This window comes from Corythoichthys intestinalis, chromosome 19 (assembly GCF_030265065.1).
Source record: "Corythoichthys intestinalis isolate RoL2023-P3 chromosome 19, ASM3026506v1, whole genome shotgun sequence".
Lineage (NCBI taxonomy): Eukaryota > Metazoa > Chordata > Actinopteri > Syngnathiformes > Syngnathidae > Corythoichthys > Corythoichthys intestinalis.
This window is the reverse complement of record NC_080413.1, coordinates 22,970,773-23,114,951: the sequence shown is the minus strand read 5'-3', so window position 1 is coordinate 23,114,951 and position 144,179 is coordinate 22,970,773. Positions and strand designations below refer to the sequence as shown.

The 144,179-nt window shown below is 39.3% G+C and overlaps 3 protein-coding genes across 3 annotated transcripts in view; 2 read left to right on the top strand and 1 right to left on the bottom strand.

The window, feature by feature from the left end:
• The window catches only part of enpp1 (ectonucleotide pyrophosphatase/phosphodiesterase 1), a 64,732-nt gene extending 23,270 nt beyond the window's left edge, over positions 1-41,462 (bottom strand). The window contains exons 1-13 of the mRNA XM_057823274.1: positions 41,258-41,462; positions 24,730-24,796; positions 15,923-15,992; positions 12,725-12,822; positions 12,578-12,657; positions 12,380-12,499; positions 11,836-11,945; positions 11,668-11,733; positions 11,510-11,582; positions 7,712-7,820; positions 1,172-1,303; positions 1,039-1,070; positions 784-911 (exon numbers count right to left, since the gene is read on the bottom strand). Coding sequence (XP_057679257.1) covers positions 784-911; positions 1,039-1,070; positions 1,172-1,303; positions 7,712-7,820; positions 11,510-11,582; positions 11,668-11,733; positions 11,836-11,945; positions 12,380-12,499; positions 12,578-12,657; positions 12,725-12,822; positions 15,923-15,992; positions 24,730-24,796; positions 41,258-41,377 — 1,205 coding nt within the window. The 5' untranslated portion in view covers positions 41,378-41,462. The remainder of the gene's footprint in view (positions 1-783; positions 912-1,038; positions 1,071-1,171; positions 1,304-7,711; positions 7,821-11,509; positions 11,583-11,667; positions 11,734-11,835; positions 11,946-12,379; positions 12,500-12,577; positions 12,658-12,724; positions 12,823-15,922; positions 15,993-24,729; positions 24,797-41,257) is intronic.
• Positions 41,463-64,141: 22,679 nt separating this feature from the next.
• On the top strand, positions 64,142-119,806 carry kcnk3a (potassium channel, subfamily K, member 3a). The gene is made up of 2 exons (XM_057823677.1): positions 64,142-64,509; positions 115,697-119,806. The coding sequence occupies exons 1-2, from the start codon at positions 64,227-64,229 to the stop codon at positions 116,614-116,616; spliced, it is 1,203 nt and encodes a 400-aa protein (XP_057679660.1). The 5' UTR covers positions 64,142-64,226; the 3' UTR covers positions 116,617-119,806.
• Positions 119,807-135,517: 15,711 nt separating this feature from the next.
• The window catches only part of slc35f6 (solute carrier family 35 member F6), a 12,852-nt gene continuing 4,190 nt past the window's right edge, over positions 135,518-144,179 (top strand). The window contains exons 1-6 of the mRNA XM_057823671.1: positions 135,518-135,667; positions 139,513-139,585; positions 139,717-139,888; positions 140,399-140,614; positions 142,050-142,160; positions 142,630-144,179. The exon at positions 142,630-144,179 is cut by the window's right edge and continues 4,190 nt beyond it. Coding sequence (XP_057679654.1) covers positions 135,591-135,667; positions 139,513-139,585; positions 139,717-139,888; positions 140,399-140,614; positions 142,050-142,160; positions 142,630-143,117 — 1,137 coding nt within the window. The 5' untranslated portion in view covers positions 135,518-135,590 and the 3' untranslated portion in view covers positions 143,118-144,179. The remainder of the gene's footprint in view (positions 135,668-139,512; positions 139,586-139,716; positions 139,889-140,398; positions 140,615-142,049; positions 142,161-142,629) is intronic.

Below are 144,179 nucleotides of genomic sequence, written 5' to 3'. Positions count from 1 at the left end.
CATCCCCCAAAAATCCAGCTGTGGCCATTCACAGCTGTGTCTTGACATTCAGTGATACATGCTACATGGAGGTTTTGGATCGAAACAAGGTAAGTACGCAATAATATCTCGTTAAAGTCATGGTAAAGTCTGTAATTCTGCTCTCGCGTGTCTCACCTCAATTTAGGATATTTCTGCTTAAAAAAGTGTTTCTTTTTTAAAAATGCCCTCCTGTTCAAAATTTTTCTTCCCCCAGAAAATTTAGATCTTAAGCTTTCCAATGATGTATCACACGTGCATATCAGACAATTTTGAAAGTTAGCCAAATTGAGGGTCTCAGAGTGGAACTTCAAGTCACCTGTGTGTTTTCCGCCATATATATTGCCCTACGTCTTTTAATGAGGCATTTCATCAGACGGTTTATTTCACGTGTTCTCTCCTGCTTATCTGCAGGGTGAGCTACAGTCTATCTCAGTATTCACGGAAAACTTAAGACTCTTGAATGAACCTAATGTGAACATTTTTGTCCTCCAGACTAAACACAGGAGGGCACGAGTGGAAATTCAAACCCAGATGTACTAACCACTAGTCCACCGTGCTGTTATTTTAAGCTACTGCCTCTATTTTTAGTAAAGTTTTTCACCTAAATTATTTGTTGGTTTCTTTCACTGTTACGCTAATTTCTGTAATACATTGTTGTTGAATTTATATGGTGGATTTGTGACTACTGGGACAGTTTTGTTTTTAGCTCTTTGTGTAAAATAACTGAATGACTGAAAAAAATGAATGTAAATGACAACTTACAATGCTGCCTGCCAACCTTCTTTCATGTAGAGGTGTCCTCTCTCTATCCTCACATTGTTGGCAAAATGAAAGCGTTTAGGGAGATTCTCTTTAAGGAACGCCTTCATTGGCTGCTCTGGAGTCCTGCACTTCAGAACACACAGAGCAGACAAGATCAACACATGGCGGCTTGTTTGACACAGGAGCGGCGCGAGCAGATAATCTTTCATGCACTTGTATCAATACAACAAGTCACGTTGGGAATTCTCTGCATACCGACAGGTTCTTCACCAATCCCTCATAGTCGACTGGGGGAGAGAAACAAAGGGGTGTTTACGGTGAGGAAAAGGTCAGGGGCCTCGCTCTCAGGGCAGTTGGGAGGACAGGAAGTTGGGTGTTGGGAACTCACAGGAAAAGAAGTCGTCTGGCAGGCGGCTGGGTCTGATACGAGCTGCCGGGCCTTGGATGACATTGAAGTCATCAGTGTTGCTCTGGTACGTAGACACAAACTCTGCCCTTTCGCATGTTGCTTCTTCCATACCTGTAAAAATATGTAACAAATGAGATTGTTCTTGCTTGGTAATTTTTTTCATGTAACGGAGTTTGGTCCATGTGGGCAGTAGATACAGAGTATATTTGGCACAATTGTGCCAATTTCTTAACTTATTGGGCGCCTTTTTTTTCTTTAATTAACAAGAAAATGCAATTCCTGAAGATCGGGCATTTCCTGTTCACTTCCTGTTTGTTTACTTAATTATTTTTGGCAAACAATAAAGACCACCAGTAGATTTTTGTTATTGTTGGTTCATAAATTATAAAGATTAATTTACAATCTTTATAAAATAAAGATTTTTTGGGGGGTCTGAGTTCGAGGTTAATATGAGTGAATCGAGATTCTTTTGTGGGTTAACTGTGACAATGTACCGTAATTTCTGGACAATAAGCTACTACTTTTTTCCCCTCAGTTTGAATCCTTCGGCTTACAGTCCAGTGCAGCTCATTTGTTGATCTATTTGGGTTATTTGGTCACATTTAATTTGACAGCGGCGCCATAAGACTGCTATAAGGCCGTCATATTTATGAGACACTATCATTTGCATTAATGAATGCTTATGACAGATGTCATTAAGTATCATCCGGCAAATTACAGTATGTCATTAACTCTATTTATGTCCAGCTCGGTTTCTTTTACATCCATTCAAAAGTGAGATAATTTGGCTGATGACAAAAAATGACATCTGTCATAAGTATTCATTAATGCTCATGGCAGTGTCATGTCATAATTATGATGGTCTTATGTAGCGGTGTGCCAAAAAATCGATTATTAGATGCATCGAGATTTGACACGTGACGATTCGATTACGATTAATAAATGTTCAAAAACGATCATTTTCCCTGATAACTTTATGACAGCCACTAGTAGCTGAACGAAATTCAAGACCCGTCTGCCGCCAGGACACCTTTAACGAACGCACACACAACGTTATAATGGACGCTGCTGACTGAGCGAGAGATTTACTCCTGTTCGAAAATAAATAGGTGTATGAGAAAGGCAGGGACCCGCAGGTCGCGCTTTGGGTCCTCTTCTGTGAGCATCTTATTTTTTGGAGCAAGAGGGGAAGAGATATAGTTCGTTGCTCCTTGTCTTTCAGTTGTACAGCAGTAGTTTCAAGTGGTGTTAAATGGAAAAAGTCCCTTGTGTTTTGCTAAGTCCCGTGTCCGTCGATCCGTGGTGAGTACACAAACCCTCTTGTACTATTTAGCTTTTATTGTTGTTGTTTTTGAGATGTTACTAGTTAGCCCCCAGCTCTATGCTAATTAGCAGTCGGTTTGGTGGTGTACAAAAGCTACTCCAGATGCAGAACATTTATAACCAGGATTAAGTACAGCGGTAACACTACAAACATTCGAAATAGTACAGAAATTTGTGAAAACAAAGTATATTGGTTTAAAGAAGTCTTATTTCTAATCACACTTTCTTTGTTTCCAAAAAATGTAGAATTCATTCCACATTTTGTAAATTTACTGTATTGTTGAGAGAAATAAGTACTGCCTTTGAAACAGCTGTTTTTGCACCTTCTTGTGAAAAAGAGCATCTCAAGGTCAGCTATGTGTTGTATAGGCATGTTGAGAAATAAGTACTGCCTTTAAAATGGCTTAAGGGTAACTTATTGGTGTATGGGCATGTTTCCATCGTTCCTGTTGAATCATTAGGATATTTTTAATAAATAATGGACATACTGTAAATTTGTTCGGCTACTTAATTAATTAGTAAAGTATGATGCATTGATAATCGTGATCATCGTCAATACTGCGATCATCGTTCAATAAGCGAATCGTGGCACCCTGAATCGTAATCGAATTGAATCGTGGGGTGGCTAAGATGGCACCCCCCTAGTCTTGTGACAGTTTTATGGCACCACACTCAAATAAAGTGTTACCAAATACCATAGCTAGCAATTAATGATACAACTGGAACAGTAACTGAAGAAAAAATTAGCACAGAACATGAATTTAGATTATTATTTACATCTGTGGCGCTGCAAAGTATGCCAGGAGGCATATTGGATGACAACAGTGTTGTCAGCAGGTGGCAGCAGAGGTTGACTGTCTCCCAAAAGGGAGCAGCGATGGCTAAATGAAGCTTCTTGAAGCAATGAAGCTTTTCAGCCAATTGGTTCAAAGCTTCATGGTGGTTTATTTGGTCTTAGACAGTCTTATGATGCCACTGTCAAATAAAGTTTTACCGGTTAATATCTTTTGATGTAAATATCCCATAATACAGTGAGGGCAGCTGTGGCTTATCTATGAACAAATGCTATTTTCGTGTCAAATTTGGTGCATGGCAGCTTATAGTCTGGTGTGCCTTATAGTTCGAAAATTACCGTATGTATAATAAATGAGCAATGTCGATGTTTTAGAAATTAATAGGGCTTTTTCTGTGCAACAATGTTTTTGACTGGAACTGTAATTTTTTGGGCCAAATAAAAAATAAAATCCTGTGTGGCGTTTTGAAACTTTTTGTAGTTATAACGAGAGCTGGGCAATATTAACGATATACGTTGATATGAAAAAACATAATACACCTATTGCAATACGACGTTCGGTTTCCAATACAGGTAGTCCCCGGGTTACGAACAAGTTCCTTTGCTACGCTAGCTAGCGATGTAACCCGAATTTCAGCGTAAATCGGAATTAACCCTTTTAAATTAGCCTGGAACTCCAGACTCACCGCTGTTCCAGCTATAGAGTCTGGCGACAGTTCAGCGGATCAAATTCCCAAGGCGGAGCAAGCCACAGCAAACAGACAGCGGAGTAGACTAATCAGCGACGGGCGGACGAGACATTGGTAAAGCGACAAGAAACTCTAGCGAGTCGGAATAAACATATAAGTAGAGCGGAGAGGTTTATTCAACATGGCTAGCGCAAGACAGACTGTTGGTTTTAGCGACTTAATGTGTTTTTATTCATTTAAAACTTAATTTACCGCAGATAAGAACATATTCTCGGCTCTCCCGTTTGCCATCTGTGTTGTTGTAGAGACGGCTTCCGAGGCGCAAGAGTGACGTTGCTTGTTAAGAACACGTCACGCAAATAAACAAATCTGAGTGTACGGACGATTTCGTTCGGGCTTGAGAGGCCAATAAGGAGCTCGGTCCCAGAAGGCTGAATTATGCTTCCCCGTCAAACCTGCGCCGTCGAGGAAGACCTGATTTACGACCCTGCGCCGTAGCCTGACGTGTGCCTATTGAATTTTCAAACCCTAGCTTCAAGTCGACGCATATGACGTGGCGGAAATGGACTGTGATTGGTCCGCTCAGGATGTTGTTTCCGGTTCAGCGCGAAATCACCGCCATTGTAGAATAGAATCAAACATCATTTTTCTACACGCAAAAATGGACCAAGCCGACGGGAGTATCATCGAAGAGCAAGTCTCGTCAAGACATCATAAAGATTGCCAAATGGCAATGTTAGCGAATGAATAAAAAAATGGAAGAACCACCGAGACGTGTGTGTTCGGAATCAAGTGGCCACACGAAGCAGTGACCCAGTCGGCCAAAAACTGCCAGCTTTTTATCACTTTATGTCAAATTTTTAGTTGGTGTGCACTTCATCATTTATAGCGTACATGTGTTTGCTGTGAGTCTGTGACTTATTTACGTGTCACACTTCAAGTATCTGAAGAATAAAGCACAGGTTTGGTGCCAAAAGAGTTGTTTTGATGTTTAATTTTCAACAACAGACAGTTCACACACGATACATCATCACTGATTGAGAGTGCCTCGGTGCTTTTATGATAACATTAACATCAAGGCTTCCAACGCAGTTTGGGAAGTTCCATAGACGCCAGAAATCTGCTATGGCTTCCCACTGGCTGGTTGTAGCACACGGCAAACAAATTGGGCTGCAGGGCTTTGCAGACCTCGGACAAAACGCTGGACGCAGTGCTCGACGCCAGTTTGAAGCTAGCAGCCACAGCTAGCTGGTTTCCACACAAGCCTAGAACTCGCTATGCGGCATCAAAAGTTGGACAGACCGCCTCGAAACCGTCTTCTGTGTCGCCTGCGCCTCAACATTTGTGGGATCAACATTTATTCAATGTTGATGAGCTGAAAAGCCACATTCAAGCGTTCCATCTTGCATTGTTTATTTTTTTCTCTGTTAAACTAGACAAGAGGAAGTCAACAAGCATGCCCCAAAATCGTACAAACGTAACGCCACACCCCTCTAGTGGCTTGGCGGTGAATTACAGAGCAACGCGTCACCTGGCCGGAGAACCATTGAATGTCAAATGACGGCGTAGTCATTGCGCCGTCACCGCAACGCGGGAGCATAACTCAGGCTAGACTCCATAGATGGAACAGCGGTGAGTCTGGAGTTCCAGGCTACTTTTAAGTATCCCTAAATCTCAAAATAACTATCCCAAAAGTCCAAAAGTATTGTATTATTTCTAATGATGGAGATGCCCTCTAGTGGCAGCATTGCGTCTGGCTGGACTGTCGCCTTGTATGAATGAGGAGCAGAATCAGACGTGTGGCATGGATAAAGAATAGCTTTGCTCTGCTTTGGCCCATATCAGGCCGTAAATTGTTTAAGCTAATACTATGGGTTTGTGTATGCATTTGTAATTAAGTATAGCGCTACAGTTTGTGGAGGTATGTGTGACCGATTTGCTATGAGAATAGTAAATGCGTTAGCATTCGTAGCGTTTAAGCTAGCGGACTTTTGTTATACAAATTAGGCTAATTTAATGACTAAATTTATATATTGATCAGACTAGATGGAATTTTGAACGCCAATTATTAGTGTCCAGTGTTTTATTGTTTATGTTGTTTTGTTTTATTGTTAAAATTTGTGTATATCTGAAGTGTACCTATGTGTAACAGCTTTACAAATTGTCAAAAGTGAAGGAAGTAAAAAGCTTCAAAACGCACAATCGCCTTGTTTGCTGTTTGTAAAGCTGAACAGTTTCATGTTTAGTGAGGACAGAACACATCATATTAATAAAGTAAAAAACAAGATACTGTGAGGTACAGTAAGGTACTGTTCATGCGACTTAAAAACAAAACAAAACAAAACAAGCAAAACAAAACAAAATAAAATAAAATAAAATGACCGGGGACAAAATGGCAGACGAGACTATGGCATTGTAGTCCAAACTGTTTAACTTAAAATACCTGCAGCATGAAGCAATTACCAGAGAATCCCAAAGTTTGAAAAAAATAAGGTCCTAATGAAACTTTTTTTTCAAATTTGTAAAAAGAAAAGTCAAAATGAATATGTGTGATAAGCGCTCTAATATCTATAACCCTTGCTAAACCCTGGTTTGTTTTTTTTCTCATGGAACCTACAGATGCATGTGTTGACTTGCATCCATCATTTTTTTTTTTTTTTCAAAAAGAAATGTCAAAATTCTGAATTAGTCTCAAAATCATGAAATTTTAGGTGTATCAAATGTGATACATTTGGCAATAAAGGGTTAAGTGGAATACATCATAACCTGGGGACTACAGTATCTGTATTCATTATATTGCGTATAAATATTTTTGAGTAATACCACGTAATTATTTTCTTAAATTTCTGTCGCAGACGCTTTCTTACCATGTGACGTCACAGGTCAAGATCAAGCGCATGTATGAGTCTCAATTGAAGCGAGCTGCGACCATAGAAAAAGGATCCTAGATGACTCATTGAATTGGGTGTGCCAGATGCAACTATAATCATCATAATCTCACATTTTTGGCTAAATTTAGTGTAGCTATGTATATGGCTACACCCAGTTAGCTGTAGTTCCTGAAAATTGTTTGCAGTAGCATGTAATAAATATAATCAGTTAAACAAATATTGTTTTCTGTTTTACATTCATTTATAAACATAAAAAAGGTTACAAGCAGTGCCCATTATATTGCAAAACTTATTGCAATATGCCTTTGTCCATTCCATTGTACGGTTCATGAATGAAATTGGCGGGGGCTATCTTTTTGCCAGAGATGCTCTACTTTTATTTATTTTACTTATCTCTAGTAATTATACATCTTACTAAATATACAGCTGGTAGCACTAGATACTTAGTTCACACACCCATTTTCTGAGCTCCCTTTGGCATATATCTGCAGTTCTGCTGTGACGAATGCAGTGACTCAACCAAGTCAAACATTTGGAAGGCAAATGGAAGCCTCAAAGCCATCTGGGCCTGCTGGATGTTGTCCGACTGTAAAACCGCAGGGACTTCAGAGGCACTCCGTTGGTACCACGCTAGTTTTGCGACATCCAACTTTCTATCACTTTTGGCGTGAAATTTGTGTTATTTTCTCGTCATTCATTCATTTGTTCTGCTCAACTAGCATTGGGGTTGCCCTGGCAGCTACGTCAGGCCTCTGCATGCGTGAATCCAAGCGAACACGTTGCATGTCTTCCCACTGCTGCGAGCAAAGGGTTTGCAACTCACCGTGATCCGACACTATGAGTAGGTTGACGCAGTGCAGCAAGTTCCTGTCATTCAGACCATCCATGATCTTTCCAATAATACGGTCCACCTTTATAAGGGCCTCGACGATCTAAAAACAAGTGAACAGATGAAAGAAGGAATTAGGATGTATTCATAAAAAATTAGGATCTTTTAAAGATCCTAACTATAGTAAATTTGACTTGGTTAATGCCTAAGGCTTTACATGTATTTTTTATTTAAATGAATATTGTTTATTAATAGTTGATGCTAATAATTTTCAATATCTTTTTAATGATTTTTGGAACTGAGACTGTTGAAAAAATAAGATATAAAAAATACGTAAATGGCACAACATGATTAATGGATATACAGCATATACACATATATTTGACTTTTATGTTATTACTGTATTAGCTCTATACCAATGAACATCATAGTAGAGTTTCTTATTGTACATTTCCAAATACATACCACAATTGAAACATGAATATCTGAGCTGTAACAAATCCGAGGCAAAAAACATTAAAGGGTGAATTTCGAATGGCAAAAGAGAAAATAATATACTGTAATTTTCGGACTATAAGGTGCACCTGACTATAAGTCGCCACCCACCAAATTTGACACAAAATTGGCATTTGTTCATAGATAAGATGGAATATATGACGCAGTTGTCCTCACTGTATTATGGGATGTTTACACCAAAAGATATTAACCGGCAACACAATATTTGACAGCAGCGTCATAAGACTGTCATAACACCAAATGAACCACCATGAAGCTTTCATCCAATTGGCTGAAAAGCTTCATTGCTTCAAGAAGCTTCATTTGGCAATCACTGCTCCCTTGAGGGAGGCAGTCAACCTCTGCTGCCACCTGCTGTCAACACTGTTGTAGTCCAACATGCCTCCTAGCATAAAATTGCATTGTTCTGTGCTAACTATTTCTTTATTTACCACTACAATTGTTTCATTAATTGCCAGTTATGGTATTTGGTAACAATTTATTTGACATTGGTGCCATTATACTGTCATAAGACTATCATAATTATGATATGACACTGTCATGAGCATTAATAAATGCTTATGACATAACATTTTTGTCATCCGGCAAATTATCTCATTTTTCAATAGCTGTAAAAGATCCGAGCTGGACATAAATAGAGTTAGTGACATAAATTGTGGCACGTAATGACATCCATCATATGCATTCATTAATGCCCATGAGAGTGTCATGTCATAATTATGATGGTCTTATGGCAGTCTTAGGATGACGCTGTCAAATAAATTGTTACCTATTAATCCAAATAAATAACAAATAAACCACAGGATTATTATAGTCCAAAAATTACGGAATATTTTTGTTATTTTTTTTTAAACCACCTTTATGAATTGACAGCAGTAAATGACAAATAAAATATTAATAATTTCATCCTTTGCCTTTATTTATACATTTATTTATGGAAGACACTGCCATTAATACAAGATGGATTGTGTGATTTAAGAGGTGTCAATAATTTGTAGTGCCTTAATGAGGCTATTCAATGCCAGCACAACTACACAGCCTCAGAAAAAGATAAACTTTGACCTTCCAAATCTAGTGTTGGAGTAACATTCCATTACAAATGAGATGCTTTCCCAAGGTAACAAGTTAACAGGGAGGTCACTAGAGTGTGCCCCAAATGACTCTTCCTGTTAGTGAATGGGTGCTGTTTCAACAAAAGGTCATTCTTCAGCAAGTAAACCATTAACATCAGAGTTAACCTTAAGTTTAACATTAGACCTTGCTTTTACACACCCCTATAAATTTGAGACAGTTTTAGCAAATGGGGTCATGCAACTTACACAACAACATTTCTGCAACAGCCTTTGTAAAGCACATCAATAAAGGTTGAATGCCTGAGGCGAGTAGGTTGCATTTTAAACACATTTATGTTATAAATTATGCTATAAAAACAGTTAGGATTAAGGGAGGAACCCCGAAGCTCTTTCCGACTATGTTTTATGCTTGCGTTGAGAAAGTACAGTATCTGAACCTTTTGGAATTTCTCACATTTCTGCATAAAATCACCATCAAATGTGATCTGACTGTTGTCAAAATCACACAGATGTAAAAACAGTCCCTGCGATAACTAAAACCACCCAAACATTTATAGGTTTTCAAATTTTACTGAGGATAGCATGCAAACAATGACAGAAGGGGGAAAATATGGGAGTTAACTATCTGCCTAAGGAGACTTAAAGAGCAATTGAAACCTATTTTTACCAAACAATTTGTGTGTGCCTAATCAATGATGAGTGGCTTAAAGCTGCCCTGCCCACTCTAAAACACATTGTCTGATGTGCATCATGGCTCGGTCAAAAGAGCTGTCTGAAGACCTGCGATCAAGGATTGTGGATTTGTATAAAGTTGGGAAAGAACACAAAAACATCTCTAAAAGTCTGGATGTTCATCTATCGACAGTCAGAGAAGTTGTCAACAAATGGAGAGAGTTTGGCACTGTTGCTTCTCTCCCAAGGAGTGGCCGTCCACCAAAGACCACCAAAGGTTCAGCGCAGAATACTCAGAGAGGTAAAAAAGAACCCTAGAGTGTCTGCTAAAGACTTACAGAAATCACTGACACAGTCCAATATCTCTGTGCACACATCAACTTTATGTAAAACTATGGCCAAGAATGGTGCTCATGGGAAGACTCCACGCAGGAAGCCACTGCTGTCTAAAAAAACATTGTTGTTCGTTTAATGTTCGCAAAAAGGCACTTGGAAACTTTGGCAAAATATTTTGTGGACTGATGAAACCAAAGTTGAATTGTTTGAGAGTAACACACAACACTATGTGTGGAGGAAAAATGGAACAGCTCATCAACATCAACACCTCATCCCCACCGTGAAGCATGGTGGAGGGAGCATCATGATTTGGGACTGTTTTGCTGCCTCAGGGCCTGGAAAACTTGCAATCATTAATGGAAGGAGGAATTCAAAAGTTTATCAGGATGTTTTGCAGGAAAACCTGAGGCTGTCTGTCAGCCAGTTGAAGCTAAAAAGAGGATGGATGCTGCAACGAGACAATGATCCAAAACACAGAAGTAAATCAAATTCAGAATGGTTTCAGAAGAACAAAATACACGTTCTGGAGTGCTCAAGTCAAAGTTCAGACTTGAACCCCATTGAGATGCTATGGCATGACCTAAAGACAGCGATTGATCCCAGGAATCTGACTGAACTACAGCAGTTTTGTAGAAAAGAATGGGCCAAAATTAGTCCTGATCGATATGCCAGACTGATCTGCAGCTACAGGAAGCGTCTGGTTGAAGTTATTGCCAGTCTTATGATGCCGCTGCCAAATAAAGTCTTACCGGTTAATATCTTTTGGTGTAAACATCCCATAATAAAGTGAGGTCAGCTGCATCATATATTCCATCTTATCTATGAACAAATGCCAATTTTGTGTCAAATTTGGTGGGCGGCGACTTATAGTCAGGTGCACCTTATAGTCCGAAAATTACGGTATTTTATTTTCTCTTTTGCCATTCAAAATTCACCCTTTAATGTTTTTTGCCTCGGATTTGTTACAGCTCAGATATTCATGTTTCAATTGTGGTATGTATTTGGAAATGTACAATAAGTCACTCTTTACTATGATGTTCATTGGTACAGTATGGGTGGTTTTAGTGAAAGCAGACACTGTTTTTTCATCTGTGTGATTTTGACAAAGATCAGATCACATTTGATGGTGATTTTATGGAGAAATGTGAGAAATTCCAAAAGGTTCAGATACTTTTTCATACCACTGTAGACTTACCTCGTTGCTTTCAGGGCCATAACGATGTCCTGATGCGTCGGGCTCCTCCAAGTACAAAGTGTAAAAGTCAGGTCTAGAACATAACACATTCAGCAGTCAGCCTTCTTGAGAACATTGCAGCCCGGTGGATTAGTAAGAAATTATAAGGAACATGATACCGTTCTCCTTCTCTTAAATCCAGCCAGTCAAACAGCGTCGAGACTCTGATTTCGTAAGGGATGCTTCTGCACGGAGACATCAGCATATAGAAATTTGGTACAGTCTGACCTGACATGAGAGAACGTCACGTGGTTCGCGTGTAGTAGTGTGAACAATGCCGCTCTTACCTATCATACATTTTGTAGAAATCTGGGAAGCTACCATTGATGGCGACATCTGAGCCGGGCCAGAAGAATGTTCCTGTTCTTAATTTGTGACGCATGGCAGTGATCCAGACCTGAAGATAAGAGAGGGGATGAGAAAATGAAAGAGGACATTGAAGACAAAGAAGGAAGGAAATGCAGAGTATGAATAGTAATGCATGCTGACATTTTAAGTCCATTGGAATAGAACATCTAATCAGTCTTTGAAATGTCCTACATCTGTATTTGTATTAGTCATTTTTCCACAGATGTTCTTTGCTTTATTGTTGACAATGCCACTGTGAAGCAACGCATTCCTGCTGAATAAGTCACTCCTACCTTGGAAAGTGCTTTGCTTCATTTTCAAACAAGGCGAAAATTAGGGAAATGAACTGCTTCATTATTCAATGACAACTAAAGTGCACAGAAAAGGTTTCTTCATAATTGACATCACAATAAAATGTGAAATCCAGTTATGTACACACCCTAAAAAAAGTACAAACCATTACGCCTGCACACAATTACTTACCGGCTCTCCCTGATACCATTTCGGGTTGTATTTTTCTTCGGTTTTCAAGGAGAAGAATGCATTCTGGGTTACGTCATACATCTTGTTGTCAACTATCCCATGGGACTCTGGGTAAAGACCCTGAAGCGATGAAATTGACCCAGTAATTATTCAACAAATAAAGGGAAAAGTCAAGGAAATTGTGCAGCTACTACTCACAGTGACAATAGAGTAGTGGTTGGGGAATGTCTTTGTTGGATACACTGATCTCATATTTGGAGTGGTTGTACCCAAAGCTCCTACAACACAGTGTTTAACGTGACCAAGATTTTTCCTGCCACAGAAATTCAAGTTTTGGCCACTTACGTAACTTGCTGATGACGGGTAGGTGGCTGCCATGATCTTTTAGATACTTTGCACGGAAGCCGTCCAAGGACACCAGGATGAGAGGTGACCTGGAGAAACTGAGCAGAAACCAGACAGATTAGTGAGATGCTTAGAAGGATGGACAAAACATGAGCAGGAGTCACGTTGACTGAGGCAGAGTATTGGAAGAGGAGGAGAACAAAGTTGCTCTTGAGGCGTCATAAGGACATGCAAAAGCCATACTGAGAACAAAAGGAGACTAACAGAATGACAAATGGGTCTACTGATGAGAACTTCATGGAAAAAAGATGCTGCGGGGTTGTTTTTGTATCCCCAAGACAGTCACACATTCTTCTTGTCATGATATTTTAAAATCTTAGCTCAATGCTATGTTGATTTTGTGTATAAAACATATTAAATTCATTTGTGCCTGTGTCAACAGGTTGGGACTTTTTTTCATGCAAATGAAATCATTTATGATAACAGTTCTCCCACTGAACATTTGAAAGAAAATTTGATAACTTTATAAGACTGTCATAATTATGACATGACACTGTCATGATTCATGAACTTTAATGAATGCTTATTACTGATGTCATTTAGGCTACGTTCATACTGCAGGTCTTAAAGCAGAATTCCGATTTTTTTGTCATATCTGTTTTTTTGGTGTGCCCGTTCAGACTGCCTTGGTCAATTGAGCCCGTTCGAGTATTACGCATTCGCACTGATTGGCAGTCCGAAAAAATAACTAACACTGTGCGTGCATGATGCACACACATAAGTGTGCGTCAGTTTGCTCCGACTCCGCCATGTAAGCACTACTGAAATATTGGTCATTTGGCGCACAGAAAGAAACCGAGCATTATCAAGCTTATCCTTTTCTTCATTGTAGGTTTTATGACTGTGGTTAAGCCTGCCTCCTGCGTAGTAAAAGCTGAGTTCAGGCTAAGCACTAACCCTAATGAAAAGCTACATCGTTGCCGTCTTACGTGCTGCTCTCGCTCTTTGCTGACTTAATTGCTGTATGAATTCTGATTTGGGAGACTTGACAGTTCAGACTGCAGCCACAGTCTGGAAAAATGTGGCCCAGATCAGATTTAAACCACAAATGAATGTGACCCAGACCGGTTGGTGGGCCGTTGGAGGTCTGGCGATGTGCCGTGCCGGTTGGGGGGCTACGGCTGTGGCTAGTGGGGCGGGTGGACGTATGGGGATGGGGGTAGGGGTTGGTTGTGCGTCCCCTCTTCCCATCCCTGAAGGCCGGTTGATGGGCCCGGGGGACCACCCTGGATCCCTGGGGGGTGACGATGGCCCCTTTGCTGGGCTGGAGGAGGAGGGATGGGCTACGCTGCCCTCCCGGGTTGGATGGGGGCGTCTTCGCTCGTCTGCGTGGCTATCGCATGCGTGAGTCCCATTAAACATGGGTTTCACGCATGGCTGGATGTGATTGGGCGCGCTCGAGTGGGTGACCTCGGTGCCGGGATTAGAGATGGGGCGGCGTAGGGTGGGTTGCCAACAGGCTCACACTCGGAAGGGATTCACACGATTACAGGGTTCTAGATCACAGGGCTGATTTGTGTACACTCCACCCCTCCCAATCACTTTTCTTCTAGACCCCCCCCCCCCCACTTTTCCCTGGTTAACAGCCCCCCCACATGGTGTCAACCGGAAATACATCCAACTGACGATAACACCAACATATTCATAGTTAGTGTAGGCCTTCAATGTATTTCTTGTTGTTTGTGTTTCTTCTTTCTCTCTCCTTCTTTTCCTTTGTTCACCCATAAATCAATGAGATATGTTGAATGATCACAGTGGGAGTAGGTCATACTCTAATGTGAAACATTAAAACTGTTCAGACCAACCGGACACTCAGACTTCCATTCTCTGTGTCAAACAGCTGAACAGACATGTTTAAAAAAAAAAAAAAAAAAAAAAAAGCAAGTGACCCAGATCGGATTTGAAATGGTCCACTTCTATGCGACTTGTCACATTCAGACCGTCAAGTTAATGCTCCACTCTAGTCGGAAAAACATGGAAAAATCGGATTCGTGCATTAAGACCTGCAGTATGAACCTAGCCTAAGTGTCCTAACACTAACACAGTTCCTAAACTCTTATCAAACCCAAGATACTTTAAATATATCTCAATATTGTATCAAAAGTGACATAATTTACAAAATGACACTCAATGTCATCTGCCATAAGCCCTCATTCACATTCATGACAGGTGTCATTTCATCATTATGAAAGTCTTATGACACTGAGTCCAAATGAAGTGTAAACGAAAATGTAAATGGCTTGAGATAGTTTCTTGTAATCATAAAAGTACTTTTTTCAGCCGCACTTCTTTGGTAACCTCAGTATAAGATGGAAGGATGTTTCCACATCAAGTGTCTACTTCTAAAGATAACATTACAAGCAGTACATAATTTTTTTCTAGTTGTTTATCTGATTTGATTATAGGCCACACCACATTGGAAGTAACACGAAGAATGTTTGTCTTTTTTTTTAATATAGTTTTTAAAAACCTGATGGCTTTGTAATATGATAATATTTCTTCTTACTGACTGCAGAATGCATTTAATTATTCTGTAAAATGACATTTACTAGGACTAAGATTAGCTATTTTTTTATATTATTGCTTATAATTGTAGAAATACACTGACTAAAAGTTTAACACGAGGAACCTAAAAAAGGGAGGGGTGTAAAATAGCAAGATGGTGCCTTAACAACCCAGAATATTTTCTATTTAGAACTAGCGCAGTTCCCTTTTCCATGATGTAAAGAGCCTGTCTAGGATAACACACACCTACACGCGCATACATGGCTGAGTCATTAGAACACGTTTCCACAGAGTTTTTTCCCCCCACACTAACATAAAAACAACTTCTGTCACAGAAAGTCAGTTTTTTAAAGGGGCAAAATGATGGAACATCCAAGCAGTGAGAGACAATTCCTTTTTGTTGTCAGGCGCCACAAGCTGAGAACAGATTGCTGGGAACAATGGTCTCCACTTACCACACATGTGGGTGTCACTTGTGAATGGTGTTATTTACTGAACCACCACAGGATAAACACATAAAGAATTAAGCGAATGGTTTGGTATGGTGGGGGAAAAAAGACAACTCAGATAACGAGGTAATTTTGCTCATATCATGGAAAAACTATGTCAAATGACAAAAAGTAAAAGTGTTACCTTGGTGGACACTGTGGCTCTACCCTTGTCATAGCTGCATCTTGGCGAAGCCACTGTTCACCTGAGGAATCTGAGGAAAAGATGAGCTGTCATTGGGAAGCGAAGTCACAAAAGTTCAGTATCTGAGCAAATTGGAACCTTAATTGATCCTAGCTAGGGTTGGGCATCATTTGAACGGTTCCGATTCCGATTCCACTTTTCGATTCTGGTTTCAAACGATTCTCGATTCCGATTCTTTTAATAGGCAGGGTCAAACAAATTGCATAGTTTATATTAATTTCTTAACTTCTCGATTACTTTTTAAATTATATAAACTTTCAATTAACTTTGCTATGAATTTCTCACAGGGCCATTTTTAAATTGTATGTAAATATCAGTCTTTGAACTTGAATATGATGAAGTTTCTTTCCACAGGAGTGCACTTTCACAAAGATGTTTATTTTTCAAAAGCTCATGGAGAAAGCATTTACACACATTCTTTTGCCTATGTTTTAAAGTGTCTTATGCTGCAGGCATTTATTGTTAAGCATCGTTTGTTTTAGGTGGTATTTTTACAAGTTATCATGCATGCAAGACATCATGCATATGTCAGGTGGGGAGTGTTCTGTCCCTTGATCTCAAGTTGACTTCTTTTTAAGTTTGATTTCTTACTAAGTTGACATGTTGTTCATCCGTCCACAAGCTGTCACTATTGTAACTATGGACTCTACAGTTTTTCTTTGGTTTTGCTGTGTGCGCTAGGCTTCCCCTAGTGGTGACTTCCTGGAAGCATCATGCAAAAAGAACATTACTTTGGTTGAAAAAGAATCCTTGAGGTGTACAGACGCTACACACCTCCTCTGCACTACACATCGTTGGGAACCCTTGACAAAACAAAATCTGTAAGTTTGCACATTTTAACAGAGGGTCTGATATCAATCCGGTGTGTTTATTCTGTTACTTTGTTGTCAATTATTTAAAGCGAAGCAACACGTTTTTGTGCTAAACTAAATTAGCCACTTCATTTGATTTGCTGATAACGGAGCTAGACCTCATGTGGCTTATTCTCCGTGGTGTTCTGCTGCTATTTTTTCCGGTCGGCAGTCAGGGCATCGAAACTTGGAATCAAAATTTAAAAATCTGAACGGTTCCGGGAGAACCGGAGTGTTAATCCCGGATCTCATCGATACTCGATGCCCAATCCTAATCCTGGTTTTTTGCAACATTCCGAAAAGATAAAATAAATATAATTCTATTCAACAACAACAAAAAATAATAATAATAATAAAGTCCGTCATCCAATGTGATCAATTGAGCTATCCTGGCTGTGAATTTCTTGGCTTTTCCGCAAAATTTGTTTCAGTAGTGTATACTGTATATAAATACTGTGTATACTCTTAAAAATAAAAAATTAAAGAAATACATTTGAACCAAATACACTTTTTCACCCGATTCTGGTCCTATGAAAATGACGTGATCAGGCCCAATTTTCTGATCACGAGATCCAATTGGGGACATCCCTCATAGGGATAAGGATATACTAGTAGAAATTCAAAGGAAGGATGAGTAAAAGTGGAGGTTATAGCAACATAAAAGGCTCATTCAATACTCAGAAAAACAGTTAAAGTTTAAAAGAAATACATAGTGCCCACATAGCATAAAAGTGGATGCAGAATGGTGCAATCACATTAACATGTTGACATCATAATAAGACTCTTTTTGTTCATTCTTTTTTGTACTCCTATTGTTCAAGTAGTTCATCATGGGTTCAGCAATTCATTCTTGAGGTTGGGTGAGCTTTAATTGAGAGGTTTTCTTTTTGTTTGTTTGTGCAACATCCTTTTAGGATGTCAAATAACGCAATACTAACTGAAAACTATTAGGTAGTTGAGTACAAAACTTCTGTTATTTAATGCTATACTATTTTTTTGCCTACTTTAACTTGTCAAGTGTCCGTGAGTGTCTTGAAAGGTGCTTTAAAAGTATAATGTATTATTGCAAAATAGGTCCCTGTATAAATTGTGACTCTTTTATTTAACACAAAGTACATACGTTTGTTTTTGTAGTTGCTATATTATGGCATATTTATCTTATCTGTGTGCTGTCATTTAACCGTTTAACTCCTAATGAATGGAGTATCTTTAAACAACCTTTATCAGTATAACTGCCAAAAAGGAGATGTTTAACTATTATGCAACCACTCCACGACAGACTTTATGAACCTTGTAGGACGGCTGTATCTTTTCAATCTTACAAATCCTTGGCTAGTATTGCTACTTCATTTGCTTATATTTTTCTTAAATAAAAATGCACTCACTGGCCACAATATCAGGTATACTCACACAATCAGACTTTTTTTTTGGGTTTTTTTTTGCATAGAATGGTTTTGAAAATATTGCCTGTACAAGGATACTGATCCTTATTTTTGTTTGTCAGTGTCAGAAGGTGGTTCATATAACAGTTGTTCATATAACATATAATATATCTGTATTCTTGTGGCTATTTTAATGGTAGCGCATACTTTACATGTAAAAGTCTCTAAAATATAAACATCATTGGGCAAAATATTAACAACTACCATTGCATTATGTAAACATTGTTCAGTAAATATCCTAAGTGTATTCATGAAGCAAATCTAAGCAAAAGTGCATACAGGAGCAAAGTCTTAGACACACAGCCTCCCCCAGGTTTTGTGTTTTTGGCCAAAGAATTTTTACATAATTCTAAGAGGAAATAAAAACAGGAACCTTTAACTGGCAGTTATCCAGACACTGAAGAACTGTATATCATGGATCACTCCTATTCATATTTACTAGGGGTGTAACGGTACACAAAAATCTTAGTTCGGTACGTACCTCGGTTTTGAGGTCACGGTTCGGTTCATTTTCGGTACAGTAAGAAAACAAAATGCAAAATATAAGTGTGCTAGTTGTTTATTACACACTTTTGTGCTTTCAACAATAGGAACATTAGCCTATACAAAGCTAGAATTCTGCTCAAAAATAGAAAATACAATATTCTGAAATGTAGATATTTTGAAAAACAAAATAAAAATAACTTTGGCTAAGACTTTTTCTTTAAAATAAATATCTGATGTGCAAAATTGAACAGTTGCAACACTGAAGTGAAGAGTTGTTCCATCTATATTCTTTTTTAATTTGAATTCCCCACCCAGAGGGCCAACCATCTTCCATGTTAACATTTAACCGTTACCCACGCTGCTCACTGCACTTCTGAGTGGTGCGACGGCCCTGGCAGTTTAATTGTTATCTTTTTTGAGACTGTCAGTCATCTGATCGCCGCATCCGCCAGCTGGCTGCCTCCCCTCCCAACGTGGCGTACTCTGATTGACGCCGGACGGGCTGACGACGTCACTGCTGCTGACGGGCCACCCGAACTAGCCGCTGTCTGACATGTATCAATTATGCAGCGCTTTGTTTACATTTGCGGCAATAACGACACTTGCTTTACGGCAGCTAATCCGATACACGGTAATACGGCTCTGGGTAATACTATTAGGCCGTTGTTTAAACTTGCATACCCGCGTGTGTGTTGTATTGTGCCTGAGTCTTGTTAACCAAATAAAGGCAGCGTTAACAAAAGTCATCTGACCGCTCGTCATTTTACAGTCAACACTCAGAGTTCGCAACTTCGCATTTGACAGCATACGTGCCGCGTACCTCCTCGCCAGCTGTTTGCTCGCTATTCATTCACCTGTGCATTTGATCGCTATTTTGTTACACTCCCGCTTTTTCGGTGAGGTATTTTGTGTTCATTCATTATTGGATCGTTTTTGTTCACCACTGTAAATAAGAGCACCGCAGCAGTAGAGGTAAACTGCCGTTTTCGTTCAACCCGCTTTGTTTAGCGTAAAAGCCAGGTTAGTGGCTGTATTGTTTTTTCTTTTTTACAATCAGGGTTTACTTAGCGGGTGGGGTTCAAGTGTTGTTTCATTTTGTTTGTTGTTTTGGCCTGGGCTTACGCTGAAGCCCGCTTCTTCCGCATTTTGTACATTTTGTTCATTGTGAGTTCAACTTGTGTGAATAAATTTGTGTCCACTTGTGTGCGTGTCTCGTTTTATGTTACGCCCTTAGCAGCCGTCCGTGGGACGTAACAGTGGGATTATGGGAAGCATGAGTGGGCGTTCCGCGCTTGCGTTAAATGCGTCAAATATTTTAACGTGATTAATTCAAAAAAATTAATTACCGCATGTTAACGCGCTAAATTTGACAGCACTTTACATTTCGTCAGAAACTCGTTCGGTACGACCCCGAACCGAAACGGTTCAATACAAATACATGTACCGTTACACCCTTAATATTTACATAAGTTTTTGCTGAATAATAACATATTGACATATGCAATGGATCTGGCAGAAATTTAACTCTTTCACTCCCAGCCATTTTCACCAGAGCAAGGCCCTTCGCTCCCGGCCGTTTTTTCTGGATTTTGACTGATTTTGCAAGGCCCACAGAAAATTCTGTTCTATTGCGATATAAACTTTGAACCCACCAAAAGAAAGATTAGACTCTCTTCTTTCAGCAGAAAAAAAAAGTAAGTTCGTATCTTGTTCCATTCTTTAGAAATCAGCATTAGAAAATAGCTTAGTTTGAGCAATTTTCCCATTTCTGATGAAAAAACGGAGAAAATGAGCTTTTTGTAAACGCATACATTTCAAACATAACTTTGACTTTAGCAAAGCTATTTTTTGCATTAGTTACATCCCAAACATCTGAATAATGTTTTCCTTTTACAAAATAACATTAACAACCAGCCAAATAGAGCTTTTGATAGCAAAGTAGCAATTTATTCACACATGACTACTGAGAGATGACGGTTTGTCGCCGAGATGACGCCGTTGTCGCCATGTCAGCCGTGTAAACTTTTCCCTCATCGTTGTCTGTCTCACAAAGATGGATTATTTTTGCATTTCTGCGGGGTCTGCTTGGCGAGTCCCTCCACGGGGGGTTTCACTCGTTTTGCACGATCGTCCAGCGCCTGGCGTCCCAGGCGTCCTCTCGTTGTTTTGTCCGGTCGGAGCGCCGCCTGGGCTCCTCCGCCAGCGCTCTAACAATGCTGGCCGGCCGTTCACTGCTGATGAATCGGCTTGCCTGGTCATCCAAAATGCGCTACTGCCCTCCAGTGGCCAGTTTTATTGCTTTAAAATTGGTTTGGAGCCTTGTTCTTTGTTTCTCAATTAGAGCGGAAGCTATATATGCTTCTTATAAAAAAAAAACGCAAAAGACGTATAAATACGTAATCGGGACACTGAAGCATTTGGAAATAGAACGTATTTATACGGTTCTGGGAGCGAATGAGTGAGGGATTTTGTCCCCCACGGGGAATACAGTAAGTACATCAATTTGCTTTAGACTCAAACTATTGCCAGCATAAAGCTGATTAGTTAGTTACATATCATTTAGGTTTCTACGGTATAATTTGCTGTCATAAAGTACAATATTTAAGGGTTAAATGTTTTTTTTATTAAAAATGAAAACACTGTTCAAACATTTTGTTGTTGTTTGCAGTCAAGGCTGTAAAGGATTAAAACATTGGCTACCAGTCCAGTAATTTTTACAGTATTCAGTATAAGTCTTCTGGTAGTTGGTAAAATGAAAACATTTAGAAAACTAAAGAAATTAAAAGTAACATCAATGGCAGCCAAATATCCAACCAAGGAAACCCAGACTTCCCTCTCCCCAGCCATTTCAACCAACTCCTCTGCCAGGATCCCAAGGGGTTCTCAGGCCAGCTGAGAAACACGGTCTCTCCGGCGTGTTCTAGGTCGTCTCCTGGGCTTACCGCTGGTGGGACATGCTCAGAACACCTCTCCAGGGAGGCGGCCGGGGGGCATCCAAACCAGATGCCTGAGCCACCTCAGCTGGCTCCTCTCAACGGGGAGGAGTAGCAGCTCGACCCTGAGTCCCTCCCGGATGACCGAGCTTCTCAGCATCTCGGACACCCTACGGAGAAAACTCATTTGGGCAGCTTGTATACGGAATCTTGTTCTTTCGGTCATGACCCACAGCTCGTGACCATAGGTGATGGTAGGAAAGTAGACTAGTAAATCGAGAGCATTGCCTTTTGGCTCAGCTCCTTTTTTTACCACAAAGGACCGGTAAGGAGTTCGCATCACTGTAGACGCTGCACCGATACGCCTGTCGATCTCCCGCTCTCTCCTACCCCCCCTTGTGAACAAGATCCCAAGATACTTAAACTCCTCCACCTGCGACAGGATCTCATTCGTGACCCGGAGAGGGCACGCCACCCTTTACCGACTGAAGACCATGGTCTCTGATTTGGAGGTGCTAATCTTCATCCTAACCGCTTCACACTTGGCTTCAAACCATAGCAGTGAGAATTGGAGATCATGGCTTGATGAAGCCAACAACACCACGTCATCTGCAAAAAGCAGAGTTGCCTTGCTGAGGCCACCAAACCAGACCCCATCAACGCTTCGGCTGCGCCTAGAAATTCTGTCCATAAAAGTCCAAAGAGTCCAACCCTCATTGGGAACGAATCCGACTTACTGCCAGTAATGCAGACCAAAGTCTGGCACCGGTTGTACAGGGACTGAATTGCCCTTACCAGGAGGCTCGGTACCCCGTACTGCCGAAGAACCCCCCACAAGTCTCCCCGAGTAGCATGGTCAAACGCCTTCCCAAAATCCACAAAACAAAGACCGGTTGGGCGAACTCCCATGGACCCTCGAGGACACTGCCGAGGGTGTAGTGCTGGTCCACTGTTCCACAGCCGGAACGAAAACCACACTGCTCCTCCTGAATCCAAGATTGGACCTCCCGACAGACCCTCCTCTCCAGCACCCCTGAATACATTTTACCAGGGAGGCTAAGGAGTGTGATCCCTTTATAATTGGAACACACAATCTGGTCCCCCTTCTTAAAAAGGGAGACTACCACCCTGGTCTGCCAATCCAGAGGCACTGTCCATGTCCATGCGATATTGTAGAGATGTGTCAGCCAGCCACAACAGCCCACCAACATCCAGAACCTTCAGAAATTCCGGGCGGATCTCATCCACCCCCGGGGCACTGCCACCCAGAAGCTTTCCAACCCCCTCAGTGACTTCGACCCCAGAGAAAAGAGAGCCCACCTCGGAGTCCCCAGTCTCTGCTTGCTCAAAGGAAGGCGTATTGGTGGAATTGAGGAGGTTTTCCAAGTATTCTTCCCACCTACTCACGATGTCCCGAGTCGAGGTCAGTAGCATCCCATCTCAGCAGCCAAACATTTTGATTTAAATCAATGTTAAAGATGTTTTGAGATAAAATTGCTGTCATGGAACAAATTATAGGCTACTTGTATCTTAAGCATCTCTTTATAAATATTCCTACGGGTAGGAACCTCTTGGTAACTCACGATACGATGTGATTTGCAGTACAATGCTCACGATAACAACGATCTCACGATACGACGATTATCGATACATTGGTCAGGAAATCATTCAAGGATATTCTACAAAACAACTAATAAACAGAAGAACAAGCTATTTTCACCCTTCTGCTGTGAATTGGAATGAGTTTATCACTAGTAGACGTCCAATCCATTTCAGCTGGGAGGATGGTCCCTGTACTTCAAACGAATTGGAAGTCTATAGTGGTCAATGGCAACACATGAGTTTAATTTGGTTGCCTTTCAGGCCATTTGCTGTTGAGTTTTAGTCACTTCCTGTTAATTTTATGGGCATTTATGGGTCACTTCCGGTTTATTTTGGGTTACAGAACAGGAAGTGACCCAAGAATCTCCCCAAATGAATACGCAATGACTTAAAGTCAACAGAAAATTACCTGTAAATGCCCTAAAATGAACAAAAGGTGACCTGGAAGCGCCCCAGCGATATATCGCTTCTTGGCAGGGGGATATCGATAACCTTTTGGGATACGTAGTATCACAATATATCACATTTCAATATTTGTTCACACCCCTACTCAGAACTGTAATCACTGTTTTTGCTTGCAAAATAACTCCAACTGTGAAAAACCTTCCAATCAACTCTCAGCAGGTCGGCTTCTGGCTGCACATGTGACCAAACCTCTTTGAGCGTATCGGTGAGAAATTCAGACCAAAGTGTAGCCTAAACTTTTACAGGCTACTGTGTGGTAAAGCGTTCCTGTGGTGGAGAGTAGGTGAAGGGAAAGCCCTGCACTCAATGAAAGCCTTCTTCCCAGTGTTTCCAATATCTTTCAACATGTTTTATGAGTATTTTACAAGAGCAAAGAAAGATGCACTCATCTCTCTCATGTCAAAATAAGGCTGTGGTGAAGTCTATTTTTTCCCACAAGCTTTCCATGTCGAGTTAAATCGGATGTATACAGTAAGTAAATATGTATGGGCGGTGTCGCAGGAGAGAAGACACCCCACCCAGGATGGCGACAGCTGCACACAACTGGGCTTAGTATGGCTTCAGCTAACTGCGCCAGACATGGCTAACCTGCCACGATCTCATTTGAAAATTCATTCACGACACACTGTGCCAGCCGTGACTCCAATTGACAAATGGTGGGTGTCACCACACTGTCTAAGAACTGTCTGCTATGGTAATTTGACCCTCCCTTTTGCGGTGCTTGAATTACTCACAGTGGGTTTTTTATATTGAATAGGGGGACTTTCTAGCAGACCAAAAAGACAAAAACCAAAAGAGTTTGTTCCATTTGGAGCACATGCTTCAAATTCCATACATTGGTTCGCACCCAGGCAAGGAAAGAGGTCATTTTTTTGGTTTTTTTTTAAACACAGTCAAAAGAGGTCACAAACGTGGTGTAAAAAGGAAAATGACATGCTGCAAGTTGACCAATTCACAATGAAACTTACCTTTTTGGGGAGGTTGATATGACAATACTAGTGCAAGGATGAGGATGAGTAAGCAGAGAAATATAACCTGCAAGAGAAAAGATGTTGGATTTCATTACAAAATTGAAGTAAATCAATTTAGCCTTTATAGTGACATATCACGCACAAGAGTTGTATTTTGTGGTCATCCTTTACTTTTAGACAGATCTTGTGATATCTATTGCCGTCAAAGTTAGCAAATGAGTTAAGAAGGTATCCCGACTAGTATTGCAACGATTAATCGATTAACTCAAGTAATTCGATTAGAAAAAAGCTTCAAATCAAATTTTGCTGCTTCGAGTATTCGTTTAATTAGTGTGATGTTGTAAAGGTTTTTTTTTAACGTGTTTACATTTAGTTTTATTGATTTGGGTAAATACACTGCCCTCTAGTGGGAACAGTGAATATGGCATAACTTATTTAACATGGCTTAATCCAGCGGCTCCCTGTTAAGAAACACATAACGAAAGTTTTTGCATAGACTTTTTAATTGTATTGACTGGTCACTTCCGTCAGCTACTGTGCAACGCCTTCAAGTAGAGGGCTGTCCTACAGTCCGCTTCAGTTATTCGCAGTCAGTCGCAGCAGGGATCCAACGCCGGATTTCGGTTGAAAAAGTACGGAAGCTGTACCCCATACAAACAGAAAGGATTGTCTCAGGAGTCATTTGTTCGAGGATTCAAGCTAATTATTATGTTTTTCGTACCATGCATGCATTTTGAAACGTTGTGAAAAAAATCAATGGGAGAAATTAGCAGCTACAGCATTGGCATTATATTTCGCAATATTTACGTAAAATAAATGCTAACTGCACATTTTTTTAGCTTTTAACCAAGAACCAAGACTGTTTTACGTCCATATCTATAAAGAATTCAGGGATTTAAGTATTTATTCACAAGAATTTTCAATTGAAAAAGCTTTTTGTTAACATATGGTGGCCGCCACATTGACAGACAGACTAGCATCGTACTCCGACATAGTTACGTAAAATAAATGTTAACTGCACATTTTTTTTTTTTTTGCTTTTAACCAAGAATCGAGACTGCTTTACTTTCATATCTATTAAGAATTCAGGGATTTAAGTATTTATTCACAAGAATTTTCAAAGAAAAACCTCTTTGTGATTCCACACCAACAATGCAGGCCCCCTATTAATCGGCCCGTGTACCGCTAATATCATTATGAAGTCTATGGTTGTTGTTTTTGTTTGAACTAACATTTTTTATGCATTCTTAATTTAGCCTATAGGTATATATAGCGGTTTTTGGGGGGGATTATGTGTTTGAACGATTTGTTAAGAGCATTTTCAAAAAACGTTAGCATTTTATAGCATTTAACCTAGCGGACTTTTGCTATGCAAGTAAGCCATTATTCTTTTGTTGTACTTAGATCCTCGTTTATTTACGTTGAGCTCTTCTATTTTAATTTATTTTTAAACGGAAATGGAATTCTGAATAGTTTGAAGAAACACTCAGGAATTGTATTTTGTATTCACATTTAATGCTCTTTTGAAAGTGCAATCTTAGCAAGCATTGGTTTTACATCTGCTAAAATTGATCTGCAATGCATTAAAAGTTCCTAATCAGATTACTGGGTTATTCAAACTAACTAGTTGATAGATTAATCGACTACTAAAATGATCAATAGTTGCAGCCCTAATAAGGACGACCTCCTTCTTATTTTTATTTATCCACAGAAATAAACTCAAGATAAAGTAAGTTTTTAAAATAACACCCGCAAAAAAAACAATCATTAATTTCCTGCCAAAACTATAGCTTCTAACCGGTCTCGTTTTCTGCCACAAATGATTTTCAAATGGTCCTTTTGATCTCCTGTAATTGGTAAGCTGCATCTTTCTTGGAAGCCTTGTTGGTAGCGGGGTGGGGCTTTATAATTAGAGGGGATTTTTAAGGTTCAGTTTATACAGTCAGGGAGGGTCTGATTCGTCACTTCTGCGCGGCGCACCACATCAGACTTTGCAAACGTTATCGTGGAACAAAGCTAATTGAAAAAAAACAAATAGAAGCAAACTTATTCTAGTCAAAGAAACTCTATTCTCATCCCAAATCACTGTTTTTTTCTTGCTTCTACTCAAATTGAGACATTTTAATTTAAATGTTTTATTTACATGAATGACTCACTGTTTACGAGACAGATTAAGCTCGTGGAAACAGTTTACTGTCTAATATCCACACAGATGCTTTGTCGTCTCAGACTTCTCTTCTGAAATCTCCATTTTTTGTTTTAATATTCACAGCAAAGGTCACACTGAACCCCTATAAAAATACACACTAGACAAAACTAACATAATATAGATTTAAACTGTATCGCATAGTTTTAATACCGTTTTTGGTAGACATTTAAGTGCTCTGTAAATTGTTATGTCTGCAATGTCCTTACACAAATAAACAAATAATCTCTTCTGATAAAGTGTTCAGTTCATAGTCTCTTGGAATAATCGACTAGGAGAGAAAGCTGGAATTTTCTGACAGGTATGAAAATATGCTGTGGTTACGGTGTCTGTCTGGGAATTTAGTTTTACAGCTTTACAGATGTATAAGGAAGGGAGTAAGCTGACTTCTCTGGAAACACCTTTAGCCTTCTTTGTGGTTGGTGAAACACTTTGGTGAAAAATGTAGTCATTAAACTATTGACAACATTTTTCAGTTGTTCTATGCATTTGGTGGCATTAAATTGTCAAAGTGTCATGTCTGAAAACAAACAAAAGTATTAGCTTTATATTAGTTTATTGCAACCTAAACGACTACAGTTATCCCTCGTTTTGCGCGGTTACTGGGGACCAGGATCCACAGGATTCAGTGAAAAACCGCGAAGTAGCTTGTCTGTTTTCAATGTATTTATCCAGATTTAGCATTGGAAAGAGATACACACTGTGTAAGACATGTTTTTTTTCACTTTTTTCCCCAAAGTATAATTAAAAATAAATGTATGTACATATATATATATATATAAATATTAATAAATGGTTTTCAAGCACTTCAAATGTAATAATTATGATACGTTTTAATCATGTTATTGTCCTACCCAATGATTTTTAAACAAGAATAAAGTAGAAAAATGCTTGTCTTTATTAAATGCTTCAATGAGTGAGCCCACTCAAATCCGCTCAAGCTGCTCACTTACACACAATGAGTTGCCACAGCAACTGTTTAACAAGTTAAACGATGATTGACGCATGCAGCGCTTTGAAGTTTCGGCATCCAAGCGTCACTTGCAACATCAAACCTTAACGTCTGTCAATCATCGTTAACTTTAATAAGCAACTCCAGTGCACTGCCTGACCAAGAAAAGCAACAGGAGCAAGACTGAGTCTTCTGCCCTCAGCCGAGCGTATGGCTACTCGACTTTGGCAGCGAGCTAAACCGACAAAGAAACTTGGAGGCCCGAACTCCTTCCTCTCATTTATTTCTTTGTGTCAACGTGTGTGCGTGTGTGTGTTAAAAAGATTTTGTTTTGTCAAGGGTTCCCAACGATATATGGTGCAGAGGAGGTGTGTAACGTCTTAACACCTCAAGGCCTCTTTTCCAACTGAAATAAAAAGTTCTTTCTGCCTGCTGCTTACAGCAAATCGCCACTAGGGGAAGCCGAGCGCAAACAGCAATACCAAAGAAAAACTTAAGATTCTGAGTTACAATAGCGACATCCTGTGGACGGATGAACAATATACAATCTTAGAAAGAAACCCAAAAAGTAGTCAACATAAGACCAGAGGACATAACACTCCCCGCCTGACATCTGCAAGATGTCAGCTCTTAACTAATGAACGATACACAACAATAACTCGTTTTACATGCTATCCTTAGACATCAAAAGCACAACTTCACGAATTGGGCGAATGTAAAACCTATTCTCGCCGTTTCGGAAAATCTTAACCTCAACTTTTCTGACATTACCGTCCTCACTTGGGAAAGATTTTGTGATCAGTCCGAGTGGCCAATTATTCCTATGTTCCAGAGACTCCCTCATTAAAACAACGTCGCCCATTTGAAGGTTCGGCTTTTTTATTTTCCACTTGCGACGAACCTGCAAGCCTGCGATGTATTCTTTCTGCCAACGACTCCAGAAAACATTAGCTAAGTACTGCACGCGCTTCCATTGGGCTTTGAATAGGTCACTGGTCTGAAACTGCCCTGGTGGAATCGGTGGTGTGCCAACCTTTTGCGTGAGTAGCATCGCAGGAGTAAGAATGACTGGGTTTTCGGGATCTGTAGAAACGGCTGTTAGCGGACGGGCATTTACAATTGCGGTGACTTCAGCTAACAATGTTACGAGTACTTCATGTGTGAGCTTCCCATATGGATGTTCAAGGAGCATTGCATTGAGGATTTTTCGGGTGACGCCGATCATGCGTTCCCAGGAACCAGCCATATGGGATGCATGTGGAGGATTAAACTGCCATTTGCACGCACTGTCTTTCAAGAATGTGCCTATTTTGTCATTGTGACAGCCTAGTTTGTCTATTTGGAGCTCTTTGCAGGCACTCACAAAATTTGTCCCACAATCAGATCTCAAGAGTTTGGCACCACCTCGGATGGCAAAGAAACGACGCAGTGCATTAATGAATGACGATGTGTCCATTGACTCAATCACTTCAATATGAATTGCACGTGTACTCATGCAGGTGAATATGACTGCCCATCTTTTAGCATCTGCATTAGCACCACGCGTTTTTCTCACTGTAACGGACCAGGGACCGAACACATCAAGGCCTACATTTGTGAAAGGAGGGTCCGTGGACAGCCTGTCTTCAGGTAGCTCAGCCATGATCTGTTCAGGTTGCCTGCCCCTTAATTTGCGGCATGTGATGCACTTGAAAATCACACTGCTTACTGCTCTTTTTCCTCCCACAATCCAAAAGCCCCCTGCTCTGACTGCTCCCTCCGTGAAATGCCTTCCCTGGTGACATAATTTTTCGTGAAAGTGTCTTATTATGAGCTGAGCAAGATGGTGCTTTCCAGGGATTAGTATGGGATTGGTTTCTTCTGCAGACAACTGTGCTTTCTTTAGTCGGCCTCCAACTTTAAGGAGCCCTTGCGTGTCAACAAATGGATTCAGTTTGCTGAGTGGACTTGAGTTTTTTAAAGCTGTGCCTTTTTCAATGCATCCAATATCTTCTGCGAAGACCTCTCTTTGAACGGTGCGAATGATCGTGGTCTTGGCTAGTTGCAGTGACTTTTCAGTTAAATGTTTGTTGCAGTTGTGCCAGCCACGACAGGAAACCTCAGAGTTGTTCTTGAATGATTGAGCTATATGTTGGAGTTTGGCAATAGCCTTTTGCAGCACCTTCCAACTTGAAAACCTTTCAAATCTGGCACTATTAAACTGGCCTTTTGATAGGGTGGTAGTGCAAGTTGTTACCTCAGGACGCAACTCACAGTCAGTCTCTGGGTCTATGAGATCGAAGGTTTGACTTCGAACTTGACTTTGGTCCAACCTGGAGAGGAAAGCTGGGCCTCTGAGCCAGGTGGAGCTGGAGAGCTGCTCAGCGGGCAACGCTCGTGTGGCATGGTCTGCCGGATTTAAGTGTGTGGGCACGTAATGCCACTGGTGAGTTTGTGCAAAGCGCCTGATGCGTTCGACTCTGTTGTGCACATAAACGTGAAAGCGTCTCTTGGTGTTTGAGATGTACCCAAGCACTACCTTTGAGTCTGTGTAAAGATTCACCTGATCGACTGTGACATCCAGCTCCTCTAGAACCAACTCTGCTACTTCCACGGCCAGGACTGCTGCACAGAGTTCAAGTCGGGGTATGGTGATGTCTGGTTTAGGAGCTAAACGTGCTTTGCCGAGGAGGAATCCCACTTCGCTGTGTCCGTCCTCATTTGTGAGTTTGAGGTATGCTACCGCACCTACGGCTTTTGTGGAAGCATCACAAAAAACGTCAATCTCTATTCTTTGGGCTGCAGACAGCGGTATTGAAGTGTACATTCTGGGAATTTCAAGATGTTGTAGGTGTCCGAGGGAACTTTTCCACTTTTGCCACTGTTCTAATTTGTCTTTTGGCAGTTCAGTGTCCCACTCTGAAACATTTGTGGAAATGTCTCTGAGTATGGTTCTACCCCCTACGATCACTGGAATAGCAAAACCAAGTGGGTCGAACACACTGTTGATAACTGACAGAACTCCCCTTTTTGTGAACGGCCTTTCATTTACTCTTACTTGGAACTTGAATTGGTCAGTCAACAGCTCCCATCCTAAGCCCAAACTGCGCTGCATTGGTGGGGTAGTCTGCCCAATGTCAAGACCTTGCATGCCTACAGCACGATCTTCGGTTGGAAAGGCTCCTGTTATGAGAGGACAATTGGATGAGATTTTGTGCAGGCGTATGTTACACTGAGCCAGCATCTTCTGTGCCCTACTAAGAACATCAATGGCCTGCTCTATGGAAGAGAATGACTTTAGCCCATCATCTACATAGAAGTGCCGTTCAATGAATTCTTTTGCGTCACTGCCAAATTCCATTTCTCCTTCTATGGCTGTTCTTTTCAGTCCAAAGATGGCGACTGATGGGGAAGGACAATTACCAAACACATGGACAGTCATCCTAAATTCTTGCACTTTTCCATCAAGGTCATGATTTTGGAACCACAAGAAACGAAGGTAGTTACGGTGGTCTTCTCGTACTATAAAGTTGTGAAACATATGCTCCACATCTGCCATAACGGCGTATGGGTCGGACCTAAACCGCATCAGAACTCCTACGAGAGTGTTGTTAAGATCTGGTCCCTTGAGGAGCACGTCATTGAGAGAAACATTGTCAAGTTGAGCACTCGAATCAAAGACTACCCTAATTTTTTCTGGCTTTTGCGGGTGGTAAACGCCAAAACTAGGGAGATACCAGCACTCTTGATCTGGCGCCAGTGCGGGCGCTGGTTCGGCATGGCCCTTGCTGAATATTTTCTCCATAAACTCAGCGTAATGCGCTCTCATTTCAGGTTTTCTTCTCAGCGTTTTGCGGAGCGACATTAAACGATTGTAGGCCTGCTGCCGATTGTCAGGTAGGCGCCGCCTAGGTGAGCGGAATGGAAGTGGAGCTACCCAGTTATTCGCCTCATCTTTAGCAAAGTTGTTGTGCATAATGTCTAGGAACAACGCATCTTCTGCCGAAAGTGCAACTTTGTCGTCATTTGTTGTTTGTTGGAAAATATGTTGTCCTAGTTCCGCTTGTGTGTTTAGTGGATCGTTTTTGGTGTATTTCTCTTTGATAACGATTGTGTTTTCGCAAGGACTGAGGAACGTGGGACGTCCACTGTTTAGAACGTTCGTCTTAAATGAGTTCAATGTGGGTTTATGAGCTCCAGAGAGACAGACATCACCTATGACAACCCATCCTAAATCGAGACGCTGGGCATGAGGTGCATTGTTTGGCCCATTTACCTGACCACGAACTTTATGAGCCTGAATGATGTCCCTTCCCAGGAGCAGAAGAATGTCTGCCGATGGGTCGAGAGGAGGAATCTGTGAAGCGATTGATCGCAAATGAGGGTGAGCTGCTGCTACCTCAGGGCTGGGAATTTCGTCTCTATTATCTGGAATCTGATCACATTCTGTTATTGTAGGCAGCATCATGGAGACCTTACCATCTACATCTTCTACAACAAAGCCATCAGCTTTGCGACCTCGTGTCTCTGATAAACCTGCACATGTTCTCATGGTGTATGGGAATATGGTACTTTGCACATTAAACATGTCAAAAAACGCAGATCTGGCTAAGGATGAATTGCTCTGATCATCCAACATGGCATATACCCTCTTTTTCTTTTCTGGAGAAGTTCGGCGATATACATTAACTAAACAGATCTTTGAGCATGATTTTCCTTTTACGCCTTGCCCACATACTTCTGTGCAACTGGCTGTGTTCACAGGATTTGGGCCCTCAGACTCCCCGCCGTGACTCTGGGTTGGGGGATTAAAGTCTTGAGGTGTCCATGGAGGTGGACCGACATGCATGGCAGACACATGAGCATCGCTATCACATTCTGAGCATTGGATAATAGCTTTACAGTCTCGAGCCCTGTGATTTGTGGACGCACAACATTTAAAACAAATGGCGTGCTCTTTGAGAATGTTCTTTCTTTCGTCTAGTGTTTTCATTCTAAACCCCCTGCATTTGACGAGTGAATGTGGTTTTTGGTGGATAGGACATTGTTTGTCTGGATCGAGTGCTGTCAATTTAGCCGGACTGATCTCTATTTTATTCACCGCCAATGGAACTCTGTATTTGTCTCGTCTTACTGATGTCTTATCAACCCTTGGATTTATTACGTTTGAACACTGTAACATAAAGCTAGGGTCTGTTCTCATTTCAGCGTAGTCATTTACGAACCGCACAAAATACGAAAAAGGTGGATAGACTGCACCGTTTTCCCTTTTGTATTTGGTACCTTGTGTAACCCATGACTCCTGGAGTCCATATGGGAGTTTTTCAACTATCGGGTTTATGCCCCTTGGTGTGTCGAGAAAGCTAAGACCCGGCAAATAACTTTCACTTTTGGCATACGATAGCTCTAACAGAAGATCAGCAAGCTCCTGCAGTAAGTGAGTGTCTTTGTTGGAGATTCTTGGAAAAGTCTGCAACCGTTGGAAGAGTGAGGATTCAATTACCTCTGGAGAGCCATAAGTCTTGTCTAGCCGCTGCCACAGACGTTGGAGACCTGCCTGTGGATTACTCACGTGGACCGCCCTGATCCTCTGAGCGTGTTGAAGAGACTCCCCGCCGAGCCACTTGGTGAGAAGGTCGAGCTCTTCGCTGGGCTTGAGATTGAGGCCTTCCGTCGCGTTGCAGAACATGGACTTCCAGGACAGGTAGGACTCTGGCCGGTTGTCGAAAACCTTGAACCCCGATGTCAGCAGATCACGCCGTGCTAGATAGGCTGCTAAATTGGACAGTTCACTTTGTGGGGTTGCTGAAGGTGTAGGCTGGTGTGAGATGTCCGTTCTCGCACGATGAGATTGGAGATGCTCTTCGTCAGCGATGTCGATGTGACGCACATGTGGAAAAGCACCAGCTGATTTTGGGCTATTTTCTGGTTGTTGAGAGTCATTGTGCCTAACCAGGTGCTCATTGTTTGGCGTTTGTGTGCCATCTGCTTGGACACGCTGGTCGTCAAAGTGAGCATGCACATACTCTTGTGCACGCCTGATGGAGGGGGGTGTCTTGGAAAATACCCCTTGCTCGCTGAGGTCGACTTTGGCGCGCTCCTCTTCTTCGAAAGTCGCCTCCCAAACTTTAGCTGCGGCGAGCGCTGCTTCTGCTTCACCTTCCGTCTTCAGAGCGTGTAGTGTTGCCTCGATGCGTGCCTTCTCGACCTCCATGTCGATTTGGCGTTTGGCGTACCGTGCTCTGGCGTAGGCAGCTTCGGCGTCTGCTCGTGCTTGTGCAGCAGCTTGACTCGTTCTGGACCGGCGTGAAGAATGAGAATGACTGGCCTCCGACCTGGTGACCACTTGGCTGATAGGTGGTGAAACTTCTTGCTGAGACATCTTGGGTGCTTGATGTGTTGAAAATCTTTTTACTCTTCTGCCCTCAGCCGAGCGTATGGCTACTCGACTTTGGCAGCGAGCTAAACCGACAAAGAAACTTGGAGGCCCGAACTCCTTCCTCTCATTTATTTCTTTGTGTCAACGTGTGTGCGTGTGTGTGTTAAAAAGATTTTGTTTTGTCAAGGGTTCCCAACGATATATGGTGCAGAGGAGGTGTGTAACGTCTTAACACCTCAAGGCCTCTTTTCCAACTGAAATAAAAAGTTCTTTCTGCCTGCTGCTTACAGCAAATCGCCACTAGGGGAAGCCGAGCGCAAACAGCAATACCAAAGAAAAACTTAAGATTCTGAGTTACAATAGCGACATCCTGTGGACGGATGAACAATATACAATCTTAGAAAGAAACCCAAAAAGTAGTCAACATAAGACCAGAGGACATAACACTGAGAGACTATATGATCAGATCGGGACAGCTCTATAAAATACTGCTTTTATTTATTTATTTATTTATTCAATTTTTTTATTAAAAAAAAAAAAAAATCTGCAATGGACTAAAGACGCAAAGTTTGAAGCCCGAAGTAGCGAGGGATCACTGTATTGAGGCTACCTAAAAGAAGATTAACCCAAAATACTGACAACGAGGTGCTCTTAGCTGCAATGACAGTACACTAACCACCAAGTTCTTATAATGTTAGGAATAGCGACCCATGCCAGGGCCAAAGTACATCAAATCAGGAAAACCTGTATGGTGGAAAGCAGTTTAAATCTCAACACTTAAGTTTTACATTTTGTCTTTGCTTTAAGCAGTTATTTTCAATCATATGTCCATCTTAGATACTTGACATGTGTTGGCCTGGTGCTGAAGTCAATCATTTTCATACTCGTAGCATGATTATGGATTATTTTCTTTATTGTTCTCTGCTATCGACAGACCAGCTAAGACACGTCTCAAGTAGTAATAGTTAAGCTCCGTGTTTGTAGCTTGCTTTTGGTTTTAACTTTATTAAATGCAATACTTTTTGGATGAAATTTGTTTTAACTGTTACACTTTGCTGTGGATACATTTGCTATATAATGATTATTTTTTATCTTTTCTTAATTAGAAAGGTAAGCTACCCCAGTGTTTTTTAAAATAATAATTTTTTTTTTTTTTTTTTTTTTTTTTTTTTAAACACTGTAAGAGGAGCATTGATGCCCATTTTCTTCAAAATGTTCTTGCATATTTTTGTTGTTTTCTTTCATTTTTTTTTTCTCTTTGCAAGCTCGTTTATTGCAGTTTGAGAAGAACCAGTGTTACAATTATTAACAGATGCAGAGTGACTGCTATGTACTCCAGGAAGCAGCAGATTGGAGTCTAAAGTTTTGCCCACATATGTCTCCAATCAAAGCTGTTCAGTGCCATTTAGGTACATTTAACCCAGAAGCCCAGCCATTGTATAGGTGCTCATATTAGGTGCAGGTCTGAAAACGTTGGATACAATTTGTTTAACCATTTTCAACTGATCTGGTAGAATGAAATTCGCAACATACGTAATATAACGTATAGTAATTTTGTGTGGCAAGGACACACATGTAGAAGGCCTTTTTAAAAATAACAATTTAACTTCAAACTTTACTCTTCACTATGATCACATGCATTTCAACAGCAGTTGGAAAAAGACCCTCATCGCTCACACACACTAACCTCCTGTGACCCCTTATAGCAAGGGGGGAGTCGCTCCTGTCTCCTGAGCAGTGTCTCTTGGCATTAGGGTGAAAACATTTTGTTTCCGTGTTCACACAGTCACATACGTAAGCTATATACCCACGCACAAAAGTTTAAAACTAGGGTTGTCAAACTTTTCATCGCGAGCTACATCAGATGCATGGTTATACAATTATGGAACCCAATACATTCATCAGAGGTTAATCATATACACATAAAAACTAGGGCTGTCAAACGATTAAATTTTTTAATAGAGTTAATTACAGCTTAAAAATTAATTAATCGTAATTAATCGCAATTAATCGCAATTCAAACCATCTATAAAATATGCCATATTTTTCTGTAAATTATATATATATTCTGTATAATAATTTGTTGGAATGGAAAGATAAGACACAAGATGGATATATACATTCAACATACGGACTGTAGTGGGCATTTCACTCTACTGTCATTTAAATCTGTCTATGCTGTCCTCACTCCGAAGCGTTTACTTTTTCCAAAGCTAGACAGCTAGTGAACGACGCCTTAATAATCAGACTTCTTCCTTTTTCATCTGATTTATTAATAAAATGGCCTCAAACCACTGTCCTCTTTAAACTACAAAAAAAAAAAGTACACAAGCATTGCATTAGCAACAACGTTAGCTTAGCACGCTATACAGGTTCACTAAACATAAACAAAAAGCGTCTCATACAAAAAATATAACATTTCGCTTACTAACATAATATGTACATTCTTTACAACAACCATACTTACGGACAAATCTTGTCCAAGGATCATATAAGCACAACATTACAACGTAGGCGTAAGCCCGAGACGTCGTGCAGCCATATTGAACTGGCAAGAAAGCAATAAACCATGTCGCAAAGCTACCACAAGAATTCGCTGTTAGACAGCACAAAAAACCTTGCTGTAAAACTTACCAAAAGGCAGAATACTGTCTGAGCGGGACATGTGCGTTAATTGCGTCAAATATTTTAACGTGATTAATTTAAAAAATTAATTACCGCGCGTTAACGCGATAATTTTGACAGCCCTAATAAAAACATGACACGTTCACCTATTATCACTATTTAGCAACAAATGATTGGATAAGTAGTTTTGACATCAAGAAAGGAAGAAAAAATAATATGAGATATTAAAGCATTGTGCAATTCGAATACACTCAAATGGTGGATTATACATTATATTAGTTATTAATGACAGTTTGCTAGATGTATTACCGGTATGTCTAATTGGCTGTTACAATTTCAGAATTTTAAATGAAATGTCACAGGAAAAAAATAGACATTTCCAGATTGGAATAAACTTAATTTAATGCTCCAAAAGCAAATACATTAGACCCTCACAAAGTAGGCACCACTATTTTTTGCTAATAATTATAATATCAACCGAAAGTTTAAAACAGAAAAATAAATAAATTCTGCAAGTGTGATTGCAGTGCAATTAGGTGTTTTCAACAGGTTGAAATAACAGATTCCCAAAACTGAAAAGATGAAAAGAAAAATAATATATTTTTTAATAAAAGGAAAAAATAAGTGTCCACTGTAGTGGCATAGGTATTCTTCTCTATTTGTGTTAACTCTCAAATGTATGCAGTGGCCAACGTATGCCTCCTGGTTCCTTCTTGGTGGTATTTTTGGATGGTAGCAGATGTTACTTGCACCACCTGCAAAAGGTTATGGTAACACACTAAGAAACGGTCCTATGTTTATCCAGTAACCAAACAAATCTCCTAAATGAGGCAATTGAGGGAAATATATTGCTTCTCTGAATCTGTTACTTTATGGTTATGGCGAGGATTGCCATCTGTCCCTTGAAAAACGGAATCGTCCGGAATTCAGAAACAAAAGTACATGTCCCATATTAAGCTTACAAGGGACGTGTTTTGTCCCGTATTATCATGAAAATCCAAAATAGTGTTTTATTTGTAGAAAGGACGAATACTGGTATGGTGCCTTTTTAAGAGGGTGGGAAACAAGAGGTTTGAGTAAAGCTCGACTAAAAAGCATGCTCAAAATGATGATGATTTGTTTTCTTGTTCTTCTCTGTATACTTTATTTTCACTATTAGTTTTATATTTTTGCCACAATATATTGGAGAGGAGACTTTGAACGCACTTTAATTGTTTAAAAAAAAAAAAAAAAAAAAAAGCTTACTTCCGCTAAATGTTTGCACGTTTAAAAAAAGTAAAACAACAACCCAACAACACAAACACACACACAAAAAAGCCTCAGCACCTTATGGGTTAACTTATACAATTTTAACTTTAGCATGACAGATGTTTAAATTTATTCTAGTATTTTTTACATTAAAAATGCATTACTGATAATTACTGTTTTTCTTTTGCTTAGCGTAGGCTATATCACTCAAATATGTACTTAAAACAGTTTTGAGTAAAATTATTATAATATAATAATTATGATAGAAATTCACTTTTCACAAACAAAAAAAAATATTAAAGGTTATCAGTTATCGGGCCGGCCGGCCGGCTCGACCATTTTTTTTTTTTTTTTCAAGTTGAGTTGGCAACCCTAGTCATGGCGTATACTAGTACTGTATATTCATTGTTGCTGCTGCTGTCCCTGTTTTTCCACTTTATAGTTAGTTTGTCAGGAAATAAAAGTAGGTTAAAGTAATTAAGTAGTTTCTCTTCGACATGTGGTTTACATTATTGTCTATTATTTAAACTGGGAGGGATGGCAGTGAATTACCATGTTTCCGTGCCATCGACGGCAATAGACGTCATATTCATTAAAATGGATTGGACATTCATCAATGTCAATAGCAGCCAACTACCATACTATTCGAACTATAAGGCGCACCTGTCTAGTGTCTCTGAATGTGCCAGTCCATTTTTCCCCTAAAACGCACGTTTGATTGGCTGATCAATTGACCCCCCCCACACACACACACACTCACTCATTCACAGCCCGAGAGAAATACAACATGCCCCCTCCCCCGCCCCCTTCAAAGACGAGGGATATTAGAAGTTTTTTTCTGCCAGCAGCAGCCACTGTAAGTAATGTAAAAAGACGTCAATGTTGTGGAGGTGGGGAACACTCCACTAATTTCGCTACTGCTACAGCGCTTCAAGTCAATTTTACTCACTGAGATTTCTTGAAATAAGAAAAACAGCTAGCTGAAAATAAGCTTAACAGACTTATTTTGAGCAAAAAGTTTGTATATTTAATCTTAAAAACTTTTGTTCTTAATTCAAGAATTTTGTTCAAAACATTATTTAAAATATATTTTTTCTTGATTTAGGTGAAAAATGAACAACTTTTAGATGTATAGGCTCAATACGGACAAATAGTAATATTTACTTAAAGTCAGTGTAAGAATCTGACGTATCAATCTGTTAATTAGCCTTTAACACTCAAAAAAAGATGGAGAAAATTATTTGACAAGATTTAACAAAAATTATCAGATTAAGACGTTATAAATTTGCAGTGTGAACGTCAGTATAGGTCAATACAGATTTATTTTGCATTAATCATTTAGCCTATTAATTAATTAGGTCCATACTGGTGAGAAATGTAGCCCTGACCCCCATTCACCAAATATGTTTGGTCTTATTAATGTCCCGTCCTCAGCAAAAAGTGTACATGCAGTTTATGCTGTTCTATCATGTTGTTGTTTCAAACCTTCTATCATCACTACCAATATTAAGACCAAACCTACGCCCTTGGTCACAAGTATTTATTAATGCTCATGATAGTGTTATGTCATAATAATGAGGGTCTTATGGCAGTCTTAAGACGCTGCTGTCAAATAAAGTGTTACCTATAAACCCAAATAAATCAACAAATAAGCTGCACTGGACTATAAACCGCATGATTCAAAATGAGAGGGAAACGTAGCGCCTTATAGTCCGAAAATTACAGTTGTTAATTCTTTCAATGCCATTGCCGATAAGACACCCAATCATGTGGGTCTTTTTATCCTTCTGCTGTGCGTTTAAAGTAGTTTGTCTCAAGTAGATGTCCAATCCATTTGAACTGGGAGGGATAGCCTTGCATTTCAAATAAATTGGACGTCTATCGTTGTCAATGGCAGCCAATTTAAGGGCGAAGGGGGCTTTATTGAAAAAAAAAAAAATCACACTAGTTCAGATCATCGGCGGAGTTTGACTTTTGGGGCGGGGTGGCACAACATGTTGATGACCCCAAAACGCAGTGTCAGCAATATAATTAACTTACAAAAATATTTATAATAATAAGTTGACAAGGAGTGTTTTTTGTTTCCCATCATTCTTGAGGGGAATTCTAAATCAGGCTGCTTAGGCTTGCTTGAATATGGTACGCCCGCCGGTGTTGTGCCAATGTAGTTACCCCAGTCAAAAATTGTATCCCCTGGGCGGAGCCATATGGAGGTAGATTTGTGTCTTTATTATTCAATCCAAAAAAAGTTGCTTCAATCAAAATATATATTTTCAACCCCAAAAAAGTTGCTTGAATAAAAAAAAAAAAAAAAAAAAGTGTTTGAATGCAATTTTGACATTTTAAACTCCAAAAAATGCATACGAAAGCTATTTTGCTTAGATTTTTTTTTTTTTTTTTTTTTTTTTGATTGAAGCAACTTTCTTGATTGAAGTAATGTTGATTTGTGTTTGGGCCACATTTTAGCTAAGACATTTTTGTCATTATTCAATCAAAAAATAAGTTGCCTAAAAATATATATAGATTTTCAAAAAGAAAAATCACTTCAATCAAAAAAAAAAAAAAAAAAATCAGTGATGGTAAAAGTTTTTGAATGCAAAAAAAAATTGAGATTTGCATTATAAGACACTTAATTTTTCATCAAAAAAGTTTTCTTTGATTGAAGCAATCCTTTTTGTGTTTGGGCCATAGTATGGGTAGGACATGTGTGTCTAAATCATTTAATCCCCCCAAAAGTTGCTTCAATCAAAAAATATATATATTTTCAAAGAAAAAAAATCATTTGATTTTTTTTTTTTTTTTTTTTAATTTATATGCAGAGCAAATGACCGTCTAAGTTGCTAGTCACATGATCTGTTCGAAAAATAATTTTGACCCATTATAGAAATATATTTTTTGTTTATTTCATTCATTTTTGTTGCAGTTTTATTGCTTTACAACTTTTATATACTAGTATATAGGAAAGTCAATTACATGCAATGACACTTTTCGGCCACCAACCCCCCCCCCCCCCCCCCTTAAAATCCGCTTATGGTTAAGATAATGTTAGGAAAAAAGAGAAGTGCAGCTTGTCTATGATGACATAGGTGAGCTATCAAATAGATGCTCAGTTTGTGTGTATTTAGCAAAAACATACCGCAGAGATTATTTTACAACGCTTGCTGTTCTTCTGTGGCCTCTGACTCTGACTCTCCGGCTCCGACGTGCCAAACGGGGACAACGCATGCTCCTCTCCCTGCTTGGACGCTCCTTCCATGGCGCTCGGGTGTTCCAGGCACACACACACGCTCACACACACGCTCCAGACCGAGTGACAGAAAGACAGCGAGTGTGTTAGGAGGTAGAGTATTAAAAAAAAAAAAAAGAGAGAGAGAAAGAAAGAAAAAAGTAGAGGGCGTGAGAGGATGTGGCTGCGTGCTCGAAAGCACCGCCTCCTTAATTTTTCTGACGTCTTCAGAGTTTGCAGAGCAAAGGGGAGACACGCACATAAGGGAGTTCGACGACTGCAAAAGAAAAAATGCCATGGAGTTTACTTCCTCACAACTTGCCATTTAGTGTAAAGTTTCTATTGATTATATCTCTGACACGGTAGATTTGGATGTAAGTCAAGACAATTACGCTGGGTGCATTGCATAGTGACGTTCTGTCAAACGGTGACAATATGGCGCCCTCTCCTGTCACTGCCCAGACTTTATCTACGGCTTTCCATTCGATTCCATGCGCCTCATCAGTTTGATATTTCATTAGCTAGGAGACATTATAGGCGGAGTTTGACTTTTGGGGCGGGGGGGTATGGAGGTAAATTTGTGTCTTTATTATTCAATCAAAAAAATAGTCGCTTCAATTAAAAAAAAAAAAAAAAAAATGTTTGAATGCAAAAATAAATTTGGAACTCAAAAAATGCATGTGAAAGCTATTTTTATTATTTTTATTATTATTTTTTTTAAATTTATTATTATTTTTAATTGGAGTCAAGTTTTTTTGATTGAAGCAACTTTTTTGATTGAAGTAATGTTGATTTGTGTTTTGGACACATTTTGGCCAGGATGTTTTTGTCTTTATTATTCAATCAAAAAATAAATTGCTTAAAAATATATATATATAGATATATTCAAAAAGAAAAGTCACTTTAATCAAAAAACGAAAAATTTCAATCATAGAAAACATTTTCGAATGCGAAAAAATATTTGAGATTAAAAAATTTGCATTTGAACACTTAATTTTTCACTGAAAAAAATTCTTGGATTGAAGCAATCCTTTTTGTGTTTGGGCCATATTATGGGTAGGACATTTGTGTCTAAATCATTCAATCTCAAAAAAAGTTGCTTCAATCAAAAAAAAATATTTTCAATCAAAGAAAAAAATCATTTGAAAAATAAAATTGCCCTCCGCTAATTTTTGTTGTTGTTGTCGAAAATTATATGCAAAGCAAACGACCGTCTAAGGAGCTAGTCACATGATGTGTATATATATATGTATGTATGTATATATATATATATATATTAGTGTTGTTCCGATTATGTTTTTTTGCTCCCGATCCGATCCCGATCGTTTTAGTTTGAGTATCTGCCGATCCGATATTTCCCGATCCGATTGCTTTTTTTTGCTCCCGATTCAATTCCGATCATTCCCGATAATTTTTCCCGATCATATACATTTTGGCAATGCATTAAGAAAAAAAATGAATAAAACTCGGACATTCAACATACAGTACATAAGTACTGTATTTGTTTATTATGACAATAAATCCTCAAGATGGCATTTACATTATTAACATTCTTCCTGTGAGAGGGATCCATTGATAGAAAGACTTGTGACTTTGTATATTGTGACTAAATATTGCCATCTAGTGTATTTGTTGAGCTTTCAGTAAATGATACTGCAGCCATGCCCAAATGCATGATGGGAAGTGGAACCATGACTGTGCGTAGTGCTACCAATTAATATATCTTCTCTGCGTTGGGAAATTATATAAGGTGTTAAGAAAAAGATCATTTGCTACCTTGCTTCCCCACATTGCTTCCCTTGATATTTCTAATCGAAGGGAGAGGCATTGTAAGGCTTTAGCTAATTCATTAAGGCTCCAAAGGCTGCCAAAATTCACTGTACTCATTTCAAACTGTCTTTTATCACTCTATACCCTGTATAGGTAAAACGGCACCATTACAGATTGAGCGCGACAATGCGTGGGTGGGTCATGCAGCGCATGCATTAATTGCGTTAAATATTTTAACGTGATACATCTTTAAAAATATTAATTACCGCCGTTATCGGGATAAAATTGATAACCCTACCTTAAGCCTAAACTAAAGACTCTGGATGAGTGTAACATATTATGTTTGTAACGTTAAATACAATTAGAAAACAATTTAATTAAAAAAAATTTTTTGGGGGGATATTTTCGATATTTTTTTGCTGATTCTGATACTTTGAAAATGACGTGATCGGATGCCGATCGATCAGGACATCTCTAATAAATATACATATATATATATATATATATATATATATATATATATATATATATATATACATACATACATACATATATATATATATATATATACATATATACATATATATATATATACATACATACATACATATATATATATATACATATATATATATATATATATATATATATATATATATATATATATATATATATATATATATATATATATATATATATATATATATATAGGAACCACACCACATTCGCTTCTGGAGACTAAGAGTCTTAACTGTTAAAAATCATTTGAAGCTATTAGTTTTTCCCAAATCAATTCCCGATAAAACAAAAATAAAATTATGAATTAATAAAACAATTTGTTGATACTAAAAATACTTTTCACATGACGACCAAATTTGAATAAACACAGTCCGTTCTCATAAATGTAATTTTGCATTGCCAAAACATTCTTTGCAGAATAACTTTGCGCAAACTCTCAAATATAAGCTCATGGTGCAAAATGCTTGCCACCATACGCTGAGTTTCAGGGGGGGGCATAGCCCCCGGTGGCCGAAAACGTCATTGCATGTAATGGACTTTCCAATACAGTATATGAATTTATAATGGTCTTTTCCGGTAAAATGTTGTCTAAAAAAGTTGTGAAGCAATTAAACAATTTAACAAAAATGAATGGAATGCATACAAAAAAATGTTTTTATAATGGGTCAAAATTAATGTTCGAACAGATCGTGACTAGTACCTTAGAGACGGTGTTTTGCTTTGCTTAGGTGAAACCACCTCAGGACACAAGAAACAAGATGGATAAATGTAATTTTTTTTTCAAACCGAAGCTTTCAAAAGCGACAACAACTACTAAGCAAGAACCAAGGATTGAAGATGTACACCACGAAACGACGGAGACAACTGCCAAAATGGTGAGCAAAGTTTCAGTTTGTCCCACTAAAGACGCTAATTGTACAATAGAGCCACAACCGTGCATACCATATTCAATGGCCAAAAGCATAGCTGTCCTAAGCAGCCTGATCTAGAATTCACCCTCAAAAAACACGGGAAACAAAAAAACGCTAATTTTCAATGTATGATAATTGATATTCCTGGCTGGAATATTCAGTCAAAAAGGATGCGGTCTCCTGTTTTCCCTGCTGCCATTTTCCTTCTCCAAACTGCCATTTTCAGATCTCTCCACTGGTGTTCTATGGGATTCAGATCTGGACTCTTTGCTGGCCACTTTAGAAGTCTCCCGTGCTTTCTCTCAAAACAGTTTTCTAGTGCTTTTTGAAGTGTGTTTTGGGTCATTGTCCTGCTGGAAGACCCATGACCTCTGAGGGAGACCCAGCCTTCTCACACTGGGCCCTACATTATGCTGCAAAATTTGTTGGTAGTCTTGAGACTTCATAATGCCATGCACACGGTCAAGCAGTCCAGTGCCAGATGTAACAAAGCAACCCCAAAACATCAGGGAACCTCTGCCATGTGTGACTGTGGGCTTCCACCAAACTCCAGTCTGGCTTTTTTATGTTTTTGGGTCAAAGTGAGGTTTTCCTGGGTATCCTACCTTAGACTCCCGTTTCATTCAGTCGCCAACGGATAGTACGGGTTGACACTGTTGTACCCTCGGACTGCAGGACTGCTTTAATTTGTTTGGATGTTAGTCAAGGTTCTTTATTCACCATCCGCACAATCTTTCATTGAAATCTTTCATCAACTTTCTTTTCCGTCCACATCTAGGGAGGTTAGCCACAGTGCCATGGGCTTTGCACTTATTGATGACACTGAGCATGGTAGACACAGGAACAATCAGGTCTTTGGTGATGTACTTGTCGACTTGAGATTGCCCATGCTTCCTCACAATTTTGCTTCTCAAGTCCTCAGACGGTTCTTTGGTCTTCTTTCTTTTCTCCATGCTCAATGTGGTACACACAAGGACACAGGACAGGGGTTGAGTCAACTTTAATCCATTTTAACTGGCTGCACTTGTGATTTAGTTATTGCCACCACCTGTTATGTGCCACAGGTAAGTAACAGGTGCTGTTAATTACACATATTTTAGAAGCATCACATAATTTGTCAAAGGGTGCCAATACCTTTGTCCGGCCCATTTTTGGAGTTTTGTGTAAAATGATAATAATTTTTTTTTTTCATGCTCTTTTGTGTTTTTCATTGCAAGCAAAAATAAATGAAGATACAGTATTAATTGTAAGTACTTCCAGAGCATTTGTAATTGCAATAATTTTCTGAGAGAAATTGAGCATTATCTGACAGAATTGCAGAGCCAAATTCCAGTCCTTTTGGCAAGCACTATATCTATTCTGAGAAAAGATATTGTAAGGTTTCTAAAAATACATTTGTACCGCTTCAGGAAAAAATATCCTTCTCCCAGACTAGACATTGTGTTTTCAGTTGTTTTTGTTATAGTGTGTGCTAGTGTTTACATTTTTGCAGTTTTGATCAGCTGTTTTTGTGTCAAAGTTTGAATTATGAAGAGACAGAGTGTGGCTTTGTTTACTGTATATAGTTTTAGAAAAGTGTGTGCTGCTTACAATTTGGAGAACGTACTAAAAAGTGGATTTCACAAATTACATATATGAAGAAAATACAAACCATTGGACAGCAACATTTATTCCAATTTTACACTTCAGATCAAATTTCTAACGCAGTTGTTTATCATGCCACGATGCAAATATACTTATCGACGCAACCATGCACCCATGCACCCTGCCATCTCCACCCATTCATCCATCCATCCATGCAACAACCTGCTGTTATTCAGATAAAACTGACATGACTGTCCAGGTTAACCTTTGACTGTATTTTGAAGACATATTGTGTGTTAATAAATTGATTATAAATAACATGCACGCAATGACAAAGGACCCAATCATTAAAAAACACAATAACTAACATATTAAAAACAAAAAAAATCAACATCCCGAATTACAACTTTTTTTTTTTTTTTATCTTACCTCAGGTATGGTCGAGTATTTAGAACTGCAATACAACAGCAAGCAAGGGTGTAGGTTTGCATAGGGACGGTAGGGATATAAAACTAGCAACTTTTCAGGATGCACAAATTGTCCCCACCAACTTTCAAGCAACCCTATTTGCATTATATAATGAGTTCAGTTCTTTAGGTCATTTAGATTGTCTTCTCATATGTTGTAAGGATAGAAGTGACCCTACCACTATTAAGTGATTTTTTTTTTTTTTTTTTTTTTTAATATTCAAACTTACATTTACCCTTTTTTACTTGCTGAATGTGCCGGCCCATTTTTTAACCCGCTCAAACGCACATTTGATTGACTGATGACTTGCATTTATTTTAAATGTATTGATTTATTTTCTACATGATTTATTTAAAAAAAAAAAAAAAATCGCAGCCTAATCAGACATTTCTTTCAGATAATTATGGGCACATTCATCGTAGTTGAGTTTTAATTTTTTGTTGCAGTTGTGTTTTACCTGAAGGAAGGCTCCATTTTTATTTATTTTTGCTATACCCTGACTAAGACGTTTTTTCAGTCGTATTAATTTTTTTTAAACAATATTGAGTGATCTTAAGACAAATGTCTCTCTTTTTTTGGGGGGGGGGGGGTTTGCATTCCTAAATAGTTAAAAGATTATAAACAAGTTTGTATTTATTGTGTATCTTGACATACTAGTAATTGAAGTTATTTTCAAATATTGCAATTTGAATTTGCTAATAAAATCCAGACATTTATTCTGGAAGATTTGAAAAGGTTTCTTTAGTAGTTTTTGAAAACAAAGGTTTGAATTGAATTGTGTATCGCCTGAACCAATGCACATGAAAGTTATTAGAAGTCAATACAGATTTATTTTGCATTGACCGTTTAGCCGATCAATTAATTAGGTTCATATTCGTGAGAAATGAAGCCCTGACCCCCGTTCACTCAATCCTTCTGGTCTTATTCATGTCCTGTCCCCAGCAAAAAGTGTTCATGCAGGCTATGCTGTCCCAAACAACGTTGAGACTAAACCTACTCCCTTGACAGAAAGCATCCACAAGATGGCAATACTGCCTCACTGCTAACCGTAGTCTTCAGTAAATCCATTTCTTTCATTTGCTATGTGTGATAAAAGAAGCTTAGTGAGGAGAACACATGAAGGAAGTCTCATACAGATCCACTTCAGTCAGTTTCCCTTCACATCCATCTTCGTCACATGATAACGTGATAATGTGCTGGAACTCCTGACCTTCGACCCCTGGCTTTTTCTTGACTTGACACAAACATCCCCTGGTCATCAGCTCTCACTGAATGTTTATCTTTTCCCTGCTGCGTATGTGTATTTGTCTTTTTGTGTGCGTGTTTGTAAAGACAATATTGTGCAACTGAATGCGAGTTGTTATGTTTAAAACCGTGTAAGGTTGTATGAGGATATCCAAGCATATAGTTTCACGATGTGTGTGTGACTCCACAATGTGGGTGGGGGACCCACCACTGTTATGTATGTATATAAGCAGAATGTTCCTCTCACAGCTGTCCACAGCTTAGCAAAGTAACATATGACCTTCCATGAGGATAGTACACATGTAGCACTTACTGTTCTCACCACATGTTCATCCCACCTCCTTATTAGCGGTCTATTAAAACCAAGAGCGTAGGTTTGCATAGGGACGGTAGGGACATAACACTACCAACTTTTAAGCAATCTTATTTGCATTATATAATGACTTCAGTTATATAGGTCATTTCTTCCCATCTAGCCTTCCTATTTTCCTATATGTTGTAAGGATAAAATTGATCCTACCATTATTAAGCGAATTACAGTACTTTTATTATGTTCAGACTTACGCTGACCCTTTTCACCCGCTGAATGTGCCTGTCCATTTTTTCCCCAAAAACGCAAGTTTGATTGGCTAATGAATTTACCCCCCAGCCCCACACCCATTCACAGCCCGACAGAAATACAACACACACCTCCCCCGCCCCTTTCAAAGACGAGGGGATATTAGAATTTTCCCCCTGCACTTCAGCCACTGTAAGTAATGTAAAAAGACGTCAATGCTGTGTAGGTGGGGAACACTCCACTAATTTTGCTACTGCTACAGTGCTTGAAGTCGATTTTACTCACTGAGATTTCTTGAAATAAGAAAAAAATAGCTTGCTGAAAATATGCTTAACAGACTTATTTTAAGCAAAAAGTTTGTATATTTAATCTTAAAAGAAAGATTTGTTTGTCAGAAATGTTATTAATTCAAGAATATTGTTCAAAACATTATTTGAAAGATTTTTTTTCTCGATTTAGGTGAAAAATGAACAACTTTTAGATGTATGGGCTCAATATGAACAAATAGTAATATTTAGTTAAGTGGACAAATCTGACGCATTAATCTGTTAATTAGTTTTTAACACTCAGAAAAAGATGGAGAAAATTATTTGACTAGATTTAACAAAAATTATCAGATTAAGATGTTATAAATTTTCAGTGTGAACGTTAGTATAGCTCAATATAAATTTATCTTGCATTAATTATTTAGCCTATCAATTAATTAGGTTCATATTGGTGAGAAATGTAGCCCTGACCCCCATTCACCAAATAGGTTTGGTCTTATTAATGTCCCGTCCGCAGCAAAAAGCGTACATGCAGGTTATGCTGTTATATCGTCCTTACCAATATTAAGACCAAACCTACGCTCTTGATTAAAACAGAACAATACACTCCTCAATGTAAATTTTGAATTGCAAAGATAAAACACTGTCTTGAGTTAAACCCCAAGTGACAGTGAGACTCAAATTTTAGTATTCGAAGCTTAAAATGTTTGGACTCTTCTCTATTAACATGTGAAAGCAATAACAAGGGCTAAAGTCTTTAAAGTTGATTAGCCTCTGAAAAGAGAGAGAAATATAGGTGCATGTACACTGACTTAGCCCCGACTTTTAAATAATGCACCTGCATGAGCAGGCGAAAGTTGTGCTTAAAGAATTCATCTGCTGACAGTTATAGTCGCACCCTCCCCATCAAACTCGGTGTAGTCACTTGTAAATCTGCCATGAATTATTCAGTCGACTTGTCACAATCCTTAGCATGCTGTATTGAAAGCTTCTGTCAGCTTCAGATTCATGTACAAGCTGGCTGTTTTGGCTTTTCTGTTTGCTTCGGTTGTCGTCAACGAATAATTGAAACAGTTTCCGGCACATGTTCCTTGAGATGTACGTAAACAGTGAGAGACCATCATATATTGCATATTGCACCATAACTGTTCCTCTCGTGCAGGGAAGTCAAATGTACAGTCCATGGGCTGGAAGCGGCCCACTAGTGAGTTCAGTCTGGTTCGTGAGGTTGTTCAGCCTGACAAACATTTAGTTCATAACAAGGAGGACAGCTACATTTTCATTCTAGAAAGTTCCCAGTTTATTTTACAGGGTGTAGAAGTAGAAGTTGAAAATTTAAAGACAGATGTGGAAATACTGTATATGTCAATTCCAAATTATTTCCACATCATGCGTTCGTTCATGAGGATAAGATGAAGTGATAATGGATGGACTAAGCAATTTCTATTATAAGCAATTCACTAAGATCTGTAAGTCGCACATACCAGCTATGTACAGTGGTATGGAAAAGTAGCTGAACCTTTTGGAATTTCTCACATTTCTGTGTAAAATCACCAACAAATGTGATCTGATTGTTGTCAAAATCACACAGATGTAAAAACTGTCTGTTTAAACTAAAACCACCCAAACATTTATAGATTTTCAAATTTTACTGAGGATAAAATGCATACAATGGCAGAAGGGGGAAAATAAGTGAGTTAATCCTCTGCCTAAGGAGACTTAAAAAGCAATTGAAACACATTTTACCAAACAATTTAAGTCAGGTGTGTGCCCAATCACTTATGAGTGGTTTAAAGCTGCCATGCCCACTATAAAACGCACACCTGGTAAGAATTGTCTTGATGAGAAGCATTGTCTGATGTGCATCATGGCAAAGAGCTATATGAAGACCCGCGATCAAGGATTTTTGGTTTGTATAAAGCTGGGAAAGGATACAAAACCATCTCTAAAAGTCTGGATGTTCATCAATTGATAGTCAGAGAAGTTGTCTACAAATGGAGAGAGTTTGGCACTGTTGCTTCTTTCCCAAGGAGTGGCCGTCCACCAAAGATGATGCTAAGAGTTCAGCGCAGAATGCTCAGAGAGGTAAAAAAAAGAACCCCAGAGTGTCTGCTAAAAACTTACAGAAATCACTGGCACAGTCCAATATCTCTGTGCAAACCAACCATGTGTAAAATTATGGCCAAGAATGGTGTTCATAGGAGGACTCCATGGAGGAAGCCAGTGCTGTCAAAAAAAAAAAAAAAAAAAACATTGATGATCGTACAATGTTTGTAAAAAGGCACTTGGACACTCCACAGAAGTTTTGGCAAAATATTTTGTGGACTGAGTTGAATTGTTCAGTTCAGTGCAGAATACTCAGAGAGGTTTAAAAAAAAAAAAAAAAAAAAGAACCCTGGAGTGTCTGCTAGAGACTTACAGAAACCATTGGCAGAGTCCAATATCTCTGTGCACATATCAACTATATGTAAAACTATGGCCAAGAATGATGTTCATTGGAAGACTCCACGGAGGAAGCCACTGCTGTCTAAAATAAAACAATTGTTGTACGTTTAATGTTCTCAAAAGGCACTTGGACACTCCACAGAATTTTTGTCCAAAATATTTTGTTGACTGATGAAAGTTGAATTGTTTGGGAGTAACACACAATGTCATGTGTGGAGGAAAAATGGAACAGCTCACCAACATGAACACCTCATTGCCACCCTGAAGCATGGTGGAGAGAGCATCATGATTTGGGGCTGTTTTGCTACTTCAGGGCCTGGACAACTTGCAATCATTAATAGAAGAATGAATTCAACAGTGTATCAGGATGTTTTGCAGGAAATCCTGAGGCCGACTGTCAGACAGGTGAAGCTAAAAAGAGGATGGATGCTGCAACAAGACAATGATCCAAAACCCCGAAGTAAATCAACTTTAGAATGTTTTCAGAAGAACAAAATGGACGTTCGGGAGTGGCCAAGTCAAGTCCAGACTTGAACACCACTGAGATGCTGTGGCATGATCTAAAGACAGCGAATCGTGCCAGACATCCCAGGAATCCAACTGAACTACTGGGCCTAGATTAGTCCTGATCGATGTGCCAGACTGATCTGCAGCTATGGGAAGTGTCTGGTTGAAGTTATTGCTGCCAAAGGGGGTGGCACAAAATATGAAATGTCATGGTTCAATTGATTTTTCCCCCTTCTTTCATTGTTTGCATACTATCCTCATTAAATTATGAAAACCTATAAATGTTTGGGTTGTTTTAGTTAAAGCAGACACTGTTTTTTCATCTGTGCTTTTCACAAAAGATCAGACCACATTTGATGGTGACAAAGATCTTTTCTTGACAAAAGATCAGATCACATTTGATGGTGATTTTATGCAGAAATATGAGAAATTCCAAAAGGTTCAGATACTTTTTCATACCACCGAAAACGATTTAAAGATAGATGTGGGAATACCGTATATGTCAATTCCAAATCATTTCTACATCATGCGTTTATTTATGAGGATAAGATGAAGTGATAATGGGTGAAGCAATTTCTATTATAAGCAATTCACTGAGATCTGTAAGTCACACTTACTAGCTAAATAAAGATAGATAACATTTCAATGAATGAATATTGTATTGGTTATGTGTGTGTGTTTATTTGAAAATTTTTTGTTGGTCCAATAGTATACTGGTCTAGTGTACTTACTAGACAGTATACTACTTATGATTTGAATAGCTACCTATTCGAATTATCATCATTATCATCATTTTGAGTCTGGATTTGAAGAGTGGAAGAATAGTTATTTTACGTAGACCAGGGTGTAGGGAGTTGCTGAGCTGAAGTGGCAGAGTGGCTAAACGCTCTGGAACTGTAGGTGACAAGATGGGCAAGTGAATTAATGAATGATTTTAGGCAATATTGTGAATGGTTAACTATGCTCCTCCAACCCTAAGTCAGACCTAAACACATACAGTGCCTTGCAAAAGTATTCGGCCCCCTTGAACCTTGCAACCTTTCGCCACATTTCAGGCTTCAAACATAAAGATATAAAATTTTAATTTTTTGTCAAGAATCAACAACAAGTGGGACACAATCGTGAAGTGGAACAAAATTTATTGGATAATTGAAACTTTTTTAACAAATAAAAAACTGAAAAGTGGGGCGTGCAATATTATTCGGCCCCCTTGCGTTAATACTTTGTAGCGCCACCTTTTGCTCCAATTACAGCTACAAGTCGCTTGGGGTATGTTTCTATCAGTTTTGCACATCGAGAGACTGACATTCTTGCCCATTCTTCCTTGCAAAACAGCTCGAGCTCAGTGAGGTTGGATGGAGAGTGTTTGTGAACAGCAGTCTTCAGCTCTTTCCACAGATTCTCGATTGGATTCAGGTCTGGACTTTGACTTGGCCATTCTAACACCTGGATACGTTTATTTTTGAACCATTCCATTGTAGATTTGGCCTTATGTTTTGGATCATTGTCCTGTTGGAAGATAAACCTCCGTCCCAGTCTCAGGTCTTGTGCAGATACCAACAGGTTTTCTTCCAGAATGTTCCTGTATTTGGCTGCATCCATCTTCGGCAAGAAGTTGGACGCCGTAACGGGGTGGAACGGTGCTTTGATCCCGAAAACATGACGGCAACTGTCAAAACTCCATGCTAAAAACAACCTGCTTGGCTGCCACACAGGCATCTCCAAGAGGAAAACACTATTCTAACGTCAGATTTACATACACAAGTGTAAACAACAAGCATAATAAAGTGCTTGTGTAGCGTCATCCGTTTCCGCCGATATTTATAATTTATTTATTCCACGGACAGCATTTTCCACCATGATTTGCAAATAAATTCTTTCAAAATCAAACAATGTATTTTTTTTTTTTTTTCCCACATTCTGTCTCTCATTGGTGAGGTTTACCCATGTTGGCTATTACAGGCCTCTCTAATATTTTCAAGTGAGAGAACTTGCACAATTAGTGGTTGACTAAATACTTATTTGCTCCACTGTATTCCATGTTACAGTAAGTGTAATGCAGTACCCTAATGCATGTGTAAAACCTGTTTTTTTTTTTTTTTTTTTTTTTTTACGGCTCTGTGGTGACCTATTTGTCAGAGAGTTCCAGAAATAAATTTTAGTCACTTTCACCCCTGCTTTTAACACAGGTATCTGTACTTCTACGAAAGCAAAATATGAGTAAATTTTGTCACCCCAATGCTTACAAAGAAAAGGTGAGATGCTTGTTCAACATGTAAACACTTGTAAGTGTGTAAGAGTCCGAACACACACGTCATCACATCCACGCTGTGAAAAGTGACCAAGTGGGACACGCACGTGCAGAACGGGTGCCCACAACCTCTCTTAACAAATGTATACATGCTGTTGAAGATTGTAAATCTATCTCTACAGATGTTATAGGGTTTGTCTGTGAATGAAAACAGGCAGCGCAGGTCTACATTGCCGCACGTGGCCTGTCAGCTACGGTCACCAATCACACATTGCTTTTATTAACTCATACGCAGCCGCTGATGGCAAAGAATTTATACAGTGGTATGAAAAACTCCCTGAACCTTTTGGAATTTCTCACATTTCTGCATAAAATCACCATCAAATGGGATCTGATCTATGTCAAAATCACACTGATGAAAATACAGTATCTGCTTTAACGAAAACCACCCAAACATTAATAGATTTTCATATTTTAATGAGGATAGCATACAAACAATGATAGAATGGGGAATAATAAATAAGTGAACCCTCTGCCAAAGGAGACTTAAAGAGCAATTGAAACCAACTTTTACCAAACATTTTATGTCAGGTGTCTGCCCAATCAATGATGAGTGGTTAAAGTTGCCCTGCCCACTATAAAACATACACCTGGAAAGAAATGTCTTAAGGAGAAGAATTGTTTGATGTGCATAATGGCTCGGTCAAAAGAGCTGCTTGAAGACCTGCGATAAAGGAATATTGATTTTTAATAAAGCTGGGAAAGGATAAAAACCCATCTTTAAAAGTCTGAATGTTCATCAGTCGACAGTCAGAGAAGCTGTCTACAAATGGAGAGAATTTTGCACCGTTGCTTTTCTCCCAAGGAGTGGCCGTCCACCAAAGATGATGCCAAGAGTTCAGCGCGGAATGCTCAGAGAGGTAAAAAAATAACCCTAGAGTGTCTGCTAAAGACTTAAGAGAAATTACTGGCACAGCCCAATATCTCTGTGCAAACCAGCCATGTGTAAAACTATGGCCAAGAATGGTGCTCATGGGAGGACTCCATGGAGCAAGCCACAGCTTTCAAAAAAAAAAAGAAAACATTGATGTTGATACAGTGTTTGTAAAAAGGCACTTGGACACTCCACAGAAGTTTTGGCAAAATATTTTGTGGACCGATGAACCCAAAGTTGAATTGTTTGGGAGTAATACACAACGTCATGTTTGGAGGAAAAATGGAACAGCTCACCAACATCAACACCTCATTCCCACCGCGAAGCATCATGATTTGGGGCTGATTTGCTGCCTCAGGGCCTGGACAAATTGCAATCATTAATGGAATAATGAATTCAAAAGTTTATCAGGATGTTTTGCCGGAAAACCGGAGGCTGTCTGTTAGACAGTTGAAGCTAAAGAGAGGAGGGATGCTGCAACAAGACAATGATCTAGAAAAATGAAGTAAATCAACTTCTGAATGGTTTCAGAAGAACAAAATACACGTTCTGGAGTGCCCAAGTCAAAGTTCGGACTTGAACCCCATTGAGATGCGTCTGCATGACCTAAAGACAGATTCATGCCAGACATCCCAGGAATATGACTGAACTACAGCAGTTTTGTAGAGAAGAATGGGCCAAAATTAGTCCTGATCGATGTGTCGATTGATCTGCAGCTACAGGAAGCATCTGGTTGAGGTTATTGCTGCCAAAGTTGGGGGGTGGGGGAGGGGAATAAGAAAAGTGATGGTTTACTTACTTATTTTTCCCCCTTCTGTCATTGTTTGCATGCTATCCTCATTAAAATATGAAAAACTATAAATGTTTGGGTGGTTTTAGTTTATGCAGACGTTTTTTCATCCGTGTGATTTTGACAAAGATCAGATCACATTTAATGGTCGTTTTATGCAGAAATTTGAGAAATTCCAAAAGGTTTAGTTAGTTTATCATACCACTGTATTCAACTTTCATTGGCTGTCTTTAAGAATAATAAATCCCATGTGATATCACAGGTACAGCAATCAATTCATAAATAAATCCATTTCATGGATGATTAATTTTGGGGCCTTGCCAGGGATTGAGAGGTTCAAAATGAGTTTCATGATTATCTGCCACTTCTTTTCAGGGTTTAAGCACCGGTGTACCTGGCCTATTGGGTTGTCAATAAACGAGGCTAATAAGTAGAATCAGTTGGAATTGGATGCATGCAAGGAATAATTATCAAATGACAGCAGCAGCAACAGTGGAGACATAAAGGTAGCGTAAATGAGAGACTTTAATTGAATGTCAGATGGAAGCTGCAAGCAATGGTGAATATACTATAATGAGATGGACAAAGCTAAAGGGCACGCCTCCCAGGATGCTTTGCTACTTTGAGGTAGGCGGAGTTTAGACTCATGGACGGATGGAGTGAGGGACTTTGATGGCTCCTGTCTCAGTGGCTTTGCCTTAAGGATGTCCTCGTATTGTGTCATTACATAATGTGCTCTCCAGACATATTCGAGTCACCCTTATATACCTCAGGCATTGATGATGACTGCAAAAAGCAGTATGGCATGCACTGTATGTTTAAATAACTCAATGTACTTTGTTTTAATGACATGGAATAGAGCAATAGTACAATATGAGTGAACGTATTCTCAGTAATTGTCACATTTCTGTTGTTCTTGATTTTTCATTGAAGACGACAGAATTTATTATTATTTTTTTTTTTTTTTATTAAGGATAGATACATGAAGTCAAGACACATTACATACTTTTTCAGTCCAGACAAAAACATGTAGTGGGCTAGTTCTGGCCGTCAGGCCTTGAGTTTGACACCTATGTCCTACTGCTTCCTCACACTTACTGTACCACATAAACTTTAAAAATCAATGGCTTCAATTTTGTATTACGTGTGTGTTTGCTACTGCCACTTTTTCAGACAGCCCAAATCAATGAAAAGCCTCTGAGAACTATGTAATTTCTTCACAGCTGCAGTTAACATCTGCTTTATGGTCACCTCTCTCATCAATGACACCCGCTTGCTCATTTTGTTCAGAAAACTGCCTCTAGAAAGAGTCGTTCATGTCCCAGACTCCTCATTTAATGACTGAGAAAACCGCTGTGCTCTGATGTACACACATTAAAAATGTAAAAAGAACATTGTTGTGTCCTTGCCCCAATCCAATTGCTGGGGTATTTAGACAGCTCACCATGAAGACATTATTTTAGCTCTGATATGCTGTCATAAAGATGACAGATTGGCACAAGCAGGTCAAGGCTGAGAGCTCTGACAACATGATGGCAAACATCTTTTCATCAATTTTGTATTAGATATTTTTGGGGTGTCTTGTGAAATCGAATGGAATGACAGAAAAGTACAGTGGTATGAAAAAGTACCTGAACCTTTTGGAATTTTTCAAATTTCTGCAAAAAATCACCATCAAATGTGATCTGATCTTTTGTCAAAATCACAGATGAAAAAACAGTGTCTGCTTTAACTAAAACCACCCAAACATTTATAGGTTTTCATGTTTTTATGAGGATAGTACGCTAATAATGACAGAAGGAGGAAAATAAGTAAGTGAACCATCACATTTAATATTTTGTACTCCCCCTTTGGCAGCAATAACTTCAACCAGACACTTCCTGTGGCTGCATATCAGTCTGGCACATCGATCAGGACTAATCTTGGCCCATTCTTTTCTACAAAACCAGTTCAGATTCCTGGGATGTCTGAATCGCTGTCTTTAGGTCAATGACACAGCATCTCAATGGGGTTCAAGTCTGGACTTTGACTTGGCCACTCCAGAAAATTTTTCTTGTTCTTCTGAAAACATTCTGAAGTTGATTTACTTTGGTGGTTTGGAACATTGTCTTGTTGCAGCATCCATCCTCTTTTGAACTTCAACTGTCTGACAGATGGCCTCAGGTTTTCCTGCAAAACATCCTGATAAACTTTTGAATTCATTCTTCCATTAATGATTGCAAGTTGTCCAGGCCCTGAGGCAGCAAAACAGCCCCAAATTATGATGCTCCCTCCACCATACTTCATGGTGGGGATGATGTGTTGATGTTGGTGAGCTGTTCAGTTTTTCCTCTACACAAGACATTTGTGTTACTCCTAAACAATTCAACTTTGGGTTCATCAGTCCACAAAATATTTTGCCAAAACTTCTGTGGAGTGTGTAATTGCCTTTTTGCGAACATTAAATGAGAAACAATGTTTTTTTTAGACAGCAGTGGCTTCCTCCGTGAAGTCCTCCCATGAAAACCATTCTTCGCCATAGTTTTACATATAGTTGATCTGTGTACAGATATTGAACTGTGCCTGTGATTTCTGTAAGTCTTTAGAAGACACTCTAGGGTTCTTTTTTTTTTTTTACCTCTCTGAGTATTCTGCGCTGAACTCTTGGCTTCATCTTTGGACGGCCACTCATTGGAAGAGAAGCAACAGTGCCAAACTCTCTCCATTTGCAGACAACTTCTGTGACTATCGATTGATGTACATCCAGACTTTTAGAGATGGTTTTGTATCCTTTCCCAACTGTATACAAATCAACAATCTTTGATCGCAGGTCTTCAGACAGCTCTTTTGCCCGAGCCATGATGCACTTCAGACATTGCACTCATCAAGACGATTCTTACCAGGTGTGTGCAGGGCGGCTTTAACCACTCATCAGTAATTGGGCATGCACCTGACTTAAAATGTTTGGTAATAATTGGTTTCAATTGCTCTTTAAGTCTCCATAGGCAGAGGGTTCACTTACTTATTTTCCCCCTTCTGTCATTGTTTGCATGCTATGACTCATTAAAATATGAACACCTATACATGTATGAGTGGTTTTAGTTGAAGCAGACACTGTATTTTCATCTGTGTGATTTTGACAAAGATTAGATAACATTTGATGGTGATTTTATGCAGAAATGTGAGGAATTCCAAAAGGTTCACATACTTTTTCATACCACTGTAGTTCATTCTTTTTTCAGTCAGGAAAAGGTCCAAATACTTTCTGAATGCACTAGTTCTGATAACAACTATAAAACAACCGCCAGACTAGCTCTTCTGTACTTCTGTTTATTTTCGTCATTTAAAAACAGATTAATTTTCTGTTTGGAACACCAACAGGTTTCAAAGAACATCGAAGTGCTAGAAATTAGTGTTGACTTTGCAACTTTTCCAAAATCACAATAATGAGGGTCCAGACTTTATTCCCTATACTGAAACCGCCCTTGGTCAGAACTTGCCTCTGGAAAATTCTGTTCCTGATGGTTCAGTGACTGCAGAAAAGTACTCTGGTTCATGAGAGTCAACTGGTGATTACGCAGTGAAGGATAGAGAGGGCTGGCCAGCCTGCAGCTTATGTCCTGCAGGTCTGCATGATATGCCGCATGCAGTCAACACTGCGTTCCCCTTTTTGTATTATTAGGTTTCTGGATGCCACCTGGAAAAAAATATTAATTAAATAGAAATGATTGTTTTCGCAGAAATCATACTGTATTCATTGGTGATTCCTTTATGGCTGGTTCTTTATGTTACCGTACATTCAAGGTTTTTGCAGGGCTCATTGAAATAGATCAAGAATAAAGGAAGAGTATCTAGAAGTAATTTGAGTCCCTCAACCTTTGGTAGCCACAGTGGTGCTTTTGAATGCTGATGTGCTGATCAAAGTGTCATGGATTAATCAATGTATTGATTGGGCGGGTTTCTGCAGAACCGTCGGATTTGATTGGAGGATTTAGGCAGGCTCAGTCACAGTTCACTTGACTGACCTGGTTGCTGAAGGCAGAGCTATTTCTGGCACCGCTCATAGTGTTGAATTTAAGGTGGAATAGTATTTTAATTCCTAATTGCATGCTTTATTGAACATTAGAAAAAAAGGATATTTAAAATATGAATACCACAGCACAATGATTCCCATATCTTCATATTTTGCCTTGACAATATGCAACAAGTCCAAAATTAGGCATACTCGCACATAAATATTAATTTTCTTCAAAATTACATAGTCCAGTACAAACTACAAAAAAAACAAGGAAACTAATATTTCACTGACCTGATTAGGGTCTCTGAAACCTACACAACATTGCGATCATATTATTAACTTCATTTACTTTATTATTCTACGTCAGTACTAATGTAAAAATTCAGGGGGCATGGGGACAAAAAAATATATATATATACAGTATATATCTATTTTTTTATTTTTTTTTGGAGAGCATCACCCTTAGATGGAAACATTTTCCTTCAGCTGACAGTTACAATGAATGTGAATGAACAAGGCCCCACACTCCCAGTAGTGTGAAATATACAGCCACTGCCTTTATATATTATTGTGGATATCGGAACACATCGAATTTGACACCCAAAAAGTATGAAACGCTTCAACAAATTACTACCAAATCCATTAAGTCTTCATCCTCAGTATCAATTTCCCCAAAAATGCCAAATCTGGAAGTAGGGGGCAAATTTTGAGTGCAATTCCTGTGGGTGGAATACCAAAAATTACATATAAATCACAGGCACAGCAAATGCAATGGAAAAAAATGTGTCCTCTTTCTGCAAATTCAGTATCTGCACCTCTGGGCAGTTAACTACAGTCCTCTGTACAGTTTGTATTTGTAATACTAATGGGTACTTTTTTAAAAATGTAATTTACTGTAGCAAAACTCTCCTGCTGTGGCAAATTAAAATTGCAGCATTAATAGTCAATCAAAAAAAAAAAGTAGGGCAAATAATCCTATTTATTTACCGGCTCTATGAAATGAATGGATCCCAAAAGTCCACCTCTCTCCAACGATCCATGAATTCCATTTCTAGCCGTTAATAGCAGCCAAGTTAAAGAGTATGCGACAGGAGAAAAAAAGTCTTAAATAGCATTATTATGTGAATTAGAATCATATTTTGAGACGATTCGACCATATACAACAATTTAGCAAAGTGCAGATGACGAGAAATTAGTCTTTTAACCTGCCTGTTAGCCACGCCTACCATTATAGGGCTCTAGCGTCCCCAACAGGTGGATGATGTCAGCGGGAGACTGGGCTCATCGGTTTTACTATTCAGCCAATTGAGGGGGAATTATCCAGAACGAGGAAAACGCGACGAATAGAGCCGCAAAATGTAATTGTTTCAGTCTCTCTACTCCAATATTTTTACAGGATCTTCTTTTTATCCAAGTATTTTTCCCCAATAGCTAAATAAATGGCTTGAGAAGGACCAGTCAGCCCGTCGAGGGGGAACTATTCACAAAGAGGAAAACGCCACGAAGAGAGCTGCAAAATGTCATTGTTTCTGTCTCTCTTTTTTTTTTTTTTTTACAGGATATTCTTTTTATCCAAGTATTTTTTCCCCAATAGCTAAATAAATGGCTTGAGAAGGACCAGTCAGCTCGTCGAAGGGTAACTATTCACGAGAAAAACGCGATGAAGAGAGCTGCAAAATGTCATTGATTCCGTCTCTTTACTTCAATATTTTTACAGGATATTCTTTTTATCCAAGTATTTTCCCCAATTGCTAAATAAATGGCATGGTCATGACAAATAACAGTCTTGTGCTAAATGGAATATGAAAAAATAAAAATGCAATTCAGGACGACATGGCAAAATTACTCCATAATGGTCAAAACTGCCGACTTCACCTTTACTGTCGCACCTCCCGAACGATATTTTATGACACCTAAATCGGACATATGTCATTTCCCTTCGCCGGCTTCAGAGAATGTAAACAAACAAAGAGGCGTGACAGCTAGCCGACATGCTAACCCGAAACGAGTGATGTTTCAAAGTCTTCGAAGCGGAAAATCACACATAACTAGCCCGGAGTATTTGACATGACAACTGGGTTGTCGATTGTCTTCGCGAAACGGCAAACCGCCCGGCGGAGAGCAATTTACAGTTCGTTCCCCGGAGGAGGGCGGCTGCAGTTGTGCAGCTAACGTGCAGCTAATGTGCATGAGGAGAGCTTTTTATATGCCTGTCAATGATCAAACGTAAGTAGTCCTTTATTTAAAGAAAGTTTGTAGTGTTTACTTTGTAATCGCTGTATTCGTATTTGACATAATACAAAACAAGATGTTTACTCACTTCCTTGTAAGTCCAATGGTCCCACAGTAGTAAGGGTTTGTTTTGGCCAATATCCACGGTGAATGGGAACCTTTTGAAACGCCAAAAAGGCGCACACGCCTCTCCCACGCCTCTCCCTCATAAAGAAAAATTTTTCTGCAGCCGTTTGGCTGGCGTGATGCGAAAAATAAACGTATTAATCCGCAAAATCAGCTGAATCCTTAGTCCTCATACACAAAAGTACGGCTGTTTAGTGAAGATGACGCCTTCATCCGTACACGTCACAGCGCCCTCCTCCTCAATGCAAGACCGAAGCCGGAAGCCACTCATTTTCATGGCGCGGGATTCAAAAAACTAAATAAATATAGCGATCGTTTCCACACACATCCAAGCGGTCCATATCATTCAGGAGCATAAAATACCGCGTGCATTATGAAATAAACATGCTTTTTCGTCTCACATGCACTTTTTAAAGTGCGTATGACACCAAAAGGCGTGTTTATTTTATATTTCACGCTGTGTTTTATGCTCGTGAATGAAATGGACCGCTTGGATGTGGATGGAAGCGATTGTTTTATGTATTCAATTTTTGAATCCCAAGCCATGATAATGAGTTACTTCTGGTTTAGGGCGAAAGGATGTGACGTCACCTGGGTCAGCGTCTCACAGTACAGCACTGCTTTATAGCATGCAGATGGATTGTGGATTCAGCTGATTTTTCTGATTAATTCGTTTATTTTTCGCATCACGCAAGACAAACGGCTGCAGAAAAATGTTGCTGCACCAGGGAGAGGCTTGTGAGCCTTTTTGTGGTTTCAAAAGGTTCCCATTCACCGGCGGATATTGGCCAAAACAAGCCCTACTGCTGTGGGACCATTGGACTTACGAAGTGAGTACACATAGTGTTTTGTATTATGTCAAATACTGGGACCATTTTAATTCAGAGGTGGCTTGCATTTTGTGGCTTACATGCTTCTTGTCCACTAGGCCGACGCCCGGCGGCTTGTCGCGCATCCCCCCGCCGGCAGAGCACTATACTCGGCTTATTGCCCTCTTCCTGTGCCCGGTGATCTTTCAAATTTTCCACCCAAACAGAAATTGCAACATTAAAAATGGCCGCGAATACAGCGAATAAAAAGTAAACACTACAAACTTTCTTTAAATAAAGGACTATTTACCTACCTTTGATCATGGATTGGCATGTAGAAAAGCTCTCCTAAGACACAATCTGCCATGTTAGCTGCACAACAATTGCAGCCGCTCTCCTATGACTCTCTCGCTGTTTACGTCTTCGCCGTGTAGTAAAGCATTATTTTGCCATATTCGTGTTCCTACGCGTTCCTCCTAAGCGCTCATTGTCCAGCTGCTTCCCCGCAAACGAGTCCTCTGCCTTCAGCAGGGGAATGACAACTTGTAACTTGTTCGCCGGGCGGGTTGCCAATCGGCGAGGACAATCAACAACTCCGCTGCCGTGTGAAATGATCCAGGCTAGTTATGTGTGATTTTTCGCTTCGAAGACTTTGAAACATTACTCGGATCGGGTTAGAATGTCGATTGCTGTCATGCCTCTTGGATTGTTTACATTCTCCGAAGCCGGGGCAGAGAAATGACAAAAGCCCGACTAACTACGGTCGCATAAAATACCGTTCGGGAGGTGCGAGAGTAAAGGTGAAGTCGACAGTTTTGACCATTATGGAGTATTTTGCCATGTTGTACTGAATAAATGATTTTTTATTATTTCATATTTCATTTAGCACAAGACTGTTATTTGTCATGATCATATACCATTTATATAGCTATTGGGGAAAAATACTTGGATAAAAAGAATATCGAAAGTTTTGTTTCTGAACACCAGATGATTCCGTTTTTTAAGAGACAGTTAGCAACCCTGTTTAAAATACCAACAGACCAATAGGAAGCAGGGCGCCCCCTCACTCCTACCACCACCACCGCCACCACCACCACATTAAGTAATGTGATACTATTCTTGTGAAGAAGAAGAAAAAGAATAATGGATATTGTACTTCAGCTTTTACAAAGGAGTTGATACTTAAAGTGCACACAATGCTTGAATCAAGGATGAAACCACATGTTTCGCCTTCTGGTCACATGTGCCTCTGAGGGTGGGGTTGTCGGGAGTCCTTGGAGGCAGGGCCGGGATGCAAGACTGGGAGGGGGTAATAATGAGTAGTGCTGAACGGACAGCTCCCGCCTCATAAAGTACACACGGAGCTCCCCCCGCACAAGACCAGCATAGCCATGAACCAGCCCAGCTCCCCGGCGTCCAGACCCGCGCTCGCTCTTTGCCCGTTCCCCTGACACGCTCCAGCAGCCATGAAGAGGCAAAACGTGCGGACCTTGGCCCTAATCATCTGCACTCTCACTTACCTATTTGTGGGTGCGGCGATTTTCGACGCGCTGGAGTCGCAGGAGGAGACGAGCCAGAGGCGAGATCTGTTCCTGCGCCGGAGCGAGTTGCTCCGCACCTTCAACTTGTCCGCGAGGGACTTCGACCAACTAGAGAGAGTGGTGCTGCAGCTCAAGCCGCACAAAGCCGGCGTGCAGTGGGAATTCGCCGGCTCATTTTATTTCGCCATCACTGTGATCACTACTATAGGTGAGTCAAGGGTGAACTTGTTGAAGGAGAAAAGTATATGAATAGGTTGATTATTATTATTATTACTATTATTATTATTATTATTTTTTTTACAAAACACGCGAGGTTTAACCCTAAAACATCGCTGCAAACTATTGAGATGAATACTATGCACCACAGGTGTCCTCTTGCAGTACATCATGTGACCACTTGCTACAGTGATTCAAGGCATACTGTAAGAGCAGAATGGTATAGAATAAATACAACAATGTAAAAGTATATGGCGGAGAACACAGACAAGACTGAAAAAGCAGTTTCTGCTCTTGCACTCCTCTTTAAAAGAAACAAAACCACTGCTGTATTTGATAGAACAATATGTCTATATGCTGTCATAGCAGTTTCATGGCGCATGAAGCCTCCAAACTATTTTTAATTTGTCCATTTTACCCTGGAAACCCCCGTTTACAGACGTGGCGCAAACGCTTTTTTTTCCCAGGCCAGCCATAAAACGAAGGTAATTAATTATATTTGTTATTCAAAATGTCTGTCATTTTTAGCTTTGAATCATTCATTGATGTCTAATATTTCGTTTAGACAAACAAACAAACAAAAAAGACTTTAAAAAACTATTCACTCCCATATTTTAAACTTTTAAACAAATTATGTCACAATGAAAAAAATGGTGTCTGTAAAAACGTCATTGATATCTACGGCATAACAATCGCTTAATTGTATATATATATATATGCATTTTTTTTATTTTTTTATTTTTTTGCTACTGGCGCATTTTCTCCAATTTGTTAGATGATAAATAATCAATTCAAACAAAGAAAAATAGGGGGAAAAAAGTTTAGAAGGGTAAATAATATGAAAAAGAAAATCTCGACCACTCCTTGAAGTCTGCGATTTCTGCTTCACGGCCCTTGTTATATTACCAGTTTTTACCCATAAAATCCCCCCAAAATCTAGCTGTGACCATTCACAGCTGCGTCTTGACACTCAGTGATACAGGCTACATGGGATTTTTGGATCAAAACAAGGTAAGTACGCGATAATATCTCGTTAAAGTCATGCTGTCTGTAATTCTGCTCTCGCATGCTCTCACCTCCAGATAGGGTTTTGCTGTTTAAAAAACATAATTATTATTTTTTTAGATGCCCTCCTGTTCAAAATTTTTATTCCCCCAGAAAATTGAAATTTTAAGCTTTCCAATGATGTATCACACATGCATATAGGACAATTTTGAAAATTGGCCAATTTGGGGGTCTCAGAGCGAACTACAAGTCAACTGAGTGTTTTCCGCCATATATAAAATACAATTAAAAACAAATAATATTTGCCGATGTCACGAAAAACGTAATGGTAAATACAACATAGAGAGAATTATATTTATAAAAATATCATTGCCTTTGCAGCATGCATCAATAAAACTTAATTTTAGTTTTATTCATTTATTTAATTTCACTTATTATTCATATAATTATTATTTTAGCATTTTATTTATCAACCCATATTACAAAATTTAATGTCATATTGTCTTTTTATTTTTTAAATTCTAGGTATATACCTTTTAAATGTTTGATTTCCATTCCAAAACAATTTTGACACCGTACATTTTTATTGTAATTTATTATAATATTGAATTAATATGTTCTTTTTCTCAGGATTTTCATTAGAAATATACATATGCATACAGTTTTTTCATACAGTGACATCATTGAAAATGTGAATCGGACAGAAAGAGTGATACAACAGAAGAAAGAATGAGCACATTGAAACTTGAACTCCAGAGCATCCATGCAAACATGTTACATGTGGCCTTACAAAACAGAGATGAGAGGACACCTTTATAAATAGACAACATTGTTCCACATCACAGCTTATTGAGCTTGAAGCATTTGGATGAATTACTGCATTGAGGTCACCTTAAAGTCAAAAATGAGCTGCAGCTACACTGCCTCTTTAAATGCAAATGCTTCCAAAAACGAAAGTGCTGCTCAGGATTAACAATAAGTGTTTAGAAGATGCTCACTGGTTGGTGTTGCTTCTCGTTTGTTTGCCTTATTCCAGCTCTTGCACACATTTTACTGAGCTTCCTGCCTTACAAACAAGCATTTTCATATAGTGACATAGCCTCTTTCAATTGGTTTGCATTACTATACTGTCAAAATTCATTTTTTACTGCTTCCGGAGGCCAAATCATTTGTTTCTGAGAGCCACTTCAAGCAGAGAATTTGTGTGTATGTGCTTAATCTTTAATCTTCACCATTTGATCAGTGAGTCTCCTTGTTCAGCGGGCAAGTCAGAGTGACCTGTGGCTTGTAACTCAATCAGACACAGGCAGCTAATTGCATACAAAACCTAGCCTGGGTGTTCTGTAACTGTGAACCCTGCAGCTGCCGCAAACACATAGAGATCGGTGTTCCGGGCTGCCATTATATATTAATGATAACACCAGAACCTGTTCAGTTGTGGTTTAGAGTGTTGATGCTGTGTTCAGTCAAGATCAAGCCGCAATGAACTCGATTAGGTGGTCATGTTTAAACATTAGCACTGGATATACTGGTCATCCTGAGCAGAACCCCAACATCAATGTACATATAAACAGTTCTCTGGAATATATTTTAAGAGATGTGATCAAGATAGCTGGAGATTGGGCCAGCGCCATGTGTGTTCGTGTGATAAATATGGAAGCTTAGGGGATTCGCCTGTGTAAGGAAATCAGTGGGTGAGGCACATGTCACACATGTGCGACCACTCTTGAAGGTCGGGCAACATTGGAAGGACAAAGACGAGAAATGACTTATGGCTCACATCCTCAGGCTGTTATCTATGCAATAAAAACGTGTAAGCTATTATTCATGTGTTATTTTTGAAAAAACAGCTTATATTTATTTATTGGATATACTGTATTTATACTTCAGTACAATATTTTATCAGCGGCTTTTGACCAAATATCTGTACTTCTAAGCAAATACAAAGCGTGGCCATTTTTGCCACGATCAACTGCATATGAATGTAAAGGTATGCAATAGAAGAGTCGACACGTGCGGCAGTAAGCACTCACTCGGTCGAGTCATTGAATGTTTTTGCACAGGGATGATCGTTGAATAAAATATGTTAACTTTGCACCTCTATTGTCATACGCTGGGATCCAGGCGCAAAAAACATGGCTAGAGATTGCATATTTAGAAGGGCCAGTTATGCATTTTTAATGGTAATTACATACATTAGCATCATCGTTATTATTCACTCAGCATTGCTGGTTAGTGCAGTAAGTGGTTGAGTGCCTGGAGGCTATAAGTTTTCCACCTCGATCATTTGGGAAGAGTTTGATGGATATCGGATGTAGCTACAGCCTCTCTGGTGCTCACAGGAAAGATTGCCAGAACTGGTAGTTGTGATTCTTGACAAAAAATGCACACGGGCTTTCCATGGTTAGCACATTACATCAATGCAATACTAAATTACCCAAGTATTATAAAGACCTACCTTCATTTAGTAATGTGACTTCATTTAGTAGTACCCTAAATGACAACTACCCTTGCCATTGCTCGCCAGATTTGTTTTAAAACAAAGACCTAAAACATGGGTGTTCTTTAGATCAAACCCCTTGAAGATGGCAGCAAACATCCAGTCACTATCGATTCAAAATTGGTTTTACACATAGCTTTGAGATGCAAGCTTAGAAAATTAAACTGTAACATAAGCCATCATTGTACGTAACATTTGTGATGATACGTCAACTGACAACTAGTTGAATGACACCACCTTTGCGGGTCTGTATCGCTTTCACCGGCACCAATGAACTTTAAAGACCAAATGTGAAGTAATTTCATAACATGCCAAACAGGGCCACAATTAAAGTAATTAAACATTGTCCAACAAATAAAGCATGAAAAAAATAATTTATATGTTGTATATTTGACAAAATAATCGCGTTTCCGAAGTTCGAGCCTGAAAGTGGACGAACCCGGAAGTGATGAGTCACACCGAGAACAGCGATGGCAGCGCTCCATACGGCCACCATACAAAGCCCTTCAAACAATGATTCAAACAGCGATATAAGCGATAGATCGAACGCAAGGGAGGAGATCCAAGTTTTTGAAGAGTTGGAGGAAGAAGAGGAGCTTGGAATTTTATGTTGGACCTAACATGTATTAGCCAGACGCTATTTAGGATGCAAACAATGTGCCTAGACTACCTGACATGGAATGGAGACAAGACCCATCGAGATTACAAGTTTGGTAAGATATAGGCTGTTATTATTTTCATGATTTGAAGATGCAGGCATTTGCACATAATTTTATGTTTTTGTCTATCTAATGACATTGTTTAAAAAAAAATAATAATCAGACTTCATGTTCATTTTGGCAGATCCGTCAGCTCTCGTGCATATAAAATAATAACATTAAAATGTTGGGGGGAAAGAAGGAGATGAGTCGTTGATGGCTTTCTCCACTTTATTGTGGCAACAATAAGAAAACAACATAATAGCGGACTGCCGCCACATTCGACCACAAACTTTTGCTTCTCGCTCATCTCCCCCTCGCCTCCTACTACTCAGAGCTCTCCAGTCCCAGCGTCTCTTAAACTGATCGTGCATAGTGTCCGGTTATGAGCTTTTTGTTGACAAAGGTATCGAACACACAACATGCTGACAACTTTGTTTCTTTATTAACACGTGGAGCTAACAGTACGAACACAGCTTGGGGCTCTCGGCAGGCTGTGCGGAGCGATAGATAGAGCCTGTGCCTCTCTATCACACTCCTGCGTCACGTGACCAAAACAAGTGTAACGTTGCGTGCACTTCAGGGTGCCTCGAAAAACATATCAGAATATTACACGCAGTTAGGACGTTACAGTATAAAATAAAATAATAATATGCATAAATTCATTTACACAACAAATCCCAAGAATTGCATGTTGTTTATGAAAATTAACGTCATATGAAAGAGTCGGAGATTTGTTGGTGCACTGAGAAGCTGGACCAACAAATCACACTCCTGACATTTAAAAAAAAAAACTTGAAATTTGCGGCATCGTGGGAGCCAGCAGCCAGGATCAAACGGTATTTCAACATGCCAAAAAGACTGTTGCATTTACTATCTTTTTTCAAAAAGAAGGAAGATGGTTCAAAATGAGTCAGAAAAGCACATAGAAAAGCAAGAAAAAAAGGAAAGTCCCACAGCGTGGCAAGTAGGCATTTGCGTTTTGTTTTCAGCACCATTTTCTGCATAATGTAATGTCCGTAACTGTGTGCGGGCCCGTCTATTTCCCTATTCGGGCTATTACAATATATTCCGGGACCTGTCCACGTGCTGTCATCCCTGCACTGTCATATGTACTTATGATTTACAAATTAAGCACTGTTCCACAACAGTTGGCAGCTCTGCTTTGACAAAGTCATCAGTCATCTATCCAAAAATCGCACTTACTTTTTTGCAAATCCTTGACTATAAGCAGACCTGTTGAGGAAGCAGGCATCTTCAAAGTCATTGTATCAGAGAACACGACTCAATGATGGCGTGAAATTCATTCGCGTAGTGCGAACAAAAGATGTCCATTTACGCGCCCTGCTATCCTTCAGCCACTCATACAACTTGTCTTTAGATTGAGAACAATACATCGCCACACACCGCTGTGGCATCTTACCGAGAAGCAATGCAACAATACTGTGTGTACGGCAGACTTCCCTCGCATGACGTCATTTCCGAAGATTTCCGAAGATTGTCGAAGAAAAGCATTTTCGTTGTCAAGAGCGTTGCTATGGGTTAAACAAAGAATCTGGAAGGGTTGCGTTAAAAAAAATAACGAAAATATGCTTACAATTGTTTAGCCATCGATATTATTCAAAAACATGGTTGGCCAACCTTACTTCACCTTTGGCCTTTAAGGAGGGGGGAAAAAAAACAAACTACAAATTCTGCAAAAGAGACAAAACGTTTTGACCCCAAAAAAAAAAAAAAGGGAGGCTACCAGGATAAAAGGACACTCAAGAAAAACATTGACCAGGCTTTCATTCGCTGGTGTGAAACCACCCCCCCAACCCGAACTTGCAGTGAGGAGTTCAGTTGGGGGGAGGGGGGGGGATTGGAGGGTCATTGGGGGAATACAGTACAAAATCAAGCATTTCTTCATCATGTACTATTATTAAGCCACAACTGCATTCATTACCTCATTACTATTCATCCTTCACACAGCTACTGGACACAGAAATGTCATTTAATCCATCTGCAGGTGACCAGGAGATGATGATGATTTTATGACACTGTGCACATAATGGGAAACGCTGTCTTCCTTAAAGTGCCAGCAACAGCATAAAAAAAAAATCAGTAGCATTATTATGTGATTGGAAGGGAAGATTCAGAATGAGGAAAATACGACACAGAGCAGTGAAATGTCATCGTTTCAATGTCTCTTCTCCAATATTTTTACAGGATATTCTTTTTATCTGAGTATTTTTCCCTAATTGGTAAATAAATGGTATGGTCATGAAAAATAACGGTCCTGTGCTAAATGGAATATGAATTATTAAAAATTCATTTATTCAGAATGACAGGGCAAAATTACTGCATAATGGTCAAAATTGTTGACTTCATGCACCTCCCGAATGGTATTTTATGCCACTGGAGTTCGTCCAGGTTTTGTCATTTCCCTGCCCCGGCTTGGGTGACAGAGGAAAGAGCGTAAACAAAGCAGGGGGCGTGACAGCTAGCCGACAAGCTAACCCGAACCGAGCGGCGTTTTCAAGTCATATTCACGCCTTTCGAAAATGAAAAAGCACACAAAACCACCCCGGTCACACGGCGGCAGGGTTGACTGTCTTCACCGACAACTTGCGGCGAGCAAGTTACAGCTCATCGTTCCGCTGCTGCATGCAGGAGTGCTCGTTGAGGGGGAAGCAGCTGGAGAATGACTGCTGAGTGGCTGTTCCAATCTTTTTCGCCTTTCGAAAAAGAAAAAAAAGCACAAAACTACCCCAACTCCTGTCACACACGGCGGTGAGGGTGACAGCCTTCACCGATCGGCGGCGAGCAAGCTCGTCGTTCCCCTGTTGCGGGCAGGAGTGCTTGTTGAGGGGGAAGCAGCTGGAGAATGACTGCCAGACAAACCGGCCAACGTCGGAGGAGCGCGTGGCTGCCAGAGCCCAACCCGATAATAGTGGTCTATTTCCGGGCACACGAAGAAGGCCGGGGCTAGAAGTCTGGACGATATGGAGAACCGCAGACGAGAGCGGGGGGCTGCACGAGCATAAACCGAGTATAGTGCTCTCCCGGCGGGCACGCGAAGAGGACCGAGGGGGGTGTGCGACAAGCAGCCGATCGTCGGCCGAATGGCCTTCTCGGTGGACAAGGAGCATTGTCAGCCAAAAAATGCAAGCCAACTCCGTATTAAAACATGTGCCATGATCCCAGTATTTGACATAATACAAAACATAGTTTACTGACTCCCTCGTAAGTCCACTGGTCCTACAGTTGTCAGACTTGTTTTGGCCAATCTCCGGGATGAACGGGAACTTATAGAAACCCAAAAAGCCTCACACGCCTCTTTCTGGTGCAGCAACAAAAACCTGCAGCACAATTAGCTGGCTTGATGCGAAAAATAAATGAATTAATCCGCAAAATCAGCTGAATCCGCTGTCCATCTGCATGCTATAAAGCAATGCTGTATTGTGAGATGATGACCTGGGTGACGTCATATTCGCATTCGTCCTCAACTCAAGACTGGAGCCCGAAGTCACTCATTTTCATGGTGCGGGATTCAAAGAATTGAATAAATAAAACGATCACTTCCACACACATCCAAGTGGTCCATTTCATCCAGGAACATAAAATACAGCGTGAAATATGAAATAAACATGTTTTTTGCTGTCGTAGGCACTTCAAGGCAAAACACTACCACTTTTGTCTACCGACGTTGCTAAAATTGACCAAAACTAAAAAGTTACCTAGTGTTGCTTTAAAGGACAAAATAATAAATTATAATTATAAAGTTAAAAAATAAATACAATGAGGTCTAATTTAGATGAAACATAATCCAATACATTGTACAGAAATTATAAGACATGGCAATACAGTTTTAAAAATATATATATGTACAAGCATAACAAAAAGATGTATTACTCATACTAATGGTTCTGCTATAATGCAGTTAAAACATTTTTTTGCTGAACAATAATAGTATCAGTAGGAGTGCTCATCTCGCAGCACTCACTCAATGTCATACTGCTCATGACAGACTCTCACTAAGTGACTAGGACGTCATACGACGTGCAGCCGTCGCGCCGACAAACTGATTTTTGACAATAAAAGATGACCTATACTTGAAATGACACAACAGACCTTGAAAATGGGATGGGCGTCTGATGTCATGTTTTTTGCTTAATAACTGTGCCGTTAATGAATAGATAGCCTGAGTCTTATTGAGTCACTTGTCTTCGGGATACCATAAAAGATTCTAAATGACCATCAGTGTTTTAGGTTGAGCTTTAATGCATTACAAAGAGCAGACGTCTTTAAATGAGCAGTGGAATAGTGTGTATTTTGATTTATCTGTTGGCCTATCGGTAATGTATAAGAGGCTTTGGAAAGCAATGGCATACCGCAAGCAACACGTCAATTTTGTTCATTAATATTCATGACGTTAGCAATTGTTGCTAAGCGGGTCAACCTCCCGTTTGTCCCTAATAGTAAATGCATGGAAATGTGTACGGACGACATGTTTACTGAGTTAAACCTACCAATTCTGTCCGAAAATGATATCCCTGGTGCCAAATTCCGTAGTAAAGATGTGTAAGAACATACAAATGTTCAGTTAAAGAGATGGCTTGACTATCGAGTGCTGAAAAAGACGGGAAAATGAGCCGATCCGAAATACCTTTTTTATCGACACCTTTTTCTCGTGTGCATTGCCTTACGCCACTGACAATGATATTCACCTGTTTCAACAATCTATCCTTTACCACCATATGCCCTGTCTTTCTTATATATTATATCCTCTTGTTGTCTTATGTCTCTGATGCCATTGTCAAATGAAGTGTCACCAGTTAATATCTTTTGGTGTAAATATCCCATAATACAATGAGGACAACTGAGGCTTATAGTCCAGTGCGGCTTATCTATGAAGAAATGCTGTTTTCATGTCAAATTTGGTGGCTGGCGGCTTATAGTCAGGTGCGCCTTATAGTCCAGAAATTACGGTATTCATGTGTTAAGTGTGGTGTGATGATGAAAACAAAGTCAGCAGAAAACGCCTCCTGTTTCGTCTGTTGAGAAATTGACAGTTTATTTGGCTCCAATAAGGTCTATGGTAAAGCACTTAACATTTTTCAATACATATTCACAGTAAAAGAAAGTTATTTCCGTGTCCATCGATTGGTATGGTGAGGCTGTATTATTTCGATTGGTAAGAAAAAGTCATTTTACTTCGCCAAATTAAATATTTTTAACTTGTTCAAAAGTCATTTCTGTAGAGGCTCGATGATAATCCAAACTATGATAGCGATCTTAGAAGTAATTAGCTTCATTAATTCAAAAGAATTTGGAGTCTAATCGCTGTACGAGTGAGAGGGTGCATTTCACGCAGAGGGTGCATTTTTCGGCACAACATCGGCAGAAAATAAGTAGTAATAACATAGTTCGTATTTGAGGGCGTGTTTATGTTGACCTACTTCCTGGTTAAGATGGCAACGTACGGTCTACAAATAGCATTTGTGCGGTACGCAACCACATCAGGGAAAAAAAAGAGAGTTCAAAGTTATTTGCCAAAAATACTGCAATTATTTCAAGAACCATATTATTACGTGATATTGCACTGTATATTGCAAATAAGAGAATAAGAAAATTGTTGAATTTGAAACGTTTGTAAACTGAGCTCTGTCATTTGCTGAAAAATTTAAACACAAGTTTTTATTTATGACGAAGTGCAAATCTTTGAGGTTGGACTTTATACAATCAAAGTAAGGTATTTTCAGCATCAGACGTGCAGCAGGAGTTGAGATAGATAGTCAATGGGGAAAGTTTCAGTGGTGATAGCTTGTGAGCCTGTCCACAAAGTGGAAAATGGAAGCACAGTGAGATTTATTGGGCGGAATTGCACTTAGCTCAACTGTTAAACGATTTTCATTGAAGCAGGGAACAGCTTCCGAGCAGGTCCAAGGAGTGCAAACTAAACAGGCAGCTGTGCAGATAAGCCATAAAGGCTTACTATCAGTGACATTTTTTCAAAAATATGTTTTCACTGTATTAAAGAATGAGATTCAAATTGTTCCCAGTTTGTCTCATTTTAAAATCTGTCTAAAATAATCCATAGTGTTTTTATCTTTTATGTGAAATGAACACCAAGACATTTTAAAGTCCTGATTCAAATTTTCACTTACAGAAAAAGTAAAACTAAATCTTTTGAACAATATTAATTTTTATTAACACGAAGAAAAGTTACTGTAAACTAGTTAATGAATACAACGGGAAAAAAATACAGCCTGCTAGTATTTTATTTTTTAGCCAATCAATGCTATAAAGGTCAGGAAGTACAAATATCTGTAAAATCAATTTCAACAAAGTATTGTCACTTCCAACCACTGCCATTAATTAATTGCTTCAAGTCCATTTGACATGTCATGGTTTGATTCTACACAATGCTATCTATTGGTGGGGAATCACAAGCAAACAAAGAGGTTTGGTTAATTAAATATAAGCATTTTCCCCCAATGCATTGGAGAATAAAGCTGCAATTATCTATTGGTTTATGAGACTAACAAGGCATTGACTTGTGTTTACTCAGATGATGTTTATTCATATGAACAATAGTGGCAGACAATATAAGGTCAGAAGGTTCGAGTTGATTTGTTGGTAAATAGAATTCACCGAAAATGTTGTAATGCACTATCTAAAAAAATTAACAACAACAAAAAAAAATGACTCAATTTTACATCATGACAGAATTAAACATTTTCAGTAAATGATACTAAAAGCTTAAAGAGGAATTATGTTGCATTCTGAAAATCACAATTTTTTTTTTTTTTTTTTTTTTTTTGTATTATTATATAGTGTATGTAGAAATAACCTGTCACCCTCTGTTAATTTTTTCCGTACTTACTGAAGAAAAGCTGATTTTACTTGCTCACGCAGCGGGAGTACTGAAGACTTTCAGCCAGTTCAACACCATGGCTAAACATTGTTTTCTACCAGCTGTTACGTCATGGGCGGGAGTGTGTATTTACATAGCAGAACATAATGTCACCATAGACAGCGATTTGTGGGACAAATTTTTTCGGCGATTAAGACATTGAATCAAATGAAAATGTTTTCGTTTTCAGGACGATTTATGTACTGACGATGGTAGAACTCTTCCCAGTATTGCTGCAGCACATGTGTATGAACCTGAGGCACAGACCCGGCGGCATGGGCGGGCATTAGGGGGCCAGGCCCACCCTGAGAGACTTCTGTGCCTGCCCAATCTCGATTAGACTGTTCTGTGTAATTTTTTTTTAATCTTTCGCAAAAACACACACACACACGGAAAGGACGAACCATATCTTGATCTGTCCTCATTCAATTCAACCAATCTGAGCAGCGAATTGAAGGCAATTTCTAGTCAATCACAATCAATCACAGATAAGGAGGGCAGGCCGAGTAGCTGGCCATTGGGTACTGCGATTGGATAGGGATTGCTTTGGTTACAGAAATGGCAATTGAGCGGCTCCTATGTTGCTAATTCAAATTGGAATGGACATCTGTGTTTTTTGTGCTCTTTAGCTGCTGTAGTTACGTCTTCAAGCATGACTGTTGATTTCACTGCTCATCTTGACATCAGTGCTCATGTTTATCAGTGCATATGTTATGTTTACGCTGAAGCACTTTAGTTGAATAATGCACACAGAACTGCACCATCGTTTTTCGCTTGTCTTATAGATTTTACGATGAACTACCATTTGGGACTTCAGTGACAGAAAATATTTCAGTGCACTGATAAAGTGATGTACGGGTAATAACGCCACTGTTCAGGCTACATTTACGTTGAAGAAGTGTGCCCCCTCACCCCAAAAAAATGTAATGTCCCCCCTGTAATTTCTTTCGCTGACGGTGAAGTTGAAGAAATCGTTCTGGAAAATGTGTTCTCATCCCCTAAAAACTCTTAACCTCCTCGCGAGACCCTGATTATTTGATTCATGCTTGTTGGAGGAGGAAAAACTGGAAACAGGCTGGATTGCGGCTCACGAGGACCAGACTTGGCCATCCCTGAAAAATGCATTGCCAAAAATTAAAAAAAAAAATTTAAAAAAGCTTGGGTCTCAGGAGCTTAAAGGGGAAGTTCAGAATTTTTGACAATAGGCTAAATCTTCGAGTTAGCGGGGGTTTAATTAGTCAGTGGAGTTGATTTCGACAAATTCCGTGCAGTTGGTCAGTTATTTATAAGTTTCAGGGCTACGAAGTGGCTAAGCTAGCGTGAGTTAATGGGCCCGTCCTACCATGCCAATAAAAAAAAAAACAACAACATATGCACGCATGAAACCCACCAATGACCCATGCAAACAATAGTGTTGGCTATGTTTTCAGGATGACGTTATCAAAACTTACCATTGCATGTCAATAACTGTAGTAAACTATAAACAGCAACATTTGTAATCCAGCAGCTCTGTAGGTAACAGGCTGCAGAGCAGAGTGATATTTTTTCCACCGGTGTGTTTATGTCGTAACCAGCAGCAAGTATCCACAGTTTGTATTGTTCCTCGTTCTTCATAGGGAATTTGTGGAAACTCTCATTTGCCCTTTTCTTCTGTGTCTTTCCACAGCCTCTAAATGCACGCTTCACTATGTTGCTATTCTTCAGTCAAGACTCCGTAGACTGATGCTGCTAAAAGTGAGAGGCCCTAGTCGTGAAGTCAGAAAAAAAGTACCCCAACTTCACGAGTTGTTTTATTCAGATGTCACTCGACAAAATACGCTGCCCGTCAAAAAGCAGACCGTCAATAGTAAAACTAAAGAAGGCAGTTTACAATGTGATCGATTTACCTAAGCCATCGTTTTTCCTCCACTTCTTGATTACTTACGAGAAGGCAGGTTTGCTGGAGGACAATATGTATATGAATAAAAACGCTTGGAACACTTTGAGGTCGCAACTGGTGCCATCTAAGTGGGATAAGTCCGACTTTCCACCTTCCTCGAATGCAGCATGAGCACGAGTGGCCGAAGCACGCCTCTCTATTGTGGTCGCATAACCCATCTAAAAAAGTAGTCCCACAGAAATAAATGAATTACGGCAGTTTAGAGTGTCATCGTTTTGGCCGCATGGGTATTTTGAACAACGATCTGCATTTTGAATTTATTTAACTGTGTTAGAACTGTTAATATCGTTTTTTTTTTTTTTTTTTTTTTTTTTCCTTTTTTTTTGGCATGCTCGGATGGGACCATTGACTAGCTTAGCCAATCTGGAGCCCTGAAATTAATAAACGACTAACAAACTGCAAGGAATTTGTTGAAATCAACTCCACCGACAAATCAAACCCCCACTAACTCGAAGATTAAGATTATGACAAAAATTCTGAACTTCTGCTTTAATATTCTATATACGTAACGTTCAATATATGATCATATATAATATAGTGTATAATATTTTTACCTCATGGCAATGACAAATAAAGACCATTGTATTCTATTATTAGTTCAGTTTCTTGTGAGAAAATACCATGTATGCAAACCACAAATCCAATGTGCTTCGAGTCCTCCAATGGAAGTTCAATGGAAGGGGAGATCTTCCATAAAACTAACAGGTCAAACATTTTCTGTGTTAATATAGACTACACATGATATTACAGAAACAAAACGTCCACAATATACTGTACATTGATTTTTTTTTTTTTTTTTTTAATACAAAGCATACATTCATATTTGCAAAACATACAGAAACATACATGATGAACAGAAACATTGATATTGACAATATATACAGCAATATTTGCATTGGTTCATGAGAGCAAAAATCATGACTCTTTCAAGTTTCATAAAGAATCTTCAAACGTGGAAGTGTCTTAAATATGGAACATTTGACATGAATTTCTAATAGGAAACTCCTACTTTATCTGGTACACTTATTCGAATGGAGATATCGTACCTTCCTCCTAGCCTAGCGGCAACACAGCCCATCTGGGGCCGGACTAAGCCTGCTATTCAACATTGGAAGTCGAGAAACCAACGTACCCAGTCCTGATTCCTGTCTATTTTCTAGGATGGCACCGCAAGGGTTTTCAAAGCGCATTGCACTTTTCTAAGTACCGTAATTTTCGGACTATAAGCTGCTACTTTTTTCCCTCATTTTGAATCCTGCGGCTTACAGTACAGTGTGACTTATTTGTTGATTTATTTGGGTTAATAGGTAATCCTTTATTTGACAGTGGTGTCATAGGACTGCCATAAGACCGTCATAATTATGACATGACAGTAACATGGGCATTAATGAATGCTTATGACAGCTGTCATTAAGTGTCATCCAGAAAATGATGTCACTAACTCCATTATGTTCAGCTCAGATCTTGTACGTCCATTCAAAAGTGAGATAATTTGCTAGATGACACAAAATGACATCTGTCATAAGCATTGATTAACGCTCATGGCAGTGTCATATCATAATTATGATAGTCTTATGACAGTCTTATGGTGCCACTGTCAAATAAAGTGTTACCAGATGTAATAACTAGCAATTAATAAAACAACTGGAACATTAACTGAAGAAAAAATTAGCACAGAACATGAATTTTGATTGTTATTTAAGATCGTAGCGCTGCAATGCATGCTAGGAGGCATGTTGGACGACAACAGTGTTGACAGCAGAGGTATACTGTCTCCCCCAAGTGAGCAGGGATGGCAAAATAAAGCTTCGTGAAGCAATTAAGCTTTGCGGTCAATTAGTTCAAAGTTTCATGGTGGTTCATTTGGTCTTATGACAGTCCTATGATGCCGCTGTCAAATAAAGTGTCACCGGTTAATATCTTATGGTGTAAACATCACATAATGCAGTGAGGACAGCTGCGGTTTATAGTACATTGCGGCTTATCTATGAACAAATGCTGTTTTGGTGTCAAATTCGGTGAGTGGCAGCTTATTGTCAGGTGCGCCTTATAGTCCGAAAATTACTGTACTCATCAAATGTCGCAAACCCACGACAACCCCTGGTCCAGGTTCTCAAAAATTGCTCTAGGTTTGCTGCACAAATCTCAACCAGACTCCTCAAAGTGCATCCTCTTTTGCAAATTTACATCACTAAATCTTAATTGCAACACTCTTGCATCCACCGACACAATAGCTAGTTTCATTTATAACTGACGACCCATGAGACTGATAAATAAATGCCTATAAAAACACTATGCCGCTGTATTATTTCAATGCAGGTTTGGATTATGGAAGATTTCATTGTATAATTTTAATATCTGGGCGTTAGTTTTGCTGTGAAATTTCCCCTTTAAAAAAAATTCGTTACTTTCACTTTATATTGCATTTTTGAGTTATTTTGTAGCAGCCCACGGTAATTACAAAATTAATTCAAATGAAGTTTTGGATAGAATGAATCTGATGCATTGTCGTTGTCTTGGATTTCTGCTTTAATGTTTTTCCAAAAATCATTATGCATGAAACTACAACGCAAGTTTTACCTCCTGTTGGAAAATGTGACGTAATGGAAATTCTTACTCTTGTGTTGTGAATCATAGGTGCTGTATATCAAAGCCGATAATGTTCACGGGAATGACGCTTCTTACTGCTGCTGCTCACTTCACGTGACTCACATGAGTGGCGATTGTTTACCCCGTGCATGTCTGCTTTATGCTCTGCTGCCTCAATGGAAAGTTACATGACTTGCTAAACAAAACATTTGTATTTATTAGACTCCTCAGTCCAGCCGAATCGTCGTGATTGGAGTTTAACCAAACCAAATAGTGCATGGTAGTGAGAGCTGAGTGTGTTTAACTTGTAGCTCCCTTCTGACCTTTATTCTGGGGTATAAATATATACCTCATGATGGACATGAAGAATCAGCTTTACTCTGACTAACTGGTTTCTCTTGAACTCTTTTCTTTTTTTCAAATGTGAAAGGGAGGGTACCTAGAATCTCATGCCCTGAAATATGACTCATGTGCCGCCACACAACTAAGAGCTTTTAGCTTTAATGTCCTAATCCTGCCTGTGGAAATTTTAAATTAATTACAAAGACAGGTCATCGTGCCCTTAGAAGATGCGAAGATTTCAGCAGCCACACATACATAAGCCTGATGTTCGATGCACGTCAAAACTTTCTGAATTATTACTATTATTGTTTTAGTCTTCAGTCTGCCCCCAGAAAAACATTAACATTTACGATTTTCCTAATCACTTCCAAAGATAAGCTCATCACTCCAGGGATGTAACATGAAGCTCCGTGCCTAAAAACCTCCCTCTGAGTTCACACGACTGTCTGTCTCCTCGTTTCTCCTCTCGTGGCCCGAAAAGGAAAGGTATTGGGAACGTGAGTTGTGTGTAGACACTTTGGTTATGATTCCCAGAACAATGATTGGATTAAAGCTCCAGTCACTGGTTGAAGTAAGAGAAAGTTTACAAGAAAAGTTCAGGGTTTATAGAAACATTTTTGGCATACTCACAGTGGAATATCTGGAGCAAATTGAAAGGTGGATGAACCAGAGTAATAAAAAAAAGACAGTAAATAGTTGGGAATCTGTGTTAAACGAGAAGTTCAGAATTTTTTACATTAGGCTTAATCTTCGAGTTAGCGGGGCTTTAATTAGTCGGCGGAGTTGATTTCAACAAAATCCGTGAGGTTAGTTAGTTAATTGTTTCAACGCTCCGGAGTGGCTAAGCTAGCTCGAGTCAATGGGCCCGTCCTAGCATACTGAAGGAATTCGCCCCCCCCCCCCCCCCCCCCGGCCAAGCCGCGGAAACAGCGACAGCCGAATGAAAATGGTGTTCCACTGGCACCGCTCCCGCAAATGGACCGGAAGGGGCCAATATTCCGCGCGTTCACTCCGGTGTTAACGCTTTGTGCTGACTCCATTTTGAACGGTTTAAAGGAAGCTCACCGAAAACAGGTTGACAATTTATTCAGGATTGACATCCTATCCAGTTTTATTATTGTATCTATAGAGTAGACAAGTAGATTGGTGTGTCAAGAGGCAGAAGCCAGAATGCGGTCATTAATAAATTATTTACTATTCCTGTGCGGCCTGGTAGCAAATGCTCCACAAACTGGTAACTGTCCCCAGCCCGGTTGTTGGGGACCACTACTGTAGTACAGTGGTTCTCAAATGGGGGTACGCGTGACCCTTAGAGAACTTGAAAAAAAACATACATGCAAAAATCCCTAAAAAATAATAATAAAATATAAAATATGTATTCAGTATTTATACAGTATATGGCGGGAAACACAGACAAGACTGAAAAATCAGTTTCTGCTCTTGCACTCCTCTTTAAAAGAAACTGCTGTATTTTAAGCAAAAACAAAAACAACTGCTGTGTTTGATAGAACAATATGTCTATATGCTGCCATAGCGGATTCATCGCACATTAAGCCCACAAACTATTTTTAATTTGTCCGTTTTACCCTGAAAACCCCCGTTTACAGACATCGCGCAACCGCTTTTGTTTCCACCCAGCCATAAAACAAAGGTAATTAATTATATTTATTATTCAAAATGTCTGTCACTCTCAGCTTAGAATCATTAATTGATGTCTTATGTTTCGTTTGAAAAAAAAAAAAAAAAAAAAAAGATTTTAAAAAATGATTCACTCGCATATTTTAAAAATTTTAAACAAATTACGTCACGATGAAAAATAAGTCACAGATATGTACCCCATAAGTATCGCTTAATTGTATTGTTTTTGTTACTGTCACATTTTCTCCAATATGTTAGATGGTGAATAATCGATCCAAAAAAAAGAAAAACTGAAAAATAAAGTTTAAAAGGGTAAATATATGAAAAAGAAAATCTCGACCACTCCATGATGTCTGCGATTTCTGCATCGCGACCCTTGTTATATTACCATGTTTCACCCATAAAATCCCCAAAAAATCCAGTTGTGGCCATTCACAGCTGTGTCTTGACACTCAGTGATACATGCAACATGGAGTTTTTGGTTTGAAACAAGGTAAGTACGCGGTAATATCTCATTAAAGTCATGGCGTCTGTAATTCTGCTCTCGCGTGCTCTCACCTCCAGATAGGGTTTTGCTGTTTAATTTTGTTTGTTTGTTTGTTTGTTTTTAAATGCCCTCCTGCTCAAAATTTTTCTTCCCCCAGAAAATTGAGATTTTAAGCTTTCCAATGATGTATCACACATGCATATAGGACAATTCTGAGTTTGGCCAAATTGGGGGTTTCAGAGCCGAACTTCAAGTCACCTTAGTGTTTTCCGCCATATATATTTCTAAAATATTTCAGAAAAATATAAGTTCATAAAACAAATTTAAAGTTCACTAGGTTAATTTCATTTAATTATTTTCAAAATCCAGTTTCTCCCCCATACTAGAATGGTTTGACCCAATTTGTCACGTGCCACCTTGTTACCTGTCAATCAGTTGAAGACACAAATAATGGAGTCGCGGTTAAAGTGTAAGTCTTTTGAATTAAACGGAAGCATTAGTGCAAAAGAAGGCCAGACCAGAGTTGACCAGCAAGTTGAAACCAACCAAAGGCACTGTGTTTTTTTTCTTTGGGGAAAAACTTGCTAACAATTGCATGAAACTAAGGATTTGTTTTTATTAATAGATCCCTACTATCATACCAAAATAGTTTATGTTGAATATTTTTCTGTGGACAAATATTTATAATTATTTATTTTTAAGAACAGATCTGACACTATGTTGATTATTTTTGTGGACAAATATGTATTAAAAATGAAGTTATTCATTTTTGATAACAGATCTCTAAGATGATTCCAAACTATGGATCGCGGGCCAACTGCGGCCCACTGCCCAGTTTAATTGGTCGGCAGCAAAATATCAACAAGTACCGTATTTTTCAGACTATAAGTCGCAGTTTTTTTCATAGTTTGGCCGGGGCTGCGACTTATACTCTGGAGAGACCTATGTGTGAAATTATTTACACATTATTATATCATTTTAAATGATATTTTGATGGTTTGGTAAGCTTGTTAGCATGTTCTTTATGCTATAGTTATCTGAATAACTCTTAATAGCTATGTTACGTTAACATACTGGCCACGTTTGCATTTCATTGTTCATGCATCATGTAACATTATCAAACTGTACACTTATTCAACATGTTGTTCTCTATTGTATTTTTATTTTGAACTGCCTTTCAAGATGACATATCTGTTCTATGTGTTGGATTTTATCAAGTAAATTTCCCTCAAAAATTCGACTTATACTCCAGTGCGACTCATATGGTTTTTTTTCCCTCTTCATTCCGCATTTTTGGGCTGGTGCGACTTATAGTCCGAAAAATACGGTAGTTTAAATTCAGCTTGGAACGATCACAGTCAACCCTCCCAGTCCAAAATAATTTGGACGTCTATTGCTGTTAATGGCAGCCAATGAGTTAATACTGAAATATAAAAATAAATAAATTACATTTACAAAACACACTTTTTTACTTGATTCTGATCCTCTGTTTAACAGTTGAAAGTGGAAGGATTTCTCTTCTATTTTCCATTGCTCCTATGGTCTGGTCAAAACTATCATTTAAAACAGGGGTGTCCAAACTTTTTGCAAAAGGAGCCACATTTGGTGTGGCAAAAATGTGAGGGGCCGACCTTGGCTGACGTCCTTTACGTAGAGCAATATATTTAAGCAAATTTTAGCAAGCCATTCTGTGTGTCACGTTTGCTGTATTATCGTTTTTAATAATTTCAACAATCTCTCAACTAGCCTTTGTGGCGTTCTCTTTCGATTCTCGGGCTCTTGCGAAACACTGCTGCTGTGAATTAAACTAGCTTCAAGTTGCTTCAATTTCTCGCTGCTTATCTTCCCTGAAATCTTGTCATCCATGTCAGCGTGTCTTGTTTGGTCATATCGCCTCACATTGAACTCTTTAAAAACAGGGACTGTCTCTTTGCAAATGAGGCAGACACAGTTGTTGCGTATTTTAGTGAAGAAATAATCATGTGGAAAAAAATGTGGAAAAAAAGAACAGAAAATCACATTGTTTGATTTTTAAAGAATTTATTTGCAAGTCATGGTGGAAAATAAGTATTTGGTCACCTACAAACAAGCAAGATTTCTGGCTGTCAAAGAGGTCCAACTTCTTCTGACGAGGTCTAACGAGGTTCCACTCGTTACCTGTTTTTTTTTCCACATTGTCTCTCATGGTTGAGGTTTACCCATGTTGACAATTACAGGCCTCTGATCTTTTCAAGTAGGAGAACTTGCACAATTGGTGGTTGACTAAATACTTATTTGCCCCACTGTATATACGAATGGTCTGCCATCATTCAGAAACCTAATTGAAATGAATAAGAAAGGTCAACAATGCAGATATTGACTCTTTACATAACTTAGTGTAATTTCAACAAAAATCAGTTATGGTATTTTAGCCGAGATTTGACCAAGGCATGTGTTATTGTGTCAAAGTGAGGCTTTTTTTCTATGAGTAAAGTGCACCAAGTCTAACTGCATAGAATAAATATTAGCATATTAGTTTCGTATAAAAAAATTCATTCTTCTCAGCAACACATGGTCTCCTATACAATTGGAAGCTTAAGACACAAATAAAGCCAGTCTCTGCGTGATATAAAAAGCAAATACACAGTCGCACGACCACCGGAGAGAATTCCTCCCTGGGGATCTTGCAGTATCATGAAATGCAGCTCTCACTCATATTTCTTGCAGGGTAGTGGGGTAGCTTGGGGTTTTCATATCAGCTGAGTGTGTTTTGATATGTCGCCCGAGGCACTGAGCTCTGTCTCCAAAGCATTTCAATGATGGGAGAACCACAGATACAGTAGCTTTTCTGCCTCCCCTCCCTAAAATCATACATATTTCCACACCAAACCTTGTCATTAGTGTTCGAGGTCGAACAGAGGGCATGTGCCATTCTTTAAATAGATGTTTATTTTGCTATCTATCCTTTTGTCAGGACAACATTTAGTCAAATCTCCAATGAAGTCTTGTTGAGGGTTCTTGAAATTTGTGATGATAACAATGATGATGATAAACAACCTCACTCATCGTCACAAAAACACTTAGCTTTCTCATTACAGCTTATTTGGCTTCTTACTGTGCTTCTTCATTTACTGTACACAAAAATTCTTGAAGCCTATTGACACTTTATTAAAGTAATACAGTGGTACCTCTACATACGAAGTTTAATTTGTTGCAGGACCTTGTTTGGAGGTTGTATGTCGAGCAGGATTCTCCCATAAGAATACATTATAATTCCATTAATTCGTTCCACAGCCCGAAAACCTACACTAAATCCTTAATAAATACTGCTGGTACTATTGCAAATAGCAATTACACAGACCAAAACATATAATATATTATACTGTATATATTATATAATAATAGTAATAATAATAATGATACCTATAATAATGTAAAGAATGTGGCGGATGTGTTTTACGTGATGCACCTGAACGCACCGCGTGGCTGACTTGACAGAGTGACAGAGGGACTTTACTTACACTTTGTTCAGCTGCAGCGGACAGTAGGCATAAATGATTAAAAACCTTACAAAGCTGGCAATTTATTGGCGATGTTACAATAATAATAATTGTCACCTTAACTTACAAAGACTGGCGAATGGAGGTCGGAGGAGAACCGCCGAGATTGTAGACATTCACGGCATAAACGGATTTTAAGGGGGGGCCAGCCCCCCCTGGTGGCCGATAAGTGGCATTGCATGAAATTGACTTTCCTATATATACATTTATATATATAAGTTGTGAAGCAATAAAACTGCAACAAAAATGAACGAAATTAACAAAAAATCTTTATAATGGGTCAAAATTATTTTTCGAACAGATCATGTGACTAGCACCTTCAACGGTCATTTGCTTTGCATACAATTTTCAAAAAATAAAAATAAAAAAATTAGGGGAGGGCAATTTTATTTTTCGAATGATTTTTTTTCTTTGATTGAAAATATTTTTTTTTGATTGAAATTCAAATTTTTCAATCTCAAATATTTTTTCGCATTCAAAAACGTTTTCTATGATTGAAATTTTTCTTTGATTGAAGTGATTTTTCTTTTTGAAAATATATATATATATTTTTTTTTTAAGCAACTTATTTTTTGATTGAATAAAACGTCCTAGCCAAAATGTGGCCCAAACACCATTCGACATTACTTCAATCAAAAAAGTTGCTTCAATCAACAAAAACTAAAAAAAAAAAATTCAATCAAAGAAAAACAGCTTTCACTTGCATTTTTTTGAGTTTCAAATTTATTTTTGCTTTCCAAACACTTTTTTTCTTCTTTTTTTAATTGAAGCGACTTTTTTGGATTGAAAATATATATTTTGATTGAAGCAAGTTTTTTTTTTTTTTTTTTTTTTTAATTAAAGCAACTTTTTTTTTTTATTTATTAATGAAGACACATATCTACCTCCATATGGCTCCCCCCAGGGGATAAAATTTTTGACTGGGGTAACTACATTGGCATGACACCAGCGGGCGTAGCATATTCAATGGATGACGATGTTGGCGAAAAGTATTGCCCAAGCAGCCTGATTTAGAGTTCCCCTCAACAATGATGGGGAACAAAAAACGCTCATTGTAAACTTATTATTATAAATATTGTTGTAAGTTAATTTTATTGGTGACACTGCATTTAAGGGTCATCAACATGTTGTGCCCCCCCCCCCACCAAAAGTCAAACTCTGTCTATGATTCACGCCTGTATTGTCAAGCCAGTTCACGGATGCGCCCACCATGCTCATATTTTTATCATTTCCATCTTCATTTCAATGGAAAGTCACGTTTTTTCCTAGTTTCACCGCCTGCACTAACAGTCTTAGAACCCATGTTGATTTCTCTCACAAGAAAATCCACCGTACATCCGTCTTGGGGGAAAACAAAGAAACTGCGGTGCTGTACTAAATCGTCGTATTTTGAGCATGTCGTCGGGTGTAGAAACAAATGGTGAGTCAAATTTTACAAATTTTATGTCAAAAAGATCTTGTGTCAAAGTGATCGTATGTCAAGGTACCACTGTATTACTAGCGTGCCGAGGTGGGTAATATCATGTCACATTTACTCCGATACATTTACTTGAGAACTTTTTGAGAAAATAAAAAAAGAAATGTACTTCTTTGAGTAGTTTTACCACTCAAAACATTTTAATTTTGCTTGAGTAGATTTGTAAAGAAGAAACAATACTCTTACTCCGCTACTTTCGGCTGCACTCGAGTAGTTATATTTTTCCTCGTTATTCTACATATTGACTTTAATTTTTCCAGAGATATCGACAGTGGCTAACTCACTTTCACCAATGTAACCACATGACTCCATTACACCAATAAGAGGTAACAATGTTTTTTCACCACTAGAGGGCACTCATGCCCTTAGGTCGGGCATAGCGTATTTCTGGTCTGAATTGAGAAGGGTTTAGCTGCGGCCTGCAATACTCTCAAGTCACACCCCATGCTGTCAGTGAACAATCAAATCAAGCTTCGTCAACCGCCAGCCACACCCTGCTTTCAAGGAGCCTAACCCTCACCCTAACCTTAAACCTTAAATTATAACCCCTTTTCTGTGTCATGGGAGGCAGAAGGCACCAAAAACCCTAACACCTTTTTCATGTCATGTGCTGTGGGGCGCAGCTGGACCTACTTGTCTGAATTCGATAATTTTTGTGTTATCTTTTTGACCTAATATGGTCATGTAATAGGTTATAGTACAGTATCATAATAACACTTCATATAGTTAAATAAAATATATACAATTATTTTTTTTAAAAAATCAGACATGTTAAGCAGTTGCTCACAATGTTACTCATAACGTTTTAAGTTTTCAACAAATCTTTTTTTTTTTTTTTTTTTTTTTTTTTTTTTTTTTTTACTTATGCTTGAGTAAGTTTTTGGATGACTTCTTTTATTTTTACTTGAGTAGTGTTATTTAGTAGTAACTTACTTTTTTTTACTCTTATTTTACTCTTATTTGAGTAAAATATGTGTCTACTCTACCAACCTCTCATAGTGTGATATTGAGATTAAGCAAAAACAGCACAATGGGTTTCCAAGTGTTGATGTGACACTACTCGAAGAGAAACAAACTATTAGACTGCGGTGAAGATCTGCACATAGGTATTGATTCAAATTTATAGTTACTTTTGCATGAAGGTAAATCCCAGTTTTCTCCGACTCGGCAGAATGGATAATAATTGGAAAAGACTATATGATGTCTACTCTAAGTTGCCCACAGCTCAGGCGTGATTTGGTCCAACAGTAGCAAGCGGCTGCAGGCCGCCTGTTCAGAGACTATCTCCGAGGGGAATTTGTTTTCTAATTTGTTTTCGGCATCTGCTTAATATCTCAACAAGCCAACCTGAATGAAGCAGTCTGTTACACAAAGGGACCCAATGATAATAAAAATAACAGTCACAGGTGAGTTGTGTTTACCCTTGAGGGCCGCCATCGAAGTGCAAGCTTACGATTACTCGTTAAGTAGGCGGTAAAAAAAGAAATACAAATACTTTGACATCCTTGGGCTAAAACAACAGACTGTGAGCTTTTCATTCCTTGGTAATGGTAATATCATAACCGTCACAAGAGGTGGCTACTCGGATAAATGTCCAGAGGCTACATGGGGTAATGGTAACTGAGTGTGCATGGCATTTAAAAATGAGGGGTTTTATAATTCTATTGCAATAATTGCTCAAAGGTCTTTTTCAAATGTAAATGTATTCAAAAAGGTTAAGAGAGGTGAAGATATGCTTGCATTTTCTCTATTGGCCAGCACTGGAACAATCCACTCTTGCCTTTATTACCCATGCGAAAGGTGAAACAAGTGCAATTTGAGGATTGCTTTATAATGAGTTACCTTTTTAATTAGCAGAATTACACCCAAATTTTTTAACAATAAACGATATATGATGATATACAGTGGGGCGAATAAGTATTTAGTCAACCACTAATTGTGCAGGTTCTCCCACTTGAAAATATTAGACAGGCCTGTAATTGTCAGATTCAGTCTTCCCAGCCTGGTGCAGGTCTACAATTTTGTCTCTGGTGTCCTTCGACAACTCTTTGGTCTTGGCCATAGTGGAGTTTGGAGTGTGACTGACTGAGAGGTTGTGGACAGGTGTCTTTTATACCGATAATGAGTTAAAACAGGTGCCATTAATACAGGTAACGAGTGGAGCCTCGTTAGACCTCGTTAGAAGAAGTTAGAACTCTTTGACAGCCAGAAATCTTGCTTGTTTGTAGGTGACCAAATACGTATTTTCCACTCTAATTTGGAAATAAATTGTTTAAAAATCAAACAATGTGATTTTCTGTTTTTTTTGTTTTTTTTTCCACATTCTGTCTCTCATGGTTGAGGTTTACCCATGTTGACAATTACAGGCCTCTCTAATCTTTTCAAGTAGGAGAGCTTGCACAATTGGTGGTTGACTAAATACTTATTTGTCCCACTGTATGATACCTTGCAGTGCCAAAGAATGTATTTGATCAGAAATGTTTTTTTTTTAAAATACTTTCTAAATGATTTAAAAAAAAAAAAAAAAAAGTCAGGTTTTGCATCAAGTTATATTTGAGCAAGGGCGTAGGTTTGCATAAGGACGGTAGGGACATAACACTACCAACTTTTCAGGATGTTCAAAATGTCCTCACCAACTTTTAAGAACCCTTATTTTCATTAAATAATGACTTCAGTTATATAAGAAATTTAGATTGTCTCCCTATATGCTGCAAGGATAGAATTGACCCTACCACTGAATTACCAAGTGAAATATTTTCATTATGCTCAGACTTACATTTACCCCCGTTCATTTGCTGAATGTGCCGGTCCAGTTTTTTTCCTCAAAGGCACGGTTGATTGGCTGATGAGTTGACACCCCACCCCACCCCAACCCCCACACACAAGCACACACACATTCACAGCCCCGACAGAAATACTGTACAACATGACACCTTCTCCGCCAGCAGCAGCCACTGTAAGTAATGTAAAAAGACGTTATTGTTGTGGAGGTGGGGAACACACCACTAATTTTGCTACTCAAAGTCCGACCTGCATCAGAGTTAGCATAATATTAATCTTAGTTCAATCTATCTTTTATCACAGACAAACATTTTGGTCTGATGAAGGCGGAAGTACACGCCGAAACATGTCAGGTCTATACAACAAACCAAAACATTTGTCTGTGATAAAGAAAAATTTAACTAATCCATAAGTGTAGACAATATGAATTTACTATGGCATTAATCTGTGTGAATTTCTCAAACTCGAGCAGGAAGATGCTTTGAGAGAAATATCCTTTTGTATGTGTTTTCCACTGTTAACATTAATTAAACTGTGGGAAATGTGGTGAACCGAGGTTTAATAAGTAAAAATATCTGCCAGTACTTCAAGTCAATTTTACTGTTTTCTTGAAATAACAAAAATACCTAACTGAAAATAATCTTTAATTATTTTAAGCAAAAAAAATATTTAAATAAAAAGCTGTTTTCATCAGAAATGTTCTTAATTCAAAAATTCTAAACATTATTTTAAGCATTTTTTTCTTGATGTAGGTGAAAAATGAGCGAGTTTTGTGCTTGATAAGAACAAATATTTACCTAAAGTAAGTGGAATAATCTGACCCATTAATCTGTTAACTAGTCTTTAACTCAAAACAAGATGGAGAAAATTATTCGACTAGATTTGAGAAAAATTATCAGATTAAGATGTTATAAATTTGCTGTGTGAAAATTAGTATAAATCAATACAGATTTATTCTGCATTGATCATTTAGCCTATAAATTACTTAGATTCATATTTGTGAGAAATGTAGCCCTGACCCCCGTTCACCCAATCTGTTTAGTCTTATTAATGTCCCGTCCCCAGCAAAAATTGTACATGCAGGTTATGCTGTTCTATCGTCCCAACCAATATTGAGACGAAACCTACCTATCGTAGCCTATCAAAAGCATTGAAAAAACAGCTAAAAAAAATATATATAGTAAATTTACCCATTTGATTTGTTTCGTAGCTGCTAAATATGGCAAGAGAATGGCTCTAATTTTTCATAAATGAACATAACGGCATTCAAACTAATGTCAGAATATTTGAATAAAATGTTTCTCAATGTTATATATTTTCCTTGTACATTTTCGTACACTGAACAATCGTGAATTTCCTGGTTGGTGGTGATTCTATAAATTACCTAACATTGTAAAAATATTTGTAATGTCAAATTGTCCATCTATGGTAAGTCTTGCACAGATGGATATTCAGTTCATGTGTAACATGTTCTAGGAAGATGATGCTGCAGATTGATGGAGGCGTAATTGCTCCACTCTCTCACAGCCAAAACTCCCCATCTGGACTACCCAAGGCAGTGGTCGTCCCAAAAAAATCTATTAAACTGATCTGACACATACACTTTAAACTAGATATGGCAGAAAACACTCAGGTGACTTAAAGTTCCTCTCTGAGACCCCCAATTTGGCCAACTTTCAAAATTGTCCGATATGCATGTGTGATATACATCATTGGAAAGCTTAAAATCTCAATTTTCGGGGGGAATATAATATTTTGAACAGGAAGGCATTTAAAAAATTAAAAAAAACCAGTAAAACCCTCTTTGAAGGTGAGAGCACGCGAGAGCAGAATTACAGGTGGCGTGGCTCAGTGGTAGAGTAGTTGTCCCCCAATCCAGAGGTTGTGGGTTCGATTCTTCTCCCTGATGAACTCGTCTAAGTGTCCTTGAGCAAGATACTGAACCCCACGTTGCTCCTGGTGCTGCGTCACCAGTAGGTGGATGGCGAGATAGTGTAAAGCACCTTGAAAGGTGGAAAAACGCTATATAGGTATAACACCATTTATAAGTATGACGCCATGACTTTAACGAAATATTATCACATACTCACCTTGTTTCGATCTAAAAACTCCATGTAGCATATATCACTGAGTGTCGAGACACAGTTGTGAATGGCCACAGCTGGATTTTTGGGGGATTTTATGGGTGAAACATGGTAATATAGCAAGGGTCGCGATGCAGAAATTGCAGACATCAAGAAGTGGTCGAGATTTTCTTTTTTATATATTTACCCTTTTAAATGTTTTTTTATTATTATTATTTTTTTTTTTTTGTTTGGACCGATTATTTATCATCTAACATATCGGAGAAAATGCGACAGTAACAAAAAAAAATACAATTAAGCGATAATTATAAGGTAGATATCTGACTTTTTACAGACACCATTTTTTTCATTGTGACGTAATTTGTTTAAAAGTTTAAAATATGTGAGTGAATAATTTTTTAAATCTTTTTTTCTTTTTTTTTTTTTTTAATGAAACATAAGATATCAATTAATGATTCTAAGCTAAAGGTGACCGACATTTTAAATAATAAATGTAATTAATTACCTTCATTTTATGGCTGGGTTGAAACAAAAGCGGTTGCGCGACGTCTGTAAATGTGGGTTTCCAGGGTAAAACGGACAAATTAAAAATAGTTCGGGGGCTTAATGCGTCATGAATCTGCTATGGCAACATATAGACATATTGTTCTATCTAATACAACAGTTCTTTTGGCCTAAAATACAGCAGTTTATTTTAAAGAGGAGTGCAAGAGCAGAAACTGCTTTTTCAGTCTTGTCTGTTTTCCGCCATATATTCATTCAAATGTTACAAATAGTTTTCTATTGATTGTATTGGTGAGAGTCCAAGCTGCAACTGAATACCATACTCGTCATAAAGAGAAAGACTTTTTACTCCCTTGTAGATCATCCGTTCCTTCATCTGGATCTTGATAACTCTGTCATTTTTATGAACACTGTAAGTGCTTGTATAAAAGTGTTCACAGATAAAAACTCATATAATGGGTCCAATTCTGCTTCCCGCTTAATGAACGCAATGTCATTTGTGCCACCGGGCTTTGATGTTTATCAGAGGGCCTCTCGGTGTCTCTTTTAAATCCATCCTTTTTCCATATTGCATTAACGCTTTCACTGAGTAAACTGATCGGTGTGTTATGTGCTGGGTTACATTGGCAGCGTATGTCACTTGAGGACAGCATCTGCTCACTAAAAGCCACTGAACCACTTGAAATACGGGGCAGGGTGTCAGCACATATCATTGGAATCAGTTGGCAGGCGCAGGTGAAGGGCACTGCAAAACAGAGCACACAGACAGAAAAGGTGATGGAGGTGAGAAATGTATAAATAAAAATGAAAGGAGAGAGCAAAGCGGCAGCTATTTCTGCATGCCAAATTACCATAAAGCATTAGTCAATAAACAACAGTATTGGCTTACATTGGGCTTGACTCATAGGTTTTGATGCTTTGTTCATACCGAAGATTGCTTTTAAGGCTAAATCCTTCATGTTTTGCTCTATTTTTTTCTTGCTGTTTATTATTTACAGCAGTGAATAGGCTTTTACATGATGACATATGTGCTTTCTAAATGCTCAATTTTTTACTGTCTAAAAAATGGCATTATTCCTCATGTCATCTTTTACAGGACTTAACCGAACTACCCATCAGAGAAGTACATGGTGTTTGTAATACCTCGTCCCTCACAATGGGCAACAATATAGAGAAGCTTTTTTTTTTTTTTTTTTTTTCTTGTAATTTAAATGTACTCTTACTCTTACTTGGAAAATAGTTATTACATTGTACTAAATGTTGTGCTAAACTCATTCACTCCCAGCCATTTTCACCGGAGCAAGGCCCTTCACTCCCGGCCGTTTTACTGGATTTTGACTGATTTTGCAAGGCCCACAGAAAATTCTGTTCTTTTGCTATATAAACATGGAACCCATCAGAAGAAAGATTAGACACTTTTCTTTTAGCAGAAAAAAAAGTTAGTTCATATCTTTTTCCATTCTTTAGAAATCAGCATTAGAAAATAGCTTAGTCTGAGCAATTTTCTGATGAAAAAACAAGAAATTTTGCTTTTTGTAAAAGCATACATTTCAAACTTAACTTTGACTTTAACACAGCTTTTTTCACTTTTGTGACATCCCTAACATCTGAATAATGTTTTCGTTCTACAAAATAACATAAATAGCAAGACAAATAGAGCTTTTGATCACAAAGTAACAATTTATTTACACATAACTAAACTACTGAACTGTTGAACTATTTGCGAACATAACAACAGGGAAGGCTCTCGGCTGCTCCCAGTTGAATGAGGTGGCTCCCATAAATCTGATGAGTCTGGATCAAGATCGGTCTCACATTTTTCATTATCTTCATCATCTTCATCGTTGGTTTCAACCTCGGGCTCAGGAGTAATGCAACATGAGCTCCGCAGAACGCGTGTGGAACCTGACGCGGTTGTGACCGTCACCGTCTGTCTCATCCAGATACATTTTTTAAAATCCTTCTTTAACGATGGTTTTGTTTTGTTTTCAAAACACTCCTCCAGTGTCGTTTGCCTTTTTATTCCTATCGTTCTCAACATTTTTCTCAAATTCTCAAGCGTCTTCACAAGATCCCTCCAACTTCTATTTCCTGACTATTTTTCTTCACTTCCTTTCTTGGCCAGAGATGAGTTCTTACGAAATGTGCTACTGCCTTCCAGTGGCCAGTTTTATTGCTTTAAAGCAGTAATGTGAACTAATTTCTTCACATGCCAAATAGGGTCACAAGTAAAGTAATTAAACACTGTCCAACAAATAAAGCATGAAAAAATAATTTATATGTTGTATATTTGACAAAATAATCGTGTTTCCGAAGTTCGAGCCTGAAAGGGGACGAACCCGGAAGTGATGCGTCACACCGGGAACAGCATTGGCAGCTCCATACATACGGCTGCCATACAAAGCCCTTCAAACAATGATTCAAACAGCGATATAAGCGATAGATCGAGCGCAAGGGAGGAGATCCAAGTTTTTGAAGAGTTGGAGGAAGAAGAGGAGCTTGGAATTTTATGTTGGACCTAACATGTATTAGCCAGACGCTAATCAGGATGCAAACAAAGTGCCTAGACTGCCTGACATGGAATGGATACAAGACCCATCGAGATTACAACATTGGTAAGATATAGGCTGTTATTATTTTCATGATTTGAAGATGCAGGCATTTGCACATAATTTTATGTTTTTGTCTATCTGATGACATTGTTAAAAAAAATAATAATCAGACTTCATGTTCATTTTGGCAGATCTGGCAGCTCTCGTGCATATAAAATAATAATATAAAAACGTTGGGGGGAAAGAAGGAGATGAGTCGTCGATGGCTTTCTCCACTTTATTGTGGCAACAATAAGAAAACAAAATAATAGCGGACTGCCGCCACATTCGACCGCGAAGTTTTGCTTCTCGCCGATCTCCTCCTCGCCTCCTACTCCAGCATCTCTTAAACGGATCGTGCATAGTGTCTTGTTATGAGCTTTTTGTTTACAAATGTATCGAACACACGACGTGCTGACAACCTTGTCTCTTTATTAACACAGGGAGCAGTTCTTATGGAAAAGTTAGAACACAGCTCTCGGCAGGAAGTGGCGTCTAATGGCGTGAGGAAATGTAGTTTTTTCACACAAGCGAACAGATTACAAAGCACCACTTCAGTGTTGTCCCGAGACTACATTTCCCATGATTCACTGCTTGACCTGCACGCTCGCTGATTCGCAGCGAGATTGACTCAATGCCTACACGCTAAATTGTCACCTGTCAGTGGCTCTCGAACTAGAAACAATAAACTAGAAGGCTATCAAGCGATCACCGTGAAAGAAACGCCGAACCGTCCAAATGCAATGCAATGCTTGAAGCACGAAGGTGGAAATACATAATACAAATACAAATAAATGTGCACAAACTCACCGGCGGTGTAAACCTGCCGCTGTCAACGCTCTGGGAGTTCGCATTTCACAGCATTCTGCCGCGGTCCTCCTCGCCAGCTGTTTGCTCGCCATTCACGCTCGTTTGCAATTGATCGCTAGTCTGATACACTCCCGCTTTTTCGGTTAGGTCTTTTGTGTTTATTCGTTATTGGATCGTTTTTGTTCAGCACTGTAAATAAGAGCACTGAAGCAATAGGTGTAAGTCGCCATTTCTGTTCAACCCGTTTTCTCCTGTTTTGTTTAGTGTAAGAAGCTAGGTTAGTGGCTATCTTTTCTTTGTTCTTTTTCTTTTTTGATCAGGGTTTAGTTAGCGGGTGGGGTTCAAGTGTAGATTCCTTCTGTTTGTTGTTTTGGCCTGGGCTTACCCTGAAGCCGCGCTTCATCCACATTTTATACATATTCACTGCGAGTTTGATTGTTGTGTAAATAAATTTGTGCCACTTGTGAAATTGTGTGGCTCGTTTTATGTTACGCCCTTCGCTAGCCGTCCTTGGGACATAACACTAGCGAACACAACAACAGCTATGCCACGACTATTGCCACGAGTTGGCTTTCGGCTAACGTCGCTAGCTTCTACTGTACATTCCACAACAGTTGGCAGCTCTGCTTTGACAAAGTCATCAGTCATCTATCCAAAAATAACACTTACTTTTTGGCAAATACTTGATCATAAGCAGACCGGTTAAGGAAGCAGGCATCTTCGAAGTGTTTGCAGCAGAGAACACTACTCGATGATGGCGTGAAATTCATTCGCTTCGTGCGAATGAAAGATGTCCATTTACGTGCCCTGCTATCCTTTGGCCACTCATACAACTTTTCGTTTGAGTGAGAACAAAACATCGCTACACACCGCCGTGGCATCTTACCGAGAAGCAATGCAACAAACAATACTGTTCTATGGCGGACTTCCCTCGCACTTCCCGGTGTGACGTAATTTCCGAAGATTGCCGAAGAAAAGCATTTTCGTTGTCAAGGGCGTTGCTATGGGTTAAACAAAGAATCTGGAAGGGTTGCGTTAAAAAAATAATGAAAATATGCTTATAATTGTTTAGCCATTGATATTATTCATAAACATGGTTGGCCAACCTTAGTTCACATTTCCCCTTTAAAGTGAGTTTTGAGCATTGTGCATTGCAGTTTAGGTGCAACAGAACCTAGAAATGCCTCTTGTAAAAAGAAAAAACGTAAAAGATATATAAATATGTTTTTGGGACACTGAAACAAATAAAAATAGAACATATTTATACGTTTTTGGAAGCAAATGAGTTAAGTTGGATATATGTTTCTTGCCAATATGCTGCCTTGCATGGCAGCAGCAGCAGCATCATTGGTGTATTAATGTGTGCGTGTGTGTGTGTGAATAAGTGAATGTGAGCCATTGTAAAAAAAAAAAAAAAAGAAAGAAAAAAAAGAAATGGGCACATTAAAACATGCAGATAAATGTGCTATACTTTTTCATTAAAAATCCCACTTAGTAATAGAATACAAGTAGTCCCCGGATTACCATTTACCCGACTCACGTGATTTCGACTTTACGACACGGGCGTCTCGTCCACCATTTTGTCTCCAGTGTTAGTTTTTTTGTTTGTTTATTTGTTTTGTTTTAGTCACTTAGACAGTACCTTAAGGTACCTCACAGTATCTTATTTTTTTACTTTATTAATATGACTGTTCTACCCTTTGGGGGTATAGGAAACAAAAATTAGAAAAGGATGAGCACTAAAATCACTGGGAGACGTGACATTGCGATGTTCTGTGCAAAGAGCTAGAATGAATCAAATGTTTTTTTTTTAAAGTCAATTGAATATCCTGTAGGGAATGGAGAAGTGTAGTGTGACTCTAGTGATGTATTCATTGGTTAAAAAGTGTGTCTGAATACCTAGCCCAGAGACTTTGATTACAGACTCCTTGTTTTATTTCTTTGCCATAGCAATAGCCATATAATTCAACATATTTTCATTGCTTTCACACGTGTTGGCAGTGCAACTATTTGAAATTCCACTATCGCGTTACACAACATGCTCTCTTCCTATTTCACTTTACTTTTTCCTCTTTACCCTGCCCACACGGGTATACTTTAAAAGCCCAAATGGGCACTTGAAATACATCCGTCAGTTCTTTGAGCAGACCTTTTAAAAGCCCATGACTCAAATGTTTGCTTTTGCTTAAAATGACATTTTATTTGTTGTGCTATTCCTATACCGAATCAACAATGTTGATTTTAACACATATTAACACAGAATAAATATGATCAAGTGAGTGTGTAACAAATTGTTGCATATAGGGGCACAATGTCAAAATAACTCCTGTTACTCACTGGTAATTTGGCAAGTTGGGAAGTTTTCCATGTTTGTTGGACATGAAGATCCCCCTTGGCCATTCCAAACCCTTTTATACTTCCCTTCATTTTTGCTGTCCTCAATGAACCTTCACTATCCTGCGTTTTCACCCCCATCTGCGATGTTGATCCAAACAGCCGCTCAGTCCAGCTGTGTTGTGACTTACAAAACAAGTTTGCATCCAATGTCTATCAGCGCCATAAATCAAATGATTTATTTAATTAGTCAGCTCCTCGTAGCGATCTCACACTCTACTTGGAATAGCTTGCTTACTGAGCTCATGGAAAACTTTACGTCTGCCAAGTTTTTCTCTCATATCCCCTAAAAAGGAACCTGAGGAGTGCGTGCAAAATTGGACCTGGTTTTATTTTTACGGTCAAAGCAAAACAGAAGCCTAAATGGCCGACATACAAAGATGAATCAATGAATATTTGTGTAAATATTATGATAGGACCAGATCCTGTAATAAAGTAGATGTACAGTGCTTTGGTGTTTGCGTGTTTTCAATACAATCGAGTTAGAGTGGACTCAGACAGAGGATTTACCAAGTTTTTAAAAAGATCCTACAGTGTTAAAGCACACTTCCTACGATTAACACATTTTATCCTGCATTGCTGCTGCACTCGTTTTGTGCTGAAAGCATATCAAATCGAGTTGTCCGATAATTACTTTTTAAACAATATCCCGTTTTTGTCCAACTCCAAAAATCTGATCAAACTGATATCGATATACTGTATGTGGTCGTGCACTTAATGTGTTATTTCTAATTGTACTGTGATGCCCCGCTGGATGTTGTCATAATGCTAAATGTAACAATTTCAAGATTTTCTAAATGAAATAAACATTCTGTGAAAATTAAGAGAACAACTTTAACTGAAGTTCTAGAAAAAAAATGTCCCATACAAATATCATAAATTGAAATGAGCCAAAATGTCCATGATTAAATAAAAGCAATCGTTCACAATTAAACCCCGTTCATAGAAGTTACCCCAAAGAGCCACTAGGGGGGGCGACCTCTGATGTATAGAAAATAATAATATAAAAACGTTTTTTAAAAAATGTATCAAATAAAATTAATAATATGCATCAGTTCATTTACAGAACAAGTCCCAAGAATTGCATGTTGTTTATAAAAATTTAACATCATTTGAAAGAGTTGGAGATTTGTTGATGCACTGAAAAGCTGGACCAAGACCAACAAATTACACCCCTGACATTAAAAAAAAAAAAAAAAATTGGAAATTTGCAGCATCTGGGAGCAAGCAGCCAGGATCAAACGGTATTTCAACATGCCAAAAAGACAGTTCCATTTACTGTCTTTTTTCAAAAAGAAGGAAGATGAATCAAAACGAGTCAGAAAAGCAACAACCGGCAATGAGGGCATCTGCAGCGATCATGCTAACGGTTGGGAGCGGGTGCAGCATGAGGCTAGCGCCGCAGTAGCTAGCCAAGTTCACGGAGAGCCAGCCAAGCCGGGGCAGGAGGCTGCTACCGTGGCAGCAGCTAGTCAAGTTCAGTTGCCACCCGGAGTGGGGGCCAGCTACAGCACCAGCAGTTAGCTAGATGGACCACCGACAGCCTGAACAACAGGCCAGTACCCTAATGGGAAATCCGGGTTTGGGCTGCACAGTTTGTAAGGCGGTGGGAACTTTGGGGCCAGAAAAGAAGGGGATGGGGGGTGGGGGAGGGGGGGTGAAACTCTTTAACTTTATGTTCTTTATTGTAATCTCAGATTTATTTTTATGTTTTAAAAGTTAGACTTGTTGAGAAACTAATTGCTGACTGTGTACTGTAAGTCCCACCTGTGGTTATGTGGGCAATTGCCCGTGCTGTGCAGAGTATAGCCTAAATAATTGTAAATTGTTGTCATAACATTTGTACTAGGGTTGTTCCGATCATGTTTTTTTGCTCCCGATCCGATCCCGATCGTTTTAGTTTGAGGATCTGCCGATCCCGATATTTCCCGATCCGATTGCTTTTTTTTTTTTTTTTTTGCTTCCGATTCAATTCCAATCATTCCCGATAATTTTTCCCGATCATATACATTTTGGCAATGCATTAAGAAAAAAATGAATATATACATTCAACATACAGTACACAAGTACTGCATTTGTTTATTATGACAATAAATCCTCAAGATGACATTTACATTATTAACATTCTTTCTGTGAGAGGGATCCATGGATAGAAAGACTTGTAATTCTTAAAGGATAAATGTAACTTTGTATATTGTGACTAAATATTGCCATCTAGTGTATTTGTTGAGCTTTCAGGAAATGATACTGTAGCCATTTAACTCTTCTGCCCAAATGCATGATGGGAAGTGCAACCATGACTGTGCGTAGTGGCACAAATATCTTCTCTGCGTTGGGAAATAACATAGGGTGTTAAGAAAAAGATCAACTACTACCTTTCTTCCCCACATTGCTTCCCACGATATTTCTAATTGTTGAGAGAGGGATGTTAAGGCTTTAGCCAATTAAAAAAAGGCTCCAAAGACTGCCAAAATTCACTCTACTTATTTTACGCTGCCTTTTAGCTCTATATATAGGTAAAACGGCGCTATTATAGACTGAATGCGACAATGCGTGAGTGGGTCGTGCAGCTCATGCGTTAATTGCGTGAAATATTTTAACGTGATTAATTTAAAAAAATTTAATTACCGCCGTTAACGCGATAAATTTGATAGCCTTACTTTAAGCCAAAACTAAGGACTCTGGATGAGTGGAAGACATTTTGTCTGTAACGTTAAATACAATTAGAAAACGATTTAATTAAAATATATATATATATGAAAAAAAAGGCATGTCATATTTTTTTGCCGATTCCGATACTTTGAAAATGACGTAATCGGACCCGATCGATCGGGATGCCGATCAATTGTACCATGGACATTATCTGAAATTTTAGCTTGTAAGTCCCATAGAATAGCAAGAGGGCATTTGCGTGTTGTTTTCAGCACCATTTTCTGTGTATGTTCCGGGACTTGTGCCCGTCTCGTCATCCCTGCGCTGACATATGTACTTTGCGTTCCGGCACCTTATGATTTACAAATTAAGCATTGGTAACATGCATAATGACCCAAGACCACTAACGAAATTCGATGTCGATATAATCGGACAACATTATAGATGCTTTTTTTGGCCAAAATTATCAGTTACCCAATAATATGGGACAATTCTGTTTAGCTTTTAATGGCTTGACATTAGAGTTTGTTTTTGTGTGCTATAACTCACTAAAAATAAGGAGCTGTCATTAATCTTGTTCTAATGTTCCTAGAATTCACTGTTTGGTCACATGCTCCTTTCACTGCAAATGCCAAGAAGGTCCCAGGTCAAAAGTCAGAAAAGTAATGGAGTGAGATTTAGGGGACCAAAGCTGTGTTTAAGTGCCAGAGTAAACACACGACGGGGTCATCTGGAGTTGGAGGTGTCTGTGATTAAGAAACTAAGTCTGTCTGTGGATCTAAATGTGGGAAAATCTGCTATCATAGTCATTTTTTTCACTCACGTCATTCTTTGGTCAGAGTTAACAGTCTGAAGGGTCAGGCACTGACGTCTTTTGCTAGCCGCAGCTGGAGATGAAAGCAAACCATTGAAAAATAAAATGTTTCCCGAGAAACAGAGTGGGCCCCCGCTCAAAGACAGCCTGTTCCAATGATATGAACACGAGCCGTGTTTATTTGCAGTCGTGCGGAACATTCCCTGATATGTGCAGCCTTAAAAAGAGCTGCGTAAACGTAGATAAGAGTGAAGTCACATTCAGACCACCTGTATGTTCAAGAGCCAGTCATATAGACAACTGACTGCATGTCATGATTAACATTACCATTCTTTAATTGTTTAAACAGGGATGAACACAACTAGATAAATAAATATTGGAAATAAAATCAGTCGTCACTCAAAACATGTCTCGAATCATCTTTCCTCATTGAAATGAATAGGAATAGAATGAATCTGGTCCCCCAAATATGTTGTTATTATTAGGGCCTGAGCAACAACTGGCCCGAGGGCCTTGTTGGAATGCAAAGGACTTTTTCTTTGTTTTTTCATGGCAAATGAAATTGGCCAATTTTGAGGTCTTAACATGCACGAAAACTCACCAAAATTTGCACATACATGCTTTGCGTAAATTTCAATAATTTTGTAATGTTGCAGAAAAATTGTAACAAAATGGCTCAGTGGCGCTCCCTTGAATTTTTAAAAAATGCCTCTTCTATTAGGTTTTTCAGCGTGGAGCGATGAAATTTGCACCGATATTCCACTCCACAGGAAATCGGGTATTTTGGATTGAATGTGAAATTTTTATCGATTTACAGGGTGCACATGTCAGACCTAGGGAGTTAGTTGGATCCTCCTCGAAATTGGTGAGATTGTTCATGAGACATATGTGATCTTAAGTTAAGTTTCATTCATGGGCCTGACATGGGCAGGGTGCCAAAGTCGGCCATTTTTATGGCAACACGCTATATGCAGTAAATGACTAATAACTCCCAGATACAAGGTGCATTCTTTTTCATATTTGCCATGTATGAAAGGTATCCCAGCCTGAACATGACTGCATTGAAATATTTACCCATCAGACATGGCACACCCTTAGTGGGAACAGAAAACGGCCTCTTTTATGAGACAGGCTCCTCCTCCAAGGGAAAGAAATCAATTGACCTCAAATCTGCAACAGAGGAGCCTTAAGTCATGTGTTCAGGTGCCTGATGAAAAATATTAAGGTTTCGTTGAAGCTGAAGACAGGAAACAGGAAAGTGAAAATGACTGTCGCCATTTTGTCTCACCACAAATTTTGAACATTCATAACTTGGCAGATATACAACATATCAGCGCCAAACTTCCCGTGAAGGGTCCTGTAGGGTTAATATGCATAAACTCTGCAGCGCCAACTAGTGGCAACAGAAAGTCACTCTTTTACTTATACATGTCCAGTTCTTTTCAGTTTGGTCATTGTAGTTACAAGAACTTAGCACTTAATAATAAACTTAATACTACATTATAAGGCCAATGTCCACATGTCTCTGTCTGTTGCAATGATGACTCTCTGTTCGCCATTTAAAAGAAAGCAGATTTTTTTCATGGACTTAGACAGCTTATAGAGCCATGAAATTTGCCATAATTGCTCAAATTGGCCCAAAGATGCAAAATACATGAGAAACGAGGAATAAAGAGATTTTTTTTAACTGTATTCCCGTTTTTCGCGGTGTTCGCGTTTTTTACGAAAAATGCAAAAACCACGGAAAACGCAAAAAATGAGGAAATACAGTGAAAAAAAAATCTTCACTATATTCCCCCACATTTCCACAGAAAATGCGAAAACTGTGAAAAAAGCGAAAAACGAAGGTATACAGCAAAAAAAAAAAATTCACTGTATTCCCCTGCTTTTCCGCGAAAAACGGGGAAATACAGCTTAAATATAAATTCACTGGTATTTTTCGCGGAAAAGCGGGTGAATACAGTGAAAAAAGTTTTTGCTGTATTTCGTTTTTTGCGGTTTCCGCAATTTTCGTAAAAAAAAAAAAAAAAAAAAAACCTGCAAAAAGCAGGGGAATAAAAACGAGGGAATACAGCAAAAAAAAAAAATTCACTGTATTCCCCTTAGTAGTAGTATCCAAAATATCCAAAATATTGTTATATTATATATATACTGTATATAGTAGTAGCTCGCCATTGTTGATGTCAATAATTACACAATGCTCATGGTGCTGAAACCCATGAAACCAGTCGCACCCAAGCGCCAGCAGAGGGCGACAAAACACCAAATAACACAAGTAACAAGTGGACATGAGACTGTGCTGTCATTTTAATCTGTTTGAGCGGGGCATGTGCGTTAAATACGTCAAATATTTTAACGTGATTAATTTTTTAAAAATTAATTACCTTCCGTTAACGCGATAATTTTGCATTACTTATTGCTTCGGATGACTCCAATTTTTTTTACCATCTGACTTCAGTTTATATCATCTTGAAATTCATACATGGAAACAAGGGAATAGTTAAATACTGAGGTATCAGCTCAATTTCTAAACAATACTTTTGAATTATCCTTATGATTCTAAATTTCCATGCTGCTTTCTAAATAAGTCTTGATTTCTTTACCAGTAAACATTGCATTTAACTCAGTCAGTCACTTGAGATACTCTATCCTTTAATTACTCAGGTGCAGTTATACACAGACAACAATATCCAGACGGCTCCAGTTTCCAACATTGCCTACCTGTCTAGAGTGGAGCCATGTGGTACGCACACCTGGTGTTGTATTATACACGATACATGTCAGGTCGACTTCTACTTCTAAAGACATTATTAAATACTGCAATAGGAAAGAGGATCGTAATTGGTCACTTTGCTCCCCAACATATTGTACTCAATCACATTGCAGAAGGTGTGCCCCGGCCCTAATCTTTGCACAAATTTGTAATTATGAAAAAATGATGACTTTATTCACAAACTGACTTAATCCTGTTTAGTTGAACAAAATGCCCTTCTACAGTTCTAAAAGTATTTTGTTCAAAAAGTATTTTGTTCTAAGTTTGTTGCTACTCAATATTTAGCTTAATTTTGTCCAGTCAATCCTTTTTAAAAAATATTTTTAAATGAATCAATACCCTGAGACACTTGAATTTCTGCAACATTTTATTTTTTCGGCAGAACCAATTGTCCTAATAGAGTCCAGACCGTATTTTATGTCAAGAACAAAACCCAGGCCCATGATGCTCGATGAAAAATATAATTATATGTGCACTTGAGGCAAACCACAACAATTCATTTGATGCCATTCTTTTGATGTATTTTGAATGTACGCACTCAGAGCTGCCGAATTGATCAATTTAATAAAGAGACTGGATGCAGTGGGTGGTGTTTTGTCCTGAAGTGCCCATGGTAGCATGTTACAAACAATGACAAGACCAGAAAGATTAACTCAGCGCGACCTTTGAGTGTAGGATAATACGACACTGCTGAATAAAGATGTGTGTGTCTGAATAAAGATGTAAATTAGGATTTTTTAAAAAATCGAATTCAACTGTCAAATGTTCACATTTTCCCCTCTTCTCTCTGAAATTGTTCCATGAGGGTCTTAAATGAAGTCTTAATGATTTAGCTTAAAAGGTCCTTTACAATGGCCACAACCACTAATGAGAGGCAGCAGAGAGGATGGTGCACCTGTGCTCCAATGACATTTATAATTCTCTCCTGCTTGTTAGCTTTGCATAATCTTTTAAAGGCCCTCAGTGCTATAAAACTGCAATTTTATATTCCCATTCACATGGTAATCAGATAAATTAGATCACAAGAAAAACCTCAGTTTGTGGCAGAGTGATTGATAGGTTATTGGCTGCACAAATTGTGAAAAACAACCATGGAATTTTTAATTCCCTCATTACTGCCAATGGATCATGCATGTTTCTGGTATAGTCCAGAGATAACTGTTACTTTAACATTACTTCCATCACAAACGGCTCGAAGAAGAGTTAAGGTTAAATTATACAACAGTGCCCCAACTTTTAGCCTGAATGAATGAATGAAATGTTTATTGTAGGGCTGTCAAAATTATCGCGTTAACGGGCGGTAATTAATTCTTTTAATTATCCATCCATCCATCCATTATATTCCGCTTATTCCGGGGTCGGGTCGCGGTGGCAGCAGCTTCAGCAGGGAAGGCCAGACTTCCCTCTCCCCAGCCACTTCAGCCAGCTCCTCCGGCGGGATTCCAAGGCGTTCCCAGGCCAGCCGAGCGACATAGTCTCTCCAGCGTGTCCTGGGTCGACCCCGGGGCCTCCCGCCGGTGGGACATGCCCGGAACACCTCTCCAGGGAGGCGTCCAGGAGGCATCCGAACCAGATGCCCGAGCCATCTCAACTGGCTCTTCTCAACGCGGAGGAGTAGCGGCTCGACACCAAGCCCCTCCCGGATGACCGAGCTTCTCACCCGATCTCTAAGGGAGAGCCCGGACACCCTGCGGAGGAAACTCATTTCGGCCGCTTGTATCCGGGATCTTGTTCTTTCGGCCACGACCCACAGCTCGTGACCATAGGTGAGGGTAGGAACGTAGATCGACCGGTAAATCGAGAGCTTCGCCCTTTGGCTCAGCTCCTTCTTCACCACAACGGACCGGTGCAGAGTCCGCATCACTGCAGACGCTGCTCCGATCCGCCTATCAATCTCCCGCTCCCTCCTACTCTCACTCGTGAACAAGACCCCAAGATACTTGAACTCCTCCACTTGGGGCAGGATCTCATCCCCGACCCGGAGAGGGCATGCCACCCTTTTCCGGCTGAGGACCATGGTTTCGGATTTGGAGGTGCTGATCTTCATCCCAACCGCTTCACACTCGGCTGCAAAACGCCCCAGTGAGAGTTGGAGGTCGCGGCTTGATGAAGCCAACAGCACCACATCATCTGCAAAAAGCAGAGATCCAATGCTGAGGCCGCCAAACTGGACACCCTCAACGCTTCGACTGCGCCTAGAAATTCTGTCCATAAAAATTATGAACAGAATCGGTGACAAAGGGCAACCTTGGTGGAGTCCAATCCTCACTGGGAACGAATTCGACTTACTGCCGGCAATGCGGACCAGACTCTGACACCGGTCGTACAGGGACCGAACAGCCCTTACCAAGGGGCTTGGTACACCGTACTCCCGGAGCACCCTCCACAGGACTCCCCTAGGCACACGGTCGAACGCCTTCTCCAAATCCACAAAACACATGTAGACTGGTTGGGCGAACTCCCATGCACCCTCGAGGACCCTGCCGAGGGTATAGAGCTGGTCCACTGTTCCACGGCCGGGACGAAAACCACACTGCTCCTCCTGAATCCGAGATTCGACTTCCCGACGGACCCTCCTCTCCAGCACCCCTGAATAGACTTTACCGGGGAGGCTGAGGAGTGTGATCCCTCTATAATTGGAACACAACCTCCGGTCCCCCTTTTTAAAAAGGGGGACCACCACCACCCCGGTCTGCCAATCCAGAGGCACTGTCCCCGATGTCCACACGATGTTGTAGAGGCGTGTCAGCCATGACAGCCCCACAACATCCAGAGCCTTTAGGAACTCCGGGCGGATCTCATCTACCCCCGGGGCCTTGCCACTGAGGAGCTTACCAACCGCCTCGGTGACTTCAACCCCAGAGATTGAAGAGCCCACCTCAGAGTCCCCAGACTCTGCTTCCTCAAAGGAAGGCGTGTCGGTGGAATTGAGGAGGGCTTCGAAGTATTCTCCCCACCGACTCACGACGTCCCGAGTCGAGGTCAGCAGTACACCATCTTCACTATACACAGTGTTAATGGTGCACTGCTTTCCTCTCCTCAGACGCTGGATGGTGGACCAGAATTTCCTCGAAGCCGTCCGGAAGTCGTTTTCCATGGCCTCGCCGAACTCCTTTTGCCTCGGCGACCGTCGAAGCCGCAGTCCGCTTGGCCAGCCGGTACCTGTCAGCTGCCTCCAGAGTCCCACAGGCCAAAAAGGCCCGATAGGCCTCCTTCTTCAGCTTGACGGCATCCCTTACCGCTGGTGTCCACCAGCGGGTTCGGGGATTGCCGCCACGACAGGCACCAACCACCTTACGGCCACAGCTCCGATCGGCCGCCTCAACAATGGAGGTGCGGAACATGGTCCACTCGGACTCAATGTCCCCCACCTCCCCCGGGACAAGTTCTGCCGGAGGTGGGTGTTGAAGCCCTTTCTGACAGGGGATTCTGCCGGACGTTCCCAGCAGACCCTCACAATACGTTTGGGCCTGCCAGGTCTGACCAGCATCTTCCCCCACCATCGGAGCCAACACACCACCAGGTGGTGATCAGTTGACAGCTCCGCCCCTCTCTTCACCCGAGTGTCCAAAACATGCGGCCGCAAGTCCGATGACACGATCACAAAGTCGATCATCGAACTGCGGCCTAGGGTGTCCTGGTGCCAAGTGCACATATGGATACCCTTATGTTTGAACATGGTGTTCGTTATGGACAATCCGTGACGAGCACAGAAGTCCAATAAGAGAACACCGCTCGGGTTCTGACCGGGGGGGCCGTTCCTCCCAATCACGCCCCTCCAGGTCTCACTGTCATTGCCCACATGAGCGTTGAAGTCCCCCAGCAGAACGAGGGAGTCCCCAGAGGGGGCACTCTCCAGCACACCCTCCAAGGACTCCAAAAAGGGTGGGTACTCTGAACTGCTGTTTGGCGCATAAGCACAAACAACAGTCAGGACCCGTCCCCCCACCCGAAGCCGGAGGGAGGCTACCCTCTCGTCTACTGGGGTAAACCCCAGCGCACAGGCAACAAGCCTGGGGGCAATAAGTATGCCCACACCTGCTCGGCGCCTCTCACCGTGGGCAACTCCAGACTGGAAGAGGGTCCAACCCCTCTCGAGAGGACTGGTATCAGAACCCAAACTGTGTGTGGAGGAGAGTCCAACTATATCTAGTTGGAACTTCTCTGCCTCACACACCAGCTACACCAGCTCGGGCTCCTTCCCCGCCAGAGAGGTGACATTCCATGTCCCAAGAGTTAGCTTCTGTAGCTGGGGGTCGGACCGCCAAGGTCCCCGCCTTTGGCTGCCGCCCAAATTGCTACGCACCCGACTCCTTTGGCCCTTCCCACAGGTGGTGAGCCCATGGGAAGGCGGACCCACGTTGCCTTTTCGGGCTGTGCCCGGCCGGTCCCCATGGGAAAAGGCCCAGCCACCAGATGCTCGCCTTAGAGCCCCACCCCAAGGCCTGGCTCCAGAGGGGGGCCCCGGTAACCCGCGTCCGGGCAAGGGAAACTTGGATCCTGTAATTTTCTCCATCATAAGGGGTCTTGTGAGCCATTCTTTGTCTGGCCCCTCACCTAGGACCTGTTTGCCATGGGTGACCCTGCCAGGGGCTTAAAGCCCCCAGACAACATAGCTCCTAGGATCATTGGGACACGCAAACCCCTCCACCACGATAAGGTGATGACTCAAGGAGGCTCAAGGATCTTTTCATTAATCACGTTAAAATATTTGACGCAATTAACGCACATGCCCTGCTCAGACAGATTTAAATGACAGTACAGTGAAATGGCCACTTGTTAATTGTGTTTTATGGAGTTTTTCCGCCCTATGCTGGCGCTTGGGTGCGACTGATTTTATAGGCTTCAGCACCCATGAGCATTGTGTAAGTAATTATTGACATCAACAATGGCGGGCTACTAGTTTATTTTTTGATTGAAAATTTTACAAATTTTATTAAAACGAAAACATTAAGAGGGTTTTTAATATGAAATTTCTATAACTTGTACTAACATTTATCTTTTAAGAAGTACAAGTCTTTCTATCCATGGATCGCTTTAACAGAATGTTAATAATGTTAATGCCATCTTGTTGACTTATTGTTATAATAAACAAATACAGTCCTTATGTACCGTATGTTGAATGTATATATCCATCTTGTGTCTTATCTTTCCATTCCAACAATAATTTACAGAAAAATATGGCATATTTTATGATGGTTTGAATTGCGATTAATTGCGATTAATTACGATTAATTAATTTTTAAGCTGTAATTAACTCGATTAAAAAATTTAATCGTTTGACAGCCCTAGTTTATTGTCATCATCATCGGTATCATTGACAATTACAAAATGTGATATGATTAGCCTGAAGAAACAAAGAACCGAAGAAAGACAAGGGCAGACGGGAGAAGCATATGCTTATCAATACCCGTCCCCCTACAGCCAAGGACGCACAATCAAGCATGGTAGAGTTGCATACATCACATTACATGAGCTTTTCTTTTTTGTTTTTTTTTTCTTTTTTACATGAATTATCTTCCCAAAAGTTATTAATTGCCCTGGCACTGAAGCAATGTTGTCGATTAGTGTAAGACATGTATAGCGAGTTTTTTTGTTGTTGTTGCAGGCATTGATAAGAGACCTGTGGCCTATACTACGAACCGAGTTCAGCCTCCCCAGAAGTAATCCAGTTTACCATCGGGTAACCGGAGTTGACAAAACCTGGTTGTCTAGTTTGTGGTCAATCGGTACTACGACGCTGATTATGAGGTTGATTAGTCGAACCTGTGTCAACCCAGTCAGAGTTACTGCGCGTTCACATAAAAGGGGGCGGTGACCAGAGTCAAACACTACTTGTGACGATGGCACGGGCACCTTACTTCACGGAGGAGGAATGCGCGATGATCATGCGGAATTATGAGGAGTTAAAATCCACCCTCACCGCGAAATCCAACACCGCTTCGGCGAGTAGAGCGCAACGGGTCTGTTGACAGCGAATTTACAGATCGTGTGATTTGTGAATGCGTCAATATGCCAGTTTACTTATGTCCATGAAAAGAAATAAAGCCTGCTGTCAGGACAATAAAATAAGATTTGGTACATTAACAGTAAGAAATAATTGTCACGCATCACCACACGAAACAGGATGATTGTATGTTTAGTCCCCTTGACTGTATACGTATGTTCTTTTTTTTAGTTAGGGGTCCGATCAATAAACTTGATTTGCAGGCCTGAGCCCGACACCCCCCCCCCCCCCCAAAAAAAAAGTTATATTTGTGAGGACTCAGGAGAAGAAGGAAATGCGGGGATGCCATGCGTTGTTGCGTAAATAAAAGCCCGTCTTTTGTAACGATTTTTCACAGTTAAACAAGACTGTAAGATGCATATTCAATAAACATCTATATCTTTTATATTTGTGCGTCTGTCCTATCAGTGGATTTGACATTTAATTTAATCTCCTCCAGTTGGCAGAAAAAAACGCAAGTTTTCTCAATGTTTAAATAGTCTACATATTTCTATGATTATTATAAATGCATCAATTTGAAGCGTTTCCATACCCCACTCCGAATCACACGGCATACAGTGTTCTTACGCAGATATTCAGCATCACCGATGGAATACATATATTGTCCCTGGCAAAAGAGCGCACGGACAGGCACACACAATCTGCGCAGTTGTGAGGGCCTGACTCGGCGGGTTACATTAGTGACGTCTGCCTAGATCAGTTGGCACAGGTAAAGAATTCCCTCAGCTGAAAATCTATATCTTTCATGGAGAACATCTTCCGGGTACGCCAGCGGATTCTGGCGGTCCCGAAATACCCGTGCCCTCCGGAGAGAGCCCCTCACAATCCGTGCGCCAATGTCGTATGGGTCGTCCAAGTACGCTGTCATTGTCAGGAGGACACGTCCGCGGAGGAGTGCTGTTTAAATAGAGCGTGGTTAATTGGAATCCTGATGTTAAGCAAGATCTAACTCTGACACGACCAGGTTTGGCGTGTGGCGTGTGTTGCCATGGCAACACTTCTCGGTTCCAACATATCCACCTTTCGTAGTCTCGCATAGCCGCGAACTTACGTCGCACGTGATAAAGTTACTCTCGAAGTTACCCTGCTAAGCCAGAAAACCGGCTTCGTAGTATAGGCCACTAGTCATCCAAGGTTTGTTTTGCATTCCTTGTTTTATGTGAATCAACTTGACCGGGCAGTGTTTGTCATATATCCGCTGAAGTGTATTCATAAAACAGCCATAGCCGCATTTACATTATTTGCATTAAAAACATCATCCCAGTCTTGAGGTGAGAGATCTTTTTTCATGTCTTCAATGTTTTGATCAGTTCTAAGTCTCTTATAGATTTTCTTTGTCTTTCTTTCATACAGGTATTAATGCAAACTATAATATGCTTGAAAATAAAAACACAATTAGGTTGAAAATGGATCAAATTTTGTTGGTTTAACTGCATGTGTCTGTAATCAATAAATCATTATGTACTTATTCGATGACAGTGCCGATGATGGACGTCATGCAAACCCGACACAGGAAGGACAAAACTGATTAACATGAATTAAGACATGCATGCATATTCAAAAAGGTTGCAGGGTATTTATTCAGTTGCTTTGTAAATTTTTAATCACTTTAACAATTTTTTTTCCCCACAAATAAAGAATTCCACTTTACTGACTTAGAAGAGATTCCATCACTTGAGAATTTTCTCACTATTGGCAGAGAAGCATAGGCTAAAAGAGGGGATGAGAAGTTAGCATGCGAATCACTTCAGTTTGACACAGCAGTGGGACTGGTGGGACTTGTTGCCTCAAGCTCCAACTGTTAATCAGGTGACACAGTGGTGCTGATACCTCCTGAAGGCTGAGCCACAGCTTTACCACACTGTTCTCTTCACAGTGTTATTGTTGTCAGGATTTGAAAATACTGTATACAAATTGCTTATGCAGCAATACAAATGAAGAAATGAGTAAAATACTGTAGTTCAACATGAACTACGACCACCCGGCTCGCTCCCTAAGCATCTCATTGGCCTGGGGACATTAAAATCACAACCAAAGAGCGCACATGCCCTCTACTGGCTAACTCGGAATTTATTGGCAACAATAAGTCCACAATTAATGAATGTATTTAATCAGCCCAGAGGGGGGGAAATGGGCTTCAAGTTTCGATGCATATGCATTCCTAGAATATTCAGTACTTACCAAATTTCATTCTGATCCATCCACCAACAAAGGAGGAGTAGCCGTTTAACACTAGAGCTACCAAGAGTGGATCACTTGATGCAAATCTGTTTTGTAACCTGAGAAGGGTCATCTAAACAGCATATCTTTTGTGAGCACTGAGGTTCTCAGTAGTCATTCCCATTCACACTCGAAAAACCACAGGGTTGGATTGCTCCAATTAGCATATTGACCGTTTGCAGGGCAGGGCTGCCTTGGCTTTATTGGACAGTGGACCGCTCATGCAGGCAGTCGGGCGGACAACCTTTTTACATATTCCAAAAGCTGCAGTTTGCCTACTGTATGTATTGTATACCGAAGTTCGTGTTTACTGTGACAAAACATCAGTTTTAGCTTCTGTGGAAAGTTCTTTGGTCATTGTGTGCTTCAACATAATAAACTGTGAACCTTGACAACTGAATGTTGGACTTGTCAAGACAAAGTGCTTGATGGGATTTGTCCCAGATGTTCTAACACTCAATTTTGTTAAATGTAGACAGTCTGGTTTAGCTACAGTTCTGGATGCTAGTCGTAGTTTCATGTCATATGGCCCTGTCATCATTTTTACACTTACCCAGGGATTAACCAGTCTGGATTTGCAAATATTCAAGATGCTAATTGCAGCTATCCAGAGTGAAACCCCCCTTCACACCTAGGCTGCTTGATTGCTTGTTTGAGTGGTCTATTGTTTGACAAAGCCAAGCAGTCAGTTTGGTATCGGGGTCATTTGACGCCTTTCTGGTACTTTATAGCCAAAAACGTGACTTCCAGTTTTATATTCCGCTATTAATCTAATTAACCAGCCCTGACCACCTATCAATTCCTGAAATTATAAAATATCATGGTTTCATTGGACATTTTAGGTGGTTGTGCGCTGAAAGTTTTGAATTGTAAAATAGAGTCGTACCTCGACATACGATCGCTTCAACAAATGATCTTTTCGACATCCGACGTAAAATTTGACCCCCCATTTGTTTCTGCATCCGGTGACATGCTCAAAATACGACGATTTATGACAGTTTCTTTGCTTCCCATGACGCATGGCGGATTTTCTTGTGAGAGAAATCAACATGGGTTCCAAGAAGGTTAGTGCAGGTGGTGAAAAAAGGAAAAAGGTTAGGCTTACCATTGAAATGAAGATGGAAATGATAAAAAATTTGAGCCTGGTATGCGCGTCCATGAACTGGCTCGACAATATGGCCGTATAATGTCTACGATCTCAACGGTCCTCCTCCGACCTCCATTCGCCAGTCTTTATAAGTAAAGGTGACAATTAATATTGTGATAACATCGCCAAAAAAATCGCCAGCTTTGTCAGGTTTTTAATCATTTATTTCAGAACTTATGCAACACAACACGCCTACAGTCCACCGCAGTTGACGCCAACAACATCAAAACATTAAAAGAGAAAGTAAAATCTCTGCCGCACCTTTTACTCTGCCACTTTACTCTGTCACATCAGCCACGCGGTGCGTTAAGGTACAGCACGCAAAACGCAACTACCACATTAGAACCAGATTTGTTACATTATTACAGGAATCATTATTATTACTATTATTATACTGTACTGTTATTCCGATTTTTATTCATAATTTATTTATTTTGTTATGTGTAATTTCCATTTGTAATGGTACCAGCAGACTTTATTAAAGTTTTAGTGTAGGTTTTCAGGCTGTGGAACGAATTATTGGAATTCTAAGGTATTCTTATGGGAAAATCCTGCTCGACATACGACCATTTCGACTTACAAACAAGGTCCTGGAACGAATTAACTTCGTATGTAGAGGTACCACTGTGTAATGCTGGCAATTTAGAAAATTCAGTGATCATAACGTTGTGTTTAAATATGGGGGGAGGCCCGAGGGGTTAGCAACTTTGTCCCTTGGCTACTATTTTTTTCCTTACAATTCAATCATGAGCTGAAATTACATCAATTGAAAGTTTCAAGTGCAATGGATATGAAACAACTAAAGAAACAGAAAGACTGAGTCAGAAGTCTCTCTTATCTAGAATCCATAAAACTCCAGAGGACTGTATGGTAAGTACAAAGGGTATTTTTTTCTCTCTCACTCTCAACAGAACAAGAACCTTATGCCACACCCTGTGGTGTCCTTTTCATTTGAGCTGCAAAAAATACAAAGGGCTAATTAGGTGCCAAAGCACTGATTAGGCGAGGCCACTCTTCAGAGAACAATCATCAATGAATTATTCAAGCTCTCTCTTCTGTACACGACACCAACACTTGGCCATTCCTTCCACGTTGCTGTGCATTCACATCTCCAATTTCATTCTGCTATTATGAAATGAAGTTTTTGAATGTATCAGATGTGTCTAAAGAATAGAAATCACCTTTCACCATGTGAGGACCGTGCACCTCTCTCACTGACTCATCATCATCGACTGAAGATTTGATTAAATCTACCTTAGTAACAGTCTCTTTTTTCCCTTTGTCCCATAGGATACGGCCATGCAGCCCCCAGCACAGATGGAGGGAAGATGTTCTGCATGATCTATGCCCTCTTAGGCATACCACTCACATTGGTCATGTTCCAAAGTGTAGGCGAACGGATCAACACCTTCGTTAGATTTCTTCTCCATCGCCTGAAAAAGTGCCTTGGAATGAGGCGAACTGAGGTCTCCATGGTTAACATGGTGTCGGTGGGATTTATATCGTGCATTAGCACACTATGCGCAGGAGCATTGGCTTTTTCCGAATTTGAAGGATGGAGTTTCTTTCACGCCTTCTACTACTGCTTCATCACTCTCACCACTATCGGCTTCGGCGACTACGTGGCGTTGCAAAACGACGAAGCCCTGCAAACCAAGCCGGATTACGTGGCCTTCAGCTTCATCTACATCTTGACGGGCCTGGCTGTTATTGGAGCCTTCCTCAACTTAGTCGTCCTCCGCTTCATGACCATGAACGCCGAGGATGAGAAAAGGGACGCAGAGCAGAGGGCTCTGCTCGCCCATAACGGCCAGGCTGGCAGACATACGCATTGCGCGACGGACCTACCGTCTCCTTCTTCCACGGCTTCAGGCTGTGTCGGAGGAAGCGCAATTGGGGGTGGCGGGGCAGGAGCGGCGAGCAGGGGACTGCGAAATGTTTATGCTGAGGTACTTCATTTCCAGTCCATGTGCTCTTGCCTTTGGTACAAGAGCAGGGAGAAGCTGCAATACTCCATCCCTATGATAATCCCACGTGACCTATCTAACTCTGACAGCTACATGGAGCAGGGAGAAGCGTTCTCCAACCCCCTTCACTCCAATGGCTGCATGTGCAGTTTACAGCCCCACTCAGGCATCAGCTCAGTGTCCACTGGTCTGCACAGCATCAGTGTGTACAGGAGACTCAATAAACGAAGGAGCTCCATCTAGACGGCTGGCGGAGGGTGCAATTTTAAGACAATGTGGAAGTAACGCTGTAAAGAGGGTAGTGTTGAACACTTGATACTGGTCTTGGTCTGGTCTTAGACTCAACTTCCAGGACATTCTTGGTCTTGAACCCCAAAAGTCTTGATCTTGACATTTTTGGGTGATTTCTGGTGTTGGCCATGTCTTGGTTGTAGTCTTGAGCACAACACTAATAGGGAGTGTGGTACTAGGTTTCGACATCAGGGGAAAGGGGATTTATTTTGTTTTGTTTAATAGATGAGTCACCAATAGGTATGTGCCGGTATGAGATTCTGACGGTATGATAACCTTGAGCCGAAATATCACGGTTTCACGGTATCATGGTATTGCAATTACAGCTCTAAAATGTGTTACTTTGAGATATCTGGGTTTTTTAAAAAATGTAAAAGCTTTTTTCCATGAACAGGATTTTTATATTTCAAAACATATCAGCAAATTGGAATATACAGTACTGTGCAAAAGTTTTAGGCAGGACACCTGCCTAAAACTTTTGCACAGTACTGTATATTTTTATTATATTATGTATATACAGGATATACTGTATGCATATATTTTCCCCAAGTGGAAGCTTCCATGATCCTAATAAATGTAATAATTAAAAATATATACAGTATATACAGTACTGTGCAAATGTTTTAGGCAGGTTTCCTGCCTAAAACTTTTGCGCATTACTGTAAGTATAATGTTAAGTTGAAATAATTTTTTAAAATAAGTAAATAAATAACTGAAATATTTTAAATAAAATTAAAATAAATGCAGTCCTTTAGGTGAGCCTAAACCCACAGCCACAGCTCAACATTATTACCATCAGAGCAAAAATTAAAATATTTTTCCACAAAAAGCATGTGTGTATGACTTGTGTTAGGTTTACATTATACACACACTTTCTTTCTCAACACAGACAGTTGCCACACTTGACACACTAAACACGCTGAAGTTAACTCTCATAGCTGGTGGGAAACGTTCATGACAGTGGTTACCAACCTTTAATTTTGTGTAAATGCGAAATCATATTGGAGATATTGTCTACTCGGCAGCCACCCTACGCAAACATTTTTTACATGTCGTTAACCTCTCCTCCTCTAAGCTGCGGCCATCTGTAACTTTTCTGTAGCCGAAGAATTCCCATACCAGCAATTTCTTTTTCTTCGATGGGGGAAAAAGTTCAGGAGTTTCACCTCCTCCAGCCATCGTGTTGCACAGCTGACTCACTGACACTGAGCAACAACCGGTGGGGGAGGGTTGAGCCTTGCAGCTGCAAGCGAGGGATTTCATCCTGCATTTCTGGGACATGAATAATAGCTAATACCGTGGCGACGGTATGACAGAAAATTTTTTAATTTTTTTGAAACCGTGATGTTTTCAAAGCACGCTATACCTTGAAACCGGTAATCGGCACATGTGTAGTCACCAAGCAGGCAAGGACAAATAAAGCACAAACACATACCATTACATCCAGTAAGACGGACAGTAGGTTAACTCGAAGGTTTGAATCTTCTTATGTTCTAATTGCTCTTAAGTGGCTTTTGTTCAGATGATGTATCCCCCACATTCTCCCATCTCCCACATATCGAAGATTGTTTCATTGAAGACTCTAAATAGTTCATTAATGGGAATGTGGATAATTGATTGTCTGTGTGACCAATACAGACTGTACGTCTCTCCTCAAAGTCAGCTCATATTGGCCCCACGTCACTCCTAAAAGTCAAAACCTATTTGCAGCTCGTATTGGCCCCACGTCACCCCTAAAAGTCAAAACGTATTTGCCCCAATTCTAATGAAGAAGTGGTGAAGAAAATATTGTCAATCACACATGTCAAACTCAAGGCCCAGGGGCTAGATCCAGCCCTCCTCATCATTTTGTTTGGCTTATGAAAGCAAGTCATGTGCATTAACTTTGTTTCTTACTAAAGTACTAAAATTGCACTTTGTCATGTTTAAAAACAAAACAAAAACAATTGAAAACATTGAATATATAACAGGTGTTCTTTTTTGTTAAAAATCATGCTTTTTAAAAAAATGGAATATACAACCAGGTATAATTCGAATTGTTGCAAAATTGATCATTTGTAATAATTTGAGGTGATTAAACATCGTATGCATATGCGGTGTTTGACTTTTTGGGACGGGGGGGCACAACATGTTGATGACCGCAAAACGCAGTGTCAGTAATAAAATCAACTGACAAGAAATTTATAATAATAAGTTTCCCATCATTTCTTGAGGGAAATTCTAAATCAGGCTGCTTAGGAGAGCTATACTTTTCGCCAAGATCGTCATCCATTGAATATGGTACGCCCGCCGGTGTCGTGCCAATGTAGTTACCCCCGTCAAAAATTGTATTTCCTGGGCGGAGCCACTGCGCTGCACTGATTTGCTTGATTTCCGTGTTTTGGTGATGTAATTATCTACGAGGCTTAAAAACATGGTCCAACCATCAAAAAAAAAAAAAAAAACGTACTTTTTTCTGTCACGTAACATACGTAAACGTGGAAAAAAAGTCAGTGTTTTACTGTTTTACTCGTAGGATGACCTATAACTGTTATTACTGTAATACAAGTCCTGTATGGAGTTTCTCTAGTTTAATAAACGTAGATGTCCAAAATATATAACTGTGGTTCTTTTCTGGCTTCAATTAATTGTTTAAATCGACATACCTCATAAATAATGTGTGTGAGTGTGTGCGCTCCCGCGGCCAGAGGATACAATTTTTGACGAGGGGTTACTACATTGACAAGACACCGATGGTGGCTCTGTTGTACAATTAGTGTCTTTAGTGGGGCAAAAAAACCCCGCTTACTATTTTGGCGGTGCTCTCTGGCGTTTCATGGTCAGCATTGTCAATCCTTGGTTCTTGCTCAGTAGTTGTTGTCGCTTTTGAAAGCTTAAGTTTGAAAAAAATTACGTATATCCATCTTGCTTCTTCGGTCCTCGGGTGATTTTGGCTAAGCAAGGCAAATGACCGTCTAATGTGCTAGTCCGATCTGATGATGATCTGTTCGAAAAATAATTTTGGCCCATTATAAAAATATCTTTTGTCGTTCATTTTTGTTGTTTGTTTTATTGCTTTACAACTTTTATAGACAATATTAACCCGAAAAACTCTTAATTTAAAATCATATATAGGAAAGTCAATTACATGCAATGACACTTATCGGCCACAAGGGGGGGAATTCCCCCCCCCCCCCCCCCTTAAACTCTGTGTGTTATTGTATGGGTTTGCAATCATGATAAGAACTATAACCGTAACTATAATGTGTCCTACACCCAAAATTATTATTATTATTTTTATTTATTTTTATCGGCATCAAAATTTATTCATCTTTTGATGTCTATTTCCGTTATTTATTTATTTCCTCGTTACGATTTCCGCCTCAGATTTGGATCGTACAAATAATTCAATTCTTATATTGTAGTTCAGTGACCCAGGTTCCACTTAACTAATAGAGTTCATGGTGCTGAGTCTTTTTACACAATTCTGACAACTATCATTTAAACAGTGATTTAAAAAACTGTAATCTTAGGTTTTAGAGGCAATTGTTACACACCTGAGTTGAGACATTGTGATTCTCTGATATTGTTTTGAATGCATACTGTAACATTGGTCAGAAAGGGACAAGCAGAGCGTGAGGTATCTCATATAAATCTTTTTTAATAAAATGTTTTTATGACTAGTCTTCATTGTTTCCCCAAAAGACTGTGCTTGTGTATGTTTTACAAAGAATAAAATTTTGAAGACTGTACATATTTGTCAATCTTTACTGATGTTCCTGAGAGAAGTGTTATTCGTTTCAGTCTACATATTTAGCAGATCAGAGTGTCTTTTCCTTTGTGTCGTGTTCAAGCCAAAAATTTCAATGGGCTTTGCCCTCTCTCCTTGAGATACTTTATGTTAAAGTTAAGAATGATTGTTCAAACTCAATATAGTGGTATTTATGGGACACTGGTGATTATTTCAACCACTGGGCCCAGCCATGACTCCAAGCAGACCTCACAGTTTTATACAGATGAATAGATTGCATCTTTATTTCTTCTTCCATATCTGACTCTTGTTTCCTTGTTGCCTGTTGATATATTTCATGATAACGCAGTTCTTGCATGTATATTCACTTTGTACATACTAGAAAGTCATATCTAATTCACTGCTGCACCTTAGAGGATTGTTGTATACTTTAGGACATTGGATGTCTGCACATTTTGTGTTGTTGTTGTTGTAAGGAAATGATCATTTTTGTTATTTAAACATCTGTTACTGAAGTTTTGATGACTGAGATTATTGACAGCACACCTCACAAATAAATGGCCTCAGAGTTTGAACCTAATGCACTTTGCTCGAATAACATACATCAGACTATTTCAGGTTTTCATACATGTCCTTTTAACTGTCAGGTTTGTGAATTTTTCTTTTCTTTAGCTTAGTTTAGTTTTCTTCCCCTAAACAAATCTTGTAAATAGTTGATTTCTGACACATCTGTTTTCTACGTGCAGTTACAGAATACGTGTAAAAATAAATAAATACATTGTACTTAATAGAAGGACTGCAGTCAACAATGTGTGTGGCTAATACCATAATGAGTTTACTTTATTCCTAATAAAATATAATTCGGTTTGAAACAAAACTGAATGTGTTCAAGTTTCAGGTGTTTGTGTGTCATTTGTTTCTGTCTCAATTATTGGTCAAAAGTGAGGGTATTTCAGTGTCATTTCATCTGGTTGAATTTGGAAACTAACAAAAATGTAGACCTACTAGACACCCCTTTAGTATGGTCATATTACCAAGCAAGAGTTGGATGTGGAGAGACTGTAGAAGTTGCTCCATTTGTTGCCAGTGCCTTAAAGACGTACAGTTGTGGACAAAATTATTGGCACCCCTTTTTTTTTTTAAATCAGAAAACACAGCATTTCTCACAGAAATTAATGCAATTACAAATGTTTTCTGTGAGAATGTGTTTATTTCTTGAATGTGCAATGGAAAAACACAAAAAAGCTGAAGAGCAAAGCCAAAATGTACACAATTTTACACAGAATGCAAAAAATGGGCTGGACAAAATTGTTGGCATCCTCAACTCAATATTTGGCTGTGCATCCTTTAGAAGAAATAACAGAAAGCAACGTCTTCCATCAACAAGTTTCATGCACCTCCCAGGTGGGATTTTGGACCACTCTTCTTTTGCGAACTGTTCCAGATCTCTCAGATTTGAAGGGCAACAACAGTTTTGAGATCTCTCCATAGTGTTCAATATGATTTAGATGCGGACTTATCGATGGCCTCCTTAGAATTCTCCAGCGCATTGTCTCCAAGCATTTTTTAGTGCTATTCGAGGTATGTTTTGGGTCATTGTCCTGCTGGAACACCTCTGACATAGACCCAGTTTTTTGACACTACATCCTACATTCCGGCCCAAAACATTTTGATAGTCTCCATATTCCATGACTCCTTGCACACTGTCAAGGCACCCAGTGCCAGAAAAAAGAATGAGGCCTACAAAAAAAGAACACAGTGCCTATAGTCAAACATGGTGGGAGGTCCAATGATGTTTTGGAGTTGTTTTGCTGCCTCTGGCACTGGGTGACTTGACAGTGTGCAAGGACTCATGAAATATAAATCTGAGAGACCTGCAATAATTTCAAAAGAAGAGTGGTCCAAAATTCCATCAGAGAGGTGCACGAAACATGTTGATGGTAATAGGAAGCGATTGCTTTCTGTTATTTCTTCTCAAGGACGCACAACCAAATATTGAGTTGAGGGTGCCAACAATTTTGTCCAGCCCATTTTTTGCATTGTGTGTAAAATTGTGTACATTGTGGCTTTTCTCTTCAGCTTTTTTGTGTTTTTTCAATGCACATCCAAGACATAAACACATTTATACTGAAAACATTTGTAATTACATTAATTTCACTGAGAAATGCTATATTATCTGGAAAAATTCCAGGTGTGGCAATAATTCCGTTCATGACTAAAATGATTAAAAAAAACGCCTGAAAAAATTTTTAAATTGTGACAACACATTTGAATTCATGTCTTCATGGTTCAATTTGGAACATCACATTTAAAATTGCGCTTGGTCGACGGTAATCATTGTGACAGTCAGTGTTGTTAATCTTACTTTAAAAAAGTAATTAATTACAGTTACAAATTACTTCTCCCAAAAAGTAATTGAGCTAGTAATTTAGTAACCTGAATGTAAGAGTAATTAATCCGTTGGCAAAGTAACTGGTGTTATTTTTCATGTTTTTTTTTTTTTTTTTTTTTTTGGCATTTCAAAAAAGAAAAAACGTAGGTCACACTATGTGAAATTCAAAGGGGTTTTGGCACAATTGGCCCGAGCCCAATTCTTTACCCTAAACTTAACAAGACAGTGGTATTGCGGCTATTGCAATAACTAGATAGTAACCTTTGCTATGTTTGGAAGTCATTTAATGTTGTGAATCAACTGTTAAAGTTGTTAAAATTGCTCCCGTTATTGCATTAGTTCCCTTCTGTCTACTTTCGACATGTGAAAGTTTTAAAATTGTTGATGACCCCAAAACGCAGTGTCAGCAGTAAAATTGACTTGCAAGAATATTTATAATAATAAGTTGCAAATTAGCGTTTTTTTGTTTCCCATCATTCTTGAAGGGAATTCTAAATCAGGCTTCTTACGACAGCTATACTTTTCGCCAAGATTGTCATCCATTGAGTATGGTAAGCCCGCCGGAGTTGTCAAATTTTGTACCCCATCAGAAATTGCAACTTTGTGTTAAAAATGTCCACGGATACAGCGGTTACAAAGTAAACACTACAAACTTTCTTTAAATAAAGGAATATTTACTTACGTTTGATCATGGACAGACATGTAGAAAAGTTCTCCTCAGACACATCGTGCCATTTTAGCTGCACACAACAACTGCACGCCGCTCTCTCACTGTTTACGTCATCGCCGTGTAGTTAAGCATTAATTTACGCTATATTTGTGTTGAAAATGTATGTTTACGATGTTACTTGTTTATTTAGCACCTGTGGATAACATTGAGAGTCCAACTGAACGTAAAAGAGAGCTTATTCACCGCCACAACAGCTTTGGGAGCAAAATATTATAAGGGTGCAAAATTTGTCAAAACACCGGTAGTGACTCTGTTGTACAATTAACGTCTTTAGTAGGGCAAATTGAAACCCCGCTCTCCATTTTGGTGGTGCTCTCTGGCGTTTCATGGTCCACATTTCCAATCCTTGGTTCTTGCTCAATAGTTGTTGTTGCTTTGAAAGCTTAGGTTCGAAAAAATTACGTATCCATCTTGCCTCTTCGGTCCTCAGGTGGTTTTGGCTAAGCAAAGCAAATGACCGTCTAAGGTGCTGGTCACATGATCTGTCTGAAAAATAATTTTGACCTTTTAAAAATTTTTTTGTTTTTTCATTCATTTTTGTCGTTTGTTTTATTGCTTTACAACTTTTATAGACAGTATTTTACCGGAAAACTCTCAATTTTAAAATCATATACATATAGGAAAGTCAATTACATGCAATGACACTTATCCCTTTAAACTCTGCATATGACAACAGGTATATTTGTTATTTAAAAAAAAAAAATATATATATATATATATATATATATCATCATGCAAAGGAAAGTGCTCTTTAATCAAGATTTTACTCAAAGCATCATGTCATTCTTGCAATGAACACTTGGCAATCACTTGTCTTTCTTGGCACAACAAATGCAGGATTTGAATGAATGGTAAAATGCAGCAGACCTGTAAATAAGCAAATGATGATTTGGTGTGTGATGGCTTTCCTCAACCTCTGCATTGTTCCGTTTGGTTGTTTTATTCCTGACAGGAAACTTAAGAAAAAGCCTAGCTGCCGGGACCTTTTATCTATCAAAGCAGTGAATGCCATTAATGGCCCGCTGCACTCTCTTAATCACGTGGAGAGGAAATGTCACCTCATATGCTGAAAGCGGTCTCTTGAGGATCGCAGCAATGTATGAAGTTGTTTGTTTTTCATGAGCATACATGGCAGAAAAACAAATTGCACCCTTAGCGCTAGTTTTAAAGTCACTGTGGGATATTTGTCCTTTCAAGCCAAATACATACCGTATTTTTCGGACTGTAAGTCGCACCTGAGTATAAGTCGCACCAGCCAAAAAATGCGCAATGAAGAGGAAAAAAACATACTTCAGTGCGTCTTATACTGTATGAAAGTTGCCTTTTGGGGGGAAATTTGATAACATTCAACACCATTAACAGACAAGTTATCTTGAAAGGCAATTTAAATTAAAAATAGAATAGAGAACAACAGGCTGAATAAGTATACGGCATGCTAACGTTACATGACTAATAAACATGTTTCACAATTTGAAGCTTGTAATTTGCAGAATATGATTTTCTTTTCGCTGCCATTTTGATCAGCCCTTCTTAGTTGTTTTTATTTGTCATGGTGAATGTTGAAACATAGACCTTCAGCGCCCTCCTGTGATTTAGTGTGAAAATGACATGTGAAATGATATAATAAAGTGTTAATAATTTCACACATAAGCCGCTCCAGAGAATAAGTCACACCCCTGGCCAAACTATGTAAAAAGCCTGCGATTTATAGTCTGAAAAATGCGGTACATATACAGATACTGGATTATAATAATAATAATAATAATAATAATGAATTTTATATCTAGAGTGCTTTTCAAGACACGCTAAGACACTTTACAAGAAAAATGGGAACGCAGTAGCTCAACAAAAATAACAAAACAATCATAAAATTAGATTAAAGCACGATAAGAGTACATAAAAAGTTTAGGAGGTCAGGATAAAACCGAGATAAGGATCATGGTGGGTAAGAAAATGTAAACAGGTGTGTTTTGAGTCTGGATTTGAAAAGTGAGAGAGAAGATATATTGGGAAGATCGAGGTGTAGGGAGTTCCAGAGCTGGGAGGCACAGTGACTAAAAGCTGTGGAACCGAAGGTGGCAAGAGGTGGGATATAGAGGAGGAGTGAAGTGAACGGGGGCACAGTTAATACAGAGGAGATTGCGTAGGTCGGCCATGGAGTACTTTAAAGGCAATTACAAAGATCTTGTAATTGATTCTTAGTTTGACCGGGAGCCAGTGAAGTTGACGTAAGATGGGGGTGATGTGGTGAATGGTGGGGGTCCGAGTGATGAGGAGCGCTGCTATGTGTTGGAGGAGCTGCAGTTTCTGGAGGGACTTATTTGGAAGACCGAAGAGCAGTGAGTTACAGTAATCGAGCCGGGAAGTGACTAGACTACATACAAGAGTGGAAGCGGTATGGCAGGTGAGAGAAGGGAGGAGGCGAGAAATATTGCGAAGGTGGAAGAAGGCCGATCTGGTGATATCGTTGAAATGAGAGCGGAAAGAGAGCATGTTGTCGAGGATGACACCCAGACTCTTAACCTGAGAAAAGGGAGAGATACACAATATAGGGAGTTTGTATCATTCAAAAAATTCCTTTGTATTTCAAACTGGGAGTCTTTTTACTATTCAAGTCTAATTTATTATTTGTATGTTTTTAAAATGTTACTTGGCTCTACAGTTAAGGCATTAGCTGCCATTGACGGCACTAGGCCTCCAATCCATTTTGACTGGGAGAAGCAAGACAGCCAATCATCAATAAACAAATTGGACGTCAATCCATATTAATTACAGGCAATTAGTTAATAAAACTGCAAAGGAAATCGTTTGGAATAAATTGATTCACTAATAGCCCCTCATCATTGTGAACAAACTGTGTCAAGTAAATATGTAGACTGCAACAGGTATCCTACACAGGACCATGTTTGGAAGATTGGGGATAAGCAATGCACTATGTACCGGTAAGCTTGCAATGTAACATGATACAGTATAGTGTGCAGTACATCCACCATTGAGCAAATTATAAACAGTGGCTTTGCCAAAGTTTGGCTGTTTTATGAAGGCATCAGTCATTGTTTTATGTAAAAACAAAGTCATTTATTTTCAAGAGGGATGGAACAGTGGAATTCGCCTCAAGGGTTATTTTTATTATGACTGGAAAACTGTAAAAACAATTGGAAGTAGAATCCAGATTTCAGTGTGATGCACTTGAACGTGTGTATATGTGTCAAAATTAGAATAGTTTTAATTGTACTAAATTAAATGGCAAAAATACATGTTTTTTAAATCCAGGAAAATGGCACACACCAAAGTGGATACTGCAGAGGGTATCATCTTATGTGATGCTGCGACATCAGTGCTGTTGCATAACTGTGACCTCCAGCACTGCTGCCGTTGACTCGGGTACCGTTCTCCCCGACCCCCCTTCTCCCATACATATCCTCTGTAATTATTCTACTTATATAGCTTCTGACATGCATGCAGCCAGCTTTGTTGCCAAACGGTCGCCACTTGCTCAAGCTGTTCCTTCGATCAGATGAAGCTGTCAGCAAAGAAGAAAGCATCTAAACTCTCTCTGAAGTCAAATGCCAGTCCACTTGATCCAAAAAATCTTGTGGATGAATGGGGAGTAAAAAAATATTTGCCAACATTCTGTGAAATGTTACATTTAATGATGTCACTCAGTGTAATCTTGTCATCCATCGTTGAAACCCGTCCGTTCCTGTTGTCAAAATACATTTGGTTCAAGAACGAAAAAAAGCAACACCCTCTTGTTATAGAGCTGCAGGAATGATGTGTCACAGTGCTATCTTTAAGCCCTCAAGCTTATTTTGACAGACAAAAAAATAATTTGTTGCACAGGTCAGATTGTAATGATGTACATGTAGGCATGCGCATTTAATATTGCAAATAAATACTCTTTAATCATGCATTATTTAGAAATGAATACAGCATATGTGAATTGTTCAGATTTTCAAAACTCATCTGTACTACGAAAGCAATACGCAAGGCACTGTAACAGGTATCACATTCGGCTTTCCCAGCAGTTTCAACTGTACTGTTTATTTCTTGAAGGGAGAAAAACGCTGAGAGGCTAAAAAATGTTTCTGACTTCCACTGAGATTAGTGTCATATACGTATGCAGTGCTGCTCTGGTGTCACTTATGATTAGGTGTCCTTCCAGAAGATCTGCAGAAAATGTGCCAGACCTTGTGGAAAAGATCCTCGACAGCTTGATAATCAGCCCAGATTGGCATTGTAGTGATTACTGAGCAATCCATACTCAAACTTATTCGCATAAATGCTACAATGAAGCAAATGGGTACATTTTTTACACTTACCAATTGGCTTCTAATGGGTGTCCAAACTTTTCAGAAAGTCCGCCCAGTTTGTTTTTTTTTAACAGACAATCTGAATCGGGTGAAAAAAGACCAGGTTTACAAAGTTTTGTTTATTTATTTATTCATTTGTAATAATTAACTTATTGGCTGCCGTTGATGGCAATACACCTCAAATCGATTTTGACTGGGTGGGCTACGGGCAACTGAAAATATCCAGCGTTAGCAAAAAAGTCAAGAAAATCACGAACAAAATCGTTCAATTTATCACATTGGATTATTTTATTATAGGACTGTATTAATTTGATACAAAATACAGGGGTACCTCGACATATGATCGCTTCGACACACAATCTTTTCGATATACGATGTAAAATTTGACTCACCATTTTTTTCTACATCCATCGAAATGCGCGAAATACGACGATTTATGACAGCACCACGGTTTCTTTGTTTTCCCGCACAGCGTATTTTCTTGTGAGAGAAATCAACATGGTTTCCAAGAATGTTAGTTCAGGTGGTGAAAAAAAGGGAAAATGTGACGCTTACCATTGAAATGAAGATGGAAAAAAAAAATATGAGCATGATGTGCACGTCCATGAAGTTGCTCGACAATACGGCCGTATAATGTCTACGATTTCGACGTTCCTCCTCCGATCTCTGATGCCAGTCGTTGTAAGGTTACAATTATTATTGTAACGTCGCCAAAAAAATCACCAGCTTTGTCAGGTTTTTGATCATTTATTTCAGAACTTGTGCAACACAGCACGCCTACTGTCTGCCGGAGCAGACGCCAACAACATAACATGAAAAGTGAAAGTAGAACCTCTACCGCACCTATCTCACTGTCACATCAGCCACGCGATGCGTTCAGGTACATCACGGAAAACACATCCGTCACATTAGAACTCGATTCGTTACATTTTTACAGGTATTATTGTTATTATTATTGTTATTTTATTATTGTTCTGATTCTTATTTATAATTTATTTGTTTTGCTATGTGTAATTGCTATTTGCAATAGCACCAGCAGTATTTATTAAAGATTTAGTGTAGGTTTTCAGGCTGTGGAACGAATTAATGGAATTATAATGTATTCGTATGGGAAAATCCTACATAAGACTATTTCGACTTACAAACAAGGTCCTGGAACGAATTAACTTTGTATGTAGAGGTACCACTGTACTGAAATTCTACAGTTTCCTACAATATTTCAACATGTCAGGTTTTGACTCCTGACCTAATGGCTGTTTAAATGGCTAACTTCATCCAGTGTTAAAGATGAAAAGTGTAACAGAATGTAGGCTAAATTTAAGCAGCTTGTGCTGGCCTTATTCAATGATATTTCCGTAGTTTGCTGCAGGCCAATAAACACTGGGCAGACTTGTAGGAGTAAAATTGCCTCTGAGAAAGTGCAAGCAATTCACGCCAATTCATCTCTGCTTTATGAAAGCTGAACTGAACTATACCTCTTGGTGTGAATATGAATTCACTGACTGTTGTCTCGGAGGAAAGGAAAAGCCATAAAGTCACCTTCCAAAATTCTTTGTGGACTTGGACTTTATGCAAACCGTATAAAGTGGCTGTGCCCCAGGTAATTTTTAAGAGGCCGATTGTCTCAAAAGAACTTTTTACATTTCAATCCTCCTTTTAAATTCTCAAGGGGATGAGACTCTTTCTAAAGCGACATGTTTTTAATGGCCTCTTGTGACCACGCAAAGACCGGTTCTGGCTATTAGCACCGCTGGAGTCCGGGTTGCATAACCAATGACAGCCCTCGGTGGCTCGCACGCGGTCACAACAACCGCCCTGGCGTGTTGCTGATACAGTAGCTAATGATCACGGAGCACTAGTGGACAGAAAGGACAGCGGGTCAGACGTCACCGCGTCACCGCGGGAATTGGTCATATCCTAAAACGCACACTCAGGGTTATGAAGCATTTTGTTAACATTCTGCCTGAAGTGAACTTGGTGTGAGAGATAATAAGTCACATTGAGAAATAAAACAGCAAACAAAGCAAAATGAGACTATCTTCTCTTGAAACATTTAGAGATACCTTCCACAACAAACACACAACACATCAAAAGAAAACAAACAAAAATATATTCTTGAATGTATTTATTATTGTTGGTGAGAGTGCTTTAATTTTTCAGTGTGAGGTAGGCCTCCCTTGGGTGCCCACTAAAGGAATTCACAAAAGACAAGTGAACTGGATTTATGGTTCCTATGGTAAGAGAGGAAACAATAAAATTGTTTTGATACAATTGGTTTATTAGTATTGAGGACTACAAAATATTTATATATGTACAAGCAAGTTAGTACTTCACATAATAGTTATCGACCAGTTCCCTGAGCAAAACATGGGCTTTTTTTTGTTAATTTCTGCTCTGAACCTCCGGTTTAGACGGAACAACATGAAGTGTGGTTGAAGTAAGCAGTGTGTTGACAAAGTTAAAACTGCAAAATCAAACCAGAGGAAACCACAGAATTTTCCAAAACTGGATTCAGTACGACGTAGATGAGACTCCGAGACTGTCTGTGCTGTGCGTTAACTCCTGCCAGCGCCTATATATAGAGGGTTGGAAGTGGTATGTTTTGAACAGCATCCAGCTTCAAAGCGCCAGTGTGGATCTACCTCGCCATAAGCCTTAAATCAAAAACAGCTGCAGACAATAAGTTAAGGATGTACTTTTAAACTAAGGATCTACACGAAAGATTGTGTGTTTGTTTTTATCATTCATGTTGAAATAAGGTGTAGATTGATACGGCGGCCAATTGAGTCACCAAATTGAGGTGAAATTACAAATAATATTACAGTTGCCGAACACAGAAGGGCTGACACGGATTTTGTTGTTAGAAGGAAATACTACAAGGTATGTACAGTGGGGAGAACAAGTATTTGATACACTGCTGATTTTGCTGGTTTTCCCACTTGCAAAGCATGTAGAGGTCTGTAGTTTGTATCATAAGTTCTCTTCAACTGTGAGGGACGGAATCTAATACAAAAAAACAGAAAATCACGTAGTATGATTTTTAAATAATAAATTTGCATTTAATTGCATGAAATAAGTATTTGATACATCACAAAAATCGGACTTAATATTTGGTACAGAAACCTTTGTTTGCTAGTACAGATACAAAACGTTTCCTGTAGTCCTTGACAAGGTTTGCACACACTGCAGCAGGGATTTTGGCCCACTCCTCCATGCAGATCTTCTCCAGAGCCTTCAGGTTTCGGGGCTACTGCCGGGCAACACGGACTTTCAGTTCCCTCCATGGATTTTCTATCGGGTTCAGATCTGGCTAGGCCACTCCAGGACCTTAAGATGCTTCTTACGGAGCCACTCTTTAGTTGCCTTGGCTGTGTGCTTTGGGTCGTTGTCATGCTGGAAGACTCAGCCACGACCCATCTTCAGGGCTCTCACTCAAGGAAGGAGGTTGTCAGCCAAGATCTGGCGATACATAGCCCCATCCATCCTCCCCTCAATACGGTGCAGTCGTCCTGTACCCTTGGCAGAGAAGCAGCCCCAAAAAATGATGTTTCCTCCTCCATGTTTCACGTTTGGGATGGTGTTCTTTTTCCTCCAAACACAAACGAGCCGAGTTTAGACCAAAAAGTTCAATTTTGGTCTCATCCGACCACATGACCTTCTCCCATTGCTCCTCTGGATCATCCAGATGGTCAGTGGCAAACTTCAGACGTGTCTGGACATGCACTGGCTTCAGCAGCGGGACCTTGCATGCGCTGTAGGATTTTAATCCATGACGGCGTAATGTGTTTCCGATGGTTTTCTTCGAGACTGTGGTTCCAGCTCTCTTCAGGTCATTGACCAGGTCCTGCCGTGTAGTTCTGGGCTGATCCCTCACCTTCCTCATGATCAGTGATGCCCCACGAGGTGAGATCTTGCATGGAGCCCCAGAACGAGGCAGAATGACCGTCAACTTGAACTTCTTCCATTTTCTAATAATCACTCCAACAGTTGTTACCTTCTCACCAAGCTGCTTGCTTATTTTCCTGTAGCCCATCCCAGCCTTGTGCAGGTCTATTATTTTATCCCTGATATTCTTACACAGCTCTTTGGTCTTGGCCATTGTGGAGAGGTTGGAGTTTGTTTGTTTGAGCATGTGAACAGGTGTCTTTTATACAGGTAACAAGTTCAAACAGGTGCAGTTACTTCCGGTAATGAGTGAAGAACAGGAGGGGTTCTTAAAAAAGAACTAAGAGCTGAAATATTTACTAGTTGGGAATGTATCAAATACTTATTTCATGCAGTTAAATACAAATTTATTATATAAAAATTATACAATGTTATTTTATGGATTTTTGTATCAGATTCTGTCCCTCACAGTTGAAGAGAACTTATGATACAAATTACAGACCTCTACATGACTTGCAAGTGGGAAAACCAGCAAAATCGGCAGTGTATCAAATACTTGTTCTCCCCACTGTATGGTTGGAAGTGGTATGTTTTGAACAGCGTCCAGCTTCAAAGCGCCAGTGTGGATCTACCTCGCCATAAGCCTTAAATCGACAACAGCTGCAGACAATAAGTTAAGGATGTACTTTTAAACTAAGGATCTACATAAAAGATTGTATGTTTGTTTTTATCATTCATGTTGAAATAAGGAGTAGATTGATACGCCGGCCACTTGAGTCAACAAATTGAGGTGAAATTACAAATAACATTACAGTTGCCGAACACAGAAGGGCTGACACGGATTTTGTTGTTAGAAGGAAATACTACAAGATATGTACATATAAACAAAAATAGTATGTCATTCTTTTTTTGCTGATTCCACTGCTTGTTTTATTTAAAACGATTGGTGCATGTGCAAAACAGGTCAATAAATCCCAATTTATAAAAATTATTAGAAAAATATTTACGAAGGTAGAGCATGAGTCGAGCCTATCATCATCAAAGTAGAACGCACGTTGTCTTAATATATGTCCATTGACGTACAGGTAGTGTTGCTGTGAGGCACATCGAGTGGTCTTCTCTTGTCTAACAGCGTTTTCCACCTGGAAACAAACGACCAAAAAAATTGTAACACTTGCATTTATCCGTTTACATAATTGTGCCATCCTGCACGTACTGATTAGCTAGCAGCAGATAGCATGTGTTGCAGCCACAGCAGTACAGTAGTTTTAGTAAATAATATTAAACATCATCATAATTAGAATTATTTATTACATTATCGTAATAACAATATCAAAGACAACAAGTCGTTTCATGCGCACGATTTTAGTTTTAGTATTTTTTGAGCACCGGACACATGAAAATGCAGAAATAGGAAGAACATACCTTCCATAACACCAGCGGCAACATGGCTACATAAACACCCGGTCTTTGTGGTGGCACGGGCTTGGTTCCACATCTGCCTTCATGAACATGTTGTCCTCGCATGTCGTGATGATAGGAGATGGAAGCGGTATTTCCAAATTGTCTTTTTTGATGGATTTGGATGAGTAATGTTACTCCAGCTCCACTGTTGTTTTGGATGGAGAATGTGTAAAACGGAAGTCGCGAGCAGAAATGCGGAAGTTAAGTGGATGTACCTCATAAACTTGTCCATATGATTATGAACTAAAACTCAGCCTACTTAATCTCCAACAGTCCAGCAGTCATTCAAGACCCAATGTTATTTACTGTCAATCATGTTACTAATCAGTGATCCGATTGGCAATGAAATGAATGATGAAACATGAAGTTTCTAAATGCCTTGCAATACTATGAAGAAGTGATAGGAAGAGACTCATTGTAGAAAATTGACTGTATGGTAATGTCTCGTCATGTATTTTAATAGATTGAAAATTACTTTGTGATATAGTATTAAGAAAAATCAAACGTTTTGTTTTTTTTCCCTGTAATACAGAAATCTTAATGGAGATATTGACAAATTAAATTATAAACAGTAAATAGTCACATTTACCAGTTCAAAAACAAGCTTTTTGGGAAAATAGAATAAGAAAAAGTATTCTAGAAGTCTCACTTTTGTCTTGCTACTTTTCATATTTTAAACACATATGCAAGTAAAACTCATCGTTCTCATTGCTGATTCATTAAAATACAATTCTACTCATCAGGCATAGACTCCTAAAAATAGATGTAACTGAGAAAAATTACCTGATAGTGATAGGGTGAACATATCGCTGACTATACTGAAACTTTCACAGCCACAAAAGTTGTCACATTTCAGTGATTACAGTGATAACAACACCTCATATCTACGTGTGTGTATTCATTTCGGGAAATGTAATTTATAAAGTTCTGAAAGGGTGTTTGAAGATTAAAAACATCCTTGATTGGCTTAATACATGTCTTAATCAAGCCAGGACGTGTGAATGTGAGTGTTAATGGTCATTGTATGATTGAGTACCGCCACAGTCCCGGTTTTTTAACATATTTCTCACAGATGCAGTTACAATGACAAAATAAGTTCATTTGATGTTACGTTAAGATGCATGTTTTGTTTTGGTTTTAAGAATACACTGTACATCCATCTTAATAGAACAGATGAGAGCAGTACAGGTTACATGACATTCATGAGCAGATGATGCTGAATTAGCAATTTATATAACTGTAGAGAGTCATCAGTGACATGTGTAAAGTATGCACAAGTGAGCAATGCATGAGCAGTGTTCGTGCAAAACAATGGTCAGGTCTGCTTGAGCCACAGTGCACGAAGGTTGCGAGCAGCAGTCGCACGAAGCTGTCATGTGACATTTCAGAGGCCTGACTATGATGCTTTCTTCCACCATGTCAGCATTTGATTCTAAAGTGGAAGTCAAAAGGTTCTGCTTCTGCAAAGAACACAATGTTGTCATTAGTATTATAGTTCTTGGACCCAGATTCAGAAATCACTCTTAAAGATTTAAACCAAAAAGAAGAACAATCAGTGGCACTGATTGGTTTTAAAATCATATCGAGTCAAGGTAGTTTTAGAGGGCCTCTATCAGAAAAAAATATTTTAATACACATATTTAAGACACACACAGTAGCTGCAACTCCTTTTTTCAATGTTTGGCTTTTTTTTTTTACTCCATTTTGATATAAAGTTCAAAATGCTTTCAGCTGAATTGTAAAGGTGAAAGGTATATTTATGTATGTATGTATGTATGTATGTATTTATTTATTTATTTATTTATTTATTTATTTATTTATTTATTTATTTATTTATTTATTTATTACAAAAGCCTGATGTTTTCCAGCCATTGTTGCCGGACTTTGTCTCCCCCTGGTGTTTGACAGTATGTTCCGTCTTGATAAATTTGTTTCTCTCCGTTTAAAAAAATAAAAATAAAAAAAAAATTAAAACTACCGTCGTCAATATTCTATTGATGAGTTTTGAGATATAAACAAGAATGAAAAGAAACTAACTTGGAAACTTTAATTATGGTTACTATGTGGTAAAAAGGTGGCTGTAACCACCTTTAGCAAATAGCTATTGTTTAAAGTCCCACGTTGGAGTGCACTCCAAATATCCGTAGATATGTGTCATTTATTTGACGTGATACAACATGTTTATCGCTGTCTTCACTCGACATGTGATGACTTGGATTGTGTACACAGACTCTGTACTTTATAGTTTACCCAAAATTACGAGGGACAGTGAAGGCAGCATGTCGTTGGCGCTGGAGTCAGCTGACTGACTCGTCATGTGGCGTTCAGAGTCTGCTGGGATCCCACCGAGAGAGAAGACTACTCGGTGGTCTCTCGTACCCGGCTTCATTTGTCTCAAACACAATACTCGGCATGGCGTGGACAAAATACCAACTGTTCCTCGCGGGACTTATGCTAATAACTGGCTCTATTAACACACTGTCTGCCAAGTAAGTACACTTTGTTTTATTTTGGTTTTAAACCTCATTTTGTGCTGTGATGCTAAGCTAAGCCTAAAGTAAAGCTAACGCAAATTGTAGGGATGACGGTATTTAGTCTGCACCTCAAAATGAAAATGTGGTACCAAAAATCAAACCAAAAATTTTTACAACAAAGAAAGTTAGTTTTTGTAGGGCTTCTTTTAATGCTTTCCTTTCGCCCATCGTTGTTACATGTAAACAACTGCAGACTGATAATTCCTGATCGATAAACAACACTGACTGGTTTGATAGACATTGTGGTATGTAAAGTGACTGGTTTGATAGACATTGTGGTATGTAAAGTAAGATAAGAGTACTGCCACGAGGGAAACAAGTTTCATCAGCAGTGACATTGTAATAAGCAACGTGGGGTGTTCAAAACATGCCTGAATTTCTATTTCATCCCTGCTGACCGCCACTTTCGATATGAGCAAGGCAATAATCGGTCACAGGGCATGCAACTACAGCCATAGCACTGTAACTGCCAACTGGTAAGTGCTAGAGTCTGAAGTTCTATTTTTCATCCAACCTGGGATAATATCTGTGGCCAAATTTGACTTTGAGGGGAAAATGGACAGCTGAGTCACATTTTAAAAATGTAATAGAAATAAAATGTGCTTTTAATGATTTAATTTCATTTTTGTTTTATTTATAGTTTAGTTATGGCTCATCAGGACAATAACATTTGATAAGAGTATTAGGTCTTGATTGGCTGAGAATAGGTCCTGCCTTACCAAGTCACAATTCCGCTGGGATCGGCTCTATCTCAGGCCATGTCCACACGTAGCCGTTTAAAAAAAAAAAAAAAAACGAGGATTCTGCCCTAATACGTCGGGGAAAAATAATTGCGTCCACACCTGCACGTTTGTGTAGGAAAAACAAAAAACTTCCACAGCCAACCGCTTTTATTCATTTTTAAGTACATTCAAAACAGTAAAATAATTGTCCAAAATACCCATTATTCAATAACAAGCACAGCAAGCGTTGTAAAAAAAAAAAAAAATGGAAGCAAAAAAGCGCCTATTTCATATACTTCAAATGTAAAAATTGGTCTCATGTGTGACGTGAGGACAAAATTTGTCGCAGCCAGTGACGTAAATCTTCGGTTATCAGTGTCTACATGATGGAGCCACAAACGCAGAATTCGCAAATCTTCACCTTCCCCGTCGTTTTTAAGAACCCTGGATTAAATCTGCGTGCGCGTGTGTATGATAGGTCAAACCGTAGAAAAATATCTTCTTTTTGCCAAATACCCTGCTACGTGTGGACGTAGCCTCAGTTATGACCCATATTCTCGCAGTCGGCGTGATGTCACGATGACGTCATCTTGCATAGTAACGTGTCGCCATTTTGAGATAGGGGCACGCACAGGTAAACATCCGTAGACAAATGTTGTCTGAAATTCATATATTTCAGCTGTGTTTTGCGTCTTTTTTTCATAAAAACGTCTTCAACGTGACTTATTATTATAACGAGTCACTGCCGACAGACGCGAGGAGGCGATACAGCTTAAAATTAGCGTATATTGCGTATAATCTGCCCATACGAAGTCGCAGCTGATAGCTGGATAAACAATCCAAAGGAATTGCCTGCAGTGGAGTTCGGAAACATCTACAACTACCTCATAAAGTCACCCAGTAAGTTGACCTTTATCAATTACGTGGAATATTGACTGTGTGGAACTAAGAAAATCACTCCGTATATACTACCAGTTATTTCTACCGTAACCAGTAATTCGCCTCCAAGCGTTATTTAGCCGTGAACAGTGGTAGTACAACTAAATGTGTCACGAGGCAAGAACGCAGTGCATGAGTCACGTCACGGCAAAATAACCAATTCCCACCAGGCCAATAATATACCGATTGACCAATCAGAGCAGTTCACAGCAAAAGAAAAATAACGCTTTGCGAGTTGTCGGTTACAGTAATAATAACCACTGCCTAGTCTATTGAATCCTAGCAGCTAATTGGGGCAGAAAAAAAAAACGATTAAAGTTTACTCACCAGTAATAAAATGTCGGCTGCAAAAGTAAATGTGCCTGGATTTAGGTTCCCACTGGCGAGAATGGTCCACGGAACCGTCTTCTTTTACTGTTCTTCGATTAATTGCTACCTTTTCTTCTCACGAGGAAGAACGAAGAACTTCAAATGTGGCTCCGAACTCTTCCTTGTGTTACAACCCGCAACACTGCAACTTTTAGTCATTCCGACGGAAAAAAAGACCGCAAATAAGACAAAAGTTCAACGAGTTTGTACTACAATGCACGACAGAGCAACTGCTTGTGACTCGTGTTTTGCCCCCATTTCAATATGGCGACGCTTTGTTGTGGCTGGTGACGTCATTAATGTCCGACTGCGAGAATGCAGACATGCACAGTAATAGTGGTTCTTACCATTTTTGGAGCTACTGAACCCCATGTAGTTGGAAAATAAACTGACGTTGACTGTAACCACATGAGAACAATATTGAATAATTGTAAGAGTACTTTTCATAGAATGCTGTCTCTTTATTTTATTTTTTACTTTCAATTAAATCTGCAACGATTATTCGATCAACTCGACTTTTTCGATTAGAATAAATTTTTACTGCTTTGAGTATTTGATTAATTCAAGTAGCATTGTAATGGTTTGTTTTGAAAGTGTTTGCATTTAGTTTTATTGATTTGTGTGGATACACTGCCCTCTAGTGGCAACAATGAATATGAAATAACTCATTTCACATGGCTGAATCCAGTTACTCCCTGTTAAGACCAACATAAGTTTTTGTTTGAGCTCATGCTTTAATGCATTCTTAATGTCGTTTATAGATATGTTTAGCCGTTTCTTGTTGGAATATGTGTTTGAACTATTTGTTAAGAGCATTGTAAAAAAAAAAAAAAAAAAAAGTTTGCATTTTATTATAGCATTTAAGCTAGCAGACGTTTGCTGTGTAAGTTAGCCAACTGTTCTTTTGTTGTACTTAGATCCTCATTTATTTATTTTTTTATACCATTTGAGACTCAGCTCAGGTATTTTTAAAGAACTAACTAGTTTATCAATTAATCGTCTACTAAAATAATCGATAGCTGCAGCCCTACTTTAAATGTCAGTACAGGAAAAAGGAACTCATGTAGGTTTGATCAATTTCCTTGACTTCCCTGACAATTGTGTGATGTCAGCGTTCCGCTGTCTGATTCTCATGTTGTGATCTCACTGTCGGCAGGTCAGCTGAGCAACATCCACGCCCCAATGAATGCAGTTTAAAGTTCAATTTATCCAGTACAGATTTTACAAGCTGGTCAAATTGCAGACAGGCACACGCATAAGGCTACTAACAGCTAAAGTTTCACTACAGTCAGTCACATGAGATGGATACAGCATGCAGCGTTCGTTGCACCTTGTTTGCTTTACTGAACCATATTAAACACAAGGAATAGGGTGACAAAGTCTGGTTTGCAATAAATGTCGTGATGAGCGAGTTGGAGGGAAGTGCTATGTCAGCACTTTTGGTCTCATGTCTTAGACGCTGAAACAGACACATCAGTTATGCTTCCGCTTATGGTCTGATTAAAACCTCGTGCTATTGTGCATAATTAAATTAAAAATGTCCAAAAACATTTGTGAACACTAAGTTGCTATAATTAGGTTTGTTTTTTCACCCAAAAATCTTTTCTTGGATAATAAACAGGACAAAAAATGTCTGGATGGATATTATTGATTTCCTAAGGTTCTGACAATTTGTAGATACCAACTATTCCCTTAGTTGTCGTTAAATAAAAGCCAAAATTTTGTTGTGTATAGAGCAAATATACTTAACTGACCCTTCTTTTGTGACAGATGGGCAGACACGTTCAGTGCGCAGGGTTGCAATGGTGACCCTGAACATGCTTTCGCGCACCCGTTTGTCCAGGTAACTGCTTTGGTTTAGTTTTGAAGTGATACTTGCAAGAAGAGTAAATATCAGTACTTTCAGATGTTGAGCTGTTTAACAAAAATCACATTCTAATTATTTTGCTCTTCATGTGTATATCTCTTAACCAGGCAGTGGGGATGTTTTTGGGAGAATTCAGCTGTCTGGGTGTCTTCTACATCCTACTTTGCCATGACCGGCGCAGGCCGGAACCCAGCATGAACCCTGGCCAGAGTTTCAACCCTCTTCTTTTCTTCCCTCCCGCCATGTGTGACATGTTGGCTACTTCAACAATGTATGTCGGTAAGTCAGCACAGATTTTACACTACCTCTTTTAATATGCTTATGAGTTCAGTTTAAGTTCTCCTTTTTTGTGTTGCAAATTCAACATTTTAACAAAGGGCAACTGTCAAATTTAATTGTTGCAGCACAGTAGTATGTATGACCAACGTGGTGCAGTACATCACTCAAGTAACGAGATATGGGAGTTGAGTGAGAGAAATAATGTGCTCCAGTAAGAGTGCTGTTATATGAAAATAATATGCCTCAAGAACATATTAGGTTAATAATTGGATATTAGATAATTAGATATTATAAATTACTTGACCATGTAAAATCAGGGTAAAAATGTGAAATTTGGGAACTGTGAAATGTGAAAATGTTCCCTTACATTAATCACATTTAAAGCATAACAAAGATATATATTATGAATAAAAATAACATAATTAAGGCAAATTAACCCCAAGAAATTGTATATCATTATTGTAATAAGACCCTTTAACCACCATATCAATTCCCTGTGTTGGTGTGTAGCTCTCAACATGACCAGTGCATCCAGCTTCCAAATGTTACGCGGAGCCGTCATCATCTTCACGGGTCTACTGTCTGTGGCGTTTCTCGGGCGCCGGCTGCTGCCCAGTCAATGGATTGGAATTCTTGTCACCATCCTAGGACTGGTGATAGTGGGCCTCGCCGACTTCATCAGTGGACATCATGATGACACTCATAAACTCAGTGATGTCATCACAGGTGAGGAGTTGGTTTACAACCATATTTTTTGGTTGGAAACACTGTAAGTAATAGGGTACAGTATCTACATATTGTACAAAAGTGGAACTGTACTAATAGAAGCAACCAGCAGAGGGTGGTGTTTCATCTGGTAGCTACCTAGCGAAATGTCAAGTGGAGGTACATGTTCTAGAGAGGGTAAATTTGCAGACATTAATATCAACTCTAGGGCTGTCAAACGATTAAAATATTTAATCGAGTTAATCACAGCTTAAAAATTAATTAATTGCAATTCAAACCATCTCTAAAATATGCCATATTTTTCTGTAAATTATTGTTGGAATGGAAAGATAAGAAACAAGACGGACATAAACATTCAACATACTGTACATAAGTACTGTATTTGTTTATTATAACAATAAATCCACAGGATAGCATTAACATTATTAACATTCTTTCTGTTAAAGGGATCCACGGATAGAAATACTTGTAGTTCTTAAAAGATAATTTGAGTACAAGTTATAGTAATTTTATATTAAAACCCCTCTTAATGTTTTCGTTTTAATAAAATTAGTAAAATTTTCAATCAAAAAATAAACTGGTGTATTTAACTACGTAAGTTAGTGATTGAAATACACCTCAAGTTGTCAATGGAGAGTTTTAAATTAATTAGAGATCTAGCCAAGGCTAAGTCTGAGTAAGTTTTATGTGCATTTTGGATAGCTATATTGATTGGGAATGCCAGTTCTCTTTGCATTGAGCGCTTTTCTTTTTGTGAACATTTTTTTGAGTGATAGGAATATTATTGTTGTTGTGCTTTCATTAAATGATACTGTAGCGACTTAACTGTTCCGCCCAAATGCATGATGGGAAGTTGGGCAACCATGACTGTCAGTGGTGGCTGCAAATGGTATACAGTATGTTCTGCGTTGTGTTCAATTGAACATGTTAAGAAAAAGATTGTCTCCTGTGAGAGATAGGAATATTGTTTTGTTGCGCTTTCAGTAAGTGATACTGTAGCGACTTATCTGCTCTGCCGAAATGCATGATGGGAAGTTGGGCAACCATGACTGTCAGTGGTGGCTACAAATGGTATACAGTATGATCTGCATTGTGTTCAATTAAGCGTGTAAAGAAAAAGATTGTCTCCTGTCATTCTTCCCCACGTCATTCACCACAATACTTATAATTGTTGTGAAGAGTTGCCAAAGCTTAAGCCAATAAAAGGTGGGGTCCAATGAACGCCTGTGTCCACTCGCATTTCTCTGCCTTTTCGCTCTTAGTGTGCTAAAACGGAGTCATTGTAAACTGTTTGAGGCAACGCATGAACGGGTCATTCCGTGCATGTGTTATTTGCGTCAAATATTTTAACGTGATTAATAAATTTAAAAAAATTACCGCCCTTTAACGCGATAAATTTGACAGTACTAATCAACTCCTTTGTTGCTTCCTTTAGGCGACCTCCTGATCATTATGGCTCAAGTAATCGTGGCAGTGCAGATGGTCCTAGAGGAAAAGTTTGTCTACAAGCATGATGTCCATCCTCTGCGGGCTGTTGGAACTGAGGGTAAGGCAAATTTTTTGACTCAACAGCTTCAGTAGTCGATAACCTAAAAAAGGAAGTCAATACTGCAGAATTCAAAGAGCTACATCAGCAGCACATATTGCCAATAAATCAAAGAACAAACACTGAACAAGTTCAAGAACATTAAGATTAACTTTTTGTGTCCTTTATATTCATTGTTATGTTTTTAAAGGCACATTTGAAGCAGAGATGGTAGTTTGTTGATTATGTCAACTAACATGAGAGTTTGCAATAACATACACAAAATAGAATAAGCTAAACAGTGTATGTTTACATGCAGTAGTTAACTTGCAATGTCATGCTTATACTTTAAATTCATCCACACAACCTATTCATCAAAAAGTCTTATTAAAACAAAAAGTGTCCAGTCAATCTATATTAGGGATTTCTACATTCCCCGCGATCAAAATAGAAAACAGATAATAGATTGTCCACTATTTTCTTTGCCTAGGTTTCTTTGGCTTTGTCGTTCTGTCACTGCTGCTCATCCCCATGTATTTCATCCACGTGGGCGATTTCAGCGATAACCCCCGACAGGTTCTGGAGGACGCTCTTGATGCCTTCTGTCAAATCGGATATCGCCCTCTTATTTTACTGGCCCTGCTGGGCAACACGGTTAGCATCGCTTTCTTCAACTTCGCCGGCATCAGCGTCACCAAGGAGATAAGCGCCACCACTCGCATGGTGTTGGACAGCCTGCGAACGTTGGTCATCTGGGCGGTGAGCCTGGCACTGGGCTGGGAGCAGTTCCTCGGACTGCAGGTGCTGGGGTTTTTGGTTCTGCTGGTCGGAACTGCGCTGTACAATGGACTGCATCGCCCCATCCTGGCTAGAATACCGTGCTGCGCTGCACTGGCAGCTGTAGAGGAGGATAGCAGTGCAGCCGAAAGGGAGAGACTCCTGGGAGATGGCAGGGTGCAGACACCTGACGAAAGCTAGAAAAAAGAAAAAAAAACTCAATTTGCACAAGGGCAACATCCTCAAGTTAAAACACTGTACCTTTTAATGCATTTTTTATTAAGAGATGGACTTTTAGCAAAGTACACTTTATTATTTTATTCCATGTTTTTCAGATAACATGGGAAGAACGGATACCATTTTTAAGATCATTCGGATGTTTTATGGTTTGTACTTGTGGGTCACAGCCTGTTTCTTAATCTTTTTAAAAGGGTTTTTCTTTTTAAAATATAGTAATTGTATTTTTAAGTTGATTTTATTTTGTAGTTATTTTTTTATGCTGACTGAGTAAAGACTGCCAAAGTGTTGCCACACCCCTTGCCCTAAAAAAAGACTGATTACCACCTTAAGGCACTACAATACGTTGAACATTGTCACCGTAGCTTTGAGTTAAATATTGAATTTCTATTATCTTCTATTACGGTGACCTCTCAATGCTTGATTTGGAGTGAGACTCCAACTGACTGAGCTCCTAGATCAAGTTGTATCGCGTTAACATTTCACTTTGCTGTAACTGAAAAAAGGGAACTGCCATTAAATCACATTTTCACAAATCACAATTTCAAGCGTACCCTGGGAAGAATATAGTGTTTCAACTTTTTAACTTTTTAATTTTAAAAAAAAGTTTCCAATTACCACCCCAGCAGCAGCTGACACCAGCCTGGCTTGCACATCCTGAGTCAGCCCAACATCCTCCCTGAGGACCCTTGTAATGATTTAATGGTGGCCAAAGGTTAAACTAAATAATCCCTTGGGATTTGTACACATGGCCCTCAAACAGGATGAAGGAAAATGTGTTAATCAGCCATATAGACACAGTGATTTACGTGATATGTGGAATATATGGACTACAGGCCCAAGATAGCAGACATTAAGAAGGTACAGTGGTATGAAAAAGTATCTGAACCTTTTGGAATTTCCCACATTTCTGCATAAAATCACCTTCAAATGTGATCTGATCTTTTTCAAAATCACACAGATGAAAAAAAGTGTCTGCTTAAACTAAAACCACCCAAACATTTATAGGTTTTCATATTTTAATGA

Excerpts from the sequence above, each read along its gene's own strand:
- kcnk3a (XM_057823677.1), top strand. The coding sequence starts at position 64,227 with ATGAAGAGGCAAAACGTGCGGACCTTGGCCCTAATCATCTGCACTCTC. Across the intron at positions 64,510-115,696 it reads CACTGTGATCACTACTATAG|GATACGGCCATGCAGCCCCC; the intron begins GTGAGTCAAGGG and ends TTTGTCCCATAG.